Here is a 113331-nt window from a genome sequence, read left to right as displayed (position 1 = left end):
ACATGTATAATGGCTTGAGGGTGAGTTAATAATGAGGTGATTTTCATTTTTGGGTATAATAAGTGTAATTGGACTTGCATAATAGATAATAATTTTATAAATCCTGTCAGATTGAGTTGATAATGCAACTTTGGTCTGGCGTAATCCATTTTCACATATAGTGTATAGCAGACAAATTATTGTCCGGACAGAACTGTACACTAACTCTGAGTGCACCAACTTGATACACCAGCTAGGCGATGAAAAATGCCTCTCCCTTTCAAGGTTGATTGAAACTTTAACCTCATATTCAATATGCCAGAGAGACCTGGAATGTGCCAGAGACTGGGCTTTTTTCCACAATAGGGGCCTGAATAATGCAACAATCAGTCAATTATTCATCTCTCTTGGCTTCTTATTATGTTCAGAGAGAGAAAGAGAGAGAGCATACCGCTAAACAGTACAGCTTTGAGTGATTGGCTAAATGCTGCGTCAACACATTTAGTGCATGTGCTCTTGAGAAAAGCGAAAGTGTCTATCTCTATGACTCTCTGTCTTGGAAATGTTAAATAAAAAAATAAAAAAATCATTGCAAACTTTTACCAGTGGTAAACATTGGGTCTTTGTCTCGAAAATGAATTAATTTAATTTAATTATTTTTAAGTAATTCAAGTTTTAGAAAAATTAGAATAACCATATAAATGACAACGAAATTAAATAATGAAGCAGTGTGATTTTTTTAAAATATATTTTTTTTTTCACCAGAGGTAAAAAAGAACAAGTGTCTTTATGACTTTAAATAAAATAAATCAAGAGTAAAATAGATTTTCTTTTTAAAAATAAATAATAAACAAAACGATGCGCTGCATGCTTTACCAGCGGTAAACAAAAACAACTTAGAGAGTGGTAGGGTAGACTTCCATCTATTAACATTTAACTACTTTGATTTTGTGTTGCTGTAGAAATCAGTATCAAGTATAAGTCAGTCAAGTTTTTTTTTTTAAACGTCTCCCCTGTAAAGCATGTGGGAAAAATCTTTATTGTATTCCAGATGGACAGGACAGAAGTAACGACATGCCAGCATGCTCTCCATGTCGGGTAGGATAATAAACGGTAACTGAACAAAAAATAACTCTACAGCTTACAATGCACAGTAGCATGTCTACACTTTTATGTACATAATTGATGATTTTGAGACATTTCTGCTAAGATCCAATGTACAACAATGACAAAAAAAATCTGGACAGTTATACCATCTTTTTGAAATAACAGACAGATACACTATACGCATTAAAATGCAGTGTCTATATTTGATAAATAACTAACAAAATTGAAATCTCTCTACAGACACATCCCTTCAGGAAATGCTGCTTAGAAATTGACTTAAAATGTGAAATGATAGAATGGCATTAAATGGCAAAGTCTGATTTTAATATTTCATCTGTCAGTGTAGCCAAGCAAATTTAAATGCTTCATAAAATGTTTTGCATTTCTCAGTGTTGCGAAAAGTCCCTTGGAAACATTGTGATACCATTTTCTTCTCGGCCATCTGATGACGAGTTTGGCTCACGCTTCATTCTACTGAATGCTGACTTCCGATGGCCATAATAATCTTGTCAAGTCCTTGTGCTGCAACACACTGACAACAGCCTATAAAATTGCCTCATTGTCTTCCATCAGTCCTCCAGCAGAATTGCAGACGTTATTTACCAGGCAATTGACTACAGTCTCTTCTATACAGTATGAATGTGTTTACTCCTTTTCTTCATTCTTCAGTACATCATTGTTGACTTTAGAAAGAGCCTTCCATCTGTGAAAAAAAAAAAAAAAATTGTATGAATGAAGCTTGGCTGATGTCACAAGCAGAATATAATGAACAGACAAATCCATAATGTTCTAACGTGCGGACTGAGGGAGAGATGAAAGGATTGTTAAAGGAGAAGATGCTGTATTTGAATGAATGTCAAAGGAAATAAAAAAGAGCCTTTCCCTCCCTTTCCTCTCAACCAAGACGAAAAGAGAAAGCAAACCCTTTGAAAGATTAATTACAACACGTAGATTATGTAAATTATGCCCATGCAAATATTTCATGAGGACAATTAAGGGACCATTAATTACTGCTCCCCATTTTTTTGTCTTTTTTCTTTCGTTCCTTTTTTCTTCTAGCGTCAGTGGCATTTAATTTTACTGTCAATGTTTTAAATGTTTAATATTCTAACAAAGGCTTGCGATACATTGTCAGTGTTCTGTTTACATACATACATACACATATATATATATATATATATATAGAGAGAGAGAGAGAGAGAGAGAGAGAGAGAGAGAGAGAGAGAGATGGAAGACATTGTGTTTTGTTTCTTTCAAGACATTACAGGAGAAAAATACATTTAAATATAAATCCATAAAGATACAATGCAACAGAATATCTGTACCTTGTATTGTTCTGTCAGTGTCTGTTTTGCTGCTGTTATGGTTTGTCTCCATTTCATGTTGAGGAGGGTCTGTTAACATGAAAACAGTTATCAATGAGGCTACAAATGATCTGAACACATATAAAGTTTACAAGAAAGTTTACAAAAGAGCAGCTATTGTATTTGACATAGTGATGTTGCAGATAGGGGATACCTGCAAAAATTATAACACCATTTTCTTTAATGCCTATACCTTTGGTTCTATTTATCCCATTTAGAGTACTTAAAACAAGTGTTACTTCTCACCCTGTGTTACAACCATCCCAGCCTCCCCTATACATTGTAAAACCTGACACATGTTCTAAATTAATAACACTTTTTTAGTTCACTTCAATGTCAGGGGTGGTTTTACAAATCGTACGATGCATGATCATCCAAAAGACAAACAGTCTTTAATAATAAATCCAATATAGAACACATATGAGAAACTGGATATACTGTAATACAACAACATCATACATTGATGTTGATTTCCTGAAATGATTTTGATTTAAGTCACCATTACATTTGTTTGTGAACTTGGAACTTCATTTGTATTACAATGATTCATTTCCAATTGATGCAGTGATGCAACAGAAAATCTAAGTTAATTGTGGTTTTAAAAAAGGAGAATAAACAGCTTTTAAAGGTGACCTTACAGCTAACTGGATAATAGTCTACTTTTTATGTAGAAATATGCTCTATTAAAATTGTATTGTACTCTTGTCACTTTGTGAAACATCAAACTTTTAATTGGGTTGATGATATAATCTCCTGCAATTGTGAGAATATCTTGTAATTGGCCTTGCTTCAGTCACACACAGACATCAACATTCATCATGCAAAACACAACAACGCTAACAATTAAAATCATTATGATAAGGCTCTGACCATTTGTTTTTTTTTTTTGACCTGCACCTCTTATGGTGGGCATTTGCTTAAGTGTTTCATTAAGACCAATACAAAGCAATTTGCTATCTTTGTTGTGCTACTATAGCCTGGACAAAGACAACTTACAGCAATTTTAGATTTGCTCTGCAAGTAGTCTGGCAAAGAGCTCATTCAAACCCATTTCCAATCCATCGAAATCGCGGAACCAATCAGAAACGTTGGGGTGGGCTTTACACGATGACAACAGCGCAGTGATGGTGAAGACGGATGCCACCGTGGAACATTGTGGATTTAAACTTTTCCTTTTTGTTAAAACCCGAGCAAAGAACAACACTCGGCTACCAGATGTGGATAACACCGGCTACTTTAATGAGGAGGTTGGGGAGTGTGATCATGTGCTTACACCACACAGCAGCTCTGGATCTGGCCTTTTTTGTGCTTATTTCCTCACAATAGATCTGGTAATCATGCAAAAAAAACGTAACTATTTTCAAGTCAGAACATTTTCGAACACATCTGAAATGACTGAATTTGTGAGTTTGTGAGACACAGTTTTCCAAAGACTCCTCAATATTATTTTTTTATTATTATAGCAAATCGCGTTCTAATCGAAATACAAATGCCTTACAATAAGGAAATGCAATCACAGCTTGATGTTTTCCGTTCGACCGTCAATCCGAGAAGTTTCAGTCGGTCTGCGATGCTATCAGGTTTTCCAAATTTTGCAATAAATGTTGATGGAGAGGCAGTGGACACCAGCTAATATTATCATATATCTTTTACAACAACGGTAAAGTATTCAGAAGCCATTGTAACATCTTCCTCGAAATCACAAACGGAGAACTGCTCCTGCAGATGTTTCTCCGTTGCTCTGCATAAGTCATCGTCCGTTGGTGACGCCCCTTTGGAAATGATTTGTCTATAAAGCTTTGCCAGACCATAACTCAGTTACTATTCAAAATGGTCGGGTTTTAACCAGGCTAGTGCTACTACTGACACAAGATTTTAAAAAACTGGCAAAAAAAAAAAAAGTTCAACAAAGCAATTGCCTAATTTATTTATGCGTGATGCACTCTGAGAGCATAGTACACAGTATATTTCACATGAAATGTATTTGTTGAAAATAGTAATTCTAAATAGCTCTGAAGTAAATAATCATGTTCTATTTTTCTAGTTATCGAACTCTTGTGTATGTGAACTAAGCATTTGTCTACACATACTTTTCACTTATCAGTAACTTACTTTTTAAAGGCAATCTGTTTGAATGCTTTTTTAAAGTAAGGCTAACTAATTAGACTTTACACTGTACTCTTTTCAGTCTTGGTTGTGTGGTCATGCCTTTTTAAGTGGCAGTTACCCCTTTTCCACCACAATGAACCGGGTGCTAGTGCAAGTGCCAGTTCGGAGTCGTTTCGACTGGCGAGCCTTCTAAGAGCCGGTTTGCCTTTCCACGGGCTAGAGAGCCACCACAGAGCCAGGTCTTACGTTACTGTATACGTCTTATCTTTCTCAGCAATGTTTTCGAGGCAGCAGGAAACACAAACACACCAGGCTTGTTTGAGATGCATGATATCAAAATACCGCATGAGCAATTCAAAAGCATAAGAAGTTGTCTGCTCTCGTTGTACATTGATGTCATACGGCGATCGGTCTGCACAGCACCGATGCATTTTGAACAAGCCTTCCATCAACAATGCGATCCTACATCGGCATCAAAACACAACAAATCCAACGCATTTGTGCAACTTGCCGTAATTTGTATAGACAGAGATTACAATCGAGCAGCTATTAGCTTGATTAGCTGCTAATTAACTGTTCGTCTTATTGGTCACGGTAACTGCGGTAACCCCAGCTGCTGACACAAGTGGCTCATACTTCTTGACCAGCAATGATTTGGTGCTACTTAAGAACCATTTTTCCTTGTTCAGAGCTGATGCTTTGGTCTTGGTGGAAAAAGGGGTAAGTGACAACATAAGGATTTCATCCCAACATGCAGAAAATTGCATGTGGAATATTGATTTAAGCGTTAGCATTTTAGCAGATGTGCATTCTAACCGTTTTGAGTTGGTGATCTCTCACTGGAGGCCGTCCGCTGCAGCGTCTGCTCGGCCTGATCTCTTCTCTTAGACTCAACCTCCAGAGCCTCCTGCAATTTTCTCTTGGTCTTCTTCTCTTTCTTCAGCCGCTTCTGGATGAGAGCTAAGAAAAGCACAGGGAACAATTAAATGATAGAGTTCCTGATAGAAATGCAAATGTTGAAATTTTGGGATTGGTAAAATGTTTAAATGTTTTTGAAAGAACCTTTTATGCTCACGAAGGCTGTATTTATTTAATTGAAAACGCAGTAAACAAAGCAATACGCTGAAATATTATTGCAATTTTAAAATAAACTTAACCCTAACCCTGTCATGAAACCCTAGATGGCACAGGTCCCTTAATCTGCTTGCAATCACATCATTTTCTATAGGTCAGCTGGTAAACCCAGACCCGCCCCGTCATTCTAATTAATAGAACACCTGACCTGTACTCGACCCAACCCGCTTGACTTGAAGACTGCAACCCAAATCGCACCTACATTAAACCTACTACATCAGGTAGACAAAAATTATTTATTTTCTTATGCAACACAAGCAATCAAACCAACATTAGTCATTCTCAGTTGATACATGTAATACAAATATACACGCAGCCCAACATTATGAGAAAGTGCTTCTGTTGTGTAAACAAGTTTTTTTTTTTTTTTTTATCAAATCATACCATAGGTTATACAGACACATCGAGGTCTCCACAAATTAAAATAATTAATATCAGCTTTTACTGTCTTTATAATATTGTGGATATTTTAGCGGATTCACTGTACATTTAAATGTGGTTGTCTCTCTTGAATCTTTGCAGTGTATACTACGTGGCTATTGGTCCTCTTAGCACAGGGGTGTCCAATCCTGCTCCTGGAGAGCCACTGTCCTGCAAAATTTAGTTCCAACCCCAATTAAACACACCTAAACAAGCTAATCAAGGTCTTACAAGGGATTCTGGAATCTTCCAGGCAGGTGTGTTAAGTTAAGTTGGAGCCAAACTCTGTAAGAGAGTGGTGCTCCAGGAGTTTGGACACCCCTGTCTTAGCAGCATTAAGAGAAAAAAAACATATTCAGATTGTGAATAGATTATATAAAGAAAGCAAGCAAAGAGCACTTCCTTTATAATGACTGAAACCGTCAATCACTTCAGTTGCAGTGCAATTGGCTACAATGCTCAACACTGCAAACTGTGCTGTAATTGGAAAATTTTGATGGTCTTCAGACTACAGAACTTGAACGCAAATAAGCACAGGAGGGTTTGAAAGCAGCTGCCTATCAGTGGGTAACAAGCTGAGTCAAAATAGTCTTGGCTATTGGACCCATAGTCCACCTTTGCCTATTGAACCCCCGAAGCACAACCAAACGCAAATTACAACGCAAATTAGTTTTCTTCAGTGCTGTGACATATTTCCAAGTGAAACAGAATATTGAACAGAGGGCGGGGTTTTACCTCAGCGCTCCTCCTCTCCATCGATCGCTCATAGTAGCAGACTAACGGCTGGAGGGGAGTGGTTAAGGATTTTCAAACCTAAAGCCGGCATACACTGTGCGATTTTCGTCCGATTTCGAGCCGAATTCTGACTCGTGCGACTCTTTTTTGGGTAGGGCCGATTTTCAGGTTTATCGTGCGTCGTTTGTCGCGAGGTGTTCGTGCAGTGTACAGGGGGAAACGAGGGGCGACAAACCTCTCACGATCGGGAATCGAATGGTCGGATGAATTTCTGGCATGTCAGAAATTCTGCTCGCCCCTCGTGAGGTTATCGCACAGTTGAAGCAAAGCCACGAACTGATTGCCCTATTTCCCCTCACTGCGCCTGCGCGAAAGCAGAAGTTCAACCATTTAATTTTTTAAAGCATTAAGGAAGAAAACGAAAAGAGGAGATCTTTAATTATGTAGACAGCTATCAAATAACAGAAATTAAGTAAACTGTTGTGCCTCCAGTTCCCTTTCGGGGAACTCGAGCTGCGTCGAAACGCTGTGAGAACGCCTCTGCGTTAATGCGTCGTGAAGCGCCTGTAGAACCATTCCATCGGAAAAAAGATCGATCGTCGGCGTGATGACGTCATCGACCGGAAGCTATAAAACGTCCGTGAAAACAAACAGGAACTAGCTTCTGAGCCTTCAGCAAGCGATCTGTGTGAACCTGTCTGTCTATTTGGTGTTTTTGTCTGTCTATTATCAGAGATTTTCCACCCTTTTTGTTAAATATTCCTATATTAACAGAGAAAAGAGAAAATAAAATAGATAGAGAATTATGGCGAGTGAAAGCAGTTTTAAGAGGTGTGTTCATCCCTGCCCACGTTACATCACGAGTGGGGATACACACTCTCTTTGTGTAGTCTGCTTGGGAGCGCAGCATGCCCAGGCAGCCCTCGAGGGGGCTGCTTGCGAGCATTGTGAAAAGTTACCGCTGAGAACGCTGTGCTCCCGCCGGGCACTCTTTGAGGAGGGTGCCTCGGCTCGTGTTCCCCGCGGCTCTGGTCCCGCTGCCGCCGAGGCGGAGCGGAGGCTGCAGTCGTGGGGATCACAATTGGATGTTGCAGAGGGGTTAGAGACGGGCGCTGCCTTATCTCTGCCCTCACCTGCACCATCCAGCGGCTCTTCTCGGGGCATGGAAGCACGCATGGCGGTTTCTTCCCCCCCGAGAGAGTCGCCGGTGCTTCATCTGTCCAGCTCTGAGGAGGTGGACGTTGAAAGCATCGAGACTGAAGACTCGCCACTTCAGTCCCCTGCATGCGAGGAGCTCGTTGAGGTTCTGACGCGAGCGGTGGCCAGGCTTAACATCGACTGGCCAACCGAGAGATACGAGGCAGGAAGTAAACGTGCAAGTAAATTAGACGAGAGATTCCTGCCTTCTCGCGCTTCAGAGCCTCAGCGGCGGGGCTTGCCGTTCTTTCACGACTTGCACACTGAGGTGGCAAGATCGTGGAAGAGACCGGCATCATACCGCGTTTTCAGCCCACAGACTTCGGTCTATAGTAACATCGCTGGGCTGAAACAGTATGGGTATGGGGCGATGCCAAAGGTTGAAGAGACGCTCGTGAGCCATCTCTCGCCTTCCTCGGCATCGTCCCTTAAAGCCCCGTCTTTGCCCACCAGACCTCTAAAAACAACGTCGGCGTTGGTGGGCAAAGCGTACTCGGCAGCGGGTCAGGCGGCTGCATGCCTGCACACTATGGCAATCGTGCAGGCATACCAGGCTGACCTGCTGAGGGATCTGGACAGTAGCGATGCAGTGGGGGGAGATATTATTACGGAACTTCGTTCTTCTGCCGATTTAGCTCTCCGGGCCACCAAAGAGACGGCCAGATGTGTGGGCCGCTCTATGGCAGCCCTGGTGGCCACGGAGAGGCACTTATGGTTGAACCCCACTGACATCAAAGAGAGGGAGAAAGCTTTTCTGCTGGATGCGCCGCTTTCTCCTGGAGGCCTCTTCGGTGACGCAGTCCATACTGTCACCGAGAGGTTCCAGGAGTCCAAAAAGCAAGCTGTGGCGCTCAAGCAGTTTCTCCCTCTCAGGGTCCAGGTCCCTGGGGCTGCTGCTGACATCAAGCAGCCCAAGCCGAGTACGAGCGCCTCGCACAGGGCAAAACAAAAACAGAGCGTCGCCACCCGAACTCCCCCTCAGCGCGGGGACGAGGGGCGGCGCTCTCAGAAGAGGCCTTCGAAGGGCAGGGCTGATCTGAGGACAGTCCTGATCGCCAAGAAAGCCTCGCCGAAGCGTTCCTGACGCTAGAAGCGCCAGGACGCTGAGGGTGGTTCCCCCCGTAGGGAAACGGTGTTTACCCCTGCCTACGGTACCCGTTTTCCCTGCGGCACCCTTTGGGGGCCGCGCTGCCAACCCCGCCGCAATGCCGGGGCGCAGTCGGTCTCCGCGGGCCACCTGAGGGTGGCCCGCCCCCTCCTCGGAGGGCAGGAGAAACAAAAGGACGCTGAGGGTAGTCCCCTCCGAAGGGAAACGGTGTTTACCTCTGCCTACGGTACCCGTTGTCCTGCAGCGCCCTCTGGGGGGCCGCGCTGCCAACCCCGCCGCAATGACGGGGCGCAGAAGGTCCCCGCGGGCCACTCGAGGGTGGTCCGCTCCCCCTTCGGGGGGCTCCCGAGCAGTCAAGTCAGTCGTTCCCTGCCGGTCCGCCGCTTCAGGGCACTGTGCTTGTTGCTCAAAGTACACCAGAGGCCAGCCTCGAGAGGCTGGTTCCCTTAGTAGATTTTCTAGACGAGTGGAAACGTCAATCGAATATATCTCATTGGGTCCTGCAGATAATCGAAAGGGGGTACGGCATTCAATTCAAAAGTCGGCCACCTCCTTTCAGCGGTGTCCTACCTACAGAGGTGGGCCCGGAGCAGGCTCTTGTAATGGTACAGGAAGTACAGACACTCCTGCAAAAAGGGGCTATAGAGAGGGTTTCCCCTCCCAGCAGGGAGTCTGGGTTTTACAGCCGTTACTTCATCGTGCCGAAGAAGGATGGGGCTTACACCCGACATTAGCTTCCTTTCGGTCTAGCACTGTCACCCCGCACATTTACCAAGTGTGTGGATGCAGAACTGGCGCCGTTGCGTCTGCAGGGCATCCGCATACTGAGGTATATCGACGACTGGCTGATTCTAGCGAATACAGAGCAGATGGCGGTTCAGCATCGAGATGCTGTTCTCGCGCATATGTCGAAGTTGGGGTTGAGGCTGAACGCCAAGAAGAGTGTGCTTTCTCCGGCTTAGAGAACCACTTTTCTAGGTGTGAACTGGGACTCGGTAATAATGCGGGCGCAATTATCGCTAACACGCATAGCATCGATCCTGGCAGCAGTCAAAGAACAGAAGCTAGGCCGGGCCGTCACTGTGAAACAGTTTCAGAAACTGTTAGGGCTCATGGCAGCAGCGTCCAATGTAATACCTCTTGGCCTACTGTACATGAGGCCACTGCAGTGGTGGCTCAAAACAAAGGGATTCTCCCCGAGGGGAAATCCGCTCCGCACGATCACAGTCACGCGGCGATGCCTACGTGCTCTGGTCATGTGGAAAAACCCGGGGTTTCTATCTCAGGGTCCCCGTGTTAGGGGCTCATGTTCGTCGCGTAACGCTAACGACAGATGCCTCTCTCACGGGCTGGGGGGGGGGCCACCATGAGTGGTCGCTCATCCCAGGGTCTATGGCAGGAACATCAGTGGCACTGGCACGTAAATCGGCTAGAGATGCTCGCAGTGTTTCTTGCATTGAAACAGTTCCTGCCCGACCTCAGGGGCCACCATGTGCTAGTCAGGTCAGACAACACATCGGTGGTCGCCTATATAAATCACCAGGGGGGTCTGAGGTCCCGTCCGTTGGACAAATTGGCACATCGGATCCTCCTGTGGGCCCAAGGGAAATTGCTGTCAGTCAGAGCAGTATATATCCCGGGGGTCCTGAATCAGGAAGCAGACAGCCTGTCGAGGCAGGGGCCGAGGCCCGGGGAATGGAGACTCCACCCAGAAGTGGTGGAGCTCCTATGGATGGTATATGGGAGCTATTTGCTTCGGCGGAGAGTTCTCACTGCCCGCAGTGGTTTTCTCTGACCCATCCAGCCCCGCTGGGGTTGGATGCCATGGTACAGGAGTGGCCGAGGCTACCTCTGTACGCCTTCCCCCCGATTGTCTTGCTTCCAGGAGTTCTGGAGAGGGTACGCCGGGACGGGGCCCAGGTACTTCTAGTGGCTCCGTACTGGCCGACCCGAGTATGGTTTTCGGACCTGATATCTTTCCTGGAAGGCTCTCCGATGGAGATTCCGACCAGGAGGGATCTACTCTCTCGGGCGGGCGGGAGATTCCTGCACCCACGCCCAGAGATGTGGAAACTGTGGGCCTGGCCTCTGAGGGGGCTAGGCTCATAGAGGAAGGTCTCTCGGTCGAGGTCGTAGAGACCATCCTTCACTCCAGAGCTCCGTCCACGAGGAAACTGTACGCTCTGAAAGGGAAACTTTTCTCAGCATGGTGCAGAGAACGCCAGTGGGACCCAGTTAACTGCCCGGTTGGTACAGTGCTGGAGTTTCTGCAGGCAAGGTTCTCGGCAGGGTTGACCCCCTCCACAATAAAGGTGTACGTGGTGGCCTTGGGTGCCTTCCACGTCCCTTTGGGTGGAGTGTCTTGGGAAGACACCCTCTGATTACACATTTCCTCCGTGGCACTTTAAGGTTGAGGCCTGTTATGCACTTGAGGGTCCCAGCATGGGACTTAGCCATTTGGCTATTTCATCTCTCAAAAGAATAAGAGATATTCAGTCCCTGTCGGTAGGGCCCTCATGTCTAGAGTTTGCGCCGGGGATGGTGAAAGCATTTCTACATCCCAGGCCGGGTTATGTCCCCAAGGTTCCTACGAGCCCACGGGGCCCCATTACTCTTCAAGCATTCTGTCCTCCTCCTTTCACGACGTCAGACCAGGAAAGATTAATCTGCTGTGCCCTGTTAGAGCACTAGATACTTATGTCCACAGAGCTGCCCTGTGGAGGAAAACTGATCAGCTGTTTGTCTGTTTCGGGCCCCCTAAGAAGGGGCCCCAGTATCTAAGCAGAGAATGAGCAAGTGGGTGGTCGAGGCCATCCCACTTGCTTATGAGGCGGTCGGGCAGCCGTCTCCTCTGGCTGCCCGGGCGCATTCTACCAGGGGTATGGCTGCTTCTAAAGCACTGTTGTCGGGGGCTTTCCTCCTTGACATCTGTAACGCGGCTGGTTGGTCGTCTTCATTACTTTTGTCAGGTTCTACGAACTAGACCTGGCATCTACTGTTGGGGCACAGGTACTCTCGTAACCGTGTGCGCTTCGGCTTCACACATACGAGACACTTGGTCCTATGGCGTTGTGGGTATAAGCGTTCTCACAGCGTTTCGACGCAGCTCGAGTTCCCCGAAAGGGAACGTCTCAGGTTACGTATGTAACCCTAGTTCCCTGAGGGAACGAGACGCTGCGTCGCTTTGCCATACTCCCGGCGTGTCCGTGATCACTTACTTCAGGCTTTATCAGAAGTTAGTTCCTGTTTGTTTTCACGGACGTTTTATAGCTTCCGGTCGATGACGTCATCACGCCGACGATTGATCTTTTTTCCGATGGAATGGTTCTACAGGCGCTTCACGACGCATTAACGCAGAGGCGTTCTCACAGCGTTTCGACGCAGCGTCTCGTTCCCTCAGGGAACTAGGGTTACATACGTAACCTGAGACGTTCCCTTTCGGGGAACTCGAGCTGCGTCGAAACGCTGTGAGAACGCTTATACCCACAACGCCATAGGACCAAGTGTCTCGTATGTGTGAAGCCGAAGCGCACACGGTTACGAGAGTACCTGTGTACATACGTAACCTGAGACGTTTGTGTTGTATATATCCAGTGCATCTTATTCATTTAGCTAGTTGATCATTAATTTAGCCTACTTGTTTTACTTTCACATTTTATTTTTATTTTTTTAATATTAATTAATATTTAGCCTAGGCCTACTTAATCTAATTATGACGGAAAGTGGGAACCGTTGTCCATCTTGACACAATGTCATGTTGCAATGTTTTCTTTTTCTTCATGAACGCGAATCAGTGGAGATCACGCAATGCGCAGTTTAAACGCAGTCTCAAACCCAGTCAAGTATTCACTACAGAAAGTGAAAGCTAAATCTGACAAGCTCGGCGCATATTCTCAGACAACGAGAGATGAATGTAATTCAACATGCTGATAACGTAGCCTATTGCCTTTTCTTTCTTCTTTATTTTCTTAATATTTCTATTTTGGTCCATATTGTGAGAAAAAAATAGAAGAGAAGTAGGCCCATTTTGTGTTAAACAAGTTGTTTTTAGATAAATCTGCTCTTACTTTTCATTGAGACGGACATTATTATTGCAGTGTTCTGACATTATAATCATATAATTATAGACCTATAATTCCTTGTTTAATCGGGCTAAATGTTTTTAAATAGTGAGGAGTAATCTATCTATTATTTTATTATGCAGTGTGTCGATTATGCATTATTGTTGGGGGGGGGATTAATGTAATATCAATTTAATAATAAAAGTAGGCCTACTCTTAATAATAATAATTTTATACATAAATTCTAAATCCTCTTGATATCAATAGCTGATGCATTTACCTCTCTATAATACACCATGGTCTATCGTCGCCACGGGGGTTTTATTGCGCATTTTTCACCCGTACAGTGTGAGCAGTCAAGATGCGCTCGACGGTCGGATCGCACAGTGAGAGCACATCAATCGTGAGCTTTGGCTTTACATCGCATGCGATCTACTCGTACAGTGTGAGTAGGTAACCTTGCTGAAAATGCATAGAAATCGCAGAGTGTATGCCCAGCTTATGCCGTCAAACTGCCATCATCTGAGAAGGAAAGCTGTTTCCAGAAGTTACTTGATTTTGATTAAAGATTTACAGCGGAAATTTTTTTTCTGCGTATTAACTTGCACGGATTAATTGTTCACCCTAAGACCTGTAATATGTCCTAACAAAGTAAATAGTGTAGGGTAGGATAAAAAAATTTATTTCATAAGGACTTTAAAAACAACTATGATGCTTAAAGGGTTAGTTCACCAAAAAGTTTTAATTACTCACACTCAAGTCATCCTAGGAGTATATGACATTCTTCTTTCAGATGAACACAATCAGAGTTATATTAAAATGTCCTGGCTCTTATAAGCTTAATAATGGCATTGAATGTTGGGTCATTTTTAAAATCCATAAACGAGCATTTGCCATCATATTTAACACTTAAAAACAAGTAAATTATCAAGCTTCCAGCGAAACAGCTTCCATTTCAACTTGCAGAAAAAGTGCAGCGCCCATACCTCTCACAAATCAAAATGCTCTTTTTCCGTGGTCGATTGGCTTCAGAAGGCCTTTATTAACCCCCCGGAGCCGCGTGGAGCAGTTATGATGGATATAGATGTACTTTTATGGACTTCAAAACTGACCAAACAGTCGCTGCCTTTATAATGCTTAAAAGAGCCATGACATTTTTAATATAACTGATTGTGTTTGTATGATAAAAGAATGTCATATACACCTAGGATGGCTTGAGGGTGAGTACATTTTTGGGTGAACTAACCGTTTAATATTTATCAGGATTCTTTGAATAATAAAAAGTTCAGAAGAACAGCATTTTTCATTTATTTGACTTAAATTATAATTGTCATTACTGTCACTTTTGGTCAATTTAATGCATCCATGCTGAATTAATGTAATTAAAAAAAAATTTAAATAAAAAAATTGACCCCCAATTTTTTTGGTAGTGTGTTCCATATTACAGGTGCTGGTCATATAATTAGAATATCATCAATTCTAATATCGTCGGTTTGTTTAACTAATTCTATTCAAAAAGTGAAACTTTTATATTATATTAATTCATTATACTGATATATTTCAAATGTTTATTTATTTTCAATGTGATGATTATAACTGACAACTAAGGAAAATCCCAAATTCAGTATCTCAGAAAATTAGAATTTTGGGAAAAAGTTCAATATTGAAGATGCCTGGTGCCACACTTTTATCAGATAATTGACTAAAAATACCTGCAAAGGCCTTTAAATGGTCTCTCAGTCTAGTTCTGTAGGCTACACTATCATAGGCAAGACTGCAGAATTGACAGTTGTCCAAAAGACAACCATTGACACCTTGCACAAGGAGGGCAAGACACAAAAGGTCATTGCAAAAGAGGCCTGCTGTTCACAGAGCTCTTTGTCAAAGCACATTAATAGAGAGGCAAAGAGAAGGAAAAGATGTGGTAGAAAAAAAAGTGTACAGGCAACAGGAATAACCGCATCCTGGAGAGGATTCTGAAACAAAACCCATTCAAAAAACTGGGGGGGAGATTCACAAAGAGTGGACTGCAGCTGGAGTCAGTGCTTCAAGAACTACTACGCACAGACATATGCAAGACATGAGTTTCAGCTGTCGCATTCCTTGTGTCAAGCCACTCTTGAACAACAGACAGCGTCAAAAGAGTCTCTTCTGGGCTAAAGACAAAAAGGACTGCTGGCTGGTCCAAAGTTTTGTTCTCTGATGAAAGTAAATTTTGCAATTCCTTCATAATCAGGGTCTAAGAATCTGAAGGAAGAGAGGAAAGGCACACAATTCACGTTGCTTGAGGTCCAGTGTAGTTTCCACAGTCAGTGATGGTTTGGAGTGTCATGTCCTCTGCTGGTGTTGGTCCACTGTGTTTTCTGAGGGCCAAGGTCAATGTTGCCGTAAACCAGAAAGTTTAAGAGCACTTCATGCTTTCTGCTGCTGACCAACTTTATGGAGATGCAGATTTCATTTTTCAAGAGGACTTGGCACCTGCACACAGTGCCAAAGCAACCAGTACCTGGTTTAAGGAGCATGGCTGTTCTTAATTCGCCTGCAAACTCACCTGACCTTAACCCAAAAGAAGATCTATGGGATATTGTGAAGAGGAAGATGCGATATGCCAGACCCAACAATGCAAAAGAGATGAAGGCCACTATCAGATTAACCTGGGCTCTCATAACACCTGAGCAGTGCCACAGACTGATCGACTCCATGTCATGCCGCATTGCTGCAGTAGTTCAGGAAAAAGAGCCCCAACTAAGAATTGAGTGCTGTACATGCTCATACTTTTCATGTTCATACTTTTCAGTTGGCCAAGATTTTAAAAATTCTTTCTTTGTATTGGTCTTAAGTAATATTCTACTTTTCTGAGATACTGAATTTGGTATTTTCCTTAGTTGTCAGTTATAATAATCATCAAAATTAAAAGAAATTAACATTTTAAATATATCAGTCCGTGTAAAGTTTGTATTATATGACCAGCACCTACATCTGCTATATCTTATATACCTGTTGTAAAACATTAAACTTTGAAAAATGACTTTGGAAAAACTTTGTGCCACTGGATAATAGAAAAATTATTACATCAAATCCCACATCACAGCAAACAGTAATTATAGCAAACCATGAAAAGCTGTTCCACATGCCCTTATTCAGCCTTTCACTAAATACTGTGTCTGATATAATGCACATCTAATGTGAAACTAGGCTGGAGCCCAGTGGAACATGTTAATTTTCCAGTTTGCAGCAAGAGCTTAATTCAGACGGTGCAGTCAGCAGAAAAAAAACCCACTTTCTGTCTGATAGCTGTGAGCCTTTCTTCGGTGAGTGATCTAAGACTAACCTTCCTCTTCTTAATCTTTCTCTGACCACACTGGGTATAAAACACAGAAACTGACTCCAAGTCAGTTGGCTGGAATATAAAGACATCTCTCCCTAATGGAAGAGCCGGTTGATTTGATGAATTATGCAGGAGATTCATTATCCTCATCAAATGTGATGCGGCGAATATTAACACAGCAATTCTGTTTACGCTGATAATAAATCATTCACACTAATATCATAATATGTACTTGTAATTACAAAGGGTAATTCTCTGTGTCTGTATATGTGTGTGTGTGGCTGAAGGAAAGTGCTGAATCTGCAGTAACATGACTAGCTGGAGCACAATGCGGGCGACAGGAGAATACGAGATGAGGGGCTCTCTAATTAAACAACATTCATTAATGGTGCATGTTGCCCTGTCACCTTCTTTAATGATTCAGCCGTTTTATGACGGCTGCCTCAAAGGTTTCTAATTTATGTAGACTACGATTTTACGTACATTCTGGAAAACAGAAGATTGAGAGATTAAATTGAGAGTAAATTTATTTGTTAGTAAACATGATATGAAAGATCAAGTGCTGGACAGTTGGATGCGAGAACCTGTTTTACTTGATTTTGTGATGTGGGCAGACAACATTACATGTAACTGAATATGAACTCTACTTATAATACCCATATGACCTCAACTGTGAAAACACAAAACAGTTCCTGTTTTTTCCTGTTAAATCCTTATTTTGAGTGGAATCACTACAACTTCACATCAGCTTATCTTGCAGATGTCTTGTCAATCATCAGTCAGGCATGATGCACATGAGAATGTATGTTGTCAAGGTGTTGCATATATATATATATATATATATATATATATATATATATATATATATATATATATATATATATATTGGATCACACCACATGACATGACATTCATAAACATTACATTTTTGAGTCACACCATTTAAACTAACTTTGTTGTTGTAGAAAGGTTATCTGTTATTAATCTGTTGAATTATCTGGTTTAGGAAATATATCAACCTTGAAACATTCCTGCTCTGTGATATATTTCCCATTTGTTATGTTTTTTGTTATTATTTTTCCCTAAATTTTGTTTAAATAGTAGATCTGACAAAATGTCCCACTTTATATGAAGTGTCTTTAACTACTACTAACATTTTAATTAATAATTTAATACAATGCACTTTTGTGTACATGTTTTTAATTTCTGTAATTGCAACTACACTGTTCACCCTTCCCTTAACCCACCCATAAACCTTAATTACCCGTAAGTACATTGTACCTCAAAACAATTGTATGTAAGTTAATAGCGGTAAGGGACATCTAATATAATGTGTGACCAAAAAAATCTTATGAAAAAATCAACATATTTCAAACCTTAAAGGGACAATTCACCGAAAGTGAATCGTTTGTTCACTTAGCCAAGAAATCTAGACGCACCCTAGTGGCAGCAAATCTAATCTGCCGCGAGTGTCATCTAGCAACTCTCAATACACTTCTGAGCTGTAAACGGCAAACTCTGGTCGGGCCAATCACATCGTGTATAAAGTCGGTAGGCGGGGCTTAACATAATGACGGCCGAGTGGCGCTTGCATGCTTCTAGTAAACACAGAAACTGGCGAATGGCGGTCTTTCGAATCAGCTCTGACCGCGACTCTGAAAGACTTGGAGTTAAGCTTTTCTCTGAGTTTTGCCGACCGGATACGACGAAAGTTTAATCTGTCAACGAGCTCTGCTTCACCTTCGTTGCTCTGGTTGGTTGTAGCACTATCTGATTGCGTGCACGCTGTGCAGAGGGAGTTTGAAAGACAACCGTTTATCCCGCTCCTCGGATTGAGCCCTGTCAATAGTGAGTTTCCAGACCAAACATCTTGATGTGGGTCTGGCTTTTCAAGCTATTGTTCACCCTCATGTCAATCCAAACCTGTATGCTATTGGAACACAGAAGTATAAATGTACATGGCTCTTGAAGTACAACAACTGTTTATAGTGACCATGACTGTCAGAATGACATTATAAACTATGTATAAGCATGTGGCTAGGTGGACGAGCAAGAGACGTGGGAGGAGCGAGCGAGTCTGGGGAAGCATGAGACCATGCCTGGATTTTACGTATTACATATACATAATTAAAAATTAACAAAAAACTACGACTTTATTCAGCATTGTCTTCTTTTCCGGGTTTGTTTTCAATCCTCAAATAAAGATTTGAACGGTTATGAATCAGCGGATTGATTCATGATTCGGATCGTTTGCCAAACTGCTGAAATCATGCTGAATGCTGAAATCGTGACATAGGCAATCCGAATCATGAATCAATACGATGAATCATAACGTTCGAATAACTAAATATAAACTATCTTCAACTGTGTTCCGAAGAAGAACGGAGGTCTTACAGGTGTGGAACGACATTACGATGAGTCATTAATGACATCAATTTCATTTTTGAGTGACCTAACCCTTTAAACAGAGCATTGTCTGCAGACTGATCTCAGATCAGCTATTCACCTCTGTTTTTCTGCTCGGCGCAGAGCTGCCTCTCCAGCGTCTCGCGTAGTTCTCTCTCCCTGTACAGCTCCATCTTCAGCTCTGTGCGCTCCAGCTGCACCTGCTTCTCCTGCGTCCGTGCATTATCAATAGCCACCTTTAACAGACCCTGGAAAAGAGGAAATGGGTTTGAAATTTGAGCTATACACTTAGCAGGGTGAATCTTTACTCCAATGTTTTTTCCAAACTACTGAAATGTATATATTTTTATTAGCTTTTTATACCTGTATGTTGGTGAGGAGGGTTTCTATGGAGGACAGGCCCTCAGGAAAGAGCAGCGGAGCAGGGAATCCTGGGGGTAAAGTCGGCCCGGAATGAGACACTCTCTCATAGCTGTCTCGGGATGTGGGCGTGCAAAGGACATTCTCTTCTATCACAAGAGAACACAGCAAATTAATAACCATATTTTAGCAATACAACTTTTTTAAATTTCTCATCACAAAGGAAATAAAACAAAACTTGAAATACATTTTTATTACATACACTAATGTTTAAGTTTGGGTCAGTAATTAATACCTGCAATCACAGGAATACATTACATTTTAAAATATATTAAAATAGATAATAGTTATTTTAAATTGTAATAATATTTTACAATATTCTGTTTTTTCGGCGCCCCTAATGGGACATGGGTGGGGGTAATGAGATGGGATACTTTTAAATCAATACTTTTGCATCCTCTTGGAAATGTTTTGCGTTCCCCAGAGAAACTTTGCATGCGCTCCAAAAATGTTTGCGTTCTCTTCCGAGAGATTGCAAACATTTTACAAGGGAATGCAGAGGTATTGAGAGCTTTTGCGAGAAAATGCGAAAAGCATTGAAATATATTTTATTCCTCCCATTTAATATCACCATGTCCCTTTAGGGGCTCTGTACTGTTTATATTGCATTTTCATCAAATAAATGCAGCCTTGGTGAGCATAAAGACTTTTTAAGTTGTATTGCCTTTCAGAGACTTTTTTGCTAATTGTTATTTCAATGTGTTTAAAGTCTTAGTATATTTTTTATTAAATACATTTTCAATCAAAAGTGATTAGAAATTTTAGTTCCTCAGCTCAAAGCATGCCAATAAACAGTATTTTCTTCAGACTGGGTTAAAAAAGTGAAACAATTATTTATTTTAATGGAAAGGTGGGACAGTTATTAAACCACCATATCAACCTGTGTTATAAATTCTCCCAATCATTTTTCCACAAGGGGACCTTTCCTCGTCCTACATTGTTTCAGATATGGTTGCTGTCAGGCGGAAACCTCATTTCTCCAAAAACAATGCATTTTTAAATAATTAAACACAGAGTTGCCAACGTTGATATTGTGCCTTAATATATGGTCAGACAGTTGCATGTGTGATTATATTATTAATATTTGACCAAAATCAAGCTCAAATGGACCAGGTTTTTGCCCAGCAAATTTCTGAGAATTTGAGACGTATGTTTTGTCTATAACTGTACTGCCGCAACTGAGGCAATAAGTACATCACATTCTGATTTCATCAACTAACAGATTATAAAGTTTTAAGTAGCTATGTGTGTGCTCAGTTTTTTTTATCTGTCATTTGGCCAAACTCCCATGTTATTAAAGACAATGATGCACAAGCTTTGACTAAACAACAAATGATAGATGAAGACACTCTTCTCTGCTCCTCAAACATTAGCCTCCATAACAGTTCTTTATTTACCCTTGCATTACAAACAATCAGAGGCGGTCCAGTATGTGCGCAGCACTTTATTCACGATGGAGGTGGAGCGGAGTTGTAAAGTTTTACCGACAACAAATGAGTCCAATGGAGTTAAGAGGTTTAGTCACAAGCTCTTTTAAAAAAAAGGCTGCTCACTGCAAAGCCAATGGGTGAAGCTTTACGTCCAGTTCCCCCTCATTGGATGTAATGGGTGAAGCTGATGGTCCAACTACAGACTAGCCCTCTCAATTGTTTTTAGACTCCTTCTTTTGCAAAAATCACACTATGAAATACCCCACATTTTCATATCCAGTGCTCAGTGAGTCTCGAGGACAGATGGCTAGTGTCATAAGGATTCAAGGTCGTTCCACATTAGAGCTACTTTGTTTCTAATGGACTCCAAATGTCAGCCCATTCATTTGCTGAGAAAAAAGTGATGTCTTCAGTTAAATCAACTTAGTTTCAATAAGACATTGCACACTGGTTCTGGTTCAGTTAAGGAAAGTAAATCTCATTTAACTTGTGCCACAGCAAATACTCCCGCTATCTAACGGATCTCAGGTTAAGTCACAGCTGTATTATGACATTCATAAGGCTTAAAAAATATGACTGTAACATATTCCTGATAATTCAAGACCTGTGACTAATAATATCGGTTATAAAACAAATTTTGTTTGTAACCTAGACTGCTGAGATATAAAGGATTCTCATAAGATGTATTTAGCAAACACACTTTTTTCCTGTGTATCCCTTGTGACAATATTGAAAAACTTCTCCGTTACAATGTGTCCTTACCCAACAATCTCATGGTCATCATAAGGCTTAGAACGAAGAAAAACCTGGGAACGCTTACCAAAGACTAGCACTTAAAGCACAGGGAGAGGCTTTAAGATACAGAGCACCAAGAAATGTTTTTGATCAGGCCGAAAGCCTTGATCTTGTCATTGTCACTCACTTCAAAGAGTTTGCTAATGTATGGACTATGGGGCCTGCTGCTATCCAGAACTAACAGAAACACCAGAGTGTTTCTCGATTGGCCAATTTCATCTTACTCCTCTCATCTCTGCCACTTTACCAATTTGATCTTAATCTTTAATGCGCCTTAGATTATAATCTTCATGAATCACACACCATTTAATATTTAAATTTGATTTTTATCTTAATTTGGTGGAAAATTACTGTCTAAATTTCAGTACTACGTCATTTACATTTAGAACTTTGCTGTATTAGCTAGAAATAACCGTCGGCAGTAGCCTGTTTATGGTAACAGTTTATTTTAAGCTGACGTGATTAAATAGTACTGCGTGTACTTACTATTGTAATAACAGTAAACAATGCATAATTACAAGTAACTAACCCTAAACCTAACTATACTAAACTAACTATGTAAGTACATGTAGCTACAGTATTTTACTCAGTTTGAGTAAGTTGTGTACTACGTTACCGTGTGTGTAAATGTAACCACCACCTTAAAAGAAAGTGTAACCATTTACACTTTGCAAACAGCAAACCTTGCATATTTGTAATATCTCTGCCCATCATTGCTTAGAATTTTTTTTTTTTTTTTTTACTTGAGTACAAATAGTATGTTATGTCTGTTATAATTCAAAAGTTTGTGGTCGATACCCATCTCAATAGCAGCAAAAGTGTTTTGCAATACAATATGAACACAATAAGTTAACTTATTTTTTATGTAAATACACCTATTTTATGTTAAGGACACCTAATACAAAATGTGACTGCAGATTCAATGCTCAAGCATTTCTTACTATCATCACACAGTAGAAAATAGCTGTGTAGCTCAAGGAAGCCATAATACATTTGAACGGTATTTTAATAAATAGAACTTTTAAAAGAACAGCATTTATTTATTTATTTATTTTGTGCCGTCACTTTAGATCAATTTAATGCATCATTGCTGAATAAAAGTATTAATTTCTTTAAAAAAAAATCTTACTGACCCTAAACTTTTGAACAGCATTGTTATTATTCTTAGTTTGAATAGCATTTATCACAATTGGCACTTATTGTAAACAAGATGCTATTTGTTGCTATTTATACCTGGTGTGAACATGTAAATAGCTGCTGCCATAATGTTTAACATGTGGAATTCCAAATCATAACAAGTTGTAGAATAACAAGTTGTGAGATTTACAGTTTAACTGACGCAGTTATAATTTTTACGGCCAGCAACAGGTTGTTTAAATAGCAAATGCACTCGCACCCATCTGTTTGCCCAAGGGCGTGCTGGTCTGAAAATAAGGTGTGCTCAGGCCAAGCGGCTATCTCCCCCAGTTTCTCTTGAAACCAGTACAGAAGTAACTTAAACTGCATTTCATCGACTGGCCGCTAGGGACAGGCTCCAAAAGGGAGCAGAATCTCATTGAGCCCACTGTTAAAATGCCCAACTTTACAGCAGAAAAAAACATGTTTACAGCCTATACAAATAGTGGTTTTGGTCTATACAGTTAATTTTGCCCTTCATGACAACTGTGAGGGTGGTGATTTTTATTTATTTATAACTCATTCATTTACATTATATAAAGCCTTAGAGTTCTGCATAATTAAAGGGGTGATGAATTGAGAAATCAACTTTCCCTTTAGCTTTTGAAATATAAAAGGGTCATGATAATATAAGATAATCCTGTAAGTTTCAGAGCTGAAAACGTCCCAAAGAAAAGCTTTTATAGACACCAGGCCCAGAAAACGATGGTGAGCTTCATCATTACGTCATCGTGGGACGAAACACACACCTCTACAGAACGTGTAATTCAGTAGCCCCGCCCACCGCCTCATGAAGCTGTTCGGATCACTAGCTAGCAGCAATAACAATGTGGAAGAAGATAGCAAGATATTGAAGAACACAGTCGCTGCATAAGCTTCCTTCGATCATATATTAGGAATGTGTGATACTTCATTTATTTTTAATGAAGTTCCAGCTCACGTGGGGAAGATCGTATGAGTGTTCGCAATCGCTTCATTTCACTGCGAAATCGTTTGTAAACAAGTCTCAAGTGCTGGATTTGCAGACACAATGTTGTGACTTCTATATTGGATCTGACAGGAATGGTGCAACAAACTTATGTGAGTAAAACATCTTTTTTATATGTAATAGTACTAGTCCCGGGGCTGTACCAGACGGGCTACCAAAACATACACCCGTCGGCAGAAATTCTTTCTTGATCTTGGTGCGCATGTGTGTGTGTGTATGTGTGTGCGTGCACATTGTTTGCGCTTATATCGACCGATCGTGCAGGCCATGTAATACAATTGGGGGTGGATGAGAAACAAATCATTGTGTTTGTTTGACAATTTGCAGTTGCCGTTTTCAAAATAATCTCTCCCTCATGTGAACTGAACTGACAGAGGGATAGATATGACAGCGGAACTAAAGCTCATTAAATATGCAAATCTTATCTAATCCTAGCTGTGGGCGTTAACTTTCAAGTCTCCTTTGCGGCATGCCCATCAAAACCCAGTGTTCAGAAGACAGCCTCTAAACCAGTGTAGAAAATAGCCTATTACTTATTAGTTATGATGTTTTTGAATGTAAAAACCACACAAATGTCATTAGCTGACCTCAGATAACCGTATAAAAAAAAAAAAAAAGCCAGTTCATGACGCCTTTAAGGGTGTGGCCACTTGGAGTGACAGGGGGATAGCCATTTATCTGCTGTCTGTTAGTCATCACGTCACCTCAGCTCCAGCCACATCCGGCCTCTTTGCCCATTGTCAGTTATCAGGGAGTGACGCCTGATGAAGCGCTGCCAAGATGGCAACAGCCAGCTCAACCCTACTTTACGCTTCAGAACTGCTCTTCAGAATCCTATGGTTGACGTCATGGCCATTACGTCCATATTTTTTTTACAGTCTATGTATTAGGCGCATTGTTGGCGCGTTGCTTTTTTTGTGTTATTTAAAGGGCGAGTTAGTAATATGCGCCTATAGGTGAATGCACAACGCACGTACAGTCTGCTTGTTACACACAGAAGGACGCACAGCAGCACACAAACATGTTTAGATATTAAAAATAAATTCCTCTCTGGAGAAGCGTTCAGTCTTTCCTCTCACGAATCCGCCATGGTGCAAGCGCAAATAGCTTTAAAATGGTAATGAGAGATGAGACTCTGATTGGTTTATTGCACGTTATGGCCAAAACGCACCCATGACTCATTAAATGACTAGGCACTAGAAACCTGCACTCCCACGGAACCCAAAGCAATAGAGTGTGGCGCAGGACTAGATTTGATGACCGAGTGCGTTGTACGGGCGGTAAGGTATTTTTGTGTGTGGAGTTTGCGGGAGAATAAACTATTCGCGGGACTTCCACTAAATACATTGTTATTCATCTATTGCACAAATGCAACAAGAAATAAAAAAAGAGTTTATTTTTATAACATGTTTTTGTTAACATGTTATAAGCATCACGGACATATGTGTTGATTTCTAGAAGGCAATGGCCAATCAGATACATTTAATATAGAATTCACTCAACGCTCAATTATAACAAAGAATGTGTAGACATTATGGAAGATTCATTGTGCAGTCAGCTTTATTGATAACGGAGCTTTGTGAGATCGAGATGATAGCTTTTAAGGAATTATTAAGGTAGCACACATTCTGCCACGCCAAACCCTGCCTGCACTTGCTTTTAAGTTAAATTACTTGAAACTGTTTCATGGACATATATTAAAAAAAATCAATTTATACTTTTATACAGGCTTTTGCGGGCAGAAGCAGGAAAAAACATGAATGTTGCAGACAGGAGCGGGAGAAGGTAACATATTTTTGTGGGAGTGGGTGAGAGCGGGACAGAATCTGGCGGGAGCATCAACTGTTACCTAAAAAAGCTATTTTTCCCTGATTTAACCCATATAAATTTGTTTTTTAGTATACATTGATGTATTTAGGTTGATTCAGTAATGGTAAATAATATTTTTGAAATAAAGATAAAGATAATATTAAAGTAATAATAATAATAATAATAATAATAATAATAATAATAATAATAATAATAATAATAATAAAAAGTAAAAAAATAATAATTGTGGAACGATATTATGTATACAAACTAGCCCAGATAAATTTTTTTCATATCTACACCTATGCAGGTTTTCTCCAGTAAAATAAATTAAAACTATAAGATTCTTTCTTCAGCCTAGGGCACTATTGTACCTATCAAAGCTGTTTTAATACATTTGCACAGTGAGACCAGATGGGCTCTGTTCGTTTTGTAGGGCTGTATTAAAGCATGGGGTTTACGCAGGTATCCATAGTTCTGTAGTGGTAATAACTAGCCCTGTGTATGCTAATAAAAAATGTCAGCAGGGAAGCCAGAGAAAGGTGACTTTCTGTTCTAACACAGATGATATATTAGCATAATACTGAACTGCCATATGGCACTGGCATTACAATTACATACTGTAGGGTAGGGCACGGAAGTTCAAAATTATTGTACTGCTGTAACAGTTGTCTTATAATCAGCAGGACTGTTTCAAAAGAAAAACTTAAGATTGACTACAGTCAACTGTACATTCTGTAATGTTAAAAGTTTTTGTTTAATACATGTGTTGTGGTGTGATGTAAGTGTTAAAGTGATAGTTCACCCAAAAATGAAACAAATTTAATGCTTATCTGCTTACCCCTAGGGCATCCAAGATGTGGGTGTGTTTTTTTCTTCAGTAGAACACAAATGAAGATTTTTAACTCCAACCGTTGTTCGTATAATGCATGTCAGTGGGGTCTATTTCTATGAGTCACTATGAGAGTAAAAAACAAATTTTTTTCCATTTTAAACCCTGTGGCTCGTGGCGACATAATGATCTCTTAAGACACGAAACGATTGGTTTCTGCAAGCAACCAAACATTATTTATGTTATAATAAATCCGATCTGCGCAGGCAATAATGAGGAATCTATATAATTTTGTGTTCTGCTGAAGAAACAAACACACCTACATCTCGGATGCCCTTGTGGGTAAGCAGATAAACATCTAATTTTCATTTTTGGGTGAACTTTAATGCTCAGGTTAAAAAGGATGCTGGTATGATCCCACCAAAGAGCAAGGCATGTGCAATCACCATTGTTCCCTTGACCAAAGCACTTAACTGCAGGTTTCACCAGACGGATTGTACCTTTAATTATTTCACTGCACTATTCTATGGCATTATCATGTGAACTGACGTCTTTGGCCTGGATGTGAGAGTAAATAATTCCATACAGGTTATAAGTTGCAAAGAATATGATTTGGAGCTTTTAAGCTTCAAACAGTATGCATAAAAAGTACTATAAAATAATCAAAACAAACAACTTCTACTATACATAAATGTTCTGAAGCCATATGATAGATTTGTGTGAGAACTGGATCTCAATTAAGTAACTATTCACTGATCATTATTGATCCCCTCTAGTGAGTTGTTAACTTATGTGACCGGAGAACTGATTCAGTTGAATCACTTCAACTCATGTATCAGTTTGATTTTTGAACAAATCATTAGAGCCCGATCTCTCTGTATACGCCAAAATGAGTTCACTCTTTGTTATATTGCAGACATTTGCTAAAATCATTTAAGTTAATTTCTTCGGATCATCGTTGAGATGGTTCTACACCTTTATTTGAGTCCAGCTGTGTTTAATTGTACTGATTGGACTTGATTAGGAAAGACCTTACAGCTCACAGTGCATGTCAGAGCAAATGAGGTCAAAGGAACTGCCTGAAGAGCTCAGAGACAGAATTGTGGCAAGGCACAGATCTGGCCAAGGTTACAACATTTCTGCTGCACTTAAAGCTACACTGTGTAACTTTTTTAGTTTATTCTTAGCTAAAATCACTTAGTTCTTTCAAAAATATATGTGCTCATTAATGTATATTTACTTCTTTCAAGTAATAATGCATTCTCGTAATTTTATAATATACCATTGAAACTACATACGTGTTGAGGGGTCGGATGGCGGTCGCCATGTTGCTCCTCCATCTTGAAAGTACATTTGCCAAAGAGGGACATACCCGTAAATTCAAGCTTCGCTTTTCGCGTTTTTACACTAGATGGCACTGTGTCGAATGTGAAGAGGGGGATTGCTTGAGGCTGCTATATGATGATGGAGGATCTCTCTTAAGCCCCTTTCACACTGCACATCGGACCCGCAATATTCCCGGAACATTGCCGGGTCGCCTTCTGTGTGAAAGCAACCACGTCCCGGAATTGATTACCGAATTCGACCCGGGTCGGGGACCTAGTAACATTGCGGAATATGTATCAGAGTTGCCTAAGGGAAGCGGAAAAGAGAATTAAGACGGCAACGCGACAGGCAAATCAACAAGACAAAAGTAAATATTGGAGTGGCCTTTCCAAGATGGAAAGAGCTCATGAGGAGCAACGATTTTAAAAAGAACGCCGACGTTGCCTGCTTTCTTCTCGACAGGTAATATTAATACAGCCTATTTGTGTATATTGGAAGTTTTATTGTTGCTTGGCTAATTATATCATGGTGTGCTGTGCATAACACTAGAACGCCATCTAGGATAGTTTTCCTCGCGTCAATGATGAAAAAGTATTGTTTACCTTATAACATAAATCCGTGTTCTATGACATGAGATTAATATTTTAATTGCATTATAATTTGTTTGCCTTACGCTAGTGGTGTTGTACAATATACAGAATAACGATAGCACTGATAAAATTTACTTTACTAAGAGCTTGCATTCGTCTGGGAACCTGATAGCTGATGTTAGCAATGAACTGGTTAAAAATAACGAAAACGTAAAACTGTTATTCATTTTACATAGATTCATTTGATCATAGATCATTTGGTAAATTAAATAACTGCAAATTATAATAGTTTTCAAAAATGATCTCATCACTTGAGTTGAAGCAACACTCACCGAAGAGGTCGAACTGAAAGCCATGACTAAATCGGCCACCGTAGGAGTTGAAACGAAATCGAAATTGAGAGGAGCAGAAACTATTATTCACTGGATGGTTATATACCTTTACACCACTAGATGGGGGAAAATATCACACAGTGTAGCTTTAAGGTTCCTCAGAGCACAGTGACCTCCAAAATCCTTAAAAGGAAGAGGTTTGGGATGACCAGAACCCTTCCTATCCGGCCAAACTGAGCCATCGGGGAGAAGAGCGTTGGTGAGAGAGGAGAAGAAAAACCCAAAGATCACTGTGGCTGAGCTTCAGAGATGCAGTCAGGAGATGGGAGAAAGTTTTAGAAAGTCAACCATTACTGCAGCCCTCCACCAGTCAGGCCTTTATGGCAGAGTGGCCCGACGGAAACCTCTCCTCAGTGTGAGACACATTAAAGCCCGCATGGAGTTTACTAAAAAAAACACCTGAAGGACTCCAAGATGGTAATAAAAAAGATTCACTGGTCTGATGAGACCAAGATAGAACTTTTTGGCCTTAATTCTAAGCGATATGTGTGGAGAAAACCAGGCACTGCTCATCACCTGTCCAATACAGTCCAACAATGAAGCATGGTGGTGACAGCATCATGCTGTAGAGGTGTTTTTCAGCTGCAGGGACAGGACAACTGGTTACAATTGAAGGAAAGATAAATGCAGCCAAGTAGAGGGATATCCTGGCCGAAAACCTTCTCCAGAGTGCTTAAGACCTCAGACTGGGCTGAACGTTTGCCTTCCAACAAGACAATGACCCTAAGCACACAGCTAAGATAGCTAATGAAGGAGTGACTTCACAACAACTCCGTGACTGTTCTTGAATGGGGGGGGGGGGGGGGGGGATGCTGTTTCATGCATACTGAGCTTTTTACACTGTTAAAGACTTGGATTCCCATCCTAAACATAGACAACGTTTCAAAAACTAAGTTGGATGGAGTATTTCTGTTTTAAAAATACTCCTTCCTGTTTCTCACAAGTTTCGGAGAGTTTTTTTCGAGTATGGGTCGGCTTGACGTCGACAGAGTGGAAGGTCCTTGTATGGGCCGTACGGGCTCTTCTCCTGGAAGGGTGCGTGCGCGTGACTGAGGCAAAAGAGCAAATGCACGCCCATAAACACTGCTCTCAGGTGCAGATCCAGTCGTCCGTGCAACACTTCTGTCACACCGCACTTCACTTTATTCATATGGGTGATGTCAAGCGACTTCAATGCTTCAGCACAGCATTCCGGGAAGGCAGCGCTGCATATGAACCGATTTGAACGCAGAAATGATGGGAAGCGGTACGACATCACGCTTCAGTCGCATCGCAAAAGTGGATCTCCACGGTCACTGCTGTCACAGGACTTCACCAAATCAACAGTTACCAAAGAAGTGTGTTTTTGATGGAGCGGTGACGATAAAGGTTCGCGGTCGTGCTTTAGAAGCAGGCGGTGAGTAAAAATGCTTCAAATGTCTATGCTGTTGGCTATCGTCGCGTAAGTAAACATCAGTAAACAACACGATCGTGTATAACGTTAGTTAATTTATCAATGGAGCATGCGATCTATGGTGTGTGTTTAAATACATTTGTTTAGCTGAATAGGTGTCAGTTTGTTTATTGTAAAACCACCCAAACATAAACCTAGCGTTCTCACAAAGCGTGCTTCGTCATTCAAATGCGCTAGTGGTTACTCCATTGTTGTTCTATGTATAACGTTACACTAGTCTGACGTGCAAAACCGTTTTGCTTGCTACTGCTAAGGTTTAGTTGAATACAATAGTCCATAAACCGAATCATGTCCTCATAAACAGAATAAACACACACAAATGTTGACAGGCCACTAAATACAGTACACACTACAGAGACGGACGTCCTGCTGTTGTTGCTCCTCCTGTTCAATTTATTTCAGCCTCCGGATCTGATTCTGGATCATATATGTATTAGTTGAATCTGATTTAGGGTAGCGTTTTCTTCTCCACGCTTGAGGACGTCACCGCTTTGTGCGCGATCGTCATTCTATAGCTCCGCCCACACGATACGCCTCCAGCCGCTCGTTTTTTTTTCCGGAAAGACTCAGTACAGCCTATATTTCTTTTATAATACAACTAAAGACTTTTCGGAGATATGAAGGATGCAATACTACTCTATAGGTACTCAAGATTGACATGAGATTGACTGAAACTGAGTGTTTCACCCTTTAATTTTTTATGACGTTTAATGACAAAATGTACATTTTTGGATCTGAACCGATTGAGTCGGTGTAGTGGGGCCATACACAGCCATGCTTTAGTTGATGTTACAGATATATTAAAAGGATAGTTTACCCAAAAATGAAAATGTGATGTTTATCTGCTTACCCCTAGGGCATCCAAGATGTAGGTGTGTTTGTTTCTTCAGTAGAACACAAATTAAGATTTTTAATTCTTTTAAAGATTTTAATTCTAATTACCCCATTGACATACATTATATGAGCAACGGTTGGAGTTAAAAATATTCATTTGTGTGATTTTAAGCAGACATAAAAAAGTTTATAAACTCCACCTCATCGACAATTTCTTTTTTCCAGTCTTTCGTTCTGCCCATTGTTCTGTCTGTATCTATTTCTTTCTGTATGCCCTATTTTCATAATATAACCCCCAAAATCCAAAGCATCTCTTCTTTTTTGTTCTTGAATGTCCTTCGCTTTAAAAAATGCATTAAAAAGCTCAGCACAGCTCTTTGCCCATACTGTATTTAAAGTATATATAACTCAGGATCCATTTAAACAAGTAGGTGCTCAAAATCTCACCTTCCCCTGCACCTGATAAGGTCTGATTAGATTTACTCACCCCTCCCTTATCTCTGCGGATTCACTTAGCTGACCAAAGCATCTTAATCTCACACTATCTGATCTTCACATCTTGGCAGAAGAGAGATGCCTCTGTCACATTCAAGGTGTTTCAAAGAGGAAAAACAATCAGTCTCCCGCTTCCGCTGGCTCTCGGTCACTGTCAACTCCCCTCACTGCCGATCTCCCTCTCTTTGCCCGTCTTCCTCCCTCCCTACCTCTCCTCTAGGGTTCCTAAAAGCATGGTGTTTGCTGGAATGTGATTAGTGTGGGCCGCTGGAGCACTCAGCGGGAGGAAGCTTTGGCCGTGCCGCTGAACTACGGTGCCCCGGAGGGACAATCAGTGCTGAGTTAGCACTACTCTCTTTTCTTTTCTCTATCTCTCCCTGTGTCTTCCAATCTGATTGATCCTCCATTGAATTATTATGGTTTGTGCACTTGCTTTCTAGCAACAAAAAAAAAATCCTGGCAGCCTGTTAGATCATAAATGCATCTCCTCAACCAAGGTCACTTTTTTCTCCCCTCTTGTTTTGGATTCCCTAATGAACTCCTACGTCCACTGCAAAAGTCCTCCACAGTCAGCATAAGAGAGCGAGAGTGAATGAAGGTTGAAAAGCTCTAAGATGGATAAAGGAATCGCCTTTGAACTCTTCTGTCTTTGACAAGCCATAAAGAAGAGATACAACTTCTGATCTTCACACTTTCAGTGCTGCCCCTAAAGATTAATTTCAGGAACATGAAGGTGGAAGTTATCCTTCAGTCTAGCGACTGGTAAAGGTGTCCTGGCAGTGACTGAGAGTCTAGAATGACGTTCTTCAAAGGGGGAGCCATTGATTTTTGAAGTTTCATAAAATAAGCATGCATAAAAATTGAGCCGAAACTTCAAAAGAGCTCAGAAGGACTGGAATTGTGGCAAGGGGCTAACTTCAAAATCATAACTAGTTAAAGAAAGGACATAGTTTTTATGATAGTGAGCTTAACTGTTTAAATGTATGCAGCCTTCAGTTAATTTTATTTTTAAACACAAATGAAGAATCTCGGTTAAAAGCCTGTACATTTCAAGAAGCAATTGACCCGAATTAAAATCACACATTTCATTTCATCATTTTGTAGAGGTGTAACCCTCATATCACGATTCGATACATTTCACGATACTGAACTCATGATACTCCAAGACATGTGGTAAAAGGTTAACAACTTTTTTTTTTATTGATGTATAAATGCTATATTTGGTATTACATTGGGGTGGGAATGAATAGGCTTGGTGCTGGTAACCCAATGCACAGCACAATGGTGACGCCATAATAAAAATATTAATAATTCTGAAGCTGAAAATACAGAATTATTGTAGACGAATATGCTTGCACTCTGTCAGACTAGATAGATTTAAAATAATGTGGGCCACTTTGTAACAAGACATTTGGAATTATCAGGATCTACGAATATTCCGGCATTGCATTATTATACATTATATTCAACATTATTGTTTAATGTAGTACTGACACTAAAACTTTTTCTCATATAAGCATTTTAGATTTTGGGTGAACTACACACAACACAGATTGTCACTCATATTGTTGCATTTTTCTATTGCAAAATATTGTGACACATTATATTGTTGCACTCCTATTCTTTTGTGATGGATTGCATGAATTCCATGCTCGTATTGTCAGGGTTCTGTCACTACTGTCTGTTTATTCTCGGGTTGGTGACAGCTCTGACACTGCTATTGTCTTGTATTGTCTTGTGTGAGTGTGTGCTTTCGAATGTGTGTTCAAGCCATGAGCTTTTCTGCCCACGTGAGTTGCTTTGTGTGCAGAGCATGATGTTCGGATTGCGGCACTTCGGTCTAGTTTGGTTTTGGTTCTGTGTCGGGAAGTGTTCAGTTGTCTTCTGTTGTGAGCGCACAAGATGAGCATCTTGTTGAGTCTTCTTGTGGAAGCGTGCGGTTTCGAGGTCGCTCAGGCCGTACACTCTTCTATCTGCATGTTGTTGTGTGCTGTATGCTTTAATGTTATGTTCTGTCTTGTGTTTTTCACTGCCTGTGTGCTTTCATGTTGTCATGTTTTGTGTAAACACACAGCTTATGATTGTTCTCATTAGCTGGTGCTTGAGTCTCATTTTGTTTGAGCATATGGCTTGCGATTTGTGTTTGCTGGCCATGTGCTTGTGTTTTAGTCATGTTTGGTGTGAGCACATGGCTTTATATGTGTTTCCTTGTTACCATGTGCTCTCCTGTCTACTGTCTAACCCCATCAATCTTAGCCAGATTATTGGTTAATTTGCCCCACCTGCCCTCTCTCATTACCTGTCTTGTATGCTCCCGATTTATAATCCGTGTGTTTGTTTAAAGTCCTGTGCCAGTTTGTTGTATGATGTTTCACGGTCATGTGCTTTGCTTGTTCCTGTCCTGCCTAGCCCAGTCAGTCATGCTGCCAGTTGTGTTTTTCCCCCAAAAAAGCCTATTCATTCCTGCAGAGCTGGACGGGTAATTGGGCATACCTGGCATTTTCCCACACATTTTGGGGCTGATACAAGGAACTGGCCCATTATGCAGGGACAGTGGCCCATTGGTTTGTCTTCTGAATCCCATGAATTAAGAACAAAGCTTTTTTCTCTTTGAATGTTTTATGAACTTTTTAACAGTTCTAATGAAATTTTATTAAATGTTATTTCAATGAGAGCCTCAGGAAAGATATCAGTGTCTTACATAAATTAGTGAAAAATATTATTGTTTTTAAATGGGTAGTCCAACCAAAAATGTGATCCATGTCATTCCAAACCTGAATTAATTTCTTTCTGTGCAACATAAAAGAAAAAAAGTTTTTTTGTCCATACAACATTCAACGGTAGCCTCACCAAAATATTTAGGTTTTTTTGGTCGCCAAAAAATTTCTTCTTTTGTGTTTCACGGAAGAGAGAAAGTAATACAGGTTTGGAACAACATGAGAGTGAGAGTAAATTTACTTTACAGCATCCTAGCTCAAAATCAGTGCTTTACTGTCAAGTGCATTTCTATGTGACAAAAGTGCAATTTTAAGTTTGTTTGTCAAAGCTGCAGTCCATAAGTTTTTTGGGTTAAAAATTATCCAAAATAAATTTTTTAGCAAGTACATAACCAGCCAGTGTTCAAAACTATCTGCTTACCGTAGCTCGATTTACAGCAGTAAGCTTGTAATAATATTTTTAATTCCAGTGGTACTGGTGGATTTCCCCGGGAAATTCAAGCATATGATTGCGTCATTACGTCACATCTGTACACATAAAGAAGGAGTCCCGGTTAGCAGGCTATCACATGTGAGGATGTTGGAAGTGGAGATAGCCTTTTCTCACACCACTTGATATAATATAACTTATCAATTTGATGGCGGATCCAAGGGTTCAGAAGACTGTCACCAGTGACAACTGGAGATTCATCCGTTGTAAAATGCAAAAGTATGAATACAATGAATACAAATGTATTTTTACGGACGTCCAAATGAGAAACAATTACCGTCCAAATAGGGCTTAAGACTATATGCTATTTCTGCTTCATATAGAAGCCAGGATTAGACCTTAGTTGAGTTAGGTAAGTAGCTTTTATAAACGTGCCTTAGAAAGAAAAAAAAACACTACTGGTGTGCATTTTGAGACAACCAAATATTTTAAGATATGCTTTCAGTTAAAACAGCTCAAACATGCATTTTAGTCTTGGACTAGACTAAAGACTTGTCTATGAAACTGGGGGGGTAATGTGTCGTAGTAAAGAGTTTGCGATTTGGCTGTATGGTTAGCATATTACCCCTTGCTACTTGATGCCGTAACTATACAATATGGTTCCAAAAATCATCTTTCCGCACTGACAGACATTTTAAAGTAGCTGTGAATTTAAAGTAACTGAATTTTTTAGCATAATTTCTTCAGTCTTCTTCAGTGTCACTTCAGAAATCCTTCTCATATGCTGATTTGGAGCTTAAGAAACATTTCTTATCATTATCAATGTTGTTGTTCATTTTTACTAACAATTATGCTGCTTAATATTTTTATAGAAACTATAATACTCTTTTTTTCAGGATTCTTTGGTTAATAGAAAGTTCAAAACAAAACATTTAAATTTAAATTAAACACTATATTCCTATTTCAAAAAAAAATGTATGGTGCACTATGCAACTTTTCGTCCACTGGAGGGCGCTTATTCTAAACGGCTCGCGAGTACCGGGACTTTTATTATGATGGGACCATAGACAGTAAAAAAAATGGACAGAGCTATCCCATTGACTTCTACGGCGTTAAGTGATGTCAGTAAAGGAGCACTCACTTCCTGATGGCTGAGCGAACTGCGCAGGCTCAGACTGAGCTTGACGACGTAGATGTGACGTGAGCAACCTGTCTGACAGCTGTGAGTCTTCTAGTAGTTGTGGAAAGTGAAAGCTGAATCATGTTGTCTAAATATTTTCTCCCGTTGCTTTTGGCTCACTATGGGCTTCTCTCCATTCTTCTCTCTTGACTTTATCAGACTTAAAAGATTGCCTGCGAGCGTCTCCTCAGGTCTATACGGTAATTTCTCAACTGTGCGACAGAGTCGCGTTGGTTATGACGCAATCGTTAGCCTATTTTTACAAAAACAGCTTCTGCGGGGCGATAGTGTAAGATACAAGGTAACGGAGCCTTTTATGCATTGTCGTGTTTCTTTAGAAATAAACAATGGACAAATGGAGTCTTTAAACGTCTCAGATGTAAAGTTATTCACTGTCAAAGTGACTCAAAAATGAATGGGAGTCAATGGGATGCTAACAGCAGGTGATGGCTTGGTTAGCAATGGCCGCCCCTATGGGTGGAACGCTTTCCGAGTGCTAGATTACCCCCTTGGATGGGACGGGACACAGTCTCCGGGCGCGTGCACTTCCGCTTTTTCGGGTCAGGTAAAAACAGCTATTTTTATCATATCAGATACATTTAAGGGGCTAAGGGCTTCAGCCATCCGTCCGCTCTCTTCCCTGAATTGAAATGAAGCAGTGGGCTGTACTTTCCACACGATTGTTGCAATCGTTGCAATTGTTCTTTGAATAAAGTATTCATTTCTTTCACACACACACACACGAAAAAAAAAAAAACCTGTATTGATCCCAAACTTTTGAACAGTAGTATACCTCATAGTATAAGTTTGGTCACAGTATACCTCATTATCAATGTCACCATGTATGATGTAATGTCAGCAGTGGTAAAAATCCAAATTTGATACAGAGTTTAAGCACCTGTTTGATTTCTACGATTTCACCAAATCCCGAAAGGCTGTGTTCAGTCACAGTAAAGCCCACTTTTCCGATTTCGGGTGTACTGTCTTCTCTACATGGCACAGTGAGGAAATTGTGCTGACTACTCGTCCTTGCAAAGTCCTCATTAGCCTAATGAAAGCCTTCAAACGCAAAAACCAAACAAGGGTTCTGGGAGGTTATTAGGAAAATTACACCTCCAGGAGGGCCAGGGTAAGGGAGTTGGTTGGAAGGAGGGGGGAGGGGGGTGGGGTCTTGCTCATTACTTCACGGTCTGCAAATCGCTAACTAAATCAGCCCCACTACCATGCCATTTCCACCTATATGGATAATTTGCACAGAATTGTAAATGAGAGTTTTCAGTGATTTCTCAGAATACACACATTAAGACTCGCATATGAATAGAAAGAAAATATTCTGAGTATTAAGTGACACATCGGCGGGATCAGCAATCATTTCCTGCAGTCAATCTAAACAATTGCTGATTAATGATCTGCTAAGCTGAAGGAAAAATATTAGTCACCATTTCAAATCTGTTTAGGAAAAATGCTTGCATTTTCCATTACCTTTGTTTTTTTTTGTGTGTTTTTTTTTGTTATGTAATTCAAAACGTGTTTTTATAGCATTCGAAGATTGGTAAAAGTGCAGTCATTGCTAAACTTTTTGACCTTGTTGAACTGCACTGTAATGAACTTGTTTTTGTATCTGAGATAAGCACTTTTGTACTGTTAAACAATGTGATAATCTGTGTTGTTCACCAGTATCATCAGACAGAATGCATGAATGCATGAACATGGATAAATCATTTATTTTTCGCTTATACAAGCCAAGTTAACTATGGTTTATTTATAATGGCAAAATCTAATGTTTGAAAACTTGGAAATTTCGTAAGTGTGGTTACGTATTGATATAATTTAGTAAAAGTTAAAAAAAAAAATATTTTAGATAGTATCTTGTAGAATGCCTTGTAAATGCTGTACAATATTAGCATCTGACCTTTTTCTGTAGAAGGTCTCTTTGTTTCATGGCCTGTGTCGTGGGTTGCCAGATCCCCCTCTTTTGGTCCTGGTGGGGCACTTGGAGACAGGCCTAACAAGGCGTGGCCAAGAGAAAGACCATTCTGATGTAAATCTAAAGGGGAAGGAGGGGCATATAAACAGATTTTACAAACAAATGACATAAATTCAAAGACTGATCCTTGAAGCTCAATGTTCTCATATAGTAGGTATAAAATGTGTTCTATACAATTTTTAATTTACTGTATTTTTTGGAAGATGTCCACTACCATTCAAATTATAATTTGTTTTTTCTTCATTCAGCTAGGACACATTACATTGATCAACAGGGACAGTTAAGACATTTTTAATGTTCTTAAAGATTTCAACAAACATATTAAACTATTTCCAACATTTATAATAATATGAGAAAAGTTTCATGAGCACCAAATCAGCATATCAGAATGATTTATGAAGGATCATGTAAACTGTAATGACTGCTGAAAAATCAGCTTTTGCATCGTGGGAATAAATAACATTTTAAAATATATAAAACAGTTTTCACTGTATCACTTTCACTTTCACACAGAAAGCGGAAACTCAGGGAACAGCCCAGCTCATGGAACTCTGGGAACAGCACTCTGGGAACAGCCACTGCACTGTTTCCAGAGTGTCCTGCACCCACAGAACAACAATCAAATAACTAGACATATAGAACTACCGCTTGTTTTGAAAACTCCGCCGACTTTGCTCGGGTCAGCAGTGGTGGAATGTAACGATGTACAAATACTTTGTTACGTTACTTAAGTACATTTTTCTCTTATCTGTACTTTACGTACTTTAGTAGAATCAATAGTGTATACTTTTTACTTTTACTTTGTTACATTTTGCAGCAAATATTTTACTTTCTGCTCCACTACATTTCTACAACGTTTCGTTACATTTTCTCAGTTTCAGGGCTCGAGTTTGTTCGGATAATTAATGGATAATAATAGGCTAATGTATGAACTGACGGTTGCGCTGTTGACAATCGTGCAGCCTCTCGAGGAGAAATGGAAACAAACCAGCACCGCTCGTACAGAGAAACTCAGTAACATACTGCAGTAAATATTCAAAATTTGAAGGTTTTTATATTTTATAAAATATAATACAGTTAAAAAACATAAGACCAAGAAGACCAAGAGTGCTGTTTTCCTGAATACCATTACGACTGAAAATGTGACACTGATTTCATGACAGTTCCATAAACAATTAACGTTAATTAAAATTAGTCACTTACATTTTAGATGCAATATAAACTGCTTTTTTTCTATTACAGCAGCGAAAATATTTCCAAGATCAGATCATATTTCCACATCAGAACCACAATGCATCTCACAGCAATAGTGTATGAATGATTCAGTGTTTGAAAGAATCAGTTGAATCAAAGATTCAATGACCTCTTCATAAACGACGGCCTCATTCATGAACGAATCAGCCGTTTGAACGAACCGACTCAATGACTCACTCATTAAGACCTGCCGCCACCTACTGGTAGTTTAGTTTCATGTTTAAACATTCTTTCCAACGTTTCTTATTGTATTAAAAATATATAGTTAAAACAATCTCATAACATTACTTAATGCAGTTGTAATTTGTCAGTGTAAATTATTTAATTTAACAACCATATAGCGTTATTCTAATTTAATGTATTGATCAAATATAAAAGGAAAGCTGAAGCATATCCTATATTTAAGATTAATCCTCATAAATATGAAGATTTAAATACATCAAAGCTGATGAAAATGTTCTTCTGAATATTGATATTTACCTCTGCAGATCACCCTGATATTGTGAGTCAGAATATAAACTGGGCAACAGATGATAAGCACAATTAGCCTACATCAACCCAAAACTAACTTAATTAAAACGCCACAGCCCATACTGTTTTCTTATTTTTAATTATTAGAATATAGACATTAAGAGAATAAATTGTTATACAAGTACTTTTACTTTTAATACTAAAAGTACATTTCAAATCAAGTACTTTTTTTACTTTTACTTAAGTAGGATTGTCGTTGAAGTACTTCTACTTTTACTTAAGTAAATATGGCTCTGGTTATTTGTACTTTTACTTAAGTACTTCCTTCACCACTGCTGGTCAGCGAAGCTCAAATCGCTTTGTATCAACAGCCAGCGCATTCTGCATATTGTGTCAAAAAGTAGTTTTAATTTAATAATGAAAGTTTCTCTCATATCCAAGATGTGAACATTAAGTACTGAACAAGCTTTAAAAACTCTTAACAAAAAGGCAAGTAAATAATATTATAGAAGCAATTTTAAAAGCATAAAAATGATTACAAGCGTCGAACCTCAGTTTTGTCAAAAATATGATTTAAAACACATATTCTGTCCCAAATTATATCATACTACTGATATCTGATATATTGGGTAAGCTTTTTAATGCATCTGATGATAGACTGAAAAAAGTTGAGAGCATTATCTGTAATTGCATAGTTTTAGTTCCGGTTAAAGCAATGCACATGAACAGCTCTGATGGCTTTGCTTTTAGTAGATTCTGTGATATCACCTTATTCTTAATTCTAAAAGCACATTTGTAAGGTTATATGTGCAGTTTCACATTATCGTAAGAGCATAGTGCTAAGTGCTCAGGGACCAAACTCAGTGGTGCTAAATTAGTATGTTCTGTTTTAGCCATACGACAGGATACAGAGAGAAATAAAAATGTAAAAGTATACATGTCATTACAGCAAACATGACACCGAAGACAACTAAAATCTTGAATTTATATGCAACGTAGACTTTGTAAAAAGACACTGAGGAATAAAACAAAAGAAATGTCTTTTATGTGGTCAGGTGGACGTACGTGGCCGGTCAGAAGAGCTCTCTGTGTGGGCAGGAGAGCTGGACACGCTGCTGCTCTGTCTGGAGGATAAGTGGCTTCCTGACCTGCGGCCATCATCCAGAGACGGTACGGGTGACGGGCTTTCTGGAACTCGCTCCTGATAGTGAACACACACATTAGTCAACATAATCTGTAATTTTTTATAAAACCATAATCAATTGTTGAAAAACTTTCCCGGTTGTGACATTTCATATACTGTTCTAAATGTTAAAATCGTATACCGTGTGGATAAAAAACTAAGTTAATTGAATAGTTCACACAAAACATGACAAACTGTCATTATTTATTCATAATAACCAGTGCTTTAAGTGGGAAAAGTGCCCTGGGTGGAAAGGCTGACTTGGATTAAAATGCTTGATTCATATGGATTACAGATTATTTTTTTGAAGCTTGAAAGTTTTGGTGGACTTTGTTGTCAATGGAGGGACAGAATCGCTCAAGTTTCATGAAAAATATCCTTCATTTTAATTTTCAATTTTCACTCTTGGCCAAACTATCCCTTTAAATCTTCTTAACTCTTTCCCCTGCATACTGTTTTTAAAAAGTTTCCAACCACCACCAGCATTTTTGGTCATTTTCACAAATATGCCATGGCCCTCAGAATTGTTGTATGAATATATGAACATGCAATATATTTAAAAAAAGACAAAAAGAACAGACCCTTTGCTTTTAATCTAGCTTCATGCATACGTTTTTTTTTAGCTGAGAAAATCACGTTTTTGTCCAGACTACGTCTGGATCAGATTCAGTACGATGAGCAAAACACAGATGGGGTAGATCGAGTCCATCAACACCCCAAAGCTTGCACAGTCCTAACCACATCCTGGGTTGATATTTCACTTTGTAACATTAGGCTGTTTTGATTTATATGCTGTTTATTGTTGATGATCGCATAATGCATCTGCTTACATATGAGATTGCTCGTTTCTGCTTATTTTTTCCCTGTGTTTTGATCTGGAGATAATTTATTCGTTCAGGAGATGCGTAATCGTGCCCCCTAGCATATTATATTGTAAACAAGAAACGCTGTATCAACTCGGCAATGGCAGGGAACGAGTTAAGAACCGGATGTATAATTTGTGTCATTGTACCTTTATAACTGACGTCACCATTCTGGATGGGACACTCTGGACCTGAGCAGCAGCTGCCATATTGGCGATAGTGCTGAGATGGTTCATCTGGTTCATCGCCATGGTGACCGAGGCATGAGGCAGACTGACTGGAATCAAGGGATGTGGCATCATCATGAATGGCAGTTCCAAACCTGCACAGAAAAGCATTGAAATGAATGATAATGAATCACCCAAAACTATCTTCTAATACATATTTCTGCATAAACACTCTATTGCAATGCCTTAAAACTGAAAAAAGCAAGCTCGTTAAAATAACACATGCTGTACCAACAATCACATTAAATGATAAAACATCTAAATAGCTTCAAATTAAGATGCTTCTGCTTTGTTCAAGCTCTCTTTAAAGACATGCCATTATGGCACAGCATGTCTACAAGTATAAGTAGAGCTGCTGGAGTCTGCACCTCAAACCAATTAGCTGCTTCTCAGACTGCTGCAAACGTCTTCATACATAACAACCCCATGATAAATTAGACCACACACTCTATTTGTAGCACAACAAGCTACGTGACAGCAAGACTGCAGTACATACGCCTGCTGTGTGACCGGTGTTTTGCTTGTTTTAGTGCGCTGATCCAATCCCTCGCAGCACTCTAACAGTGTTATGCTTTATAGGAATGTGAGCGGATATTCTCCAGAGAGGAATAACTGGAGAAAAAGGAAATGGATCCTCTCACAACTGAACAGGTCAGGGCATAAGGTTACAGTCAGCCACTCTACGGCCGCCTGTACTCCACCGCCACTTTGAAAGTGAAGGATGAAAGAGAGAGAGAGGACATTTCGCCAGTTTTTCCTCAAAGACTTTTCCGTTTCCCATCAGTCGCCTTAAGAGACGCTCCTGAACTGTGTTGGCCTTGTGGTAATGGATTCACTTTGGTTGACACTCGCGGTAGTAGCGGAGCCGTGGCTCGGCGATGATGAGAAGGAAGGACAGGAGATGATGAGCCCTTTGGAGGTGATAGTTTTCAAGACCCTCTGCTTTCCAGCCAAATACCAGGCAGCTCTGAGGGTCGGAGGTCACCTCTCAGCCACAGAGACTTACAAATGAAAGTTCCAACGAGTTCTCTCTCTCTCTCTCTCTCTCTCTCTCTCTCTCTCTCTCTCTTTCTCCCCCCCCACCCCCTTTGGCATGACATTTTTATTCAGAGACGGAGAGAGGGAACGGAACGAATAAAAAAGCCCCTGATTTTCTTGAAACAGATGACACGCAGATCAGTCACGGTGATCGGGGCGACAGAAAGGGAGTGAAAGGGGGATCAAAGAAAGGAATTGAGTGTTGACGGGATTGATGTATGGATGGAAGGGGGTCTGAGACAAGCACAAGCACATGCCAAGAACATGCTCCGTCTTTCTCAGTAGGCCATCGCTAATATTCTTAAAGATAAAAACGACAGTGCCATCCGCACACTCGCCGTTTCAAGTGGAATTTAAACTGCCATATTACGCTAGAAAAAATGCTGATAGGAGCAATATTTGGCCTTCTAAGCACATTCGGGAAAGGGCCAAAGTGGCAAGGAAACACTAAACCCCCCTCCCCGTCCAAAAAGACACTTTTGAATGAGACTGGAACTCAGCCAAATGCATCAACATCCGTCACCCTTCATCTGTATCTCAAGGGGCCTACGTCTCAGCTTCTGCTGCAAAAAGAATAACAATGTGATCCGCTAGCGTCTGCTAACACCACAGTGCCACTGAGGCCTTTTTCTGAAACACATGGTGGCCGATATCACTCACGAAGAGCTTTCAATCTTTATTTACCTAAAACAAAAGAGCCCAGGGCTCAAAGAAATTGGAGACACGCCATTTTAAAATATCCCCCCGCAGCAGTTGCCATTGTGCGCTTGAGCCCGAGCTATTGTGGGAGTGTAAATGATTTTGACAGGAAGTTGCAAATTGTATAAATATTTAGCGTTTAATAAAAGAGGAGAAACAAAACAAGCTGAACGCTGAGGAAAGGAAACAAAAGAAGTCTAATGACAGGACTGGGAAGGAGCCAAGTACTCGGCTGGATAAATCCAAACACAACAGGGATCTTGGTACAAATTTGGGCACAAAACTGTTGCGTAAAAAGGCATGGAGGGTAACAGAACAACACAACACCTGGAAAGGATTCAAATGAGAAACATCAACAAAAAATATACAATGTAGCCTGCTGCTAGAATGAAGTGTGAAGATTATTACATGCTGATTATCACATGATATTGTTTGAGCTGACTAAGGAATCAGCTTAAACAATGTCTTTACATGTCTTTGATAAAGGTCCAGTCCATGAATCTGGTGCCCTATTACTTTTTTAAAGGATTAGAGGCAAAAATAAAGAAAACTGTGAGACCAAACAGATATGTTAAATAATCTATTACCTGAAATAAAATCAACCTTACATGAAAAGCAGCTAGTTCAAGGGTTCGTTATTCTGACCTGCGATACATCAAAAGTGAGTATTGTACTCAAGTCTGGGCAAGACCAGACTTGAACTCAAGTCCGTCTCAAGTCAAGGCCCTAATTTCAGGAGCTTTTGAATTTTCCACGGATTTGGATTTGAATTAGAAAATATGGTCTTGTGCTCAGACTTGAGACGGACCTCCAAGTTTGGTTTTGTCTGGACTCAAGTACTACATAATCTTATCTAACAATCAAAATCATATATTATCATCATTTTGACATGGCAGTAAAACTATTTTGTAATTATATACAGTATATATATATATATATATATATATATATATATATATATATATATATATATATATATATATATATATATATATATATATATATATATATATATATATATATATATGGGTTGTTTTTAACCCAGTATTTTTTAGAGTGTGGTGTGGACTGAATTCATCAGTCTTAAATGTTTAGCTCTGTGACCCAAGTTAAGAAAAAATCAAACAACCTTTTTATTTTATTTATTTATGGTAAATATAAGTTCATTAATAACATTGGTCATTGGTGTGTTCAGGCAGGAAGGCAAAGACAGGAAAATACCCATCTCAATTTTTAAAAATGAAAATAAACCACTCAAGTGCATAATACAGGACAGTAGCAACACTCTATTCTAAGGCATACATGGACAAGACCGAACACAGACAAGAAAGAAAAGAGAACTGAATAGCAAACAGAAATGAGTTAATTGACAAGACACCGCTGAACAGAACTAAACTAACGAAGGTAACCATGGGGACAGATGAGTGGCGGGACACTGAACAAACGAACATGTGACAAACAAAAACAGGAAGTCCATGAACAAAACTTTACTGTGACAATGAGTATGAACTAGCATTTAGTACTAGATAACCCCTTTCAAGTCCATGTTAAGTTAATTCAAGCTAAATCTGCAACCCTCATTCTTTAAAATGTAAAAATTTAGTTTAAAAGGTTTTGGTGTTATTTTGTACACCTTTCTTAGAAAGTGGCATATTATGCCAAGGCTTTTTTATAAACAAATCCTCCCCTTTTCCGAAATTGTTTAAATATCTATTTTCTTGTGCTTTCTCTTATGCATCATGTTAATAAAAACAACTTTCAAAAGTTAAATGAAATATACACAGAAACCAGGCTTCCGATTGTCCTAGTGCTACTGGAAACCCCTTCCTCTTTATTGCTACTTTAATCTCAGTCATAAATGTTTCTGCTTATGGCATGTGCTGTAACCCCCTGCAGGTAACGCAGCAGTTTTCTTTCCTCAGGCCAACCTCCCCTGAGACAGAGACCACCGGCAGGTGTGTGTGAGAGGAAGAGACGGCAACATCTGAGAAGCATTTGTTGATCTGATAGCACCAATCTCAGTGTGCGCTTCTATTTCTCACACACTAAAACATTTCCAATGAATTATTAACCTATGATAAGACTATTTGTTTTCTCTCTTTCCCCAATAAAAGTCATTAAACGCGTTCCAGCCTGATAGTCGTACATAAAACAGTAGTGATAGGCTAGCTTTATTTCCCAGACGAAGGTGCGGCTGCCAGTAAGCAGCTGTGGTCTAGGTGTTTAGTCTGTACGTTTAGCTCTGATCTTTGTAGTGGTTAGACACCGTGGAGTAATTTCCACATTCCCGTCAGCAGGGGGTGGGGGAGGGGATTCTGGAAAACCGGAAGTCTCGTTTCTCCTTAAGATGAAATTAATGATGCCTCCATGTGCTTACTGTTGAGTTACTCCCCTTATGGAAATAATCACAAAACAAGCAACAACAACCGCAGTGGGGGAGAGAAAGGGATGAAAAAGAGAGATGGAAATAGGAGGTTATGTGGTGAGGCCCTTGAAGGGTTTTGTTTTGGGGCCCGTTTCAGGAAAATTTAATGAAGGTACAGATATTTTGATACGCAAATGAAAATATCTGGGAGGATGTAAGTTTCACTATTTGGCAGCAAAAACAGAGGACTGAGACAAGAAATAAATCTCAGCTCAAAACTAATTCTTAATACCAAATTATTGGATTTGTGTGGGAAAAAAACTGAAGGAGGAGGTATTTAGGCAGACTTCCGACACTTCCACTGTTTGTCTGGTCAGAACAACACGCAGCAGAATTATTGAGTGCTCTAGACAGAGCGCATCAGACTCAGACACACACACACACACACACACACACACACACACACACACACACACACACACACACACACACACACACACACACACACACACACACACACACACACACACACACACACACACACACACACACACACACACACACACACACACACACACACACACACACACACACACTGTTTTCCATGTTTTATGGGAACTTTCTGTTGGCGTAATGGTTTTATACTTTATAAACTGTATATTTTATCCTACACTGCCCCTACCTTTAAACCTACCCATCACAGGAAACATTCTGCATTTTCACATTTTCAAAAAAAACATCACTTAGTATATGATTTATAAGATATTTTTCCTCATGGGCACCGAAAAATGTCCCACAAGGACAAGGATTTCAGATTTTGCCATCTTTGCGGGGACATTTTGTTCCCATAACGTAGGGTTTACCAGGCCACACACACACACACACACACACACACACACACACACACTTTTGCCACCCACAGCCACACAGAGACTCAGAGAAGCAGTCGTCCTGACCAGCTGCTTATGATTACCTATGTTTACAATGAGCATCAGGCATCTGCCGCATGTAATCCAAAACATACACACCCAGAGTCTGTGGAAAAACATAACGACACATGTGCACAAAAACACAAACACATTATTAAAGCACAAACACAGACTATTAAAATGTGGACATGCAAAAAAGAAAAAAACTTCAAATACATACATTCCATGTGAGCCAATGTTTTCTTTCTTTTTTTCGGGTGATAATAATAAAAAATGTTTCTTAGCACCAAATCATCATATTAGAATAATTTCTAAACTTTCATGTGTCACTGAAGCCTGGAGTAATTAAGCTGAACATTATTTATTTCAAAAACAGCCGTATACCGGTGTGTGGGAATATGGCCAAAAAGGGGGGGAAAAACATGCTATATCATATCATATCATATCATATCATCTCTTCTCTTTTTTTTTTTTGTATTTTAAAAGTATATGATTTTTAAACAGAAAAAAATGCCACTGTGTTATTGACCCATCTGCCAGCAGAGGCTAACAAGGCCATGTCAAGTCAAGCAGTGATCTCTTGGTCATGAACCTAACAACATAGGCTCAACCTGTATATGTGAGTCAGGACTTCCTCACCAGATTGGTGCCTCTAGTGGTACAGAAATTACACATACCTATAAATTTGTGTGGAACCAAATATACCATGTTTTATCAAATTTTTCAAAGGTGTTCTTTCTTTAAGGTGGCCCAAGAGTTCACAAGAACATTTCGGCAAGAACAACTCAACTCAACCCAACAAACTTGCTCACACACCAATGTCTATGGCTCTAATTATAAAAAGTGCTCGCTGAGTGTATAGCAGTCTTTTCACGTTGTGTTTGTCTCATGTTTCATTCAGTTTTTCTAAAGGTCACTGTATTCCATACGACAGCTTTATTTTGAAAAATAACCATAAATGGAACCCCAAGAGCTCAAAATAAAAAGAAACAAGTTTTATTAGAGATGACGGACCCACTTTATTTTAGGTGGCCTTAACTACTACGTACTAACATTTTAATTAATCATTTGATACAATGCATTTATTGTGAACACACGTTTTTTACATTCTACATTCTAAAAATGACCTGCATGTAATTACATCTTTCATTAATTTCTGTAGTTACATTTATAATTACACTGTTGAACACATACCCATACCACCACACCTAACTTTACCCGTATCCACCTCAATTATTTTCATTAATAAGAAATTGGGTAAGTAATTTATTATAAGTAATTAGGTGGGTTTTCTTTTTATTTTGGATCATTTTTATTCGGTACATGCTAACTGGCAACATAGGATTCCATTCATTATGCTAAGCTAACCTAGCGGCGACCCTGCCAAACTAAAACAATGCATGCACTGAGACAAAAATGCATTTGCCCACATCTAAATGTAGCAAAGAAGTTGAATAAGCCCTATTTCTAAAAACGGTGGCGTGTTCCTTTAAACTGATCAATTCATATGGATTACTTTTAGGATGTCTTTATGAACTTTCTGAAGCTCAAAGCTCCACTTCATGCAGTCATTTGATCACTATTGGTTATCTTCTGTAATACTGGTGTAATTATAGTTACAATGCTACAATTTTTACTGACTTCATCTGACTTCTGGTTGTATCATTCATCTTTTCTAGTGTCATCCATTTTGGCTCAACATAAAAATGACTTCATATCAGAGAATTTTAGAGGAAAGTTCACGCTACAATAGTGATGTCATCTTTTGTTCAGTGACTCCTTTGAGAATTTTCTTTATTCATATTTCATGTCTATGCTGATTCTAAAATAATGTTATAGGAATTAAAAGGAAAAAGGAGAAAATGTTCCACTTTATTAACTGCTCTTCCTTTATCATCCAATTTTTTCCTGATTATGTTCCTAGTAAATCCCATTTCTTTTCTATTACAATTTTTGGGGAAGTTCATCTTATCTGTCAGCTCTATCCCATGAGAATGAGAGGCTCTAATGGACATGTGGATGTGCTTGTGGAACTGCAGTCCTGGAGACCATGACATACTCTCTTCTCTTCTCTTCTCTTCTCTTCTCTTCTCTTCTCTTCTCTTCTCTTCTCTTCTCTTCTCTTCTCTTCTCTTCTCTTCTCTTCTCTTCTCTTCTCTTCTCTTCTCCTCTTCTCTTCTCTTCTCTTCTCTTCTCTTCTCTTCTCTTCTCTTCTCTTCTCTTCTCTTCTCTCCTCTCCTCTCCTCTCCTCTCCTCTCCTCTCCTCTCCTCTCCTCTCCTCTCCTCTCCTCTCCTCTCCTCTCCTCTCTTCTCCTCTCCTCTCTTCTCCTCTCCTCTCCTTCTAAATAGGATTAATAGGTATTATTTAGATGTGGAACAGTGGCTCAGTGGGTATTATTGTCGCCCCACAGCAAGAAGGTCCCTGATTTGAGTCCCAGCTGAGTCAGGATACCTTCTGTGTGGAGTCTTCATGTTCTCCCTGTGTTGTTATGGGTTCTCTGGTTTACCCCACATGAACTGACATTAAAGGCCCACTGAAATCAAAATCGCAGTTTTTTAGCTTTTAGTATGACAATGTCAGCCTTTAAGTTATGAATAAGCTGGTGTGTTCCAAAACAATGACAAAATCCGCATTTAGGAGATTTAAGCATTCAAAATCTACAGTCTCTCACTTCCGTTAAAATGGACATCGTCGCAGACTTCACCTTCTCTTCAAATCTTCTGTCCAATCAAATGCTCTCTATAATCTAAAGCCCGCCCCCTCTGCTGAAGTTGCGGCTGAAATCGGTCAGTTTTTAACACATTTACTAATTTCTACATGGTGAACCGCACATAGCACACTATATATGGGATAGGAAACGATTCAGTTTAAATATGCTTTCAGTTGATGCAAATGAATTCTGATTTCATGTTAGTTTCACGCATACACCTGGTCTAGAACAGAGCCATTGACTAGAGACACGAGATGCGGATCATATGCGCAAGTCGGCACAGACAACCAACATATCTGACCTATTTGAATTTTGCACACAATGCTGTATTTCAAAGCGATATGGAGGAGATTATGATGATGAATGGTTAGAGGTAACTGGCTTTACCAAACAGAAAGGCTCTGGTCAAACTATGATATTATAAACAAAATGCTATTGGCTGTTTCAAAAAAGGGGAGGAGCTGTTAACAGCTGGAGCCGTATCAGGCCTTTGAATTGTCTGCAGGCGTAAAGGTCTGTGTTTGCCCTGTGAGGGACTGGCCATGCATACAGGGTGTTTCCTTGCCCTTGGCACAAAACTCTGGGTTAGATCCTGCATCCTCAGAACCTTATAGGGCAATGGTTTTAAGAATGGATGGGTATTATTATAGATCTAATTTAAAAGTGGTGGATGACACTTTGTTGATAATGTCAAAGGCCATGTGTCCAATCAGCTGTCATATTGTAAAAGGTGGCCAAATTAGGTATATTTTTTTGCATTGTAAATTATTGACTAATGAAAAACCAAGAGACTCAAGATATGGCGCTAGCAACGCCAAGGTCATGGGTTCGATTCCCAGGGAGAGCAAGAACTGACAATAATGTAAAATGTGTACCTTGAATGCAATGTAAGTCGCTTTGGATAAAAGCGTCTGCCAAATGCATAAATGTAAATATGAAGACAAGCACCTTGAGTTTTTTATGGTAATGTTAATAAATTACCATTAATAAATCAATATTTATAAATATTGGTATATTTTAAATATATAATTAGGCCTACATTGCAATGTTGATTTTAAGGACATTTTTGCTTGTAAACAATTTTAGTGTTGTCTCACCACACAATGTTCAATGTAAAATCTGTCCTCTAACACAAAGCCCTTCTTGTTTGAGTGTATGATTGTGTACTATACACGTCTAACTAGCCGCACACTATCTTTCACCGGTTTAACGTCAACAAGACACATCCTCTCCAAATTCCTCCTTGACAGGACGGTGTGACTATATCCAGAGCCCTCCACTTCCTGCTCGGGGGCACAGCTGTTATAAGAACCTCTATTTAACCAGAGATGAGCTCATATCCTGGTAATCAGGGCAGAGGGAGAGCTGCTAAAAACAGTGCCCCAATCACCAACTGGATCAGTGCCACCAGAGTTCCGCTCCAACACTGCCATATCAGTCTGGCCAGCCTCATACATGCCACACATCACTTCAGATCTCTTCAATCTTCAGGGTTTAAATGTATCACATTTCTCAGACTGAGAGTACTATTCTGGGAACAGATTGTGCTTGTCAAATGTAAATAATTATATGATCGGTGGATGAGGGTTCAGGTTCAAAACAGGCATGAGAGACTGATATTTTCAGATATGTTACACAGATATGGCTGTCTTTGTGTCAGTATCAGTATTACAGGCCACAAAACCCGGTAGATGGAAAGAGACTGAGATTTGGAAGATGGATAGAATGTTAAAAGAAAAGAGAGGTAAAAAGAGAGAGTGGTTTTGCACCACTCAGCTCTCTTCAACTATATTAATATTCCACACCAAGTGTCCACACTCAAGGTTATTCTCACTCTAAATTGCTGAAGATAAAAAAAGCTCTTCCTTATTAGCATTTGTGGGTAAAACCTGGCTAATCTTATTCACACTTATCCCTCTCGCTGTGACATCCTGGCCTCTGTTTTCACGTTTTCCCCACAGAAAGGTCACAACCTCATTTTCATGGTATTTTCTCGCTTAAATCTGCTTACAGTGCACAGTTTCTGAAAAATAAGCACCGCATCAATGCGCAGCTTCTAGAAAATAAGCACTACATCATAATAATGGCAAGTTATCTCTTTTATTAAAGCTTGTGTATAATTATATAAATATATGTATTTTTAAATAGTTTCAATCCAAGTTTAATGTGCAGAGCTAACTACCGGTAAATGTAAGCATTTTGCACTATGGCCCTGAGCTTATTTGATATAGATCTGTATGTTTGAGTGGCCCAACATAGTGCCACTGACTCAACCAATGGCAATGAGTTTGGGGCAGGACTACTTGCTGGTCCAACCAATGACAGACATGGGAATGTTTGGAAAGCCTGCCTGAAAACCATCATTAGGCAGTTTGCTTTTTCTGTGGCAGAAATTACACAAAAATGATCTCCTTTAAACTATATGAAATAACAAATGTTGCATGAGGACTGCCCCGACATACTTAGCAAAATCAATGAAGCACTAATTGCAACATTATCTTTCCTTCAAGTGGATTTTTAACTCTTGGGATTGGATCATTGAGCCAGTAAGTTAAACTTGAGATCCATCCCGGTCAGTCGGATTCAAATCAAACATTTAGACAGTTCTGTGAATTCATTGATAAGATCTGACAAAAATAAAATAAAACATGATATGACGGATCTGACATTGAACAATTCTTATTCACTTTCATTATACAGAAAAGAGTGGCCAATATATTCTTGAAACATGCTTGGGTTTCCCTTGGAAGAAATTATTGGTGTGAAGAAGCAGAATCTTCGTTTTGTTACATCAGGGTCAGAAACTTTTCCATTAAGGGGCAATATTTGCCCCCTGGAAATGAGTTTCTGGGACAATTGGTAACACTTTAGAATAATGGCCATTAGTTAACATTAGTTAATGTATTAAGTAACATAAACTAACCTGTATTTGTTCATCTTTGTTAACATTAGTTAACAAAAAAATCCAGCTGTTCATGTTTTGTTCATGTTAGTTCACGGTGCATTAACTAATGTAAACAAGATTGTAATAATACATTAGTAAATGTTGAAATTAACATTAACAAAGATAAATAAATGCTTTATAAGTCCAGTTCATTATTAGTTCATGTTGACTAATGTGTTAACTAATTTTAACTAATGACCATTATTCTAAAGTGTAACCGGGCAAATTTTAAATGTATCTTATTAATAATTGTTTCAATCAAACAACGAATCAATCAATCATAATACTAACGTTACCAATAAAAATGTATCAACATAAATAAAAGCACCTTTACAAAACAATGGTATAATGTTGTGAGCACACTTTTTATTTATGTTCACATGTAATTTTAATCACAATAGTCATAATCATTTTAATTTTGTGCCCCTGTATCTTGAATAAGGGGGGGGCTAAGTTTTGCTGGGATTTTTGCCCCAAGCCTACTTAATTTCCAACCCTGATTTATATTTACATGTATTCATTGTATTCACTTTTATCTAAAGCGACTTACAAATGAGGAATACAGCAAGCAATTAAACTTAAGTAGACATTAACATGAGAAACACTAGCAATACAAAATTGAATAATAAAACTCTAATACACAGCATGGCCATGAACAGATTAAAATAAATTCTGCATTTAGTGTTGCCCCAGACTTTGTGGAGCATTTAGGATAGCTTGACATGTGAGCATCTCTTTAAGAGGGGAACTGACACTTACCCATGCTGGAGGTGATGTCACCATTCTCAGAATCTGTGCCGTGATTATTGCCATGGTAACTATTCATCACCTCCAATTTGATCTTCTTCTTCATGGCTTCAGCAAGTGTGGCAGCTGTTAGGCCTGTCAGAGTATCAAACAGAGAGAACGAAAACGTGTTAATTCAAAATAATGCAGTTTTCTTAGCCTTTCTAAAAAAATAAAAATATATCACTTCACTTGCCCAAATCTTGTGAGAATATGTGAATAATAATTGTTAACAGATTCACCTCACTGCTTTTCCATAAATGTGCTTCATTCAAATGCTTCCGTGAAAGCAATTATGAATATTTCACATCCTATAATTGAATTTGACAGAAGAATACACTGGCACTGTAACATTAGATGATAACAACAGGTCTATTATTACCAACAGTGTCATCCCAAAGCTACAATCACACTCTGCCCCACATCACAGTTCTACAGTCAGTCAAACTACGCACCTCTGTCTAGCTATCATAGGATAACAGCTGGTCCTGGATCTGTTGGAGTTGAGATCTCCTTCCCCTGTCATGCGCTGATAATTCAAGCTGCCTGGCACCTGCCCATTGTCACAAGTCCCCAATAACCCTAGTTAACTGTGTGTGTGTGTGTGTGTGTGTGTGTGTGTGTGTGTGTGTGTGTGTGTGTGTGTGTGTGTGTGTGTGTGTGTGTGTGTGTGTGTGTGTGTGTGTGTGTGTGTGTGTGTGTGTGTGTGTGTGTGTGTGTGTTTGCCCCCAGTGCACACGTTATAATTCAATTAAAATTAGATTAGCTTTCCTTCATTGCACAGAGAGCTGCTTCTAGTCACGCGACTCAGACTGCTACTCATCTCTTTCCTCTTTCACTAGCTCAGATCGCACTCAAAATGAAGGCAAGTTTTGATTGAGATCACTTTATTATAGCCCCCTGAAGACAAGTAAAAAAGTTTTTGCAAATTTAGCATTTTCCATGTAATCATAATCATATAACAAAACATAGTTACAATTTTATATATATATTTATATATTATAAATAGTTTTGTTTTTTTTTTTGTTTTTTTTTTAAGTGCTCTCTTTAACAAAGTGATATAATAATACCAAATTTGTTAGCAATACTTAATTCATTATGAAGGGTGTGACGAGACACTTAGCCCACAAGAACGAGACGATATCTTTGCACGGTACTTTTAAGAAATCCTCAGTGACAAAATTCTGCAGGTGCATGAAATGTTTTAAGTAAACATATTGTAATGACTTTAATTTCAGTTCTACTTTCTGAGCATGAATTGTCAAATGCATTGAAAGACAACAATATACAAGCACCCACAAACTCGACTTTTTTCCTGTATGATTTCACACCAGTCTCACATCAGTATCTTCAGACCTTACTGCACATGAATTATGTGCTTCCAACATGTCTAATTGAACAAATTGAACATAGAAATAAAAACAGTATAAATAACACAAATTGCACTTAGTCTTGTTAAGTGCAACCATAATCAATATATATATATATATATATATATATATATATATATATATATATATATATATATATATATATATATATATATATATATATATATATATATATATATATATATATATATGTAAACAAGAGGCAGGATTTATCGCACAAACCATATGTAATTAAAACACATCATCCAATCATTGGAGGCTCTTACGTGACTTTTCACCATTCATTTCAATTACCCCACACAAAACTCACCGCGCACTTTAGGGTGTCAATGAGGACTGAGGAGGCACGCCTACTGCTGCAACTTTACCTGCAGTTATCGTTGTTTGATAGTGTTACTTTATAAAAACTAGTGGCCTTTTCATTTGAAAGCCACGTTTCTAGCATCTGTAAAACTGCATTCTACCATCTTAAAAATATATCTAAATTACGGCACATGTAACTCCCTATTAAACATCGCATACATTTTAAAATATTACTTATTGCTTACAAAGCACTAAATGGTTTAGCTCCCCATTACTAGAGCGAGCTCTTAACACATTATACTCCATCACGTCTATTGTGGTCTCAAAACTCTGGCCAGTTGATAATACCTAGAATATCTAAATCAACTGCAGGCGGTCGATCCTTTTCCTATTTAGCTCCTAAACTCTGGAATAGTCTTCCTAGCATTGTTCGGGAAGCAGACACACTCTGTCAGTTTAAATCTAGACTAAAAACGCATTTCTTTACTATGGCATACACATAGAACATTTTTAACTTTCATTATTCAGATCAACTGACTGATTGTTAGGCTGCATTAACTAGGTCAGCCGGAACCGGGAACACTTCCCAAAACACCTGATGTACTCGTTACATCATAAAGAGAGTGGCATTCACAATAATGTTAGTCTCTCTGTTTATCCCGAGGTTTACTGCAGTGTCCGGATCGGATGGTAGACCTGAGCCTGGACAGACCAACACATCCTGGAGTGTATGCTGACACCGTGTCAATTGGTGTCTCTTCTGAATTTGCCTCACCGGCACGTCTCCGTCGTGACAACTTCTTTCGAATCTTTTTCGATCTTTCGAATATTCCTATTCCTAGCTATAACTCAGTTGTTGTAATTGCTATAAAAGTACATTATGTGCACATGCGGAACAGGACTGTAAAATAAAGTGCTTCCCTTAGCTTGATTCATTTATTAACATCGCATCACTGTTGGCTTGACTTACTAATACGTACAGACAGTATTTGATGGGCTCCTCCTGTACACTGTTGGTCCTGTACGCTGTTGTATGAAGAGGACGATTTGGAAGCTACACTTCCTAGTAAAATGTGATTGTTCAAAAGCTGAATTTGTAAAAGTATCCAACCAATTCCGACGCATTTAAAATCTATCCTTTTAAAATCAACGCTCCAGTCTGGGCAAACCGCTCTGAAATATAACTTTGGCTTGCTGGCATTTGGCTGCAACGTACAACAGTTATGTGCAAATATGAGGCAAGCTCTGGCAGTGAGCTTTAGGAGTGGGGTGTTTTTTTTCTCACTCTCTCAGTTGCTCTCCAAATGCTTTCACTAAATGTCAAGATCAGAGCATGAAAGCCAAGGTCCCTATTCAGCCTGTGAAGAGGACGATATCAAAGCATTCCCCACTCTCGGTCTGCAATCCACTCAAAGAGGGAAAAAACTGTCCTCTCTCTCTTTCTCTCTATCTCCCTAGTGGCCTTTGAGTTTCCATCTCTGTGGCTGACATTGATAGTGTGACCTCTGCCGAAGATAAAAGAGGCCTGTGCTGTTGAGCATTTTCTTTCTCTCTCCATCACCTGCTCTTTCTAAACGAGTACAAATGTGCGGCCCTTTTCGGGGCTCCCTTTGAGAAGTCGTAATGAGGAGACTGAGTACGCGCACATACACAAAGAGAAGGGCAGCTTAGAAGTCGGCCGGCAATTGTGCATTTAGCTTCACATGCAGAATGGACAGAGTTTGTGATGCTTTAAACGACACTCTCTTGAGCAAGAGGAGAGCTGACACCACAGAGGCCGAGGTGAACATATCTCCAGGCAAAATCTAATAGGTTTTAATCATAATATCACAACACAATAAAGGGCAAATTAGAGTTGGCAAGATGAGGTTACATGCTACCTCAGGCAAACCTGCATTGTGAGTGTGGAAACAATAGCTGTGTTTTGTTGGCTTTGGGCTTTTCCAAAGCACAGCATGAGTCAGATTGTTTATTTGCGTCACTTCAGATAAGTGCTGTATAAAGTGACTGACACAGAAATATAACAGGCTGCAACTGGTTTGTAACAATAAGCACCATTTCAAGCAACTGAATTAAAAAGGTAAAGAAAGAGCTGACAACTAGAGTTAGCTTCATTTTAAAATATTCTCATCCCTGCTTAACATGCTGAGGAAAGTAAACCATTCGTAGGTTGATTCTCTCCTTGAAAATAAATCCCCCTGTTTCCTATTTCAGCCTCTCTTAAGATGCCTGTAACACTGTCGCCAAACTAGATGAGAACTGACGACGCAACATGCAATAAAAGGTATATTTTTCCTACACTGTAAAAAAATATTTTAAAAACAAGTTACCTGGTTGTCTTAACATTTTGAGTTCAATGAAAAAAAAAATTTAGTTAATACAATGAACATTTTTGAGAATCGACAACCTTTATTCAAATATTATTCAAATATTTTGTAAGCATATTGGGTAAATGTGTGTTGTATTTGCGATGATGCAGTGAAATATGATTTATCACATTTTTTATGTGGTTCAGATACAATAATATTTTGAGTTTCTATTTATTAAACAAATTTCCTTCATTGTATCAACTCAATTTTTTTATTTATAAAACTCAAAACTTTAAGGCAACCAGGTTTTTTACTTTTTTAAGTTAAACCAACAATTTTTTTTTACAGTGTAGATACCTTCCTAGTTTTTTTTTTTTTTTTTACCCAAGCCATGGCAGCAATACATGATTGGGAATACTTCTTTTAGAAGTATGGTTGACAATTCAATGATTATCTCAGTTACTTTACAGAATATATTTTTTATACACTTCTAAAATAGTTTAATTTAAAGACCGTCTGTGGTGAAAATCCATTTTTTAAAATGTTTATATGTCTATGTGGTGTTTTTAATATGCTTTAAGACAAACAATGTGAAAATTAAAAATTCATTGTTAAAAATATCTCAGTATTTTCAAATAATTTTGAAAAAGGCTGTTTGAAATCGAGTTTCATGCGCCATAAACTACCTTGTAGCCAATCACGTCAACATGCTGGTGGGCTTTAGAATATCATTAACTATGATCGCTCTGAAGCAATGGAGTTTCAAGACAAGCCAGTTTATCATGGTATAATTTTCTGTTTAAAAATCAGGACATTTAGCAATATAGTGGGTGAATTAATTATATGATGTATATTACAATGTCATGATGAACTATATGCCTTTCTCCGCTGACGCTCTAAGTTGTTCAAAGCATTTCTAAGGATGCTGGTTTCTAAAAGGCAGACTGAGATGGTAACTGAGATGGTAGCTGTTTGATGACGTAGTCAAGCAAAAGGCTAATCATATTAATTACCGTTATGTGTCCTGTGTTGTAAAGAGCTATACCATTGTCCAGTATTTACAATAAACACAGATTTGATCGAGTGGATCTCTGAGCTGGTAAGAGTGAGTGGAGGTGGGGATCATTTTTTTCACTGGAAAAAGAGTTTAAATATGTCATTTTGGTGATCAAAGATGAGTTTTAAAGGATAAAATTATTGACTGCAGAGGGACTTAAATTATTTATGCATGACTTTAATACCCATAATGAAAGAGACAATGAATAATTCATCTTGGATTTTGGAGATAACTTTACACACCATGGGCCAGATTTACTAAACAGGGAAAATTAGCGTGAGAGCACAATTCCATGAAAGATCCGATGGGAGTGGACAGTTCTGCGTGTGTGATCTACTGACGACCAGTGTTGCCACAGTTACTTTGAAAAAGTAATCTGATTACTGATTACTGATTACTCCTTTAAAAAGTAACTTAGTTACTTTACAGATTACTTGATTTTAAAAGTAACTAAGTTAGATTACAAGTTACTTTATTAGTTACATTCAGGAGTTGCCGACAACACCCCTGCCACCTCAAAATAGAAATGACAACCGTTTTTGGCAACACACTTTATTGCATTTATGCCAGAGCCTGACGGCCCCGACTTTTTTACGCCCCTTTTTTAGGCTTCTCCTTCGTTTTATATTTATTTTAATAATTAAAATGAACAATGAGATGTGCTGGTGGAAACAACATGAGACCATGATAGCTTGCGCCACTGTCGAGAAATGGCTCGCGCAGGGTTAAAGAGTCCGTTTCTTCAGTGCAGCTGCTAGAGTTATGGCCTTTTTACAACCGGTTCCTTCATTCGTTTTCTCTGAGCAGGTATCTATCGGATTGCTAAATGACCAGGAGTAACGTTAGGCCTAAATGCCTTCCGAGAGTCTTTCGAGACGTATTTAATTCTGATCACTCAAACAAACCAATTCAGAAGGTGCATGAAAGCATTTCAAACTAAACCGGACAAATGTAAATATATCTGGTTGTTTAAACCACATGTGTAAATTTTACTCCTGGCAAATAATTAAGAAATAAATGTGTGAGAGCGTGTTATGGTGTAGTCAGATAGATATGACGGTGCTACTGCTACATCGCTGCAAATGAGTAAAGCAAGCCAACGCAAATGGCCGTTAATGAAACTTTAAAATAAGTCACACAAAACACAATCATCTTCAATATAAATTAATGAGACTAATGATCTTACCAGTGCTTAGGTCGCTTTCTCTCATATTGCGATCTTTGAATTTGAAATGGGCTGCTGAATAAAATGCTAGAATCTTTTGCTTTGATGTGAACTCCGTTAAATGAGCATAGGCTATACCGCGGGAATTGAAGATCGGATTTATATTAATTTAGCTGAAGTCTAAGGTAGGCTATAAGACAACCTGCATGTCCTTTTTTTTTTTTTAGATTGTGTAGCCCGTTTCGTTGTTTTGAGCGCCGTTGCGAGCAATAGGCTAATCTACCAGCCTGCCTCAGCTCGTCAGAAATGCCTTTGTGGTGGTATAATAACTAGCCTACTTTGTTTTTAATGTCAAAGTGGTTATATTTCGTTTCATTTCTTTATTGAGTTCATTTAGAAAAATGTTTAGAGCAATTTTTGTTTGTTAAATTAAAGTTTTAATTTTTTTATGTGACGACCCAGTGAGTTAACCGCATGAGTCTCTCAAACCAACTCTTGAATTGTCTTGCCTATATAAACTTTAATTTAACAAACAAAAAATTGCTCTGAACATTGTTCTAAATTAGGATAAAAAAGAAACGAAACGAAAAATAACTACTTTGACATTAAAAACAAAACTGAACTATTTTAATGGCTGCAACAATGTAAAAAGTAAAATAAATAAATAAAAAACACGGGCTCCAGCCGGACTCGGGCTGAGAATTTTGATAAGCTGTTGGTTTTTACAAAGGAAAATGACTAAAATAGTAACTCACAGTGACTTGGATAAGTAACTTTAATCTGATTACTGGTTTGGAAATAGTAACGCGTTAGATTACTCGTTACTGGAAAAAAGTAGTCAGATTAGAGTAACGCGTTACTATGTAACGCGTTACTGGCATCACTGCTGACGACGTGCAAATTAAAGAACAAAGACGCAGTCAGATCATTTCCATAATGACCCAATGCAATCTTTTGCACTAGGTAACTTTTCAACCTTCATAATATATTTTCAAGACTCTTGTGATGATACATCGACTTAAAATAGGTTGAATGACACGTCTGCCATAGCTTGATGAGGTCTGTATCGTATAAACTTCGGGTTTCGGGTAGTAACCCGAGAACAAAAAGAACTACAAAATTCGACTGCTTTACGGCATATACGTCACTTCCACCAACCCACACTTCCTTAAGTTCGGACGTGCGAGCCCAACTTTGTTCGTCTGATAATATAGTCATGTCTGAAGCAGCACAGACAAATAAGAAAGAAAAGGTTTTGTTGGAGGAAAGCAATAAGAGGAAACGAAAAAGTGATGGGATTAAAGGCAGGACGAGGATCAACATGTGACCAGCGTTTGCTCGTTGGCGTGAGCTGAAGGAGGCGTGCCCGACCGATGCTGTCCTGCTTGTTATGGTGATTACCTACCACTTAAACATTGAACTGAAGTATCATATAGATTCTGTAAAACGGTAACCAATAGACTACTATAATGACACTGGCTTGTAAACGTGAGCATCGGGATTATTTGGCGTTTGAAAAAAATAAAACCCATGAAATTATATTCATATGACATTCTGAAACATATGCCACTGACTGTACCTGGGATGATGACATTTCACACACGACACCTGCATGTGAACTTCTCCTGCAGTGTTCAGGGTAACTGTTAGTGCTGCACCAACCCGCGGGGACGCTTTTATGAAGTTATTTGGCTCACCACTGTATATATTTTTACAACCCGCCCCGCACCCGCGACCATTAAATAGACATACGGGGTCCGCGGGTTATGAGACGACCCGCGCATCACTAGTTCAGGGCTATCAGGGTTGTCATGTCAACAAATGCACGCGCGATGGCATCCCCTGTTGTAGGATGACAGCTTACGACAGTAGTTGAGTACATTATTTTTTCCCAACTGTAGGGGGACCCCGAGAGCAAAAGTTACCCAGTGCTGCTTTAAGGTGGTAAATAACGACGCAAACAACAATTTGAAAATATTAAGAAAAACGAAATTAGAAAAATAAGACAAAATTAGAAAAATTAATTTCCCAGAAACGGGACAATAAAGTATATTCTATTCCATTCTAAATTGACCAGCGCAAATCTTAGTAAAACACCTTGGGTGATTCTATTAAAATACTCTCCTCCCACAAATTTCGTGCCAGCAGCTGGCGCTTTGTAGTAGTTCACTTTGTCAAGAAACACCCCACAAACACGTAATACGCATGGGCGAATTAATAAATAAATTCACGTTTTTGTTGTTTACAAAAAGATGGTAAAGGCATATTTGTCAAAAATGTGCGTTTTTAGTCCCCCAAAACGATGACCAAAATGCATAAAAGTTTTCCGCTCTCAGATGAAAATTGTTTTGCGTAAACATAGACATATTAAAGGAAACAATACTTTTCAAGCTGTGAACTTTATGTGAACAAACAAGTGTAGTTTATGACAAGAATTGTATCAGTCACTGAGTATATATTTTGAATAATGTTAACTTGGCTAATTTTGTATTAATTTATATTGGTTGCAAGTGCGAGACAGCAGTGTGTTAATGGGAAGAGAGCCTGCCCACGTGCTATTCTAATTGGCTGTGGTTTGGGATTTGTTTTGTTGCGTCTTGTAGCCTCTTCGCATCTGTTGTCAAAAGACAAATTGCATGTCGCCGGAATTTTCCTTTGTTGCATCTGGTTAGGACACGGTGCAAGTCTTCATCTGAACGATTAATTGACTGCTTCCTTTTCCTATTCTCCTTTCACTTTTAATTATGAATGCTGATTTGATCATCTTAAATTCTGCTTTTCTCATTTCAGAAGGAATGAGATTTGTTTGTTCTGGCAGTAACAGCGAGGTAGGAGCATTTCCTCATTCTCTTACCAGTGTGAGACATCATTCCTGAGGACATGAGTCCAGAGACGGAGTGGGGCAGGACGTGAGGGCTCTCGGGTGATGTCACGCTCTGGGTCCTTTTAGGAGGTCTGCCAGGTCTGGAGCTGAAAGATGAACACACAATGTCAGACGAGCATTTCATTTTGGTTACATGTAACATCTCATCCAGAAGCCAATGCACTGCTTGCACATTGCAAGTTGCAGTGTAGACAGTTTTGTTGATTATAATGGGAATGCTGTAGTTTTACTGCATCACGTCACTCACTTGAAGAGCAGACATGGTACAGAATGATTCGAAACTGCCAAGTAGGCCTGAGGCTAGTTGTCGCACAAGGAAGTTGTCAAAAGGCCTATATCGCAGTAATATATGTTCTCAAATATCCAGTTACACAAATGTGTGTATTCTATTGCTGTGGTTTTGTATGCTGGTTTCAAACATCCTTTTTAAAATGTTCTTAACAATAATAGTTTAGTGATTCCTATCCTCCAAACTCATCATATTTAGATTTTGTAAACAATGAATAAAAATCAACTGGCATAGTTTGATATTTTAACATGTTAAATTCTCCTAGATTATGCTGAAAAGCTGATATGTTGTCCCAGTCCCATCAGAGCATGGTGTCACACGTTTTTACTACCTAACAATATAGAACAGCTTTTTTTGTAACCGAGACTTGTAGCCAAGGCATTATAAGTACACAAATTGACCTGCTCTGAAAAATGGTCACTGGGGTAAAAAGTTTAAAAACTAGCTATTTAAATAACTATTAAAAAAAAGAAAAGAAATATGATTAGCGCACACTCACACATCCATTTCTGTTGAGAGCTGAACTCATCTACTATGCATACTAGCATGCGTCAGTAAATACTCTCAAGGACAGTGTTTTTTCTGCCATCTCTTGTACTCCCTCCCTTCTCTTTTTTCTCTCCCTCTCTAATTAGATCACACAGCAGACACATCTCCCTTTTCCATAATAAGCTGATTTTTTTGCTCATGTATAATGCATGCTGCACACCTTGTTACCTGCTCTTGTGCATTCATGTGCAATTTAAATTTGTTGGGTTTACAGTACATGTGCTAAAATCAGCCACGGCTCTCTGTATCAAATAAAATCTGCATTAACTTGAGGTGTTTATCTAGACAACCAGGTTTACCTAATTGAGTCTAAATGTGATGGGAAGTAGGTTATGGTCCATTTTCACTTGTTTGACTCAACGCTTTTGATTGCTCTGACCCTCTGTGCATCTCTATCTGTACCTACTGAAGCGGGTGTCAGTTTTTAGGGAAACCTTTAAATGGAAATAATTTCAAAGAAACTTTATCGTTTAGCTGAGCATTCTAGAAAAAATTCCTCTATTTCACACAGAGCCTCCGCTCACACCTCCCCCAGAGCTTGTGAGCGCCAATCATCCTTCATAAAATATTAAAGTCCCCACCGTTTGCCCTTTTAAAATCTCCCTCTCTCAATTCCCTAATTGTAGTGTTTCTTTATCTGTCCACTGCAGAGAGTAAATAAATGAACAAAATAGCTATTTTATCACAGCGCCTGACCTTTGAAATGGGAGAGGATTATCACAGGTTTATTTCTCACCCTATTCTCTCACATACACACACACGCACGCGTGTGTGTGTGTGTGTGTCTGTGCATGATGTGTGTGTTTGTCTTTGACAGAGATGATGACTGCTGTGGTACACATGGATGAAAATGGGCCAGACTAATTCTTGTCTGGATCTATTAATTTTTTTTAAATATATAAAAAAGGTTAAAATTAAACTCTTACATATGATAACTACATTGCACCTCATCTATAATGAAATGTTTTGCATTTCTGAAATAAAATGTTTCAGAAGCATAAAATGTTTTTAAAAAATTGTGTAGGGGGCTTTAAAGGGGAATAAAAACATCATCAAAGTAGTGCATATGTGACATCAGTTAGTTAATTAGAATCTCTTGAAGCATTGAAAATACATTTTGGTCCAAAAATATCAAAAACTACGACTTTATCAGCATTGTCTTCTCTTCCACGTTTGTTTTCAAACCTCAAATAAAGATTCAAATGGTTATGAATCAGCAGATTGATTCGTGATTCGAATCGCCAATGTCATGTTATTTCAGCAGTTTGGCAGTTTGACACGCAATCCGAATCATGAATCAATCCGCTGGTTCATGACCGTTTGAATCTTTATTTGAGGTTTGAAAACAAATGCGAAAGAGAAGACAATGCTGAATAAAGTCGTAGTTTTAGATACGCTGTTGGACTAAATATAAAATATCTTAAACTGTGTTCTGAAGATGAACGGAGGTCTTATGGGTGTGGAACAACATTAGGGTGAGTCATTAATGACATCAATTTCATTTTTGAGTGAACTAACCCTTTAAGTAAAAAATGCCATGTAACGGGGCATTCTCAGAAATCTGGCTAATGTTCTAGCAAGGTTTTCACAAAGTTATGGACAAACCTTCTTCCAATAATGTAATGTTTGTCCAAAGTTTTCTGGTCTTAAATGTTCTCAAAATGTTAGAACAAAAACATTACTTACTCATTGTTTATGGAAAAACATTTACTGAAATGTTTTATTTGATGTTCATGGAAAGTTTTTTTGAATTTCACTATTTGTTTCATTCCCATGGTAACATTCCCATGTTTTCAAAATGATAAAATAGAATGTTTTCTTAACACTTACATAATCGTTTTTAAAACAATACCAGATAGGGAACTAACTCAAGCTGAGGACTTCAATACACAGAGCAAACAAAACAAACTAGGTGGCACACAGATTAAAGGAAATGAATATCTAGGCAAATCAAATCAGTGGCTATGACAACCAATAAGTAGCGGCAACATGGGAAATTTGTCAAACTGAACAGGAAAACAGGACATAACAGAATATAACAGTTAAAAAGCATAATTAAAATAATTTAATTTTTGAAAAGAAAACCTTAAGTGGAGTTTGGCCTGTTTTATTATTATTATTATTTTAATAAAACTGCTTCACTCCTTTTTAATATTTGAAAAATGTGAGTACACACACAGTATGTAACAGCCATGCAGACCCTTGTGACTGTGTGTCAATGTAAGTAAGTTATTTTAGACTGTAAAATATGATAAAACTCTTAATTATATGTAATTATAAATTAAAAACGTTGGGATCAAATATTACTTTTTACTTGCTTGTCAGGGTTATTTTGTCATTCCATGTTTCCCTGTGTGTCTGTTTGTTCCTTTGATTGATTCATCCATCCCGGTCACCTGTTATTCATTCATTTACTCATTAGTTCACTTTGGTTGCTCTGAGTAAAAGCCCTTGGTTTGAGATAAGCTTGGAACAAACTCTGCAAGAACAAATAAATTAGTTTGTTTTCTCGAAGTGGCAAGAACAAGAACAAAGTTTCTTCTGGCAGTACATTCCATTTTTAAAAAGCAGGTGCCAAACACCTCCGTTTTTTTCGCATTAACCACGCCCACTTTAAATTTCTGACCAATCACACAATAGCTCTCGGACACCCGCAATAAAAAAGTTCTGCTCAGGCGATGTGTCGAGAACAAGCTGCGAGAACTCCCAAACCAGGGCTGCAAGAACAGGCCCTGGGAGCGAGAACTTTTTTCTCTTTGCTTTTGGGGGAGTGTATAAACTTAGTTTCTTTTTCCGGTATTGTTTGTGTGTAGTTTTTACTCTTATTTTCCTGTGTGTTCTCATTACATTGGTTACACCAACTTACATTTTTTGTCATTAAATTAACTTTTGGCCCCACTTTATATTACGTGGCCTTAAGTACTATGTACTTACATCAAAAAATAAGTACAATGTACTTTTTGTGGTTAAATTGTTTTGCACAACACTTTTGCTGATATTGCGTGGGATACAGGTAGGGTTAGGGACAGGTGTGGTGGTGTGGGTCAGTTTAAGGGTAGGGTTAGGTGTAAGGAAAGTGCCAACTGTGTAATTACACATGTAACTACAGAAAATAATTACAGACGTAATTACATGCAGGTATTTTTTTAAATGTAAGTGCAATGTAAAAGCATGTATGTACACAATAAGTGCATTGTATCAAATGATTAATTAAAATGTTAGTACATAGTAATTAAGGCCACCTAATATAAAGTAGGTCCAAACTTTTTTTAAGGGCATAATATATTTCAAAGAGTACATTTCTTAGAATTTGGCACGATTTTTCTTTATCTTTATTATAGATGCTATTATTTGAATTGACACAAACGACAACACCGTGACAAGAACAGCATTATTTCAGTTCACATTCTATTGCACTTATTTCTCTCATGAACTCTCACACGTTTGCACAGAAACACATTTCATCTATGTTTCCAGATAAGAAATCTAGGTGGATTTCCTTCTGGTCTTTTCCTTCTCTGGTCTTAGTTATCCTCTTTACAAACAACCAATCGAGACCCAAGCAGTTTCGTGATTTATACAAACTCAACCAAAAACGCACGCAAATATATGTGTAATCACAATCATTTTGTGATTCTGATTACTATAGCCGCATACTCCGAGAGACATGCTAGAACGTTAGTGCTAATGATGCAGCTCTGGTAGAGGACTGTCTTCTCTCTTCCAACAGCCATGCTGAATGCCTAACAGGCTGACGTTTTTAATAATTCCTAATGGGGCGATATTTTAATTAAACTGATACTGATGGAATCAGATTAAATGTGGTTAAGCCGTTCAGCGGAAATGACTCAAGAAATTCAAAGAGAGATCAGGAGATAAGGCACCATTTTAACTCTCTCTCTCTCCCTGTATGATTCATTAACTACGACCCCCTTCCGCTCGCAAAATGAAGAGTTTTTTTTATCACTGCAATTTTTCTAGATACTTCATTTGAGAGGACAGATGTGCACAGGAAACAAGACTTAAGATTAACATGGTAGTCTATGAAAGAGTGAGTCAGAGGGGGAGAAAGAGAGAGAGAGAACAAAAATGCAATGTACAACTCAGGGTGCCTTTGAGGACATTTAATTAAAATCTAATCCTGCATTCATTAAGGCTCACATAAATTAAGCTGTCATTCATAAGATTTATGGATTCTCATTTGCATACCACATACAATTCATCAATTACTGGGGTATGAAAGGGGCACAACCCCCTCTGGGCTGCCCATTGCCACACAAACAAAAGGGGGAGGGGGGAGGATAGAGGAGGGGGGGGGTCTAATTCTCCTGTTTTCCACTGACAAATTCAGATGTACTTTTCAATTATTGTGTCCAACTGAAGCTGTAAATAGGGATTGATCTGTGTCCACAGCGCAAAGAGATATGAGAGGGTGGTCAAAGCAGGAGGTACAGTACTTCAGAGAGGAAACTGGTTACTTTAGATTACAGAAACAAAAAAAAGGGAACTAAGAGAGACAGATATACGTCAAACACTTATCTCTACAATAACTACCTGTTTTACTAAAAAGCTGTCATTCTGGATACGCTGGAGAAAAAAACAAGTCAAAAAAGAATGAAAACCATATTAATAATCAGGGTTAATGAAGCAAATAAAATGACAATTACAAAAAAACATATACTTTTAAGACACTCGTCTGGCATTATAGAGTGTTTGCCTCAGGTGGGGTTTAAAACAATTTATATTTAGTCATATTAAAGGGTTACTTCAGCGATTAGCATATGGCTTTGTATCACTAGAAACCCTGGAGTATATTCAAATGATTGTGCTTTCCCCCCTCATATCCCCCTGAGACAAGAGATTATTGCATTTTATTTCTGGAAAAATTCCTCCTATGATGCAAATATCGTCAATTTGCATCATAGGAGGAATGTTTGGCCAAGGGCTAAAGACTACAGCCAGCAGAGGGAGCCATTTCCGCATGTTTTGAACCCGCGCATGGGGGATGGAGATCACACTCAGAGCTCAGCTCAGCTACAGGCACTCTTTTAAACGGCGCTATGGTGAGCAATGTAAGTCTTTTAACTTCTCAAATTAATTTCTATGAACGTTAAGCTTGCAAAGTCATGAACTGAAACGCGCCAGACTAAACGCGCATTGTGAATGTATGCCGCGAGTATAGTCCCGATTACCTCAGCTCTCATCACGAGAGCTCATTCAGCTCATTTATCTGACTCCTGCAGTTAGTGCTCAGTGCTGTGATACTCGCGCGGTGACTCACTCATTATATTGAACAGACACGTTCAGTTTTTAATTGAAGTGTCTTCTCCAACTCAGTCACAGTAATCAAGTAGGTGGCTTTGGGAATGGCCTCACAGGGCAGCGAAGCATTCTGGGAATTGTAGTCTTTCATCCCCATGAGACAAAAATACATGTTCTGTCTTTTCTCAGTCTAGAAGGCACCAAATTCAAAAATAATGTCCCATATCTACTACATTGATGACCCAGTTTAAATACAGATTCATCTTCCCAGCGCTGAAGTACCCCTTTAAGAATTTGACTGCACTGACACAGATGAGAACAAATTCCTGAACTGAATTCAAGTTGAGGACTCTGGATAATGACACTATTGTCTTCTGCAGAGGTGACTTTGAAGTTTGCAACATTAAAATATTTATTGAATTGAATTGAGCCAAATGATGACACTACTGCATTCTATAGTGATGTCTTTGAAGTCATCTCATAACTGATATAACTGCAAATTGTCACAGATATTGAACTGACTCAAAGCGTATAACGACACTGTTGTCTTCTGTATAGGTGCTTTCCAGCTGAAACTGAATTTGCTTCATATGAATTTTGCAACATTAACACTGATATTTTCCTGTTTATTACTGTGAAGCTGCTTTTGAAACAATATGTATTGTATAAATGTGACTTGACATGAATTACACTACATATAAGCTAATATAAATTGAAGACAAAACAAATAGGAAAACATTTAGAAGGAAATGCTCTTTGATGAAAAAAAAGCCTAACTAAAAGGATAAGAGCAAACATCCTTTATTCTGAGCTCAAACAGGAAGTTCCTTCATGATGGGGCGTAATCGGAGCTCTTATCGCAGTGAAAGACTGAACCCAAATAGTCCACTGTTTGTGTTTCAATCTGCGGCTCTCTGTGATGAATGAAATGTAAATAAGTGTTGTGGCCCCTGCAGGGGGACGAAGAAAGAAAGGGAGAGAAAAAGACAGACAGAGACTTAACATCTGTCCCATGCACACACACAGACACTTCGAAATTCTTGTTCCCAAAGCAAACGTGCACACACACAAATATCCACATGCACAGGAAATAACAGCAATGGAAAAAAAAAGCCATACTGTAAACATTTTACAAACAGGCTGCTTCCTCAAACAGACATACACAATCACACAAAAACAACCTCACCAACAAACTTCAAGAAGATCAGTCAGTGAGTCAGTTAAGATTGTGTGTAACAGTAATATTCTCTTTGACGTAGTTCAGCAAGCCAGCTTGCTTTTACAAGCCTGTTTAGATTATAAATAAAAACTCATATCATACTCATAACAGATTATACTCACAATTACAACAAAATATGATTGATGAAATTGTATCTAATTTACAAAGCTCCAGAGCTTGAGAGTCTATCAGTTTATATTAAACACTAATCAGAGGATCATGCAAACACACTTAGTTGTGTTCGTGAGAAAGTCTGTGAAAAATGTATAGTCTGAATAAATGATTAAATAATGAACAAGCTTAATAAAAACATGAGGTTGTGAAGCCACTAGCCAGACACACATGGTGCGGAAATGAATGGTGAGCAAAGGATGAGTGTAATGGGCTCATTTAGGAGTTGTTGGCTTGTCTTGCGTGTTAGTAAATATGTACCATATGAAGTGAACCGTTACACCACTGTGTCTTGCTTTGTGTACGGCCTTTCATAAGGTCATTTAGAAACATGTCAGGCTAAGCTGGAGTTCAAATAGTTTTAAGAGACTTTCAGATGAATACCGTGAAACTCTCCACAAGTATATTATAAAAAAAGGTCAAAAGATTAGGATCTGTACGATTTTTAAATGTTTTTAAAAGAAGTCTCGTGCTCACCAATGCTGCATTTATTTGATACAAAATACAGTAAAAACAGAAATTTTGTGAAACAGTATTAAAATATAAAATAATTGTAAAATGTAATTTATTCTAGTAATGGTAACACTGAGTTTTCTTTTCAGCATGATTGTGTCACATGATCCTTCAGAAATCATTCTCATCAGCTGATTTGCTGCTCAAGAAACATTTATTGTTATCAATGTTGAAAAAAGGACAATTTCAGGATTATTTGATGACTTTTCATAACTTTTTTTTAGAAATAAATTACACTTTTATTCAGGGGGGTTCATTAAAATGATCAAAAGTGACAGTCAAACTTTTAGAATGTTACAAAAACCTTTTTTTTTCAGATAAATGCTGAATCCTAAAAAATCCTTAAAAAAACAACTGTACATAACTGTTTTCAACCGATTATTTACTCGTAGAAAGGAAGTTTAAGAAACACTAAATTGTTTTTAATACAAGGAAAAATGGTGAGTATACTGTATGGAACATAGCTAAATAAATATTTTGTTTTTGGTAGGTAAAATTAGCAATTTTAACTTGATAATTAAAAGCAATTTCTTGCAACAAAGACTTGAATATCAGTTAAACAGATTATACCTTATTACACCTAGATTGTGCCTTATTTTGATTGCTGGAGACAGTCAAGAAGGTCAAGACCTTGATAAAGAGGTTTGTTGTGTTTAAAACACGCTATTTTTCATGTAGGGTTAATTTGATCCCAGATACGGTACTCACAACCAAAAACATAGGGCTTATGCCACTGTTTTTTTGTGTGTGTGTTTTTTTTAAGGGAAAAGTAAAAATGCTATTTTTTTATTATCAAAACAACGGAGAGTTCAGATTGTGAACAAACTGAATAAATCAAACTGCTTGCCCCCTATTTGACAAACGTTCAGTTCAGTTAAGTAAGTTCACAGGTCAATTTGATCATATTGTAACCAGGGAACATTTCAATCTCATATCAGGCAGATGTTAAAAGGTTAATTGTAAAAGTCTATTTCGCCTTTTCAGGTTCTTGCTCCTCTTTAATTTGCTGTTATTATTGTCTCTCATTACAGAAGAATCCAATAGGGACCTGACAGGTGACATCCTATCATCAGAGGGAGGGTTATAAAGCTGCTACTCCGGATTACAAGAGGAATTTTAAGACCTATATAAGCCAGAATTTCCTTCATGTTAATGCTTTAAGAACTTTAGGATTTACCAAGCAGAGATAAAAAGGCATATTCCCAAATAAAAAGCAGACAAGCCATATTCATTTAAATCTCAGTGAAGTACAACACAACTCGTCCTGTCTCTCAGAAGAAGAGATTTACACAGACAATTATTACTTGCTGTCTAAAAAATTTTTTTTAAAATTCCCCATAAAATCTAAATTGACAATTCTTATTTTTTAAACGGAATAGTGCAATATTTGTTCAATATAAATGATTTATCCATGCACATAATTAATTATTCTATTTCTTTTTAATAATGTGCCCTCGTATAGGGCCAGATTTACTAAAGAAGGAAAATTAGCGTGAGAGCGGAATTCCAAAAAATTGAGGGGAGTGTAAAGATCGACGATGCGCAAAGAGCACAGCAAATCCTGCATAGCCGAACCATTTGCATAACGACCAACACAATCGACCAAGAGCATCGCCAATAATGTCTGGTTTAAGAAATGTTTTTTTTGTGCAGTAAATAATAGCGCGGCAAATTGATGAGCGCAAATTTTAGTAAATCACCTTGCGTGATTCATTTAAATTCTCTCCTCCCATACATTTTGCGCCTGAAATGGAAACTCCTACAAATGCATAAAAAGGTCGGCTGCAAAATGACTGTCCATGCCTTTTCAGCGCTACTTTTTCACTGTATCCTTAGTAAAGTCAGAATAAAAAGACAATTAAAAAAGAGCAAATGGGAGGAGATGTTATTTTAATTATAGATTATGGGTCAGATTTACAAACAGCTTACGCTAGCGCAAACCCTTTTTTGGTGTTAAAGGGTAAATTTACCCAAAAATGAAATTTATGTCATTTTATGACTCACCCTAATGTCGTTCCTCACCCGTAAGACCAGAAAGCTAATACAAACATCATCAAAGTAGTCCATATGTGACATCAGTTAGTTAATTAGAATCTCTTGAAGCATTGAAAATACATTTTGGTCCAAAAATATCAAAAACTACGACTTTATTCAGCATTGTCTTCTCTTCCGCGTTTGTTTTCAAACATCAAATAAAGATTCAAACGGTCATGATTCAGCTTATTGATTCATGATTCTGATCGCGTGTCAAACTGCTGAAATCACGTGACACTGGCGATCCGAATCATTGATCGATTCACTGATTCATGACCGTTTGAATCTTTATTTGAGGTACACGGAAGAGAAGACAATGCTGGATAAAGTCGTATTTTAGTTGTTTTTGGACCAAAATGTATTTTCGATGCTTCAAGAGATTCTAATTAACTAACTGATGCCACATATGGACTACTTTGATGATGTTTTTATTTTCTTTCTGGACATGGACAGTAGACTGCATATGCTCTGGGACTAAAATATGAAATATCTTAAACTGTGTTCTGAAGATGAACGGAGGTCATTAATGACATAAATTTCATTTTTGGGTGAATTCTAACCCTTTAACACCAAAAAAGGGTTTGCGCTAGCGCAAGCTGTTAGTAAATCCGACCCATAATCTATAATTAAAATAACATCTCCCATTTGCAATGTCATCTCTTCTTTTCTCTGATGACGTGTTCACCAGCACAATGGCGGGACAACCTGCATTCAGGCCTATATGTAGGATTTTTATAATAACCAAGCATGCAAAACTGAGCTTGCTAATGGGGTTCGTGGGCATTCTTGCCTTGTCACATTTACTGTTACGAACTACATCGCATGAATCACGTAAATTATATATTTTGAATTCAAAGTGATGAAATTAGACAGAAGTATATTAGTTTGCATCCCTAATTATTTATGTCAGTCGTTTACCATTTCTATCGTAAAACAGCTGTCAAATATTAAATGTTTAGTTTACTTAGGTTACATCTTATCTTGCATTTAAGGACCGTTAACTGAAGCACTGAAACAAAATCCAGGGGGTGGAGTTGGGGTAGGTTTAGTCTGCGGTAAATATTTTTTCATTCAGAATTCTACAGAATATCCAACCCGATATCACGGCAATTTGTACATATTTTACGAGGTGGCTGATTCGTACAAATTTGTATGACCCCGTTCATACAAATTTATTAGTTTAAATCGTGCGTATCTGACGAGTTGCCAAATTCGTATGAATTCGTACGAATGACCTACCTCAAACCCCGTTCCTAAACCTACCCGTCACTGGGGTTTAGACAAAACTTACAAATTCATACAAGTGAGGTCGTACAAATTCATACGAATATTTTACTTCGTAAAATACGTAACGAATTGGCCGGATGTGGGGAGACGCGGCGTGTGTTGCGTTCTTTAACGGCCCGCCTGAAAACAAATGTTGTGACGCCAAACTCCCTTGTGGAAGAAGAAAGCCGTTGTGTTTATAACTGTAACAATGAGCGCTTACCAGAAACAACTAAACGCTGCATTTTCAAAAGTATGTGAAGTTTGTGGCTCAATTGTTTCAGTAATATAGCAAAGTAATACAGCAAAGTATATAAAGTGGGAGTAGTTGGATCAGGCAGTGAGGACATCTCGAAATTCATAAAGCCCTCAAACTTTGATTTGATTAGCCATCTCAAACATGTTGGCATTGATGAGCGGTGTTAGATCACTGGGGCAGCTCAAATAAGAAGGTTGGTTATCTTGCCATCATGCAATATCCCTGCAGCTCCAAAGTAGAGTTGATATTAGCCAATTATTTCACAACCTTTACTATACACTGCAAAAAATACTGGAGTCCTCAATAGTGTGTTCGGCCCATTTACAATAACAAACCACAAAGATACAACGATCCAATCAATTCCCAATGGACAAATCAAGTCCTACATTTTGCCATGTTTGAGAAGCCATTTCACACAGATCACACATCACAATAGGGACATCAAAAAAGACAACCGCATCCTTTAACAAATTTTAAACAATGAACAAGACAGAAACTGCAATTTCAGTCTGGGTAGATACTTGTATTTCTTCATACTTGTACTGTGGTCTGGAACAAGAGCAATCAAAACCAATAACATCTGTCATTTATAGGAACAATATCTCATCTATGTACTCACCTCTATATAGGACATAATTTAAGCTGTGTCTTGTGCATATGTAGGTCATTTAACATCCCACTGCATCTCCTCTCATCCTTTTGTCCTTCATACAATAAAAGTCCACAACAAAAATAGTAATTTTCACACACTGGCATATAAATCACTCTCTTTTCTCTCTCTCAGTAGCTGTTGGCAGATATGGGCCGTGTGTGTGTGTGTGTGTGTGTGTGTGTGTGTGTGTGTGTGTGTGTGTGTGTGTGTGTGTGTGTATGTGTATGTTAACTTTCCCTTCTCACAGGGACTGTTTGAAAGTACTGCCACTTTCTTTAGACCCTCATTTGAGAACAGTTGTGTAAAAACATGAGGTGAAATCGACACAACCATAACACAGGTTAATCTTTTTCCTCGTTCCTTAGTATCCATTCGCTCTCTTTTTTTTAGCAGTGTGATCTCTCCGTCTCTATTTCCGTCTGTTCTGTATATTTTAGGGAGATGCAAAATTTCCTCCCTCTGTCCTCTCTGCACTAATCAGGTCACAGGCGTAAAGGAAGCTTTAGGCAAAACCTTTATATGTTACTGATAGATACATTATCCTGTTCTACTTAAAGTAGCATTACCTTTAAGAGGATAGAAAAAGAGCCAAAGGAGAACAAAAAAAGGAAGCAAAGTTTACAACAACGTAGTATTCCCATGCACTTTGTTTACAAATAGCTTTTTTAACTGAGTTTTCCCACAAATGGATACATCCCTTCACCAGCTGGGTTGAATATAAGCTAAGCTCATTCGACAGCATTTGTGGCATAATGTTGATTACCACAAAAAAATATTTTGACTCTTTAAATAACCAAAAGCAAAAATCAAGGTTAAGTGTATGTGCTCTTATGAGTATGCACTTCAGTGAACGTAAATCGGGTTAATTTCTAGAGAATTAACAAAATTAGTGCCCTTACAATCTCTTTTTCCCAGTTAAAACGTTTATTATTTAAGCTGTACATTTTTCTCATTACATTGTCTCTGCCAAAAAGTTGCAATGTTATTTTGGTATCATTGAGATACAAATATTTTGAAATATTTTAATATTTAAGTATGTCTATATATTTACCTATAATAAACCTGCAGAGTTGTTAATATTTTGATACTTTTCACTGCAAGTGTTTTACTCTAAAATTAGTATGTAAGTATAGTAAGTATATTGTTTACTTGTGGCTATACTTTTAGAGCAAGTGTACAGATTGGCCTCATTAAAGGGTTAGTTCACCCAAAAATGAAAATGCTGTCATTAATTACTCGCCCTCATTTCATTCCAAACCCATACGGCAGTGTAGGAGACTGGAACGGAAGATATGAGATTGTTGAATAAAGTCGTTATTTTTGTTAGCTTTTGCACTTGAAAAGTATTTGTGTCTCTTCGTTGAACCACTGGAGTTACATGGACTATTTTATATGTCTTTACTACCTTTTTGGGACTTAAAAGTTGAAATTACACTGCAGTCTATGCAGGGGTCAGAAAGCTCTTGGATTTCATTAAAAATATCTTACTTTGTGTTCCGAAAATAAACGAAGGCCTTACGGGTTTGGAACAACATGAGGGTAATTAATGACAGAATTTCATTTTAAGGTGTACTAACCCTTTAACTTCCTCACTGTGATTCAGGTTTGTGCTTTTTTTTCTTTTCTTTTTTTAAGAAATAAATAAATAAAAATACATGCTAATGATTGAGCTTAATTTACTGAACATAGAATATTTATATAAGCCATGCATTGTCCCTCTTTTCCTGGTAGACACACACTCTATTGGCTCCCTAACGCACTGTAGTTTAATGAGCATACGACTATTTAGTCTCCCACCCAACAAGACACTTCACAAACAGCTGCATTCTACATGCCACGTTTCCTAGATACACCACAAACAAACAAGGCACAGACTAAGAATGTGTTGGTTGTTGATTTTTGACTGGTTTTAAATGTAGCAGTGATTGACAAATCTAGATACGGTCATAGCCGTGCCGCATTCTCTCCATGGTCTGGAGTCTGGACATCTCAATTAGTTTTTGACATTTTTGACTGAAGAAGCTCATTAGTGTCAAAGACAGAGTGGTAAAACTGCCTAATCGTGAAGCTTTGTAACACTTTCCAGACCTTATAATGGCCCTTCCAAGAGTAGCTGTATTGAAAAGAATGTCAATTTCTCTGATAACATTATATAATATTACTAATATATATAACATATATATATATATATATATATATATATATATATATATATATATATATATATATATATATATATATATATATATATATATATATATATATATATTCAAAATCCACATGAGGGTCTCATAGAGTATAAAAGTTTGGCTAGTTTCACATAAGATTAATTCATGCAACATCCATGTGATTTTCATATAATTGTTAACAACTGTTAATACGTTAACTTGGGTTAGTAATTAATCCTGGGGGTAACTATGAGATTTCACACTGTGCATTTGATATCCCAGGGTCAATGTTCTCATTTGCATATCTACAAGATTAATAACGTTGATGAAGAAATATAGCGAACTTGCTTGTCCAGCTGTGAAAAAGGTCAGTGCGTAATTCTGCTCCGATTTGATAAAATCTTCTGAAACATACTAGAATAATAATGATAATGTCTCTTCATTATGTCAGTTAACCTGTTCGTCACTCTACAATTTTTTTTGTCTTTTAACTAACATGCACAGACTTTTGCAGTTTCCAAAGCTTTCTGCATTCATTTTTAATGAGGTAACCAGTTTATAATTGGCTGTCTGTTGCAGTACAACTAAAAGGTAGGGTAGGTAGGAATCATCTAAATCACTTTTGTCCAAATGCATTTAAACTTTCTTTATATGTCAATACATAATTAAAATGTAAGTACTCTGAAAAAGACAGTATAAAAATTAGCCTTTAGCCTTTTTAAGCTGCAATAAACAACGCACATTATTTTAGTTCGGGACGAAACAAGGGATTGGCTTGGGCGACTGTCACTCTCTCTCGCTACCATGGCGACCACCTCTTACGCTACAGGATCTCCCCACGTGCGCGCACCCGTTTGATTTGAGTAGTTCAAGAGGCACGAAACCTAGGCAAAATAATGGCAGAGAAAGAGCATTTAAAATTCACAGTGCTGGGTTTTGCAGTCAGCAAAGGCAAAGAATGCAACAACAAAATGAAGATAGTACAAGAAAAGGCAATGCACAAAAAGTCTTAAAGAAATAAACAAAGAAATCAAACGCGAGTAAATATCTGCGTGGCTTTTCAACGATGGTGAGAACTGAGGGACCTGAAAAACGACTCATTGCTGGCTGTATTTCTACTGGACATTTTTTTGGTTTATGCTTTCATGAAGCATTGTATCACTAGCACATGAAGCTCCCTAATATAGCTAATAACATTACTTAGCATAAAGTTACAATATTATACACTTACCCATTAGTAGAGATGATAAATACTCAATATGTTTAGTTCAAGTTGATCGCTGTCGTGTTGAATTTTGCAAAATTTAACTTTAGATTACAAAATGCATGTGTAAACCGCATCTAGAAACTTTTTGTAGAACTAAGTTAGCTTTAGCTACTACTAATCAACAATGCTTTCATCATGGAAACTCTTACATGCAAAACACAGTATATGTTATGAATCTTACATGAAATTCATCTTCATCACAGTATAACTGATGTTATTGGGAAAACCAAAAGCCTGGGGGTGGCTTTGGAAAGAGCCCAGAAGGGAGAAGGTGGAGTGAATGGAAATAATGAGCTGTCTTTAAAACAGTCGTGAGAGGTCTACAGACACTCAATTTTTATACTTTCTTTTTCAAAGTACTTACATTTTAATCATGTATTGAAATATAAAGAAAGTTTAAACAAATTTGGAAATATTTTTTTTTAACCAATTCTTACCTACCCTACCTTTAATGTAACCATTCTGGCTTTTCCTTTTTTCCCATGTAATCGCTCTGTCTTAATTAACATCAATAAATAAGCTTGTAAACAATATGCCGAGTCATATAGGCATATTTTTACATTTACCCCAGAAAAGCCATTTAGTGAGCTGGTAATGTAATACACATGTCAAAATGTATTCGTTTACCAATCATGCATTATGGTAAAAGTGTTTTGAGGTCATAATAATACAGTATTGTGAAAGGAATTGCATTAAAGGGGATATTATGCTCCTTTTTACAAGATGTAATTTAAAGGGGGGGTGAAACACTCAGTTTCAGTCAGTGTCATGTCAATCTTGAGTACCTATAGAGTAGCATTGCATCCTGCATATCTCCGAAAAGTCTTTATTTTTTTTATAATTATATAAGAAAGATGCGCTGTTCCGAGTCTTTCCGAAAAAAGCCGAGCGGGTGGGGGCGTGTCGTGTGAGCGGAGCTAAATAATGACGTGTGCAGCAGCGCGCTGCTATTGTGTTGAGTCGAGTGCGTCGTAATGCTGTCATCCCTAACAGCGGGAAAAACTTTATTCAAAATAAAAATATGGCTTTTAATCAGATACAGCCATACATCTATGATCCGGAATCAGACCCAGAGGCTGCAGTTGAACAGGAGCAGCAGCAAAAACGACTAGAGCAGGACGTCTGTATGTGGTACAAGTTATACACTAACTATATAATATGCTTAGCGACTTGTGTTATTTACATATTTATACTTGAATTATATCGTCGTATTTTTGTCTTTGAAGGTGTACATGTGGGAAGTGCAGTTGTGCACGTGTGTTTGTGTGTTTACGCGTGGTTTGTGTAGACGTTATTAAGCGGACTGGTTTTGCACAGCAGGTTAAGTTAGTGTTTACATAGAAAGACACGGAATAGTAGCGCATTTGAATGAAGAAGCGTGCTTATTTAGTTCAACATATTTCCCCCCTCTTTGTGTATTTTTGTTTGGAGTGCTTTTACAATACACAAACATAAAGTTACACATATAGTGGCCAGCTAAACAAATGTACACGCACTACACATCGCATGCTCCATTGATCAATTAACTATACGTGATCATGTTTGGGCTACTTGATGAGCATAGGCAAAAAAACACACACATTTGAATCAGTCTTACTTACCGCCTGCGGTTCTAAAGTTGGGACCTTTATCGTTGGGACTGCTCCATCCTTTAGAAATAGTCGATTTGAAAATCCGGCGTCAAACTGGGCCTTGTTTATAAAACTGTCGGCAACGAAATGCAGCGAACAGATATAAACATTCGCGCAACTGAGTTGCTGATCTGGAAAAGCAAATTCCATCCACTGTTGCCTTACCGCGGGGTTTTGGGGAATCTGTGCAGGACTGTCTTGGTCTGGCAACCAAAAACGCACTTTTTGGGTGACATTGTTAGTTGTGCAGATCACCTGTGCAGTGCAGCCTACGAGCCAGCGCGTTGATGGGCGTAGGCTGTTGCTTTCGCTCTCTCCTTCGCTCTCTCTCACGCGCTTCCGGTAGAATTGTCCGTAAGGCCCATACAAGGAAATTCCGCCCCCACTAACGTCAGTGGGGACGCATGATCTCAAAAAACTTGCCGAAACTTATGACTAACCGGAAGTAGTATTTTTGACAAAGAAATACTCCCATCAAACGTCCACCTTAACTTTTGAAACTTTGTCTATGTTTAGTATGGGATTCCAAGTCTTTAACAGTGTAAAAAGATCAGTATGCATGAAACAGCATTTCACCCCCCCTTTAAGTCTCAGGTGTCCCCTTAAAATAACTCACATTTATACTAATTTCGGACTACAGTCAAGAACAGGTTGTTTCCCCCCTCTATACAAAATAACCACCTTTTTTTTTTACAGTGTAGTTTAAACATCTAATGTTTCATTTTCTAAGCACATTATCTGAAGCACACATATCCAGACAACAGATGTCAAGTCTTGTGAGTAACTTCTCTTTCGCATTTTTTGTTGTGTTTAAACTGTCAGATATACACAATGACGTTACTTGCGAAAAACAAAATAGCAGTGCCGTGGGAGGAAACATGCAGATTAAACTGCATTCAACTTACAAAAAAAGGGTAACGCCTCTTGCAGTAACGCTGTAACGCTCATCAGACGTAGCATAAGCATTTTGAACTGCAAGCAGCGTTACACTTTTTGGCCTTTATTAAGGCCCCCCCTTTACACCTCCGGCATCAGAGAAAGGAGACGTTTTCTCTCCAATCATCTACCTAGGCCAGGGAAGTTCTCACTCCGCATCCAGACGCCAAGGGCTCTCTGTTGTGGTCAGACGTACGCACTACCAATGTCCAGCCCATAACCTCAGCAAAACAGGTATGCTCACTGCACCTCACCCCTCCGCTTACTCGGTCTCATTTCTTACACGAGTGGAAGCATTTGCCAGGGGTGTCACCATGCTACACGCTTCAGTTTTGCCGCAGCCCCCTCCCCCCCAACCCCCCACTACTCGCTCGGCCATCATGTATCTGTCGGGACCTGTCGCAGGCTTCTGGGTCTCATGGCCGCAGCATCCCAAGTGCTTCCTCTGGAACTGCTTCACATGAGACTGTTCAACTGGTGGACGAAGTTTGCAGGGACTCGATCCACAGGATCGCCCTATCGCCTACTAAGAGTGTCGCAAAGTTGTGCTCGAGCTCTGTCAGTGTGGCAAGACCCTCTCTTTCTCCAAAGAGGTGTCAGCATGGGGTTGTTTTCAGTCGTCAGATAATTCCGATGGACGCCTCTCTCACCGCTTGGGGTGCGGTGTTCGAAGGCCGACAAGCATGCAGAGTCTGGACGGGGGAGACTCTAGCCTGGCACATAAACTGTCTAGAGCTGAGAGCGGTCTTCCTGGGCCTTCGGCACTTTCTCCCTTTTCTTATACGGGGACCATGTCATTGTTAGGACAAACAACATAGAGGTGGTGTTGTACATCGCCAGGGGGGATTGCGATAGCGCACCCTGGACAGATATGCGCGTCGCCTTCTCCTATGGGCTCAGGGTAAGTTCCTGTCCCTCAGGGCGGTTCATGTTCCTGGGATCCTGAACCTCGCAGCAGACTTTCTATCGAGGCAGAAACTCAGGTCAGGGGAATGGTTGCTGAACCCGTTAACAGTAGCCTAAATTTGGGAGCGGTTCGGCAGGGCGGAGGTTGACCACTTTGCGACGGATGAGTCGTCTGGGTCTGGATGCATTCGCTCATCCTTGGCCAAGGCTGAGACTTTATGCATTTCCGCCCATCAAGTTGATTCCGGATGGGAGGACCTGTTGTCCCAACTTCAGGGCAGGATCTGGCATCCTCATCCAGAAATTTGGAAGCTGTGGGTCTGGCCAATCAAGGGCCACCCACTATGAGCAATGGTCTTCCTGCTGACGTTCAGGAGACCATTGGTAGTGCTAGAGCTCCCTCTACTAGAAAACTCTATTCCTCAAAGTGGGGAGTTTTTGGGACATGGTGATCAGCTCGGGCAGTGAACCCAGTTGACTGCCATGATGGCTAAGTACTGGAGTTCCTGCAAGAAAAGTTTGCGGCCAGTGCAGCGGCAACTCCCCTTAGGGTGTATATAGCTGCCATGGCTGCTCATAGGGAACTGGATTAAGTTCCGTTAGGGAAACATAGATTGGTTTACTCATTTAGGAGAGGGTTAAGGCGCCTGAGATCAGTTCACCACCCTGGTGTTCCCTCCTGGGACCTGTCAGTTGTCCTGTGTGTGGTATACCGTTCCCCTATTGCGTCACTATGCAGCATCAAATGAAACTATGAACGAGATTGTCTCAGGTTACTCACGTAACCTATGTTCTCTGAATAGGAAAAGTGACGCTGCGTACATTGCCAAGCTCGTCGCACTGCAGACAAGCTTCTTTTTCGGCAGAGAAATCTGGATATAAGAAGCCGCTCGCTGGTATAGGCTCAAGGTGTTGAGCAGATGGCCAGGCTGCGCCATCAGCCAATGAAATGGCTTGATTCTATAAGGGCTTCGGACAATCGGCACACCCAGAGGGCGTTCCCCTATTGCGTCACTACGCAGCGTCTCGTTCCCTATTCAGAGAACACAAGTTACGTGAGTAGCCTGAGACGTTTTTAGAGTTTTGTAAAACTGTAGGTAGCATGTTATTCCAATGAGCCTCTGTTCATTAATATGAAGAAAAAGAACCACAGCGTTCTAACACTGGAACACATAGTATTTCATTCACTTCCTGTTCCTGCAGGTGTTTTTCAGAATTAAATTATCGTAAAACTCCTGTAATTCAGTGTTTAAAATGTCCCATTATGAAGCAATCACAGGAAACTAACGAACCATTTCTGTTCTGTCCATCATCCTCTCTCATCAACAAGATCATCGGCCATGTGTGTCTGTGTGAGAGACTTCATGATCAAACAGCCAGAACAGTGTGTTAATAATCAGACCGAGTCAAAACATCATGGTGGCCACATACAAACAGAAAAACACACACACACACACACACTTTAGATTTCCATGTGCTTCAGAGGGAGCCGGAACAGAGAGACTCCCTGAGGTGGAATTAATGAAAAACCCTTTCATGGAAAACTCATCAAGCTGAGAGAGAGAGAGAGAGAGAGAGAGAGAGAGAGAGAGAGAGAGAGAGAGAGAGAGAGAGAGAGAGAGAGAGAGAGAGAGAGAGAGAGAGAGAGAGAGAGAGAGAGAGAGAGAGAGAGAGAGAGAGAGAGAGAGAGAGAGAGAGAGAGAGAGAAAAGAGAGAGAGAGAGAGAGAGAGAGAGAGAGAGAGAGAGAGAGAGAGAGAGAGAGAGAGAGAGAGAGAGAGAGAGAGAGAGAGAGAGAGAGAGAGAGAGAGAGAGAGGAGGTCGCTAGCGTATGTATGAGAGAGAAAGTAAAGGAGAAAGTAAGAAAGAGATAGCATGTCCTTGTGTGTGTAGTGAGTGGAGGGGGGGTCAGAGCGCGTGACCTCTCATTTCATACTTTAATTAAAATCTCCCCCTGACGTCCTCCTCTCTTCCATGCTGGCTCGCCTTCCCACAGAGGCCATCAGTGCCAGCACACACACACACACACATTCTTTCCTCGGCCCTCCGCACACACCGGCACCCGCGTACACAAACACACACTCCATTTGAAAAGACATGTTTACTCTATCTCTAATGTCCTCCTGTGTTTCATTAGCTCTGTAACATTCTGTAAACACCAGGGGAACTTTCAGAGCATTGCTTACACCACCATTACACAGAATACACAAGAGAACCATCAGATGCTAAAACACATCATATGCAAACAGCTAATGGATCCAAAAAAAATGTCTTTTTGAGCACCCGAATGAGAATTTTGTCAATTAAGGATAAGCCCTTGGTACAATTTGTGTACAAACAGCTTTATGTACGATTTACACAGAGATCCGTTCTGCTTGTGTTTTATGAAAAAGGCCCCTCGAGTCCACAGACATCATATTTAACTTGTGCGCAACATTGCGAGAACAGCTGTTATCAGAGTAATCCATCATTTGTTTTACAGTGTGTTTTACCTGCTCAGCAAAAAGGAAAAAAAAAAACAAGAACTAAGCATCGTAATGTTTTGAAGATGAACATGAGTAGGCGTACATATGAAGATATGTGTGTGTTGTTGATGTGTGTGTGTGTGTGTGTGTGTGTGTGTGTGTGTGTGTGTGTGTGTGTGTGTGTGTGTGTGTGTGTGTGTGTGTGTGTGTGTGTGTGTGTGTGTGTGTGTGTGTGTGTGTGTGTGTGTGTGCGTGTGCGTGTGCGATAAACAGCAGCTGGAGTTTCCCACAGATCAAACAGAAAAAGAACAATAATGAACAAAGTGCTGAAACCCCATGATGAACTTCATGCCCAATGAAGAGAACCTTTAATGCTGATATGAAGGAAACTCATCCCAGTAACCAACACCAGACCACAACCACTTTAAGATAAACTTTACACCTTGGTCACCATAAAAGAGATACCTACTCTAGCCCTGCAGAGTGTTACATTAATTCATCTCATCTTTATATCTCAGACATATATCACATGTGAGATAGTTTATAAGTGTCTGTGGATGAAATTACATCATCTTAACATATATCTAGATTGATTTATTTAAAAATACATCATTCTAATTTATACATACAGTGGCTTAACAACTTGTCGTCACACCTTACAAATCTCCTATGATGAGCATAATTTTCATTTTAAATTAATTTAAATACATTTTAGACAAATTTTAAGATGAATAAAGTAAACAAATTGAATCATTGAACTTTATTAAAATAATACAATTCTTGAAAAGAAAACCCTTTAATTAGATTTATGTAATTTAATGTACCCTTTAAATAATTATGTAATCAGTATTATTATTAATGTTTTTTTTTTACTAAACTGCTTCACTGCTTATTATTCTCTGAAAAACGCTTGTCAGCCAATTCAGAGTCATGTGAAATGATCAACAAACATCATGAAGGGATGAAATGATTCAACATGAAATATTGTCAGCACTCTTGCAGACCCGCGTGACTATATGTCAAGGTCAAAAGTATTTTAAAAAATCTGATAACTGTTCTTTCTATTCACATATTTTTGTTCAATTTAAAGTTTTCTTTAAGATGTATATTAAAGTTTGTCCATGTCAATTTCTAGAAGGTTTGCACGTGTTTTAAACTAGATGTGTACAAATTCTGTATCATGGACCCTACATGTGTATCTCTCTCTCTTACATTTTAAATTTACAATTCTATTCTAGTCAGATGTTAACAATCATTCACTTTATGACATTCTTGGAGATTGCGCATCTCAACCATTCTACTATACCTACCATACCTTCTGTTTGACTGCATCTAAAGAAACACCACGCATCACACACACACAAAGAAACCCACACGGTGTGCATGTAAGGGGACATTTTTAAAACTCTCATCAATCCAACTCATCGTCAAGTACACACAGTCTTACACTTACACAAAAGCAGATGGACACGCAAACACAATAGTGCCATAAAGATATCAACAGTATTTTAAGCCCTTGTTCGCTAACACGTTTCTTTTATGATACGCAGCATGCCACAACAAAGCTATCAGCTGTCTGAGCAGCTGCATCGGCGGTTTCCAATAGAGTCACTAAAGCTTTGAGAGATCTGAACACACACACACACAAAGGGTATCTATTTCAACCACACATGTACAACAGCAGACCATAAACTCCACAGCCGTATGTAATGATTGATATTACAGGATTAAAAATATACTGCAGGTTTAAAAGTGCGGCAATCGAAACCTCGTGATAACGCAAGCGTAGAAAAACTGTGTGGATGGATTACAGATCTGGTTCTGTGTCACACATTCACACACTTGTCTTTTTTCCTTCGACTAATCCCTCGCTCCGCACTAATACACTGTGGAAGGGCCGAATCAAACCTTGCTGACTGATAGAGGCTTGTGTTACTGGTGGATAGGACCTGAAGGTCAAGGGAAGAGAGACGTGCAGAAACGTCTGTTTGAGGTTAGTGTGTGTGTGTGTGCAGGCACATAAGAAAGAGGGAAAAACAGCGGGTGAGTGCAAGATAACATGAATTCCTAAATGAAAGCAATCACACTGACATCAATTAATTGTCTGCGGATAATTTGCTGTCTAGGGTGCCAGTGCCGCTGGTACGAGTGTTTGTTTTGACTGTAATCCGTGGCCTTTAAAATGTCTCCCATTTGAAGATCACAGAAAGAGAACACACACTGACAGACTCCTCTCACACTGAGCATTCACACGGCTGTGACAAGAAAATCTTCAAAGACACAAATACCCATTTTTGCAGAGTATACGCAAAAGGTCTGCACTAAGCTATGTCTGTCGTCTCACTTTCTTGCCTGGTCTTCCACAAAGGCACACACAAGCCTGCCTAAACTCCACTTCGCAGAGTTTCTGAGAGAAAGGTCACAGTACAAAGCCAATGAGTCGTGATGCATCACGTCCGTTAAAGACTTTCTGGAAGTGAACGTGATTCCATGAAAATAAATAATTCAGTAAATAAGTGCAGGCAAACTGTAAAGGAAGACAAGGCTTTTTTACTATTACGAGCAAAAACAAAAAAACACAGGGAGCCAAATGCCTTTTATGGACCTATTCTGAACTTCCATGTTAGTGAATCAGCCTTTAAATAATGGAAAACATTGTGTTTGTGTGCAACAGAGTCCGATTGCTCTGTCCGTTGAGTGCTGCAGTAAATCAACTATTCGTTTTTATGCTGATCCAAGATGTGTTTTGTTTTGCTTCCAAACAATTACAGGTAGAATTTAGTCATAAAAGCAAATGCTCAGAGTGATGAATGACTCTGTAAAGCAGACAGACCAAGTCAGCACCTATAGGGCATTTTTTTCTGTCTGCCAGAAAAAGCTCACGGATTAGATGACAGTCAGAGAAGACATATCTTTTCAACACTGAGGAGCACTGAGGAAGTAGTCAGATTTGATGAATTAACAGAAGCATAGCTCCAAAAAGGACATGAAAAGTTATTTGAGTCTCACAACATGGGGTGGATTTGTTGTTTACTGTCTTTCGTTAACTCGTGTTGCATTAACAACCTATTTAAAGAAATGATAATGTGCCAGTGCAGAATCCTTTTATCCGGTCGTGATGAGTCAAAGTGCCTATAACTTTGACTCAGCATGAGTCACTTCTTAAATCAAACTGCCACCCTTAGCAACCTATCCAACCCGACCTCATAAGACAACGTAACTATTTTACGAGGTGGCAATTTCATATGACTTTTAATGATTTAATACAAAATCATGCGTTTTAAAGAAAAAAGTGAAGCATGAAGGTCCACCCCTTAACTTAAAGGGATAGTTAACCCAAAAATGAAAATTCTGTCATCATTTACACACACTCATGAGTTTTTTTCTTCTGCTGAACACACAATAAGTTATTTTGAAGAATGTTTGTAACAAAGCAATCAGAACAACCGTTCACTAGTATTCTCGTTCTATCTTCTGATTGGTTACAAATATTCTTCCAAATAACTTAGTTTGTGTTCAGCAGAAGAAAGAAACTCATACATGTTTGGAACAACATGAGGGTGAGTAAATGATGACAGAATTTTCATTTTTGGATGAACTATCCCTTTAACAATCAGTGGAAAGTAAACACAAATGCAATGAATTATAGCCACCAATTCACAAACATGTAAAATAGTTACAAATTGCATTATAATATGTTGGTTTGTCTTTCAATTGAAACTTATCATTTAGGTGTTTAGAGAATTCAAGCGACAGAGGTCCAAGAGTCAGCCCACGCTATCTATGCTATCTGATCTCCATTTAGCTCTGCCAAAATGAAAACATTAGGAGGCCAGACATCGATTAAATAGTCATTATACAAAGATAGAAGCGTTTAAAATGGTCCTTCTCGTGTCGTGTGAGCCTAAAAGAGCAAATCAGAGGGCAGGACAATGGTCTAGTTTGCGCATATGTGTCGTGATAAACAAATATCAAAACACATTCGTAAATTTGTAGATTATTCCTGAGGCAAAAGGTATTAATACTATTAGAATGTAATTCAAAGTGGAGACCAAATGGGCGGGGGAACTGTTAGAGAGCGCCCTTTTAAAACTGCCGCTCTAGGCAATATGAAAAATTAATTAATTTCTGCGGAGAATCAATTTCTATATGGACACCGCCGGAGAGCGAGCGAGCTGGCAGCAATCAGAGATTCTAATCTCGTTCCAGTAACTTGTGTCACAAGCGCTTAACATCTCGCCGGTGCCAAATGGCAGCCTAAATGCGCTCTTTAATAAGCAAGCAGCTATGAGCTGGTGACATAAATTTGCTCGTAGACACCGACGTTTAGATAGGCAAACCCGGTGTTGATCTTTCAAACAAGGCTCACGGGGCTCTCGAGCGCACTCGCGCGCAAACGCATCATCCAATTGCCATCATTCTAAATGTCAGACGATGTAATTTGCTATATTAATACTACTAAAGAGTAGTTGTTTTCAAAGCACGGGAACTTTGATGGCAACAGTCGGTTAGCCTATGACAGCTCAACAGATCTTTTTATAACAGTCGTCTGAACTGATAACGGAACTGAACTGATAACGATATAGAATATATTCAGGCCACGGTGTGAGCCACAGATGCATATTTTCCCATTTCAAACTTGGAATACACAATATAGGCTACATTATAAATAGTGTTTAAAAAAAAAACTAAAGACAGCAAACTACGAGTCCGACCTTACCCGACCACGCGACAATACTGACGATTAACCTGTGAGTTATTCAGTTTAAATTGTAACAAAATCAGACGAGTCCCATTAAATATTCATATCATAGCCTGATACGATCTCTCTCCCTCTCTCTTTTCCAGCAGTCTCCTAAAGTGTTTGTTTACACATGATACTTTTTAGAAAGAGACAAAGAGTTACATTCAGTCATATTTTAACTGCAAGACTGATGGTAAGACACCTGTCCAGCCCATGTGCCTAAAAGGTGTCCCAGGTCTGGATAGGTGCAGTGGAGCGCTGTATGTTCAATGTGATGCTGTTCAGTATGTAACTTGATATGTGCATGATTATCAAAGGCCAAACTGTCCAAACGTGGATCATAAGCAGAAAAATGCGCTGTGCTCAGCAAAGAGTTTGTGAAAGTAACGTCTGCGCTAGATACTGTACTGATATGAGCTCCATAAAGGCGCATGGTACAAGGTGCGATTGTTTCATTCTTTTTAGTTTGGTGCAACTTTTAGAACTTTTCGAAGTCGTGGTTTCTGTATACACACTCACAAAAAAACTGTTGTTCACACACAAATAAATTATTCTTCAGTGGCACCACAAAGGCACTGGAACTTTTACTTTTAAGTGTGCAGGCAGGATATAAAAGTTCCGGATTAGTTTACCTTGCATTGGTGCAGTCGTTATACAGGACCTCGAAGTCTTTTCTCGATATAAGTTTGCAGCGATTGACTCCAGGCTGAATCGCGCCCAGTCCACGGAGGACGCGAACCTGCTCCACGTTGCACACCACCGGCGTTATCTCTAGGCGTTTGAGTTTGGTGTACACGGTGTGCAGTCCACCGACCAAGTGCTTGAGAAAGAGGTCAAACGCCTGCGGGAGGCAGATGAGCTCGTTGCCGCTGACAGTGAAAGACGCGAGCTTTGCGCCTCGGACCTCGACCATTTTGCACTCGTTGTTTTGAGGGGTGTTCTCCACTGGAGAAGGAGTGGAATACACGGGTTTGTGCGGGAGACTACCGATAGGGATACCCGGGCTCGCGGAGGAGAGAAGTTCCGATCTGAAGATGCTCGGTCCGGCTGGGGTGACGGACGGTGAGGGCGAGAGGGTCGCCGGGGTCGAGGAGTTGACAGCCGCGACGATCGACATTGGAGGCGCGTGGGACATCGGTGTCGCGGGCAGCAGCGCAGCCGGTGTGGCCATGTTTAACATTAAATAAATGCCTAAAGTATTCGGACAAAAGTAACGTCTAATTGATAAAACAACAACAAAACCAATTCCGTTTTGTTTGAAAAGTGGAAGCCTGGCACGGGAGAGGGAAAAAAACGAGATATTGTCTGTGCGTCACGACATCGATCAAAGCGTGATAGTGACAGTGGGAAAAAGTGAAGAGCTGCGCTAGTGGTGCTCGGAGTCGGACGAGTTGAATCTGTCACATTGTGGTCCGGGGGAGGAGCCAAGAAACAAAGAGAGTTTGGAAGAGGCACAGCGCGCACGTGTGTTCCTTTCTTTCAGAGCAGGTAGATCTGAAACAATGAACTTCAAAATAACTTGCTATTGTTGTTGAGCATGGTTTACAAGGCATCCTTTATATTACACTAAAGATAAACAAACAGGACAACAGCCAACACATTGCGCGTTTATTTTTGCACTGACTGAGTTAGTTATGTTATGTAACAAGTGCGTGAAATGCTATCTAGTTGTCGCCGTTTATTGATAGGACAAAGTTTATGAAAGGACATCCGTATTGCATTAATTCATGATCGAGATTAAATGAAAAACAACAGCACTCCAATAGTTAATGGCGCTTTGTACATGCACACGGGCAAGTGATTAATTCGCCGCGTGAGAAATTCTGATGAAACAATATTGAAAGCAATTTAAATAAAGCTCATTTAAATGTCAATTCTCATGGTTGGGGCTTTACTATAATTGGCTATTTAATTAAAACAATTTTCACGGTCATTAATACAGCCCGAGCGTTGTAGTGCATTGACATATTTTAATTACATGGTATTAACACAACTGATATGCCTTAGAAAGCACGTTGAAAATTTGAATAAGAAATGGTTTAAGCAATTATACATCATCCCCATGTGGACATTACGAGTATCAGAAAATGACTGGTCAGCATTGAGTGAGAATCAAACAACTTATTGGGCAGTTGCAACACTGTTTTTAAAGTAAAGGAGTGGAGAACATAGGCTACTTGGACGGTTTCACAGACAAGGGTTAAGCTAGTCCCAGATTAAAAAGGCATGTCTGAGCTGCATGTTTTAACTGAAAGCAAATTGCACTGGCATATCTTAAAATATGTCAGTTCCATTGTTTTGTCTCAAGATGCACAGGATGTTAACAAAAGCTACTGAAATACCAATTGATCTAAAGCCTAATTGTGGCTTAATCTAAGACCTGTCTGTGAAACCAGGCCATAACCCATTTTTTTTTTTAAATGTTTTTATTTTTTTTATTTTTTTTGGTCAAGCATGCTCAGAGGCAGGATATAAAGCTTATACTGCCATCTATTGTGAAGGATTTAAGAAGTGAAAAGAATGAAACTGAAATGTCAACGACTATTTGTTATTTTCGAAAGCCCAAAGTGTTCATTATACAGCCTGCAGATCCAGTTTGTAATGGTTCTCAACATTTACAACAGCTTATCTCAGAATAAACACTTATGAGTGCTGAACACTCTTGAGTCACAGCAACATTAATCTCAATTATCATATACACTTCTCAAAGATGCATCATGGTATCCCTGGAACAGCATGAAGCCACTTATGTACCCGATTTCAATGATACTTACAGTCCGTCACAGGGTTTAGTGACATTTCGCAACACATTTCACAGTAAATGGTTCAAGCCATGGAACAAGATTGCACAATGTTATCTGACAATAGTTTTACAATTATTTTGCGAGAACGTTTTTATAGCTACAATAAGATGGGCACTATAAACAATTTTATATTCGTCATATAAGAGTTTACTTCTGCTTTCTGCTTTCATATCTTCTGCAACCTGTAAACCCATCACAAGCTGTTTTGTTTTCTGGTGTTATAACCTTACATTCACCAAACTCTACACAGAACCACGGCTTTTAAATGAATGCTAACGGCCCCATTAAATGTGATTTTATGCATTTCAGAAGGAATTTAACACTGATGTTTTCTAGTTACTTTCAAGTAATTGGCAGTAACTGCCTGCATCCCTCAGTTCCACATTCCTTTATTCAATTCACTACAGTGATTACAGCAGTTCCTCATTGACTTCTCTATTAGAGCTGCGGCCAGAGTCCATTCCCTGACCTTCTCTGCATCGATCGGGCACATTTGTCACTCCTCTATTATAATGCAAAGAGAACATTTGTTATAATGTACATCCGATGCCTTTGCGCAATTGCGATCAATATGTTCAACTACAGACAGAGAGAGACGACCATGTGGATAATTAAAAAATGGGAGAATACACGTTCATTGATTCCCATGAGACGCGTTTAAGTGATGCTTTTCTCTCAATCAATGCTCCTGCTACATTGATATGCAATGAGAACGTCACCCTATGCTCATATACCCTCTTGGATGTTCACCCCAGTCAAATCTCCCTCTCACATTTGCGTACCTATCCATTCGAATTCATGTTTTTCTTTGTCTTATCTCCCATGTCAACCTTAACACCTATGTACAGGACGGAGTGGGAGGGAGTCAATGCCTCAATTCACACACTATTAAGACCAGCGACATCCATCAGCTAAAGCTGCCACACTTTCAAATGCACTGTGCTGGGATGGTCCCTGCAACAGCCCTGTAATTTAATTCCCCCTGCCATGCATACACCCTGCATAGCCACGTCCCCTGATGGATTAATCATGCCATTTCCACAAAGGTCCTTCAGAAGAGAATGGAGTTTGATGCAGCCACTGACGCTTGGTGCCATAACTCAAGCTCTGCCAAAATGCCAGTGTCCTGTTTTCCTGAAGATGGATGTGGGTTTTGGGGAGCTGCTTTGAATGTGTCCTTCATTAGATTAGAATGTATGGATTTGTTCTCAGCTTCAAGGATAAAGAGGAAAATCTAACTGTATAAATTTAACACATCGCAAAAAAATTATATTCTTCACCTTCAAATGAAATATTTAAACTGCCTTAAAGCATAATACAACAACGATTCATTTTTTATATGTCCAATAACAGCAATAAAAGTCTGCATTGCTTTGTCTAAATTAATTAAAAGTAAAACACTAAAAACTAAAATCAATTCTTTTAAATGCTACAAGCTAATTTAGACATTATAATATGTGTGACCCTGGACCACAAAACCAGTCATAAGCTGAGATAATAGCCAACAATACATTGTATGGGTCAAAATAATCAATTGTTCTTTTATGCCAAAATCATTAGGATATTAAGTAGCCTAAAGATCATGTTCCATGAAGATATTACGATATGTAAATGTCCTACCATAAATCTATATAACATGTATTATTATTAGTAGTACTATAGGTTGTTATAGATGTTCTCAATATTTATTTATTTTTTCTTTTTATTCACCCTCAGATTACAGATTTTCAAATAGTTGTATCTCAGCCAACTATTGTCATGTCCTAACAAACCATACATCAATGGGAAGCTGATTTATTCTTATAGCTTATGACATATTATTATGAATTGACCCTTGACTGGTTTTGTGGTCCAAGGTCACATTAAGTAAGAAAATGAAAGGTATTTTTTTCCCCTCAGATTTGAATAATATTATATTCACCAGTTTTATTCAATTATTAGTGTTGTTAAAATCTAAAAATAGGAGAAATGAGCATGCATGTATGAAATATCAACTTATACCAATAAATACAAAAATTATATTGTATCATAAATCATAAAATCATATATTAATCATATTTTACATTAAACTAATTGTAAAATAAGTGTAAAAAAACATTGACGATTAAGGAAATTCCCCCTTCCATATGTAAAGCACTTTGAGAAAACCGCTATGGTAATTTAAATGTAACACATCATTATTATTATTATTATTATTATTATTATTATTATTATTATTATTATTATTATTATTATTATTATTATTGTTGTTGTTGTTGTTGTTGTTGTTGTCATTATTATTATTATTATTAATCTTTTTTTAAAAGTTATTTTATTTCTTAACTTTGAATCAAATCTTTTCAAATTATAATTATATTTTTTTTATTGGAGAAAATATTAAATTGTGGACCTGGATCACATCACACTAATCTTATTTTATTTAATCTATACACAATTATAGAAGATATCCAACTTTCCATCAATAACTGGCTACTAGAGAACCTGAACAATAGTTTTCTCTTACACAGATCCCTATCTGATGAATTTGCCTGCTTGCGTTTTAAATTACTTCACATAGCCATAAATCTACTGAAGCATGCATCCATTAAATCAATCAAAGACTATCGTGTGACCTGACCATCCTTCATTGCTGTGGGCGTGACCTAACATTTGATACATTCACTCTTACACTCACTCAGACCATTTTCTGAACAGTAGACTATAAAGTGTTGTCTCAGAGAACATGTTAACGTGAAGCATGGAAGTAAGACTATGAAACTTAGAGCCAAGTTCCAAGGGGCGACATCCAATTTTATTTAGGTATGCTAAATATATGTCCATCCCACATTGGAATTCACAAGCTTCTTCTAGAACATCACTTCCATGATCAAAGTGAGGGAGGGGGAAATATCTCTAGAGTGCCAGTCATGGAGATGAGATAGAGCAGAAAAATGCCTGACAGCACTCCTCTGTCAGCGCTTTAACACTTTTTTTTTCTGTTTTCTAACAAGTTTTTTTTTTTTTTTTTTAACAGACAAAATTAATCGTGGGGATGTGAGATGCCTGATTTACATTCATTAAAAGTCATCTCCAGAAGTCAAGTTCAGTTCCAATCAAATTTGGGTAATTATGCAGAACAAGATATTCCCCTAAGAGCTGAAAACTCAACGTTTTTGAGCATGTCACTCTAAATGAACAAGTTTAATTTGATCAAATATACGTGAGGGAAGGCAGAATAGGTTATTTAAAAAAACACGCTCCTTGACATATTGTCAAACATATCTTAATAGTTACAAGCACCCAACAGTTAGGTTATAACCTTCTTTTTTCTTATATGCTGCCACTCAACTTCACAACAGGGGTCATCTGAGCAGGAGTCATAGTATTATTTTTCAGAATAAATGCAGTGCTATTGGATTACTCATTTTCATGCTGATATTTAGACCAACAGCATGATGGCACATATTACATTAGCGTAGTCTGAAATATTACATTTGCATACTGAGTAAATTATACTTTTAATGAGGAACTTACTTTGAGAATGTTAAAAGTGTGTTCTATATAGTATAAATGTAGTATTCGCATGTTGCGATTGTCTTGGCTTACATCAGTTGCCTCATCAGTAGGGTCCTTTCATTGCCATTTGCCATCCACAACTCCTCTCCTGTGGCCTAATGATATAATAATGTGTTCTGTTTACTGTGAATTCAGACATGCTTCTCATTTCCCATGCTGTTTTTCGTCTACATAATTATGTTCTGGAAAATAAATAAAAAATAATAGATACTTTCTTTTTTATCGCGATTAATCGCACCGGTGGTGTTCGATTAATCTATTATATAATACATTGTATATAATAGATTAACACCTAAGCAACCATGAAAAAAAAAACACTTTAAAAACTCCACAGAATTCCCACCATGTGTTGCTACAGAGCAACTAGCCAACAACGAACAAGATTGTCTTCATTTTAGACAAGTCGAGCTGCCAAGCAGGACCACATGGAGACACCAAAAACGCCTAAATCATTCGCTTTAAGAGCATTAATTTAAAGGGGGGGTGAAACACTCAGTTTCAGTCAGTGTCATGTCAATCTTGAGTACCTATAGAGTAGCATTGCATCCTGCATATCTCCGAAAAGTCTTTATTTTTTTTATAATTATATAAGAAAGATGCGCTGTTCCGAGTCTTTCCGAAAAAAGCCGAGCGGGTGGGGGCGTATCGTGTGAGCGGAGCTAAATAATGACTTGTGCGCGCTGCTGTTATTGTGTTGAGTCGAGTGCGTCGTAAAGCTGTGTCATCCCTAACAGCGGGGAAAAAACTTTATTCAAAATAAAAATATGGCTTTTAATCAGATACAGCCATACATCTATGATCCGGAATCAGACCCAGAGGCTGCAGTTGAACAGGAGCAGCAGCAAAAACGACTAGAGCAGGACGTCTCTATGTGGTACAAGTTATACACTAACTATATAATATGCTTAGCGACTTGTGTTATTTACATATTTATACTTGAATTATATCGTCGTATTTTTGTCTTTGAAGGTGTACATGTGGGAAGTGCAGTTGTGCACGTGTGTGTGTGTTTACGCGTGGTTTGTGTAGACAATTGTAACGTTAGTAAGCAGACTGGTTTTGCACGGCAGGCTAAGTTAGTGTTTACATAGAAAGACACGGAATAGTAGCGCATTTGAATGAAGAAGCGTGCTTATTTAGTTCAACATATTTCCCCCCTCTTTGTGTATTGTTGTTTGGAGTGCTTTTACAATACACAAACATAAAGTTACACATATAGTGGCCAGCTAAACAAATGTACACGCACTACACATCACATGCTCCATTGATCAATTAACTATACGTGATCATGTTTGGGCTACTTGATGAGCATAGGCAAAAACACAGACATTTGAATCAGTCTTACTCACAGCCTGCGGTTCTAACGTTGGGACCTTTATCGTTGGGACTGCTCCATCCTTTAGCAATAGGCGATTGGAAAATCCGGCGTCGAGCTGGGCCTTGTTTATGAAACAGTCGGCACCGAAATGCAGCGAACAGATATAAACATTCGCGCAACTCAGTTGCTGATCCGGAAAAGCAAATTACATCCACTGTTGCCTTAACGCGGGGTTTTTGGGGAATCTGTGCAGGACTGTCTTGGTCTGGCAACTAAAAACGCACTTTTTTGGTGACATTGTAATTGTGCACATCACCTGTGCAGCGCATCCTACGAGCAGTGCCGTTTCTAGGCATAGGCAAACTAGGCGGTCGCCTAGGGCGCCAACAGCTGGGGGGCGCCAGTGAGCCCCCGCCCCAACAAGATTTTTTAGTTATTTCATACATATTTTTTTATTAATATTTCGTACTTTTGCATTATGATTATTTGCGATTATTGGAGTGAAGTCGCCATGGTGATAGTGGCGCTGCTGTAATGAAATGAGATCATGTAGAGGACGGCAGGGAACGTCGTCATCCGTGGCGTTGTAACGCTTGTGTCCGAGTGAAAAATGCGGATAGCTCACTTAATGTAACTGGAGTGGATGCAAACACGGAGGCGATTAACATCAAACAAATCGCACTTTATTCCCCGCTGAACTCTCATCACAAACTCCCTTTCCGTCCACAGCATTACTTATTAAAACAAAATAACTGACTTAGCAACAGAAAAGAGAAAATAATCCCCACACATGGGAGCTCAAGACGCGCAACTCTTAAAGGGGCCATACTATATTTCTACTCGTTACTGCGTGCTTTAGTTTCATCATCATGAAAAGGTCAAAGCCATCAGGGGCTCAGTATCGTAAAAAGGGGAAATATAAAAAAAGCGAAATATACAGGTATGTTAGCCTACTTATTGGTTACTTGTTCTCTACTAAGCTGGTTGCTCTATCATAACTTTGAGCAAAACATTACACTGAATATTAGTACTGGACGGACCACACACCATGCTCATTTCAGGTGCAGAACATTATAGCAGTTAATTTGAATAAAAAAAACATTACATGAATAAAAAAAATATGTAATGTTGTATTTTAAAAATTTGTAATGTTGTAATGTTTTTTTTTAATAAAAAAAACATTACAACATTACAAACATTACCCCCCCCCCCCCCCCCCCCCAAAAAAAATGAAACATATGAAACTGGTGCGCGGCTTCGGCTACGGCTTCGTCCCGTCTTTTAGTCTTTGTGTCAGTGTGTTCTTCAATCCGCAGCGGCGCCGAGTGACATGGTTTTCAAGCTTTTGTTATCTAATTTTTTGGCCTTCAGAACATTTTAAAATACACATATGTAGATCATAGATATAAAAATTTTCTCAGGGGAGCATGCCCCCGAAACCCCCCCCCCCCCCCCCCCCATCCGTGATCTCAGTGATAATAAACCTAGCTACATTATTCGATTAATGCATGTACAATTTGTCCATGAACTAAGGAAGTCATATTTGCTTTATAAGTTATAATGTAAAAAGAAAAGAAAAGAAAAGGGGGGGGGGGGGGGGGGTGCAACATATGAATCTTGCCTAGGGTGCCAGAAAGGCTAGAAACGGCCCTGCCTACGAGCCAGCGCTTTGATGGGCGTAGGCTGTTGCTTTCGCTCTCTCCCTCTCTCTCTCTCACGCTCTTCCGGTAGAATTGTCCGTAAGGCCCATACAAGGAAATTCCGCCCCCATTAACGTCAAGGGGACGCATGATCGCAAAAAACTTGCCGAAACTTATGACTAACCGGAAGTAGTATTTTTGACAAAGAAATACTCCCATCAAACGTCCACCTTAACTTTTGAAACTTTGTCCAGGTTTAGTATGGGATTCCAAGTCTTTAACAGTGTAAAAAGATCAGTATGCATGAAACAGCATTTCACCCCCCCTTTAAGGGATACTCCGCCGCTTTTTCATATTAAAGGGGGGGTGAAACACTCAGTCAATCTCATGTCAATCTTGAGTACCTATAGAGTAGTATTGCATCTTTCATATCTCCAAAAAGTCTTTAGTTTTATTATATTTATAAAAGAAATATGGGCTGTACCGAGTCTTTCCGGAAAAAAACGAGCGCCTGGAGGCGTATCGTGTGGGCGGAGCTAAAGAATGACAAGCGCAAAGCGATGACGTCCTCAAGCGTGAAGAAGCCCTTGCTATCGATCTCAGCTAATAGATATGATCCAGAATCATTCAGAGGCTGAAATAAATTGAACAGGAGAAACAGCAACACAGGACGTCCGTCTCTGTGGTATGTACTGTATTTAGTGGCCTGTCAACATTTGTGTGTCTTTACTCGCAGTTTATGAGGACATGATTCGGTTTATGGACTATTGTATGCGACTAAACCTTAGCAGTAGCAAGCAAAACAGTTTTGCACGTCAGACTAGTGTAACGTTATACATAGAACAACAATGGAGTCCGTTTTTGAATGAAGAAGCACCGATCGTGTCATTTACTGATGTTTACTCACGTGACGATAGCCAACAGCATAAACATTTGAAGCAGTTTTACTCACCGGCTGCTTCCAAAGCAGGACCGAACCTTTATCGCTGGGACCGCTCCGTCAAAAACACACTTCTTGGAGTGTGGAGATCCACTTTGCGACACGACTGAAGCGATGTTGTGAAGCTTCCCGTCATTTCTGCATTCAAATCGGTTCAAATGCAGCGCTGCCTTCCCGGAATGCTGTGCTGAAGCGTTGAAGTCGCTTAATGTCAAAGTGGAGGAATGAAGTGGAGCGCAGTGCGGACTATAACCGACATAAGTGTTCACAGACGACTGGATCTGCATCTGAGCGAGTGTTTATGGGCGTGCATTTCCTCTCTCGCTCTAGTCACGCCCGCGCGCACCCTACCGGGAGAAGAGCCCGTACTGCCCATACAAGGACCTTCCGCTCTATTAACGTTGAGCTGACCGATACTCGAATAAAACTCCCCGAAACTTGTGAGAAACCGGAAGGAGTATTTTTGAAACAGAAATACTCCATCAAACGTCCAACATTAGTTTTTGAATCTTTGTCTATGTTTAGGATGGGAATCCAAGTCTATAACAGTGTAAAAAGCTCAGTATGCATGAAACAGCATTTCACCCCCCTTTAAATGTTATTCCCTTAAAGGGTTACTTCAGCGATTAGCATATGGCTTTGTATCAGTAACCCTGGAGTATAATCAAATGATTGTGCTTTTCCCCCTCATTTCCCCCTGAGACAAGAGAATTATGCATTTTATTTCCGAAAAATTCCTCCTATGATGCAAATTGACGATATTTGCATCATAGGAGGAATGTTTGGCCAAAGGCTAAAGACTACAGCCAGCAGGGGGAGCCATTTCCACATGTTTTGAACCTTTAAATACAGATTCATCTTCCCAGCGCTGAAGTACCCCTTTAACTAAGACGAGTTGATACATCCTTCTCTCGTGCACTTAATCTCTCTGACGCGCGGTGACATCTGATAGCATTTAGCTTAGCCCACTAAGCCCAGTTCATTCATTAGGTACCAAACAGAGATCAAGATAGACGCGACCAAACACCTCCACGTTTTCCCCCTTTTGTAAATAGTTTTCTAAGCGGGTTTAAAAGGATAACTATAATGTATGGTGGAATAGCACTTCTGAGAGTACTTCGACTCAGCGCAGAAAAAAGTCACACCTGAAAAATCCTCCCTCAAATCTAACCCTCTCATTTCTGTCAATAGGAGGTGAGGATTTTTCAGCCGTCACTTTTTATTGCACCGAGTCGAAGCACTCTCAAAAGTGCTATTCCACCATACATTATAGTTATCCTTTAAAACCCGCTTAGAAAAGCACCATGTTTTATTTTGTGTCACCATGGTCGTTCAGCTATGTATGTGTAACTGTGTAACAGCTATTCTTACAGTAATATATTCTTACTAGACTTGTATACAGTCTAGCTGTGGCACCTAGACTGTGGCATGCATTGCCTTCTTCCTTACGCTGCCTAGACTCAGTGGAAAATTTTAAAACACAGTTGAAAACTCTTCTATTTAAAGAGGCTTTTATCTAGAGTGTAGGGTTTGGCTGGTCTTTTGTGTATTTCTGTTTATTTTCATTTATACTTATTGTTTTTGTTACTTATTTTGACTAGAACTGTAATGTTGTGTATTTCCTCTTTTTGTTGTGAAGCTCTTTGTGATTTTTATCTATGAAAAGTGCTATACAAACAAATTTTACTTACTTACTTACTATTCTTGATCTCTGTTTGGTACCATAGTGAATGAACTGGGCTTAGTGGGCTAAGCTAAGTGCTATCAAAATGTTACCGCGCGTCAGAGCGTTTAAGTGCACGCACTCAGACGAGAGAGGTATGTATCAACTGGTCTTAGTTAAGGGAATTTAAAATGAAAAAGCGGTGGAGTATACCTTTAACACATGACAAATCAAACATTTTCCTTCCTGAGTGTGTGTTTCAACCATAGACTGTAAAAAAATATGGATGTAGTGTCCGTGACATCACCCATAGGATTCCGACGAGCAGTTCTGAAGCGTGAAGTAGAGACAAGAAATCGAATTCATTCAAACAGTCCAAAACAGCGCTAATGAAGAAGACGGGCTGATTACATCAGAGACAGAGAAAATAGAGACTCGTTGCATTTTTAGATAATTGTTCATTCCAGTGCGTCCTATTCTTTTTTCAATATCTGTTCGTGATAGGCAAGGCAAGTTTATTTATGTAGTACATTTCATACACAATAGCAATTCCAGCTTTGCATAAAAAATAATTAAAATAGTGATAACATATGCATAAGAAAAAAAGATATACAGTAGTTATAAAGACTTTTTTTGTTTTCAATTTTCAACCAAATCTCACAGAGCTTAGTGCTTACAATATTTAGTTTCTGTGACACTAGTAGCACGTAGCAGAAAGCAAACGGTCCTTCCGCATGCCACGCTCAAACATCACAAACACAGCTCGTACAGGCTTGAGAATGTAAAAGACAATGGACAATAAAAAGATAGTTAAAGGTAAAGGTAATGTTTCAATAGGATTTTTTTTTTCTTCAAAATTAAGGGGTAATGCAAATTATTCCGGAGGCCCACCCACACTATTACAGGTCCACCCATCATCCACACTGCTACGCGGGGCCGAGAGCTGTGAGAATAAAGCGAGGCACGCACCTGCACGCCACAATGGTCTTGAGTATCACAGAGGAGAAAGAAGGAGTAAATGTAAACTTTAATCATTAAATAAACAACGAAGTGAAAGAAAAGCGACAACCCCTCACGGACGGCTGCTGCTTAAACTAGAACAATAACATACAATAACAACATAAGGTCCAGGCCTGGTCCCCTCTCATCCTTCAATGTCATCACACCTCCTTTTATCCCTCCAGAGCTGCTCTGTGAGACGTAAAGCCAGTGCTCATTAGCAGTTGCGGCACTGGCCTCGCTCCGCTCCCACGGTTCTCTGCCCAGCCCTGCTTGCCATATACCCCATCACCCCTCGCAGACCAGGGGTATCCTCGAGTACCTGGAGGTAAGGACTGACAAGGTGAAAAAAGGGAGATGGATGAGGACAGACAGAGATTAGAGAGAGGGGAAAACAAATCTTGGTCTGGTTCCCAGACCACCTCCTGCCCGGTCTTTAACCAGCTGACAGGCCCTCACACGCGGTGCCATGCAAGAGCATTCCCTCGCTCTGCCTGCTCCTCCCCATCATGGTGGACAGCAGCAAGTCTAGCCTCCGGTGAATGGTGGCAACTCCCCCCTCATGGATGGCAACCACCCCTCCTCGACCCAGAAGCAGTGAACTCTACATCCCTGACGCTGAAGTTGCTGAATCGCTTTTGCACAACTGCCACTGGATGTCACCGCTCCGTGATGCCCGATCCCTTCAGCCCCCTGATCACCCTCAACAGAGAGGGCTCTCCAATTGTGTGCCCCTCCTTCCTTCCTGGTTTCGGCACCAATGTAACAATGTTTGTTGATAAGGTAAGAAAGAGGTGGGAACAGAGGAACGATACAGAGGTGTTGTCAAAATTACCCACCGCGATACCAAATTGGCACTGACATTTTAAAAATGTGACGCTTTGAACGCTGTTGAGCGGAATCATAAACAACTGACTGGCCATTGTGCTCTAGTGCGCATCAAATGTCTGTGATTGGCTACTACGGTCTGCACTTCTCAAACATGTTGTAAAAAAATACATCAATGATGCTTTTCACAGAGCGCTTACACAGATACACACGGAGCGTTTGAATGCAGGCGTCTATCAGCTTACCTGTCCTCTGGTTGACGCTGACTCAAACGCTCCTGCAACTGCTCCTGCTCCTGCTTTCAAAACACTTCCAAACACTTCCTTGGTCTTTCAAACCGCTGCCGTGTGTTGATCATTGTAGCCAATCACAGGCACATCCGATGAGCGCTAGAGCACAATGGCTAGTCAGAGGTGTTTACGATTACAGCTTAACAGGCCTCAAAGCGTCACATTTTTAACATTTCAGTACTGATTTGGTATCGTAGTCGATACTTTTGACAACACTAGTGGGAACCAGCGAATGTTCAACAATCATCATAAAATACACAAACAACAAATGAAAGTAAAGCAGCTGCCCCTCAAGGATGACTGTCGCATATAAACATAATAAAACAGGACATAGACAGTCCCGGTCTAGTCCTCTCTCATCTTGACTCCTTTTCATCACTCCTTTTATCCTCCCAGAGCTCTTCCGTGAGACTCAAGACCTCATTAGCTCATTAGCACTCGTGCCACCGGCCTTGCTCCATTCCCACAGCTCTAGGCCCCACCCTGCTTGACACAACACTCTAAAACAAAGCCACTGCAGAATCAACTGTTGTATTTATCAGAGCAACACAATGGTTGTCTTTCGTTCCTAAATTAATACTTTTTTTATGAACAAATAAGTTGAATAAATGACTTATTTACTCACTCATAACGAAAGTCCCTTGTTGCCACCTACTGGTGTAACAAAAGGGTTACTGAAAAACACCTTCAACAAATGCACAGACGGATCGCCTGTCTGGGATGTGTAAACACAGACAAGTGGAATGATGCAAGTGCTGTTGGACCAGAGAGTTTTTTAAAAGGGTGATGAATTGAGAAATCAACTTTCCCTTGAGCTTTTGATATTTTAGACACCAGGCCCAGAAAATGATTGTGTGCGCATCTTAACGTCATCGCGCGACGAAACACCGCCTCTGCAGAACATCTAATTCAGTAGCCCCGCCTTCTAAATATAACTAGCTCATTACCAAATCTTACCAGCATCGGTATTCTAGCTTGATAGTGAGTACTAAAAGACATCTTATCTGTTTATATTCATACTGATAAAGTTAGATTTTTTATTATATGTGATTCTGACATGATGTCACTACATGCACACCGCTCATCTCAGGTCAATAATGCGTCTTCCAGCTGATTGGTTAGTGAGACGCGTTCATGTGTTTTGGGGGCGTGGCTTTGGAAAGAGCCCAGAAGGGAGAAGGTGGAGTGAATGGAAATAATGAGCTGTCTTTAAAACAGTCGTGAGAGGTCTACAGACACTCAATTTGTATACTTTCTTTTTCAGAGTACCTACATTTTAATTATGTATTGATATATAAAGAAAGTTTAAACAAATTTGGAAAAAAAGTTTTTTAACCAATTCCTACCTTATCCTACCTTTAAGTTCCAGCTCAATGGTGCAACCTGCTTATGTGAGTAAAACTTTTTTTTATACAGTATGTAATAGTACTGTGGGTGGATGAGAAATAAATCATTGAGTTTGTTTGATAAAGATGTTTATTCCGGTTTAGTCTGCTTTCAAAACAACCCCTCTCTCATGTGAACTGAACTAAACAGGGGAGCTGACCCTCATTAAATATGCAAATCTTATCCAATCCTAGCCGTGGGCGTTTACTTCCAAGTCTCCAGTGTGGCACGCCCCTCAAACCCCAACATTTTGGAGAGAGCCTCAAAAACAGCTTAGAAAATAGCCTATTACTTATTAGTTATGATGTTTTTGAATGTAAAAACCACACAAACATCATTAGTTAATCTCAGACAACAGTATAAAAAATGTAAAAAGCCAGTAATCACCAAAACATGGGATTTGAAAAAACAAATTAAGTTTAAGGGTATGGTAAGGTGTAAGGGAAGTATCTACATTGTAATTATAAATGTAACTACATAAATGAATTACAGATATAATTACATGCAGGTCATTTTTAAAAATGTAAGTACAATGTAAAAACATGTATGTACACATTAAGTATATAAAATGATTAATTCAAATATTAGTACATAGTAGTTAAGGACACCTAATATAAAGTGGGTCCGAAACAACCCAGTGTTTATCCAGGAACATGTCTTACTTGGCAAAATCATGGTAACCAATCATGTATCAACATTTTATTTGCTTGAACCTTCACTGTTATTAGAGAAAAATATATTCTGAGTTCAGAATGCTGAACTTTAGAGCTGATTTTTCATTCTTCTATTTCAAGAGGTTTATTTTTCTCTTTACAGTCCATTCCAGAGGTCTATAACCTGTTTTGAGCAAGGATGCTTCCTTTTAAACGCATGTAACTGAACTTTTCCACCAACAACTTCTGTGACCTCAAAGGCAGTGTGATTTTTTATCCTTTCCTCCTGAGGCGGAGAGAGGGCGAGGGTTATTCATTCGTGCTTAGCTGTGAGTTGAGTTTGATGGATAAGCCTCATAAGCATTGATGCTAACACTCAGGTGCACACTCTCTTTCTCTCTCGCTCTGGTTCTTCACAGATCATAGAGCATCCTTTTCCTTACACTCACTCTCTCACGCACACACACACACACACACATTCTGCCCCTTAGACCCCCTGCTGGGTTCACTTTCTACGACATCCATCAAACCTAAACAAGAGGGGTCATTCAGCTGGCAAATAACCTTCACTCAACTACAGAAGTGAGCAAGCTGTGGGTAAAACACTCTACACTGCTAGTGGAGTGAGTTAGGCCTTGGGAAGAAGTTGCTCTTAAAAACAGAGTAAGTGAGACATAAATAGCATTGATGCAATACATAGAGTATTTTGATACACAAAATGAACAAAACAGTAAAACTGTAAAAGGTAATGTTTAAAAAAAATGAACCATTGGTCATGTACCAATCTCATTCGGTTTTGTTTCTGTTGTGGATATTTTAAAAGTCTGTTGCAGATGTATAGCATGACGCATGATGTATAGTTAGTCTATGCATTAATTTTAACAGTGACAGCTATTATGGGAGTGGCTTGATGCAGCGCTGGAGATGCATGCAGATAACTTTGTAAAAATGCTGTGCTGTCAAACTTTAATTAAAGGGTTAGTTCACCCAAAAATGAAATTGATGTCATTAATGACTCGTCGTTCCACACCCGTAAGACCTCGGTTCATCTTCAGAACAGAGTTTAAGATATTTTATATTTAGTCCGAGAGCGTATATAAGTGTAAAAACATCCTCAGAGTAGTCCATATGTGACACCAGTTAGTTAATTAGAATGTCTTCTCTTCCATTTGTTTTAAAACCTCACAAAAAGATTAAAACGGTCATGAATCAGCGTATTGATTCATGATTCAGATCGCCACTGTCACGTGATTCCAGCAGTTTGACAGACGATCCATACCATGAAAAATGCTATTAACACAAATAATGTTAAAAAAAAAAAAAATTATTGCTCAGTATTGTACAACAATACTGAGGTGCAAATAGTATGTATCTGTCAAAATAAAGTATAAATTACATGTAATTACTATTTTATATAACAAAGAACTGCAACTTTAGGTGTAAATAGAATATATCAATATTTTCACTTAGTAAATAGAATCTTAGTGTAAATAGCAATTATCATTAAAGCTGGCTTTTTTCTTTTTTTATACTGTTGTCTGAGGTCAACTATGACGTCCGTGTGGTTTTTACATTCAGAAACATAACTAATAAGTAATAGGCTATTTTCTACACTGGTTTTGAGTCTGTCTTCTGAACGCTGGGTTTTGATGGGCGTGACACACTAGTGGAAACTTGGAAATAAACGCCCACAGCTAGGATTGGATAAGATTTGCATATTTAATGAGCTTCCGCTCCTGTCATATCTATGCCCCTGTCAGTTCAGTTCACATGAGGGAGAGATTATTTTGAAAGCAGCACTGAAAAGATTCTCTCGATACAAGGCTGGTAAACGTCTTTATAAAGCAAACACAATGATTTATTTATCATTTACAGGCAATTGATTGGAATACTATTTCTGTATTACATGCCGCACACACACATACACACACACACACACACACACACACACACACACACACACGCACAACCAGATCAAGAAAGAATTTCTGCCGACGGGCATACGTTTTGGCAGCCCACTTGTTTACAAATGATTCTGCAGTGAAATGAAGCGAATGCGAACACACATACGATCTACCCCACGTGAGCTGGAACTTCATTAAAAATAAATGAAGTATCACACATTCCTAATATTATGATCCGAAGGAAGCTTATAAGCTTAGCAACTGTGTTCTTCCACAATATCTTGCTATCTTCTTCCACATTGTTATTGCTGCTAGCTAGTGATCTGAACAGCTCCATGAGTCGGTGGGCGGGGCTACTGAATTACACATTCTGTAGAGGTGTGTGTTTCGTCCCACGACGACGTAAGGATGAAGCTCACCATCGTTTTCTGGGCCAGGTGTCTATAAAAGCTTTTCTTTGACTAAAAAGGACAGCTCTGAAACTTACAGGATAATCCTGTATTACCATGACCTTTTATATCAAAAGCTCAAGGGAAAGTTGATTTCTCAATTCATTACCCCTTTAAGTAAATATGCTATTTTCACTGAATCTTAGTAAAATCTAGTTGCAGCATCTATCGCTATTTGTACTTAGTGTAAATAGCAACTAGATTCTATTTACACTTAGCTCAAATAGCCACTGCCAAAAAAAATTGTGTTTCAGACTCCCAAAATCCCCTGTGTGGATGAAAAGCTGATATGATACAACATTTTTACGTATACAGCTAACCACGTCCCCGTTAGGTCGGGGCCTTTGACAACTTAAAGGGGTCGTTGCATGCTATTTCACTTTTTTAAGTGTATGTAAGATTGTGGCCAAAACTGGTACTACAATCACTATCCCCTCTCCCCCTCCCCCTGACTCGAGGTTGCAAGATAGGCTGCAGGATCCAGCATGAGCGTTTGTAGCTGCAGCTGTGGTAACTAGAGCAGATCTGGCAACCCGGATGCCGAAACACTACTGACTTTGTGATTGGTAGATAGATAGAGGGTGGAGCTTCAGGCCAAAACCCAACATGACAACATCAACATCAGTTGAGGGCTGCAACAACAACTTTTAAATTACAATATCCTGGCCGGACTACTGTTGTCAGTGATATAAGTGTTTGAAATTAACATGAAATTAACATGATTTCTTAATGTCTAGGGACATATAAGGAAATACTTTTCTTACATACAGTTCCTTTAACTTTAGTTAGTGTGTAATGTTGCTGCTTAACTTTGCATAAAGAGTATCTGCAAAGTTACAGCGCTGAAAGTTCAATGAAAACGGAGATATTGTCTTTTAAAGTTATGGCAGTTTATTGCCTACAAAAACAGGTGTTTTAGACTACAACAAACTTCTTCCCGGGTTGGTGACATCATAAGCCCTTGCTATAGCTATACTATACTATAGGACATTTCAGAGTGTTTGTAAACAATCGGCACCAAGATACTTCCGGGTGGCAGAACGCGAGCGGCTTCTACTGACTGAAGAGATCCAGCCGGCTACTGTAACCAGTTAGTTAAGAACATTGTTGTTGATTAAAGTTGGAACTATGACGAAAACGTGTTGTGTTTGGGGCTCTGCCGTCAGATATACAGCAAAAGGTGTAGGATTGTATCAATTTTATTCAGAAAGAAGTAAATATATCCAGCAAAACCTGTGGGTGAGGAGGCTAAAGCGAGTGGACGTCAGCAAAAGTGGCACAACAGAGAAGTATTCTCAAAACGGTCCATCTGCAAAATCATAGCAGAGCATAATTATCTTCAGCTGGGGAAATTCGAGACTAATTAGTAAATTTTAGATCTCTTTTAAAGATCGAACTCATTGCCAGTCACTGCCTGAAGTAAAAGTAGGAAGAGACCGAACTTCTAGTGTCATGTAGGCTACTGGTCGAATGTCAATGGAAGAAATAGGAAAAGCAAAGCATAATTGTAGGCTGATGGATGATTGATGCGTGTACCACACTGGTTTCATCATCACCGCAAGTTTAGTTTGAGTGAATGCCTAACATTAGCGGAGTAGCGCTAGTCTACAGCACGTTATCCTTTTGACCGTCAGAAGCTCACATCTGTGCCATCCATTCCAAGCAACAGAAAACGATCATAGCCTTTTTTAGTTAGATAACAGGAAATAGACCAGCTACGATAGCCTAACTATTGTAAGTCAAACAGCAACTAAAAAAACTACTCAATGGTAGGCTGAGGCTCATTTAAACATTATGGTATTAGACTAGCGCTACATCTACTGGAGCAATGTTAGGCATTTCATGTATTGCTATCTCCTGAATTAGTTAATCAGTCCCTCAATAATCATGTTAACTATGTCTGAAACCCAAGCAATTTATTAGCGTTGCCATAGGAACGCTTCCTCTTTTGCCACCCGGACGAACGTTTATTACTGTTGTGACGTCATGGTGAATTGTCGTATAGTCACCGCAGATGTGACTTCTGCCCGTAATGGGAAGGGGCGTGGCGTTTCCATGACAAATTGTGCTTGGCACTTCAACCAATAAAAATACAGGAAACTACATTTGGCCATCTAACCAATCTAAGACCATTGCATTTTCTGGAGGGATGGGCTTCATAGAAGCAGGGAGGCAAACAAACCATTCAAAGGACAGTGGAGACAGCAGTGAGGAATAAAGGTCAAATCTAAGAAAAATATGGCATGTTATACATGTTTAACATGTTATACTGCGCCCCATAAACACAACCAAGCCTAGAAAAAAACATGGAACCACCCCTTTAATACAGATATCTAAATAAAATCTGCACATTTGTTTGAAGACCCAAATTAGCCAGAGAATATTTTTCATGATTATAAGACCTGACATCTATCAAATCATTTCAGATGTATTAAGTAAGGTATGAAGAATGGACCCCTGTTCCTGTTTGCCAGTGTTCCTTAGTTACCTTGGTTGTTGATTTGAGTTTCACACCTGTTTTCACTTTCATTGATTACTCACTGTTTTTTTAAACCTTCTGTTCTCTCAGTTCTGAATTTCTCCCATGCTGTATTTGTGATTAAAGACTTCCTCCAGTGTGTGCTTGTCTCTCTTTCTGAAGCAGCATGCTTGAAACTCCAATCACACTAAGTGGTTAGTGTCTGGGTCCAAGTAAAGGCTTGGTCACTCTCTGGGTGCTGGTTTGTTGCGATCTTTGAATATCACATAGAACACACAACAGTGGCATTACAGAGACATTGACGCCTGTGTCGTTTTTTAACTGTACTTCACAGTAATTTATTTGAAAGGGTTAGTTCACCCAAAAATATAATTTATGTCATTAATGACTCACACGATTGTTGTTCCACACCTGTAAGACCTCCGTTCATCTTTAGAATACAGTTTAAGTTTTTTATATTTAGTCAGAGTGCATAAGTGTAGGCACACTATACTGTCCATGTACAGAAAGGGAATAAAAACATCAACAAGTATAGTATGTTACATCAGTTAGTTCATTAGAATCTCTTGAAGCATCGAAAATACACTTTGGTCCAAAAATCACAAAAACTGACTTTATTCACCATTGTCTTCTCTTCCGCGTTTGTTTTTAATCCTCAAATAAAGATTCAAACAGTTATGAATCAGCGTATTGATTCATGATTCGGACTTTGCACACTTGCATATGCTCTCGGACTAAATATAAAATATCTTAAACTGTATTCCGAAGATGAACTGAGGTCTTATGGGTGTGGAACAACATTAAGGTGAGTCATTAATGACATAAATTTCATTTTGTGAACTTGCCCTTTAATATCAGTCAGCCATTGTCATGCATTTCATTACAGCACTTTATATGAGTTCATCAAAAAAGAGAAAAGTAATTTAAATTGTGTAAATTATAACATTTAAAATATGACTTGAATTGAATTAATTATTCTAATTGTTTTAATTTGTGAAATTTATTGGAATAACGTGTTTATCCAGTCAAAATGTGATGATACTGGAAATTTTATTCACAAAATTGATTCTAATATAGTCCCAGCAGAAGTGGTTTCAGAAGTTTCAGAGGTATTTAACCTGTATTTTGAACTTGTATTTTACCTGTATGATGAACTATTTCGCGTGTTCCATAGACTAATTTGCGTGTTTTAATCACACACACAAATTAAATTATTTAAGTGCTATTCCCCGCCCCCATCCACAATGCTTCTACAGTATGCACACTTAAAGGGGGGGTGAAACACTCACTTTCAGTCAGTGTCATGTCAATCTTGAGTACCTATAGAGTAGCATTGCATCCTGCATATTTCCGAAAAGTCTTTATTTTTTTTAATAATTATATAAGAAAGATGCGCTGTTCCGAGTCTTTCCGATAAAAGCCGAGCGGGTGGGGGCGTATCGTGTAAGCGGAGCTAAATAATGACGAGTGCATGCCGCTATTATTGTGTTGAGTGCGTCGTAAAGCTGTGTCATCCCTAACAGCGGGAAAAAACTTTATTCAAAATAAAAAAATGGCTTTTAATCAGATACAGCCATACATCTATGATCCGGAATCAGACCCAGAGGCTGCAGTTGAACAGGAGCAGCAGCAAAAACGACTAGAGCAGGACGTCTCTATGTGGTACAAGTTATACACTAACTATATAATATGCTTAGCGGCTTGTGTTATTTACATATTTATACTTGAATTATATCGTCGTATTTTTTTTCTTTGAAGGTGTACATGTGGGAAGTGCAGTTGTGCACGTGTGTATGTGTGTGTGTGTGTGTGTGTGTGTGTGTGTGTGTGTGTGTGTGTGTGTGTGCGTGTTTACGCGTGGTTTGTGTAGACAATTGTAGTAAGCGGACTGGTTTTGCACGGCAGGCTAGTGTTTACATAGAAAGACATGGAATAGTAGCGCATTTGAATGAAGAAGCGCGCTTATTTAGTTCAACATATTTCCCCACTCTTTGTTTATTGTTGTTTGGAGTGGTTTTACAATGCACAAACATAAAGTTACACATATAGTGGCCAGCTAAACAAATGTACACGCACTACACATCGCATGCTCCATTGATCAACTATACGTTATCATGTTTGGGCTACTTGATGGGCATAGGCAAAAACACAGACATTTGAAGCAGTCTTACTCACCGCCTGCGGTTCTAACGTTGGGACCTTTATCGTTGGGACTGCTCCATCATTCAGCATTAGGCGATCGGAAAATCCGGCGTCGAACTGGGCCTTGTTTATGAAACAGTCGGCACTGAAATGCAGTGAAAAGACATAAACCTTTGCGCAACTCAGTTGCTGATCCGGAAAAGCAAATTACATCCATGTTGCCTTAACGCGGGGTTTTTTGGCAATCTTTACAGGGCTGTCTTGGTCTGGCAACCAAAAACGCACTTTTTTGGTGACATTGTTAATTTCTTGAAGTCACATCACCTGTGCAGAGCAGCCTACGAGCCAGCGCTTTGATGGGCGTAGCCTGTTGCTTTCGCACTCTCCCTCTCTCTCTCTCACGCTCTTCCGGTAGAATTGCCCGTACGGCCCATACAAGGAAATTCCGACCTATTAATGTCAAGTGGACCCATGATCGAAAAAAACTCCCCGAAACTTATGACTAACCGGAAGTAGTATTTTTGACAAAGAAATACTCCCATCAAACGTCCACCTTAACTTTTGAAACTTTGTCCATGTTTAGTATGGGATTCCAAGTCTTTAGCAGTGTAAAAAGATCAGTATGCATGAAACAGCATTTCACCCCCCCCCCCCCCCCCCCTTTAATAATAGATGCAGCATGAGGTTCAAAAAGTGCGTATAGCCTTTATAAACATGTAGCTTATTGGAGGACATTTTGTTTTTGTTTAAGCCTATCCAAGTAGCAACTATTGCACATTTTTCCTATAGTCTTTCAGGTAACGTTATCTCCTCCAATACACAGGTATTTCACATTCATTGAAGATCTCAGTGAGGAAAGAATGTTCTTGAGGTAGGAAAATGCATGCTCTAGACTGACTTGCAGTAGTGCAATTACATTCATAGCAAGTTGCCAGCTGCGTGGGCATTTCACTCACGCTTGATATTTCAACGTCACATGCTGTACTACTCAATTCATTATTGGTCACAGCCACATTAAAATATTAAAGAGAACGATAAAATAACATTATTAACCGGTTAATGACCTTTTGCTACGCACTAAAGTGTATGTAATTTTTCTTCACAAAAAGAGTACGTACTTTTAAGTCGCAGTATCAGTAGGTATGCAGCAATGAATTCACCAAAAATGGTACGGGGGATAATACTCAACAAACTGACAAGGCAAACATGAGGACTCTATAGGGGAACACATGACTATGACAACCAATTAACAACCAGAGTTCAACCACATGGCCAGACACCGAGCCACCAAATGTGACAAAAAGCATACTCAAACTGTCCAATGGCTCAAAAGCTTATTTAGGGTACTGATATAGCCGTTGTATCAGCTCTGTGTCAAAGTCCTTATCACAGTTATATTATATAACATCTTGTCCAAATGTCGTTTGTCCTTTATTCTATTTTACTACAAGTGTATTGCCTATAGAACTCTCTGCTCAACAATGAAGATAAGACCAGCCAACATGATTTCAGCCATAGCTTAATAAATGGCTCTGTAGTTGATTACTTGGATACTGTTACTTAAACATAAT

General features: G+C 39.1%; 1 protein-coding gene across 1 annotated transcript; it reads right to left on the bottom strand.

The window, feature by feature from the left end:
- Positions 1–725: 725 nt before the first annotated feature.
- dachc (dachshund c) lies at positions 726–90063 on the bottom strand. The gene is made up of 11 exons (XM_067441488.1): positions 89343–90063; positions 62352–62467; positions 53246–53368; positions 41723–41895; positions 40593–40728; positions 37728–37862; positions 19312–19457; positions 19049–19196; positions 5376–5519; positions 2412–2480; positions 726–1789 (listed from the first exon to the last, which is right to left on the bottom strand). The coding sequence occupies exons 1-11, from the start codon at positions 89888–89890 to the stop codon at positions 1752–1754; spliced, it is 1776 nt and encodes a 591-aa protein (XP_067297589.1). The 5' UTR covers positions 89891–90063; the 3' UTR covers positions 726–1751.
- Positions 90064–113331: the final 23268 nt, after the last annotated feature.

Source organism: Pseudorasbora parva, chromosome 4, assembly GCF_024679245.1.
Source record: "Pseudorasbora parva isolate DD20220531a chromosome 4, ASM2467924v1, whole genome shotgun sequence".
Taxonomy (NCBI): Eukaryota; Metazoa; Chordata; class Actinopteri; order Cypriniformes; family Gobionidae; genus Pseudorasbora; species Pseudorasbora parva.
Note: the sequence above shows the minus strand (reverse complement) of the source record. Positions and strands in the feature narration are given on the sequence as shown.

Excerpts from the sequence above, each read along its gene's own strand:
- dachc (XM_067441488.1), bottom strand. The coding sequence starts at position 89,890 with ATGTTAAACATGGCCACACCGGCTGCGCTGCTGCCCGCGACACCGATG. Across the intron at positions 53,369-62,351 it reads AGGAATGATGTCTCACACTG|GCCTAACAGCTGCCACACTT; the intron begins GTAAGAGAATGA and ends ATACTCTGACAG. Across the intron at positions 19,197-19,311 it reads CCCTCCTCACCAACATACAG|GGTCTGTTAAAGGTGGCTAT; the intron begins GTATAAAAAGCT and ends CCTCTTTTCCAG.